This window comes from Puma concolor, chromosome A3 (genome assembly GCF_028749965.1).
Source record: "Puma concolor isolate L17-30 chromosome A3, mPumCon1.1.hap2, whole genome shotgun sequence".
Classification (NCBI taxonomy): Eukaryota; Metazoa; Chordata; class Mammalia; order Carnivora; family Felidae; genus Puma; species Puma concolor.
This window is the reverse complement of record NC_141669.1, coordinates 116,375,955-116,511,339: the sequence shown is the minus strand read 5'-3', so window position 1 is coordinate 116,511,339 and position 135,385 is coordinate 116,375,955. Positions and strand designations below refer to the sequence as shown.

The following is a 135,385-nucleotide window of genomic DNA, read 5'->3' as shown; positions in this document are numbered from 1 at the left end:
CCCAGCTTTAGAGTTCAGTCCCTGGCAGCAGTAGGAGAAAGGCAGCAGAGAAGAGGTGATGCTTGAAATGGATTTTGAAAGAACTGATGATTTTTAACTGGAGGAATTGAAGGCGAGGGCATTCTAGGCAGAAGAACAGCTTAAGCAAGAGTGAGTTGCGGGGATGGGGTAGGGAAGAGTAGTCTGGCTATACTATAGTGGGAGATGTGAGGTAAGGGGCTAGAAAGGTGGCCTGGGGGACAGGCAGAATAGGCCTCAAACACTAAGATGAGACCTGGTTTTAATCCTTGAGCTGCACAGACTCCCAAAATGTCCCTATTTGACTGAACATTCCACAAATATGGTTTGTTCATTTTTGTATTTTTGGCCTCTGGCCAAATTATTTCCCACGTTACTAATGAGGACAGAGGTTCAGAGGGGCCAAGCAGCCTGACCCAAGATGATGTAACAATAAGTTACTTGCATATATGATGCAATTCCACCGTAAATAATTGTACAAATTTTGGTACTTCAACGATTACCAGTAACAAATGATATAGGACCCACTTCTCAACTGATCATGATACCAATGGTCAAAGCAGATCCCATTACCATGCCCACCACTGTCTCCTGCATACCTCATTGTGTGTCAGGCATTGTGCTCTGTAAGTGCTTATTTATTCCTCGTGATAACCTGGGAGGGACTTGAATTCCTGTTTTACAGATCAGGAAACAGGCTCTGAGAAGGGCCACAAGAGTGAGCTGGCTTTTGTACTGGGTAGGATTCTGAGTCCCCAATCCAAGCCTAATCCATACCCACAGGCTCAGGTTTACGAGGGTCACCTAATGGCAAGACTTCCACCAGAAAGTACTGCCTACAGCACCCACCTCAGCAGCTCTGCCATGGTAGTCTTTGGGACAATAATTTCTTAGTGGAAAAGAGGGGTTAGGCCGCTGTTCATCTGAGCCAGGAAGGTTAAACACCATAGGTCATATGGCAGTCGCTCTGCTCCAAGAGGCCCCTGCCTGTGTGTAAGTGCACTCCCATCCCTCAAGTCTGTCTCCTTCTAGACATAGGAAATACTTTTCCAGATGTTCCCTCCTGGGAGATCCCATGCAGTCCCCTACCTCCCGTCCCCTTTGAGTTCTGTTTTCTGTTATTCAGGACTCCCCACCGGCCCTTTCCTCTTTGGAGATGTCCTGTCAGTTCTTAAAAAAAACACTACACTGTGGTATAATGTGTCTTTCAACATTTTCATTTGTTAAGATATAAATGTTTGTATACTTGTATGTAGAAGCATGTGGGAATGGCCTCAGGTAAACTCAATAAAACTAGATTGTATAAAAAAAAAAACGAAACCTGAAACCATAAAACAACCCTCTCCTTTCACATCTGGTTTCAGCCTTACCTCTGATCTCAGGTCTGCTAATCTGTCACATGTGTGACACTGACCAGGTACCCAAAATGAAAGATGATGTGTCCCCATGCCCCACTCCTGATGTCTGGGCTCTACCATCAAAGCTTCATGGGTTAAAGAAGGAATTGGCTAAGGGTTTTGTAGTATCTCCAGCCTGGCCATGGCTGGAAGTTTTTTTCCCCAAGAAAGGTAAAAAGGAGGTTAAGGCTCTTGGGGGTGGGGGCAGGGGGGGCAGGGGTTGTGGAGCAGTGGGATGGTCTTTGAAAGGAGACATGGGTCTGCTGTTAACCCCTATGTTACTTGAGGCAGGGATAGACCTATCTGCCTCATGTGGCGGTTTTGAGGACAAATGATGTAACATGTATGGAAAGTTTCATGTCAAGTTTTAAAGCGCTGTGTGAAGTACAGTGGGTGTGAGGGAGCTGTTTTTGAGGGCAGAGAATTTAGAATACTTGGAAAATTAGACAGTGCTTTAAAAATAATAGGATCGGGGCGCCTGGGTGGCGCAGTCGGTTAAGCGTCTGACTTCAGCCAGGTCACGATCTCGCGGTCCGTGAGTTCGAGCCCCGCGTCGGGCTCTGGGCTGATGGCTCAGAGCCTGGAGCCTGTTTCTGATTCTGTGTCTCCCTCTCTCTCTGCCCCTCCCCCGTTCATGCTCTGTCTCTCTCTGTCCCAAAAAAATAAATAAACGTTAAAAAAAAATTTAAAAAAATAAAAATAAAAATAATAGGATCTTAGAACTAGGAAGGGCCAGGGGCGCCTGGATGGCTCAGTTGGTTAAACATGCGACTTCACCTCAGGTTATGATCTCATGGTATGTGAGTTCGAGCCCGCGTTGGGCTCTGTGCTGACAGCTCAGAGCCTGGAGCCTGCTTCACATTCTGTATCTCCCTCTCTATCTGCCCCTCCCCGACTCATGCTCTGTCTGTCTCTCTGAAAAATAAATAAAAATTAAAAAAATATTTATTAAAAAAAAAAACAACTAGGAAGGGCCTTAGAGCATCTATAGAGTCAAATCCACCATTTATATATGGACACGTGGAGGCCCAGAGAATGTAAGTGACACACAATGTCATCCTGTAGATTCAGGTGTCCAGCTTGCCTCCAGGTCAGCTCTTTCCTGGATACCAGGCCCCTCTGCCCACATCCATGTGATGGGAGGGCCCTGCTAGGCTAGAGTTGCTGGCATCCTTATCAAGTCCTGGTGGGGACAAGTAATGAGCTTGGAAAGGTCATGGGGGCCTATTGATACCAGTGAGAACTACAAGAGGCAGCAGGCAGGGTTCACCTCTGCTTTGGGCAGGCCTGAATTTTCAGGAAACCTCAGGAATCCAGATTCTCATCCCAGAGACCCACTCAGGACTACCCCAAGGGATAAGGCTAGGAAACCTGCTTGCAGTGATGGAGGCAGCCAGGGGTCAGCTTCAACCAGTTCCTCATCTATCAGCTCTCCAGATTGGTTCAAGGACAGGTGCATGGCTCAAATAGGTCCAGACTCAACTGCAGGGCTCTTTTTAGCACTTTTACTAGAAATGTGGTGTGGTGCAATGTAGAGCATTGTCCAACAGTGACCCCCGGAGCTTACCATGGGCTGCCTGGACCCAGTGAAAGCTGTGCTTGGACCCAGATTCCCCCAGGACAACTGGCTTCCTCTTCTAGGCTGGGGGAGTTACAATCTCACAAGAGTCCCAAAGGTCCCCAAATGCTAGGCAGTGGGCTTTTTCTGACAACTCCCATATAGTTGGTACCCAAATCTACCCAGCATAGCACTCTAATTGTCTGCCTGCACTCACACTTGTTCTTATACTTGCCCTATTACAAGGAAAAGAAACAGGTGGGTGGGAACATACACCTACAGTGTGTCCAACAGAATCCCCTGCCTCAGCATGTCTCTCCGTGGGGACCTGTGCCTGCTCTTCTACTAACTGTTGACATGTGTAACCCCACTAATGCCTGTTCCTTAACCCAGTAGTTAGAAAACTTAGGGTGCATCAGAACCACCTAGGGAGTTTGTTAAAACACAGATTGCTGGGCCCACCCCCAGAACTTCTGATTCAGTAGGTCTGGGATTGGGCCTTATAATCTGCATTTCTAGCAAGTTCCCAGGTGATGCCTACACTGTATAGCAGTCATACAATTTGCCTCTGTGCCTGTTGCACAGCAGATGGCAGCTGCAGAACTCCCTGAAAATGGAGAAAAGGAGCACTCTTCATTGGGGCTACCAGGATTGGCAGGAATGTGAACCCAGACCTGCTTCTTTGCCCTCATGAGGGGAAGCCTGCCTGAGGGCGACACCACACAGAATCGAAAGACAGAGTGACACATTCCAGAGGACCAGCATCTAGGCTTTATACTAACTAGAAATACCCTCTGGACTTTTTAGTGATGTGAACAACAACAAAGTTCCTTTTTTCCTTTAGTCTGTTGGAACTAGGTTGCTGTCCCTGGATATTTCAAGAGTCCCCCTGAGGTAGAGAAGACATGGTATCAGGTTGCAGGAAAATTTAAAAATGGGGAAAGACCTTGGGGCTGAGTCTGCTGTAAAGTGTTGGCTCTAGGTAGATAGAACCTTCTATGCCTGGCTTTCAGTGGCCTAGTGATTAAGGTGGGCTGGAGGTGAATCAGCAGGGAGGTGTAAAGTCTAGGCACAATACTTAGCCTTTCTGAGCTCCAGTACCCTTATTTACAATACCTACCTCAAGAAGTGAATTTGGGAAGCTGGGTATCATCCAGGCACGAAGTAGCTGCTCAATCAATAGTCACTGTTAGTGTGATATTATGATAATTACAGATCACAGGGCCTCAGTCTGTGAGTAGCAGGTTTGGGTCTGTGGCAAAAGTCAGGAAACAACCTTAGAGGCATCCTGGGGAAAGGAGGCATGTCTCAGACCCTCCAGAGATGTTCACAAGTGCAGGGGTTCCATGATTCTGGCTTGGGTGAAACTACTGAAGATTACTTGGGGTATTGGGCCTTCAGGGGCAGGGTGGGGTGGGGTGATGCTCTGTCACATGGAGATCAACTAATTACCAAATCATTTAAGACTGGTAAACGGGCTGCTTTGGGATTCCAAAGGGGCAGCTCTTGGCTCATCAGTGAATTGACTGTTCCTTTCCTCTCATCAGGCTCCCCCCACCCTTTATTTCCCAGTTTCCCAGATGCAGCAGTCTGCCCCCTCACCCTAGGTCCCATGTCTACTTTTCCTTTGCAACCTCTGACATGCATACATATGCAGAATTCCAGATGTTGATAGATATGGGGATAAATAGAGAAAAAATAAGAAAAAACAATAAAGTAGGCTGAAAGAAATTAAGAAAACAATCCCCATTGGCAATTGAATCAAAAAGAATAAGATACCTAGGAATAAACTTAACTAAGGAGATAAAAGAACTGTACTCTGAAAACTATAAGGCATTGATGAAAGAAATTGAAGATGACACAAGTAAATGGAAAGTATTCATTCCATGCTCATGGATTGGAAGAACAAATATTGTCAAAATGTCCATACTACCCAAAGCAATCTACAGATTTAATGCAGTCCCTATCAAAATACCAATAGCATTTTTCACAGAACTAAAACAAGCAATCTTAAAATTAGTATGGAACCACAAAATATGCCAAATAGTCAAAGCAATCTTGGAAAAAACAAAACAAAACTGGAGGTATCACAATCCCTGATTTCAAGATATATTACAAAGCTGTAGTAGTACTGGTACTGGCACAAAAATAGACACATAAATCAATGGACCAGAATAAAAAGCCCAGGAATAAACCCATGATTATATGGTCAGTCTTCAACAAAGGAGGCAAGAAAATGAAATGGAAAAAAGACCGTCTCCAACAAAGGTGTTGGAAAAACTGGACAGCTATATGCAAAAGAATGAAGCTGGACCACTAACACCATACACAAAAATAAACTCTAAATGGATTAAGGACCTAAATGTGAGACCCGTAAAAATCCTAGAAGAGCACAGGCAGTAATTTCTCTGGCATCGGCCATAGCAACATTTTTCTAGGTATGTCTCCTGAGGCAGGGAAATAAAAGCAAAAATAAACTATTGGGACTACACCAAAATAAAAAGCTGCACATTAAACAATCACCAAAACTAAGAGACAACCTACTGCATGGGAGAAGATATTTGCAAATGACATATCCTATAAAAGGTTAGTATAAAATATATAAAGAACTGGGGTGTCAGGGTGGCTCAGTCGGCTGAGCGTCCAACTCTTGATTTCGGTTCAGGTCATGATCTCATGGTTCGTGGGTTTGAGGCCAGTGTCAGGCTCCGTGCTGACAGTGTGGAACCTACTTGGGATTCTGTCTCTCTCTCTCTTTGCGCCTCTCCAGCTCCCGCGCACATATGCTCTATCTCTCTCAAAAATAAACATTAAAATGGGGCGCCTGGGTGGCTTAGTTGGTTAAGTGTCCGACTTTGGCCCAAGTCATGATCTTGCAGTTCATGGATTTGAGCCCCACGTCAAGCTCTGTGCTGACAGCTCAGGGCCTGGAGCCTGCTTCAAATTCTGTCTCCCTCTCTCTCTCTGCCCCTCCCCCTCTCATGCTCTGTCTCTCTCTCAAGAATAAACACTAAAATTTTTTTTTAAAAATTTAAAAACCCCACAAAACATATAACTACAATTCAACACCAAAAAAACCCAATCCAATTTAAAAAATGGGCAGAAGACATGAACAGACACATGAACAGATGCTCCATATCAGGAGAATGCAAATCAAAACCACAAGGAGATATCACCTCACACCTATCAGAATGGTTCAAATCAAAAACACAAGAAACAAGTATTGGCAAGGATGTAGGAAAAAAACACTTGCACACTTTTGGTGGGAATGCAAACTGGTGTAGCCACTGTGGAAAACAGTATGGAGGTTCCTCAAAAAATTCAACATAGGGGCACCTGGGGTGGCTCAGTAGGTTGTGTCCAGCTTTGGCTCAAATCATGGCCTCGTGATTAGTCGGTTTGAGCCCCGCCTTGGGCTCTGTGCTGACAGCTCAGAGTCTGGAGCCTGCTTTGAATTCTGTGTCTCCCTCTCTCTTTGCCCCTCCCCCATTTGTGTGCTCGCTCTCTCTCTGCCTCAAAAATAATCAACATAGAAGGGGTCCCTGGGTGGCTCAGTCAGTTAAGCATCCAACTTTGGCTCAGGTCATGGTTTCACAGTTCATGGGTTCAAGCCCTGCATCAGGCTCTGTGCTGACAGGGCAGAGCCTGTGTCGGGTCCTGTGTCTCCCTCTCTCTCTGTCCCTCCCCTGCTCACGCTCTCTCAAGAAATAAACATTAAAAAAAATTCCATTGCTGAGTACCCAAAGACTACAAAAACACTAATTCAAAAGGATACTGCACCCCTATATTGCATTATTCACAATAGCCAAATTATGGAATCGGCCCAAGTGTTCATCAATAGATGAATGGATAAAGAAGATATGGAATAAATATATACAACAGAATATTACTCAGCTATAAAAAAGAATTAAATCTTGCCTTTTGCAAGAACATGGATGGATCTAAAGCCAGAGAAAGAAAAATACCATATCATTTCACGCCTATGTGGAATTTAAGAAACAAAAACAAAGGAGCCAAATAAAAAAGAGACAACCCCCCAAAAAAGCTGCTTAACTGTAGAGAACAAACTGATGGTTACCAGAAGGGAGGTGGATGGGAGGATGGATCAAATAGGTGAAAGAATTAAGAGTACACCTATTTTGATAAGCACTGAGGAATATATAGAACTGTTGAATCACTGTATTGTACACCTGAAGCTAATAGAACACTGTATGTTAACTATGCTGGAATTAACATTTGAAAAAAATTAAATTAAAAAATAAATTGGGTTGAGATTAAATTTTTATTAAAAAGAGAGAGAGAGAAGAAAAATAAAACTCTTCCCCAAAGTCACAAGGCTCTACTTTTTGATTTGGGGAGACATCAGCTCACCCAGTGACTTGTAAATATGATGTCACCAAATTAGGTGACTTGGGAAAGTTATTTTTTATCATCATTATTAGTTTTTCTTTTTTTTTTTTTTTTAAGTTTACTTATTTATTTTAGAGAGAGAGCATGAGCAGGGAAGGGGCAGAGAGAAAGGGAGACAGAGAATCCCAAACAGGCTCCATGCCATCAGTGCAGAGACCCATGCTGGGCTCGATCCTATGACCTGAGCCAAAATCAAGAGTTGGTTGCTCAACTGAGTGAGCCACCCAGGTGTCCTGTATTAATTTTTCTAGTAGTTGTGTTTTTATTATTGGTCTGGCAGTTTATGCAGCCACTGGGTTGAGGAATTCTAAAGAGGAGTCCTAGAGGGTGTGAAAACCTTCAGGAGCTTCAGGAATAAAGCCATTTGCTGGGTTCCCCAGCTAACTAGAAGGCACAATCATCATCATCATCATCACCATTATGGTGTCACCTTCCAGATTCTACAGCTCCCATAGTCAGTTGGGAGAGCTTGCAACAGCTACTGTCTCTGCAAGCCATTGTTAGAAAGCTTTCTGGAGTGAACATAGTATTTGATGATTTTTATCAATAAAACATTCCTGCCCCACTCTCAACCCCTTCAACATGTATATCTCATACCCCATGGTAAATATATTTGTTGCATGGAAGAAGAAAGAGATGAATTATTTCAGGCTAATTTGAAATTTACTACAAATGATTTAGTTAATTCAATTAAAATCACATTATTATTATTATTATTATTATTTTTACCTATCCTGTCTCCTTCACACATGGAAATTAGCTCTCAGTTAAAATCCTCTATAAAGTTTCTATTGTATGATTTAGAAGCAAGAACTGAGAATCTGAGGGAATAGGCCATATATGCTAACAGTGGTTCTAGCCTCTAACAAGGGACAATGGTCATGGCTCACTGGACCCTAAGCTCTGTAAGGAGAGGATCCACAATGGATTCACCATAGTATTCACAGCACTTGGCACAATGCCTAGCACATAGTAGGTACTCAACACACATTTGATGAATGAGTGAATAGGTTGGTCTTCCACGTAGTGGTCAAGTGATTTTGTCACTAATGACTGGATCTTTGGCTTTGCATCCCTGGTCTTGCAACCATGGTGGCTGGGTGGTGAGCAATGTCTGGAAAACACAGGAGAAGAGACTGCAATATGTTCCCAATGTTCTCATTACTGATGACATATACTCGGTGCCAGCTGTGGTACAATGAACAAAAGGTTCTTGCCCTGTGGGTTTGTAGCCTAAGTGACAAAACAAAACAAGTAACTGACAGCTTTTCTCTCTGTGTGTATGTGTATTTCTTGTCTTTTTAAGGTATAAGAAGCATCATTATCTCAGATTTATAATGAGAACAGCAGAAATGATTATTTCCCATTTTACACACAAGTAAATGAAAGCCCAGAGAAACACAGAGACTTTCCCAGTGCAAAGAAATGTGTCAAAAACTTTGCCTGTAGTGTCCATCCTTTTTCTTGTGCTCTGTCCAGGTGGTTCCTGCTCTATCCAGTCAAGGGTTTGAGGTTTGCTTCCTCTGCTCCATACTGGCTATGTCACTACAAGCACAATCTGGGTCTCTAGTTGGGAAAAGGTCCTCAGAAAGGAGGGAGTGTTAAGGAATTTGAAAGATGGAAGATTGCAAGTGGACAAGTGGGCCAGGGAGGTGGCCTCACCTGTGCTGGTCCTTGAGCCCCACTATCCTCACATCCAAGGACAAAGATACATGGTAGTTATCCGGACTGAGGCAACTGCTCCACATTATTCTGTTTCATAGCCTCTCTCTAGGATCTTTCTTGTGCATAGGCCTTTTAAAAATTATCTTCTTAGGCCACTATTGTTTGCTGCTTCTTCTTTCTTGATTATATTGATTCCTTGGGAAAGAGCTCTAGTTGCTGGGGAGCACTGATAGGTGACAGCTCCCTCTTCTCCCCCAGCCATGCAGTGCAAAGTAGATGATATAATTTGGAGCCCTTGCTCCTCAAGCTTTCACATGACCCTTGATCTTGGCTGGTCCCTTCTCATAGATCCTGCTTCTTCTTTTTTTAAATTTTTAAACTTTTAAAAGTGTTTGTTTATTTTTGAGAGACAGAGTGTGAGCAGGGGAAGGGCAGAGAAAGAGCGAGATACAAAATCCCTAACAACCTTCAGGTTCTGAGCTGTCAGCACAGAACCTGATGCAGGGCTCAAATCCCGAGAGTTAATGACCTAAGCTGAAGTCGGACGTTTAACTGACTGAGCCACCCAGGTGCCCCAATCATAGACACTACTTGTACCTCTACCCTCTGTCTCCCCAGTATCTCAGGTGCTCCTGCTTCCAGAGCCTTTCTAAAGGCATAATGCTGCACTCAGTTTCTCACAGATTTAAAGAATCTCTAAGAATGGAATTTCAGGCAACTGCTTGGGACATTTTAGGAAAGAGTCCCCCTGATAATACTGGACAAAGGTTGCTGCCTATTCACCAAGCCTGGGCTCATTGCCTGGTTACTGGGCTGGCAGAGCTGGGGTGGGGACTGAGGAAGTATTCCTGAACCCCTGCTTCTTACTTGGGCCTATTCTAGGCCTTCAGAGCTAAAAATGCCTGGGACAGATGGTCAGTGTTCATTTCACCTAGGATTGGGAGAAACTTCTCCCAAGCCTCAGAACATCTGGGAACCCCTAGGAGAAAGGGAGGAGTGGGCAAAAGGGGCACCTTTGTTCAGGAGCCTCCTAAAGCTCTAGGATCCTCAGGCCAGAGACTTCTGGCCTAAAGGACCCATGTCACAACCAGTCACCCCAGTTTTCATCTGCAGAGCCCCCAGGACAGAAAGCCCAGTGAGACTGTGTATGGAGTTTTAGCTTTCCTTATTTTTTCAGGGGTGAGGGCAGCTCCTTAAAAGGCGGAAAGGGTAAAAGACTGGTGATTCCTTAATGTTTACTTTCTGCCTAGCTGGTCTGCATTCCCCAGTTTTGGAGGCAGTGTAGAGAGTAAGATGGAGTCACTCAGGTCAGGCAAGGGGGCCTGTTTCAAGCAATGATGCAAGCAGCTAAGGGCACTGCAGCTATAGGTCCAATCACCTTGGGTCCTTTCATGCCTACATGGTATAGGACACAACTCAATTGCTCCAACCCCATTTCTACCTATCTTTCTACACATCATCCTACACATCTTTTTGCAAATTACTTAATATGACTGGCACATATAATGCTACCCTAATATCAAAATCTGAAGTCAACCTATACAACACAACAAAGGAAGTGATTATACCGGTATGCCCATTATAACAATTAGATTCAATAATTTTTACTATCCTTTGATTAATAAAACCTGAATTACACAAGGAAAATCACCAGCATGGTGGGGAACATTGGGAATTGATTTCAATGCAAATTTAGCAACACATTTTGATCCAGGCATGCAACAATATTCCTTTTTATTGATCCAACCATCAGATGCGTGAGATGTGGAACATACATGGTCAGCAAGGCACCCTATCTATGAGAATATAACCAGAACTGAGTCATCTACACCAGTTTACATAGCTAAAGGAGTCACCTTTGACACATGTGGTATATTACCCAATAGTCCAGGCCCATGTATTACTGAGAGAGGATGTTGGAATATTACACACTGTATGATAACTTTCCACTGGAAGCCACAATGGACACATGGCATTACCAACCCAACACCAAAACTCAAGCCAAGTGTGTTTGAACCTAATTACTTGACCCTATGAGAATTGTATACAAACCTATGCCACAGAGAATTGAAATAACCTTTCAAAAGGAACAATTCAATTTGTTTGATATACAACCTGAATGTAAAATTTATGCCACAGAACTAGGAACAACCATCCATGAATGGTCTGACCAACCACCCATTGATAGGATTAGACTTAGAAAGCCTACAATCCATGGGTGCCTGGGTGGCTCAGTTGGCTAAGCATCTGGTTCTTAATATCAGCTGAGGTCATGATCTCATGGTTCATGAGATCCAGCCTTGCATTGGGCTCTTTGCTGACAGCACAGAGCCTGCTTGGAATTCTCTCTCTCCTCTCTTTCTGCCTCTCCCCCCACTCATGTGTGCATCTTCTCTCTCTCTCTCTCCCAAAACAAATAAATACTTAATTCAGTAGGAAATTTAGGTTCCAAGATCTCCTCAGCACTCAGAGAATTATATTCCATTGTCTCAACTATGCATGATTGTCTCAACTATGCATGATTATCATGCCTACCAACTGGAATTTAACTATTAACATTGACCATAAAGTTCAGGCCCTCCAACGAAAGTTACTTAATCTTAGAAATTTCTACATAAGAGAACAATTAAAAAATAATTGTTGCATAATCAATAACCTACTGTACAGAGCATGGAATGATATTAAAAACATTATTGTAAAGTATTTTTCTGACTGGGTGGAGCCTTTCTTACAATTAGACACCTCTAGACCATCAGGTTGTGACAATATAGGACAATGTAAACTTTCATTTTTAAGATGATTAGGGGGTCAAAGCTTATTAGCACATGACACATATTCTATACCACCAAAAATACATTATAACATAGCACTTCTGGCACCGCAAACATCCTTATGGATTGATGGATATTTACTACCCAAAGAGATAGTATTTCAATGGTCTAATAGCATGTATTATACATGGCATGAATTGGAAATCAATGCTAATCTTTTTCCTTTAACAAGAACGGCCATTGAAAATTTACTTTTAGGGGCGCCTGGGTGGGTCAGTTGGTTAAATGTCTGACTTCGGCTCAGGTCATGATCTCACAGTTTGTGAGTTTGAGCCCCGCATTGGGCTCTGTGCTGACAGCTTAGAGCCTGGAGATTGCTTCGAATTCTGGGTCTCCTACTCTCTCTCTCTGCTCCTCCCCAACTCATGCTCTGTCTCTCTCTCTCCTTCAAAAATAAATAAAAACATTAAAAAAAAGAAAAAAAAAGAAAATTTACTTTTGGACATGGGACACTTTCATTGGATAATTTGTGCTAATAGCTTCTCAGAGGTCACATTCTTTAATCATATAGAATGAATGATACTATCTATCATCACCATAGACAATGAGTGTGTTAAAATATTGTATGCTATTAATGTAACATTTAGTAGCATTACCAAAATGGGTACCTTTGTCTCACAATATTCACATAAAAATTTTTTCAACATCTTATCCTACTAAAATAACAGAAATACCTTGGGTAAAAATTAACAAAATTGATAAATTTCTAGATGAAAAATTAGAAAGGCTCAAAGTAGCCCATAAAACCTCAACCAACAAGCTAACCCACTTTAATCATGCTGCACAGCCCACTCAGGTGGCCGCAGGAGTCATTAACCCCAACTTAGCTGCATTGAACAAAAATATACAAAACATATATAATAAATGGTCCTTTCCAGAGTTGTTAACAAAACCCTTCAAACGTGATTTGTTTTGGCTCATGGCCTGACTATAACCCTTTAAAATACTTAAAGGGATTATCTCTCTATACATGTTTGGAAATCCATTAAGGAAATCTTCTCTTGCTTTTAGCTATTATTTTTGTTATATATCTTATTAAACATGCTATTAAAATGTTACGCACCCTTAGGCTTAAGAAGGAAAAATCACAAAAAGACTATGATTAACCATACCTTCACCATTCTTTTCTAGACGTGCCAAGAGCCTATGTGGAAGATTCCATGTATATTTTTTACTTTTATCTGCCCATAGTTGGCAATATGATTCTTATTTCATGTATTTGACTGCAATGTTGATTTGTTAACTTACCTTCATTACATTTAGATTTAGTTTTTCTCCTCTCTTTTTGACTTGATTTAAATCTTATTAGATGTGACTTTAAGTTGGAGTTTTAAAATTTAATCCTTACTTAATTTTGCTTTATTTGATTCAGTTTAATGTATCTAACTTGCTTAGATTTGATGTGATCTTTGTTTTATGATATCAGTTGACATTTCATATGATTTCTGATTTATTTGATTTTGTTTGATTCTGATTGAAAACATGATTGAATGATTTGGATTTGCCCTCTTCCACATTAGCAAACTAGTACTGCTGACTTGGTTTAAGACTTGATTCCTGCATGACCCTTACAGATTTGTCATGAGAAATCACGGGGTGGAATGTAGAGAGCAAGATGGAGTTGCTCATGTTAAGCAGGGGCCTGTGTCAAACAGGTGACTGTCAAGCAATGATGCAAGCAGCTAAGGGCATTGCAGGTACGACCAGATATCTTGGAGACCAGCACCAGCTTTTGACACATTCAGGAGTTACAACCAACAGAAACAGAGGAGGTCACCAAAGGCCCAAGACTGATTAAATCCCGTTTAAAAAGGATTTTGGCAGCAAACTGTCAGACTTCTCAGACACTGACGTCTCTATGTCTGAACACTTCAAAAAGGCAGCTGAAGGCTTGCCTGACTGATCTCTGGAAAGAACACAGATGCTTCACTGCTTGAACACAATAAGCAATAAGTGCAAGAGCTGACCCAGGAGAGCTGACCCAGACCCGACTGAGGCCTTATCCCAACTGCTTGGTCAAAGATTGGTTCCTTAGCTTCCTCCCCGCGTTCTACATTGCTTGTTATGTGACCTGTCTTGTGCTTTGTCTGACATGTAAAAGGTCAAGTTAAACACGTGGTGAAATGTCATTGAATTTGGAATCCTGAACCGGCTTTATAATTATGTTAACCTTGCTTTATGACTGAATAAAGCTGACATTGTGGAAAGACACAACTGGCGTGTGCACCTTCACAGCCAGCTCCAGACAGGCAGCTTCGTGTGTTCCCAGGCTTAAAGGTAGGGGGCAGCACTTGTCTCCAACGGACATGCGCATGCCCTAGGGCCTGGGAAATCCGGTTTCTCAGACCCCTCAGGAGATACAGCATGCGCAGTCCAGGTCTTCTGCAGTGAAGGGGACTCCAGGAACGGAAAAGAATCTCTGGGGTCCTTTAAAGAAACAGCCACACACCTTTGAGCAACCTACATATATTTGGATTTTAGCCCCGCCCAAGCCAAGTCTCCTTGAAGCCCCGCCTCCTGAAAGCTCCTTCGCAACCTAAGTAGCTACGCCCGCGCCAAATGCAAGGACCTGTTAGAAATCACCCACCCCAGGAAGCGACCCCCCCCAACCCCCCCGAGAGCCCCGCCCTACCCTTCCCCGCTGGCGCCCTACCCCTCCCAGCTGGCGCCCTGCCCCTCCCCGCTGGCCTTGGAGGTGGGTGAGCTCAGCAGGTGGGGTTGAGCACTCGGCAGGAGCAGGAGCTGCGGAAGAAGCGGCACTGGCAAGAGGCGCACGGGTCGCAGCAGGCGGGCGCCGGCGGCTTGCAGCTGTCACGAGTGGCCACGCAGGGGGCGGACGGAGGAGGCCGGGGCCGCCGAGGCCGAGCAACATTCTTCATCGAAGCCTTTTTCTGTGGGGAAAAGCGGGGGCTGCTCAATCCGGCCACGTCCGCCCCACCCCTCTTCACCTCAGCCTTGGGAACTCTGGGCAGTGGAGGCCCCAGACCACACATATGTACCCACAGCCCACCATCCATTCGACAGCATGCCCACGGGGGACCCTAGCGGATCCCTGCCTCCCCCAGTCACCTATCCCCTGCCTCCAAACCCAGTAACACTTACTTACCTGGCTGCGCCTGGCCCACTTTTCTCCCTGGGGGGTCCCACTCAGTTCTGGGTGTTCCTCCTTCCAGTGTATCCCCAATCTCTGTCCGTTCTGCCTTCCCATTAAATCCGGATCCACTCACTTCACCACCTCGCTACCCTGAGCCAGGCCACTATCCTTAGTCTGCTGCTCTGGCCCACTTACAGTCCATCCTCCATTGCACCAAACGGACCTCTCCGAAGACCTGTGATGGTATCCACTCTGGCTTAAAGCCCTCAGTAGGTTTTCTTTGAACTTAGAATAAACCATAAACGTCACTTAGGCCCTCGAGGCCCTCTGGTGTGGCCCCACCCACCTCTCCGAGCTGTTTTACCACACTGTTCCATTCGCCTTCCTTCCTTGCTCTCAAGCGCAGAGTTCCTGCTGCAGGGCTTTTGAACTGGCTACCCACTTTCCTGAAACCATTCTTTGTTGTGCCCTTCAGTACAGGTACTTGAAATGTATCTAGTGCAACCGAAGAACAGAAGTTTCAAATTTTATTTAATTTTAATATTAATTTACATTTAAAAATAGAAGCAGCGTAAAATTTTTTTCTTTAAAAAATTGTTCTTGTTAGGACTACAGCTGACTTTATTAAAAGTTACCATCGGAATTGAGATGTACTGTAAGCGTAAAGATACACCACCAGGTTTCAGACTTAGCACACATAGAAAAATAATGTAAAATATCTAACTTTTTATATTGGTCACATATTAAAGTGATAATATTTTGGATACACTGGGTTAAATAAAATGTTAAACTTAATGATACGTGCTTCTTTTTCCTTTTTTTCAGTGTAGCTACTAGGAAATTTAAATTCACATACGTGGTCTACAGTTTATTTCTATTAGGCATTGCTGCTTGAGGTTACTGAAGTTTTCAGTATTTAAGTGCTGCTTCCTTAGGGAGGGCTTCTGAGACCACTCTTCCCTTCACTCTCATTACCATGCTTTAATTCCTTTACAGTGTTTATCATTATCTGAATTTATTTTACCTGTTTACTGGTTTACTTGCTGTTTGTCTCTTTTCCCCACAAGAATGTAAACTACATGATAGCAGGGATATATGCCTCTTGTTCACTTCTGTATTCCCTGAACCTAGCATACAAAAATATCTGTGAACCATGTATTCTTATATGTCAATCATCTGATCTGCTTGTCACTCAACAAAATGTCTAGAGAGGAGCAGGGACTTTCTCAAGGTCACACAGTGCCAGGTCTAAGACTGGAATAATGTGTGCATTTCAACAATGCCTTAATCTAGTATTTCCCAAAGGGTGGGAACCTGTACCATGGTAGTATGATTTTAGGTAGTACATGAGTATTAAATGACATTAAATCACATAATGAGAAAGGATTCCTTTTTCAATCTCTTTCAATTTTAAAGGCTCAGTTTGGTGCCAATATATCATTAATGCTTTCCCCACACTTTCTAATCTGACTCTTAACAATAAGCCTCAGATTTAGAGCATTTGGCAGGTGACCCCATCCAGCTAAATTCCACTAAAAATCTTTTGGTTTCATTAAACTTATTTTTATGGCAAGTGATATTGATTTTCTGTCATAGTTATATATATATATATATATATATATATATATATATAGATAGATAGATAGATATATAATAGATAGATTTTTTTTAAGTTTTAATTTTAAACAAATAGGTGAAACTCACATATGGCAAAAATTGTGGGGGGTTCCCGGCTGGCTCAGTTGGTAGAGCATGCATCTCTTGATCTCAGGATTATAAATTCAAGCCCCATGTTGAATGTAGAGATTATTTAAAAATAAATCTTTAAAATAAAATTGTGGGAAATAGTTCTGAAATAACAGAGGTCTAGGAAACATTGCATTCAGTCAAAAGAATGAATGATGGTGACATTTCAGTCAGGGGGCTAGCTACTATAAGAAGATGCTTTTTAGCAGGTAAGCTATTTTGCTCAGTGAACCTTAGCTCTCTGGGCTTCTGTGGGGGTCTGGTTCAGGGCTTGAGGGCAGGAAGCCTTTAGATAGCTTTCAGCTTCTTTTGTTCATGAAAGTCTGGAAAGTCTTTCATTTAGTTCCTAGCTAGAATTCCCTTTTAAGTCTGGTCCCACCCCCATAATGAAAACTCCCAGTCCTACCTTGGAAGATCTCTTCTTTTCCGCCTCTTTTCTGCTGATCTTTTTGGATTTCTTGTTCAGTGCTTCAAAGAGAGACAGAAGGAGCAAAGCCAGATGTTTCTGGAGGCCATGAGCTACAGTAAAGTGAGAGGAGTGGAGGGGGCTCCAGGAAATCTCAGGGTGTGGGAGAAGAGGGGTTGGCTGCATGAATCACAACTTGGGACTTAGGCCAGCAGATTCTTGTTAGCCTGGCTGCTGACCTGGAGCCAATGTCCTCTGAGGGAAGGCAAAAAGGAAATCCAAGAAGGCCCTGAAAAATGGACTCTCAGTGCCATGTACATGGATGGACCTGTGTTTCCCAGGACGCCTGGGTGGCTCAGTTGGTTAAGCGTCTGACTCTTAATTTTGGCTCAGGTCATGATCTCACAGTTCGTGGGTTCCAGCCTCATGTTGGGCTCCATGTTGACAGTACTGCTTGGGATTCTCTCTCTCCCTTTCTCTTTGCCCCTCTGCAGCTTGTGGGCATGCACTCTATCTCTCTCAAAAAAACCAAACCAAACCAAAACAAAAAAACCCCACAAAACCAAAAAAACCCCAGCTATTTCCGTAGGCAAACTACTTAACCTCCTTAAGACCCAGTTTTCTCACCTGCAAATAGGGTACTCTAGTATCTACCTTACAGGGTTGTCTTAAGGATAAACAAAGTATCTTTATAAAGTGAGAAGTTTGGCACATCAAAGGTGATTGATCAGTGATGTACCCCAGCCCCTTCCCTGCTCCTTCCCTGATACCGCTAGAATATTCTCTTTTCCTAGTGAGAGGCAAGGCAGTGAGGGATATTAGTTTTGAACTTGGGTTCTGGAATTAAACACCTGGGTTTGAATTCTGGCTCTGCTAGTTGAGAACTGGGTGATCTCATGTTAGTCACTTAACTTTGCTAAGCCTCAATTTCCTCAACTGTGAAACAGGAATTAAAATAGTACTCACTTCCCAGTGCCTAGCATACAAGGAGTATATCTGTTACTATTATTTTTATCAGATGAAATTGAACTAGAAGATGTTCAATGCCAGGCCCTAATGCCCCTGGTATTTTCCCCTGAGCAGTCATTCTCCATCTCAACACTGAAAGGACTAGTTCATACAACACTTGCTTATATTCTGCAGCATTTTCTAAAATTTTTATTGTTGATAGTTTTTTGATTCAGTTAGTTTCAGAAATGCCAAGTTAAACCAAATTCATGAAGTGTCTTGACTTCAGGGTTTCTCGGAGCATCTAACGTGCGAAGCTGCATATTAGACTGGTGGTATGCAGAGCTTTTCCAAACCATGTGAGCCAAGGAATACTTTGTTCCTCTAGGATTACTTTGAAGAATGAACACGAAAGAGCTCTGACCTATGTCAGTGAATCCTGGTAGCAGCCCAGGGAGCACGTTTGACATCTTGCAGCCCCTTCTCATGGACCGGAGTCCAGAGACCAGGGGTCAAGCTGGGCTACTTACCTACAATAGAGACAGAAGGGAGATCCAACAGGTTCATGGAGGAGTTGCTCCTCAGGTTCCTGTCATCTCTGGGTTTTTCCTCAGGTGCCAGGTGACTGTAGGCAGTGAGGAGGCACAGGGAGACCAGCAGGGTGGCCAGGAGTAGGCGGAAGACATTCATCCTTGAAGTCCTGAGTGGGACAGAGAAGGCAGTCAGGTTGGTGGGTCAGGGGTTCTGGCAAGAGAATGTGCCCTTTTGCTTTCCTTGTATCTCTTTGGGCTGGTGCTCTGACCCCATTTGTAAGTGTCCCAGTAGAGCCAGAGGACCAGAAAGGCTTAGGACAGGAAAGGGGAACTGATGAAGGAACAAGAGAGAAAAGGAGAGATGGGGAGAGGAAGCGAGACAAGGAAAGGAGGGATATAGAAGCAAAGAGAAAAGGAATGCATTGCAGTTGGTCTCTGCCATTCTGAGGGTGGGGTGCTGGGTTTTATAGTCAGTGGTCCCAGGAGACCCTAGGCCTGGGCAGAGTTGTTGAAAGGCCCCAATAGTACCTTGCAGTGGCAGAGATTTTACTATGGTGCAGAGAATGAGGCTCATAAGACTCTCTGAGAAAGATGCAGGGATAGATGGCATCTTCAGACAAGTGTATATGTTGTCACATGTGCTGTATTCCCATGCCCAGAGGGAATGAGTACAGGTGTGGTTTGTGTGAGAAGGATGGACCTGTTAACACAGGCTGACTGGATTTACTGACTTATTGCTAGCTGGATTGTGATGAAGCAGATGGAGCCCAGAGTGGATTCCTTCCCATGAATGCCTTCATTTGGCTTAATCAGGGCTGAGAGCTTCGGAAGCATCTTCATCTTCTCTGAGTGTGGGATCTCCATGCCTTACCTGCTCTGTGCATTGTTCCCTCTGGTCTGGGAAAAAACTGAGGCTGCTTTTCCAAAGTTTTCTCTGCCCTGCCATAAACCATGGTGGGTGAGAGGAGAATAAAACAATCTGTTCATACTGGTCCTGCCCACTCCTGGGCTCCCTTACAGCAGCCTGGCAATTTCTACCCTACTCCTTCCAGCTCTCAGCTTAATAAACTGCAATTAATGAAACGCAATTTCTTAGAACCTAAATAATTTAGTGGAACTAAATTAAAACTAAGCTAAATGGAGTCTGGAAAGGGTGAAATCTCAGTGGAATTAATCTTATTTGTGTGTTGGGAGAGGGCTAAAAATGAGTGTTCCTCGCACTAATCCTGGGAAGCAATATGTATATTCTAAATGTAATATAGGTCCATAATGCCTAGTTGTATCATGATCCTCAGGGTCAGACTTTTTTTTTTTTTAGAATTTTGTGGATTTTAGAAAACAAATATAATCTGTATACTATATTAAACCACATACAGTGGGCCTGGGTACACCCATAATAAATAGTGATACTTTTGTAGCCAAAAAGGTGGGGATATTCATAACAAAGACTATGAATTAATTTGCATCAATTGAGGATAGGTTTTGTTGCCAAGATACATCAGGTAGGGTCAGATTTTTCTGCCAAAGAAAAAAGAAAACATCGTTTTCAGAGTTTGGGGATTTTACAATTTCAGGTAAAGGACTATAGACTTTACAAACTCTCATTGCTGTTACTACTCAATATGGGACACCCACTCCCTGCTATTAATACAGGATAATAATGCTGACAGCAATGACCACCTATGCAATTGTGTTCTCAAGAGTAATTTATCCTTCCACTCTGTAGTGGTAAAGGCTGTTCTTTGATCTGTGGTATCACTGATGACAATACCTTCTCTTAAACTTGTCATCTGCTTTAAGTTACTGCTTATGACTTAAGATGAGTTTTTATTCAGCATGGTGGATATAAAGAATCCAGAAAGGGGAGTCAGGTCACCTGGATGTACCTGCTACATAAGTGGCTGTGTGACCCTGGGCCCATCTGGGCCTCTGCTTTCTCATCTGTAAAAAGAGAGGATAGGGGGGCACCTGGATGGCTCAGCAGGTTGAGCAACTGACTCTTGTTTTTGGCTCAGGTCATGATATCGTGGTTTCGTGGGTTTGAGCCCATGTCAGGCATTGCGCTGGTGGTACAGAGCCTCTCTCCCTCTCTCTCTGCCCCTCCCCTACTTATGCTGTCTCTGTCTCTCTCAAAATAAATAAATAAACTTAAATTTTTTTTTTAAAAAGAGAGGATAGGACTACATGACTTAATATATGTTATGAGGCACAGAGTAGAAACTTAATAAAGATTTGTTTAATGAATGAATCTTCAGACCTTTCTATTCTAAAATTCTACAAATCAGTGATTTCTGATTTTTGCTTCCTGGGCGTTGGGGCAGATTAAACAGTTGCATAAAGATTTTGCAAAGGTCGGGGCGCCTGGGTGGCTCAGTCAGTTAAGCGGCCGACTTCAGCTCAGGTCATCATCTCGCGGTCCGTGAGTTCGAGCCCCCATCGGGCTCTGGGCTGATGGCTCAGAGCCTGGAGCCTGCTTCCGATTCTGTGTCTCCCTCTCTCTCTGCCCCTCCCCCGTTCATGCTCTGTCTCTCTCTGTCTCAAAAATAAATAAACGTTAAAAAAAAATTAAAAAAAAAGATTTTGCAAAGGTCACTTGTGTATCCTTAAGAGTCAAGGGATTTGTAAATGCATTAATGTGACTGAATCTGATTAAACTCTGGAAAAGAGGGCACGGAAAGTCATGGCTAAATGCAATTGGCTGTGTCCCTCAGGAGTCTTGATATGTGTATGTGCATGTATGTGTGCATGTGTGTATGTATGTGTGTTGAGCATGCACACTATAAGGGCTCTGACTGAGGGAATATGGGAGGTAATAGTATCCAGATCATCTCTGAGTATGGCAAAATGAGTAGACAGTATATCAGTATAGAGTGCATACTCAGTGTGCTCTGTAGAAATCCCCTTAGCTATGGCACTGGGTATAGTGTGATATCTTAATCCTCTAGGGTCAAGGCCTTAGTCCCCAAAGCAAAGGAAAGGATTATAATTTCCCAATAATGAGGAGGGGCTAACGACCTATTGGGACAGAGATATAGTGAGAGATAAGAACTGAGGAAGAGGTAAAGGCAGCAGAGTCTTCTTGAAAAGAGTGACCAATATTAGTTGCTGACTATACTAGATGTTAATGAGGTGCAGCCTTGACAGCCTGCCCTGGGTTTTGCTCATGGCATCAGTGAGGGTATCTAGGAAGCCAGCAAGTTGGCATTGCAGGGAAGGTGACTGGGCTCTGTTTGTTGTAATAGTGGCTTCTACCAGTCCTGCCAAGCACCAATGGCAAAGGGTACGGGAGTCTGGGTTAAGCTCATCCCTGTGGAGGAAAAAAGTAGTGTTTGGTAGGGCTTAACATGGATGGGCATCTCCTATAGGCTAGGGGTGTTGGAGGGAGACTGTCTGCTGATCAGTCTTTTGGAATGAAACACATACTTGGGAAGAAAGGGAAATTAAAGCAGGAGGGAATCTTAACTTTGAAATTGTCTGCAAAACTTTGTCCATATGTGCATTTTTCTGGGAGAGAAGGTCCATAGCTTTCTCTGGATCCATAAGGGGGTCTTAGGCACCTAAAGAGCTCACAACCCCTTCTTTGCAACCTGAGTGGGGCTTATCCAGAATCACAGGTACATGAGAGCAGAAGACACTTTTTTTTTTTTTTTTGTTCACGCAATAATTGAGTTCTATAATTGGGAAAATGTATTTGTGGGAAGGGGCATATCATTCCAGACTAGTGCTGGTATAAAATAAATAAATATAATAATGAAGCAAACTAAAGAATATAAACACTATGGTCCCATTTGTGAACAAATATCAAAACTCCCTCAAAAGTAAATATGCTTACATATGCAAAGAAAAAAGCGTGGGAGGAGACACATTAAAATTTTAATAATGATTACTTCTTAGGAGTGGAGTTAAGGATGGGGAGTGAGGTAGAGAAATGCACTTCTTCATGTACTTCTGTATTTGAATTTCCTTTTCAAGAATGTTATTACATTGTAATAAAAAATAAAGAATGATAGAAATAAAATATTGAATGCTACTTGACATAGCATCAAAGAATTTAAAGATGATGGATGGAGAGTTATATTTGATTTGTGACAGTGAGGCTATGGAATTTGCAGGACACTCTTCCCTCTTTGTACCTCAAATTCAAGGTACAGTTTGCTCTCAGCACCTACTGCTCTGTCACCAAAATATAGGGCTTTCTCATAGTGTATCATCCTTTTACCCTTCTCTGCCCTGTGACACTTTCGAAGCCTTCTACCCTTCTGGTTCATCAGCTACTGTTTCTGATATAACAAAACCTGAGAGAGGAACACACCATTTTTGTGGTGTTATTGTTTCTCAGCCAAATTAGCTATACCAAACACCGAAGCTCAGAGCCAGAGAAAAATTATCACTCATTCATAGTTACCTAAATTCCCTACACCAGATGTTCAGTGGCTGCATAGGGATCCTACCACCCTACACATCTTTGACCCATTTGAGCAGCAGGTGATACATATCTATGACAGGTGCCCTGGCTGTGCTGAGCTTAGGAGGCTCCATTAGGGCTATTGGCTAATTCCTTAATGTTCACTAGGGCTTATCAGTGATGATAATTTCTGGGGTAAAATGAGGGTGTCAATATGTTTTATCTACATAGTTTTGTTCCAGGATAGCCAGCCAATCAAGCAACAAATATTTTTTGAATGCCATGGGAAGTTAGTGTTACTGGATTAGGCAAACTTCTGAGAAGGGGAAGAGAAGGAGAATCAAAGAAAGAAGGGTCCAGAGAACTTTGGGACATCGTGTCAGGAGAGCAGATTTTGCTGTGGGTAGGGATGGGACACCAAAAGGGAAGAAGGGACTGATGGAAAGGGCCTGGAGACGCCTTGGTCATAAATTTGGCTCACTTCTCAAGACTTCCTCCTTATGAATGGTCCTGAAGAAAGGCACTTGAGGGACTGAACCCAACATGCCAAGGGATCCTTTAATCAATGTCATCCATGACACTTGGGGAAAATATTAGAATGACAAGGCCAACAGAGCATGAGGAATTCACCAACCTCTTAGTTCTTGCTCTGTCTTTGGTTAACCCAGTCCCAGGGGTTCAGCATCCCTGCTGAACTGCTAACCAAAACTACGCTAAGTCAACCCACAAACATTGTTGCTTGGACAACTGTGAATGTCTCTTAACTGATATCCTGTCTCCTTTCTTGTCCTATTCCATCCATTCCCCCAATAGGAGCCAGAGTGATGGAGGATGGAGGGCATGATTCAAATCATGCATCACTCTTTGCTTAAAACCTTTAAGAGCTTCCCATTGTTTTTGAAGTAAAATAAATATTTCCTGCAAAGCCCTGTTATTCTCTCTGGACTCATCTAATAGACTCCCTTGCTCAATCACTATATTCTAGACATATTGTACTCCTTTCTGTTCCTAGAATATGCTAAACTATTTCTTATCTCAGGGCCTTTACTGTCATTCCCTTAGCCCTAAATGTTCATTCCCTGGCCTTGAACTTGATTCCCTCAACTTTTCACATAGCTAGATCACTGGCAACCTTTGGATCTTTTTACAAATATCACCTCTTTATTTGACTACTTTATCCAAAAGTGTCCTTTCCCCAGTTTCTGTCTATCCCAACATCCGTATCTTTCATAGCTCTTACAAATAAGCAATTATCTATGTTTATCTTCATATTGGCTTTCCTTCTTTTGTATAATTTAAACTCCCATAGGGCAGGGACCCTGTTGTCATATTCATTTTGCTACCCTCACTGCTAAGCAATGCCTGACACACAGCAGGCACTCAATAAATATCTGGTGAATAACTGAATGAATGAATGGGTGAAAAAGAAAACCAACAACAGAAAATCTTCAGATTTCCCTGGTCCCTTCAGGCCAACAGGGCAGGTTAAAAGTCAGATTTGATTATGATTCCATGTCTTTTCCTTGGCCTTTGTTCTATCATACTGGGGCTTAGACAAATCTTGAGTTTCAACTGCATCCCTTATCTGAGTGCTAGGATAGGACCCTTGCTTTTCTTAATATCTTTGATTTTGTGCTTGACCAAAAGAGGTAAAAGAGATAATTTACTTTGTAGATAAAAGTGCCTGGCAAGGGGGCCATGATAAGGATATAACAATCATAGGGCTATAGAAATGGAAGAGATTTTAAGGATCTTGTTCAAGGAACTTAAGCCTGGCTATGCATTAGAATTATCAGGGGAGCTTTTTGCCACCCTGTTCACAGTACTGTGTTAAGATACAATTTACATACAGTAAAAAGCACAAACTTTAAGTATCCAGCTTGACAACATTTAACTTTTATATACACTTATGTAACCACCACTCAGTTCAAGGTATAAAACCTTCCTTTCACTCCTGAAAGTTCTCTTGTGCCTCCTTCTGGTCAATACCCATTTTTACCCCTCAGAGGTAACCTCTATTCTGACTCCAACCACCATAGATCATTTTTTTTTCTGTTTTTTGTACTCACAAAAATTGAATCATACTGAATGAAATCTTTTGTGTCTGACATTTCTTTTGCTGAAGATTTTTGAGGTTTTACCCACTTTGTTGTATACACAGTGGTTTGTTCTTTTTTTTTTTTTTATTGCTGATTAGTATTTCATTTTAAATGTACCACATTTATTTATCCATTCTCTTGGGTGCTTTTGCAAGAAGTAAACCCAAACCTTGTCCTAGGCCCACTGAATCTGAATCTAGGAATGGAGCCTGGGAGACATATTTAAAAAAAAAATTTTTTTTTAAGTTCATTTATTCATTTCGAGACAGAGAGAGCAGGCAGGGGAGGGGCAGAGAGAGAGAGAGAGAGAGAGAGAGAGAGAGAGAATCCCAAGCAGACTTTGCACTGTCAGCACAGAACCTGATGCGGGCCTTGAACTCACAAAATGGAAGACCATGACCTGAGCCCAAACCGGATTGGACGCTTAACTGACTGAACCATCCAGGCACTCTCTGGGAGACATATTTTAATAAGCTTCCAGGCAACTGTGATGCACAGCCATGTGTGAGACACATTAATTTTTTCCATCCACCCTGGTTCTATAGATAAGAAAATTGAAGCTCAGACTAGGAAAGTTTCCTAAGCAGACACTTGAATCAGTAAGAGGCAAGGGTAGAACTTCTTCCACCAGGCTGCTCTTTGCACTGTAAGACAACTCAAACTGCTAATTAGTGACAGAGGCAGGGACATAAATCATAATAGCTTCCATTTATTGAGTACCTGCTCTATGGCAGACTCTGTTCTAGGCCTGTTTCACGTATTTACTCCTCTTAACAAAGTACATATCTTTGCTGAGGAAACTGAAACCCAGAGCAGCCCAAAGGACAGAAGTAGTGAGTGCAGAGAGAGAAGTCAATCGTAAGTCTGCCTGACTCAAGTCACACAAGAAGGTTGGTACCTTTTCCTGAAGTGGAAAGGAGGAAAACTATAAGCTCCTTGGTTTGGTGACCTGCCATCCTAGCTCAGTCCAGTTTGACAAGGTAGAAATAAAAAACAAAACAAAACAAAACAAAACAAAACAAAACAGTATCTACTCTGCTTTTCACACCCTGGTTTTAGAACTCCTTCAGTTCTGTATACTCCCCATTAGTGGAAGTTGTTGACTGCCAGATTGATTAAAAATGTTCCAGCTAAGGAGAGGGTGATGTGTTTGCTTAATCACTAGCTCTTCCTTCTCTACTGACAAATCTCCGCACAGGGGTGGGGACCACAAATGCTGCCAGTGAGTCTGTCAGAGATGGTTCCCCACACATCTGGGAAGCAAGTTTCTCAAAATGGGGAGGGCCTTGACTCTTTCATCAGGGTAAACTGGCCCTAGCTATCAGGAACTGGAATGAGTCAGAAACACATCTACTAGCTGAGATGTTGAACCTGGAGTCCTGAGAGTCTGGCAAGCTCTGTTTTTCAATAATGAGGGAGTCTGGGAAGGGTCGGCTGAGGAAAATATAGACTTCTCTTATGTAGCTGGTAGCATTGAGGGAGCAGGATGGGAAGTGAGACAGAAGGAGAGAAGAAAGCTTGCGGATATTGACAAGGACCAAACTTGAGACTCCTCTAAGACTTCTCAACTAGGCCTCAGTTTTGGCCCTCATTCTGTCTTTGGCCTGCCTAGCACAGTTTTAGCAAGAATCCTGTCAATTTAGGGGCACCTGGGTAGCTCAGTCGGTTGAATGTCCGACTCTTGATTTCAGCTCAGGTTATGATCTCGCAATTGGTGGGATAGAGCCTTGCATCGGGCTTGCACTGATGTCACAGAGCCTGCTTGATATTCTCTCTTTCCTCTCTCTCTCTCTTCCCTCCCCCATGCACATGTGCTCTCTCTCTTTCTCAAAATAAATACACATAAAAAAAAAGAAACCTGTCAATTTAGTGAGAATCTCCTCACCCTTGATATCTGATTGAGTTCCTCATCCCCCACTTAAAAAAAAAAAAGTTTATTTATTTATTTTGAGAGAGAGAGAGAGAGAGAGCACATGTGGGGAAGGGGCAGTGAGAAAGAATCCATAGTAGAGGAGGGGCAGAGGGAGAGGGAGAGAGAGAATCCCAAGCTGCCTCCTCAGCACAGAGTCCTAAGTGTGGCTCAATCTCAGAATGGTGAGATGGCTACCTGAGACAGATATCAAGAATCAGAGAGGCTTAACTGATTTAGACACCCAGTCCTTTTAGGTCAGGTTAGCAAGAATTCCTCCTATCTTTGATGTCCCCTTTTAGTAATTTTCCATCTACTGACCCTCACTCTGCTCATTGGCTATGAATCTCCAACTATCTTTGCTGTATTCAGAGTTGAGCCTGAGCTCCATCCCTTATTGCACTATCCCTATTGAAAGAGTCCTGAATAAAGTCTTCCTTACCATTTAAGAATTTTTTCTTTAACAATACCAAAACAATTTGATTTCTTAGGCTGTTTCTATACATACAGACAAATTTGAATATTGTGACTGAATTGACTAATTTAATGTTTGTGCCTAACAGATACCAAATTGAATAATATTCTTTTTTTTAATGTTTTTATTTATTTATTTTGAGAGAGAGAGAGAGAGAGAGAGAGAGAGAGAGAGAGAGCGTGCACATGAGCAGGGGGAGGGGCAGAGGGAGAGACAGAGAGAATCCCAAGCAGGTTCCATGCTCAGTACAGAGCCTGACATGGGACTCAACTCCATGACCATGGGATTGTGACCCAAGCCAAAATCAAGAGTCAGATGCTCAATCAACTGAGCCACCTATGCTCCCCCAAACTGAGTAATATTCTAATGGGTGGTTTTGGTCTTAGGTGGACAGTCTGCTTCAGGATTCTTCTGAGATCAAGAACCATGTGGGAGGCCCAGCATCTCCCTAAGAGGCCCTGAGTTAGAATTTGAGAGAAAGCTTAAGGCTGTGTTCCTCCTCAAGAATCAAAGGACAGAAATCATCCAGGTAGCTGCTTGTCAGCACGAAATGTCTCCATGTTCTACTGAAATAGGGGTCAGAGTCCAGGCTTCTCAGATGTTGTTCCCACAGTATACAAGGAATACAATGCTTATAGGAACTGCTAAAATGGTTACTTTGATCTCCTGACCTCATTCCCTACAGGCTGATTTAGTGCTCATCACTCAACAAATTCTCAGTAGGGACTTCCCTGATTTTGATTTTGTCCTCCAGAAACCACTTCTTTCCCAGTTCTTTGCCCTAGACCATGCTGTCTTCTGATCTTCTAAATTCCTTTGACTTGGGTCACACTCTGCGCTAAGCATGGCCTGAAGCTAGGCTGATGGTTTTGCTACAGCTCTCAACAACTTTACAGTAGATGGAAGGGAAGAGGCTTTGATGTCAAATGCAATTTTCTGCAGGAAAGGATCAAGGCAGAACCAAGGAAATACAGCTGAGCAAATCTTAAGAGTATGTATGAATTAGTTCCGAGAGAAGGCAGAAAAGGTTTTGAAACAGATACCTGTACAAGTATTTCTGGAGTGGGTCAAGATCTCCTGATCCCACAAAGTCCTCCAAAATAATCAAAGACAACCAAAAGTTCCTCCAGCGTGCCATTCCTTCTCCTAGCATCTCTCCAATGAAAATGACAGAACAAATGTCCAATTTGCTAAAGTGGAGAAAATACACCTGCAATTGAAAATAGTAACCTGAGCTTTTCTCGTGGGCAATAAAATGTGCCAAAATGGGCATCCACACTGAAATCTCAAATATTTTATTTATTTATTTATTTATTTATTTATTTATTTTTATTAAAAAAAATTTTTTTTAATGTTTATTTATTTTTGAGACAGAGAGAGACAGAGCATGAACGGGGGAGGGTCAGAGAGAGGGAGACACAGAATCCAAAACAGGCTCCAGGCTCTGAGCTGTCAGCACAGAGCCCGACGCAGGGCTTGAACTCACAGACCGCGAGATCATGACCTGAGCCGAAGTCGGCGGCTTAACCGACTGAGCCACCCAGGCGCCCCATGAAATCTCAAATATTTAGAAAGGAAAAAGGAGGCTCTGCCATAAACAGAATTTTGGTTGTCTGTTTTGGCTCTACTAAATATGAAATGAACCAGTTCTACACAGGCAGATTGATCCCAAATCCTAAATTCTGCTCTGTGAGAATCATTAGAAATCTGATACTACAAGTGACTTTCTGAAGACATTTACAGAAGTGCTAAAACTTTACTCTGGGATTAGAGGTGTGACTTTAGAGCACTTCTTTCTAAGGAATTTTAATTAATTAATTTTTTACTGCTAGAAAATAGAAAAAGCAGAGTAAAGAAAAGTAAGAAGTTACTAGTTAGCAGAATGTAAATTTCTTTCTTTATGCTAAACTCCTAACTACCTTGACCCATAAAGTGAAGCAAATTTATTTAGCTTTCCTGAAAACTAGGAAATAAGGGATGACTAAGAAGTTCTTTATTTTTTTAATGTTTATTTATTTTTGAGAAAGAGAGAGAGCACGCAAGTAGGGGAGGAGCAGAGAGAGAGGAAGATAGAGAATCCCAAGTAGGCTCTGCGCTGTCAGCACAGAGTCTGATACAGGGCTTGAACCCACAAACTACAAGATCATGACCTGAGCCAAAGTCGGGCACCCAACCCTAACTGAGCCACCCAGGCGCCTCACCTAAGAAGTTCTTCAAACTTTCCAAAGTAACAGCAGCTTCACTCTTTCTGAAAGCACATTTAAGTTGCCAACTAAACCTCATATGCTTCCCCCCAAGGAACAGAGGCCAAAGGAACTTTGTTTCTGATCTTGCCGCAAAAGATGCTTATTGCTTGCTTGTCTCTAATTTCAAAGACAAGAACAAGAAAACTGCTAGTCATGGGGTGCCTGGGTGGCTCAGTCGGTTGAGCATCCAACTTGGGCTCAGGTCATGATCTCACAGTCTGTGAGTTTGAGCCCCGCGTCAGGCTCTGTGGCTGACAGCTCAGAGCCTGGAGCCTGCTTCGGATTCTGTGTCTCCCTCTCTCTCTGCCCGTTCCCCACTCATGCTCTGTCTCTCTCTCTCTCTGTCAAAAATAAATAAATATTAAAAATTAAAAAAAAAAGAAAACCACCAATCATATTACAAAAATTATTCCAAACTTCACTCCATCTCGCGGGCAGGAAGATTCTCACTGATGCACAATGAGAAGAAGGAATGTTTCATCAGGTGAAAAGCAGCAGTAAGCGGACCAGGAGAGCAGGCTAGGTTTTACAAGAGAAGCAAAAGTAAAGGGTAGCATTTATTTCACAGAGAGGATCTCTAGCAACTCAGGTCATTTGAAACTTAGACCCAGAAAAGATGGGATCTCTGCAGGCAGCAGAAGAAAAGTGTTTTCCTCCTACTTACAGTGCCCTTTAATCAGCCTCTGTAACGTAAGGGAAGCTGAAGCTGAGTGTCTTCTATGTCCTTAGGCAGCAGAGCGAGATGTGTTGCAGTGAGATTTTTAAAAGACCTGGGGAACTCTTGGCAGCTGGCTTCCCATCTCATCCTTTTGCTTTCAGCCAAGCAAAGACCGTGTCTTCATATTCATCCTGGTGGCCACAAGGATGTCTAATACCCCTATATTTGTTGTCCGATTTCCACATGTTTTTCTTGGAATTGGAATTGGTGTTGACACTGAAGTTAGGAGAAGTTGAAAAGGAAGTGGTTGCACTGAGAATACTCATGGGAAAGATTTAATGACAATTTACTTCAGAATGGATCCAGGAGATGGAATGAAACTTTGGCTTAAGGGGTTAGCCTGGAAAAACAAATCCTGCCAAAGAAGGGTTTAATTCAGCTTCTTTCAGAAATTCTGGGTGGGCTAAGGAGCACTTGGTGGAGAGTTAAACCCTAGATGGGCAAAGGCAGATTCCTGAGGCTTAGCTTGTCTTATTAGTAAAACCTCTTTGGAGACTTTCAATATTGGTCTCATAGTTTTCAAAGTTCTATGTACATTTTCGTCAGTTGAAGCCTCTGCCCCTCTGCGGGTTTTGTAGGTTATTAGGCTGTGGCTCTCTTCTTCTCCTTATTGACTTGGGTTTTACTTGAACAAACTAGAATTACAAGGTCACAATTTATGGCCCCCTGGGTGATGTGAAGCTTAAAAGCTTTGTAGAAGGGAGCACCTTAATATACAGCCCTGCAGCAAAGCATTATCTGTTTTTGTGGGGATAGCAGTGGAAGAGTGTGATAGGAAGTGGCACAGCTCTGCATTGATTTATCCGTATTTCTTGTTTCTCTATATCTATTTTTAAAATTCCAGTATAGTTAACATACAGTGTTATATTAGTTTCAGGTGTAGAATTCCATACATTCTTCAGTGCTCAGCAAAACAAGTGTACTCAGTCCCCTTCACCTGCTTTACCCATCCTTCCACCTACCTTCCCTCTGGTAACCACCAATTTGTTCTCTATAGTTAGGAGGCTGTTTTTTGGTTTGTCTCTTTTTTTCTTTCTTTCTTTGTTTTGTTTCTTAAATTCTACATATGAGTGAACTCATATGGCATTTGTCTTTCTCTGACTTATTTCACTTAGTATTATGTTCTCTAGCTGCATCCATGTTGTTGCAAATGGCAAGATTTCATTTTTTTTAATGGCTGAGTAATAGTCTATCCTATATATATATATCTCACATCTTCTTTATCCATTCATGTATCAATGCATACTTGGGTTGCTTCCATAATTTGGCTATTGTAAATAATGCTGCAATAAACATAAGGGTACAATATCTTTTCAAATTGTGTTTTTGTATTCTTTGGGTAAACAGCAGTGGAATTATTGGATTATATGGTAATTCCATTTTTAATTTTTTGAGGAACCTCAATACTGTTTCTACAGTGGCTGCACCAGTTTGCATTCCCACCAACAGTGCACAAGGGTTCCTTTTTCTCTACATCCTCTCGAACATCTGCTGTTTCTTATGTTTTCAATTTTAGCTATTTTGATAGGAACAAGGTGATATCTTATTGTGGTTTTGATTTGCATTTCCCTGATAATGAGCATCTTTTCATGTGTCTGTTGGCCACCTGTATATCTTCTTTGGAGAAATGTGTTCATGTTTTCTGCCTATTTTTTAATTGGACTTTTTTTTCTTTTTGATGTTGAGTTGTATAAGTTCTTTATATATTTTGGATACTAAACCTTTATCAGATATGTCATTTGCAAATATCTTCTCTAATTCTCTTTTAGTTTTGTTGGTTGTTTCTTCTGCTGTATAGAAGCTTTTTATTTTGAGGTAGTCTCAATAGTTTATTTTTGCTTTTGTTTCCCTTGCCTCAGAAGACATATCTAGAAAAGTGTTGCAATGGCCAATGCCAGAGAAATTATTGCCTGTGCTCTCCTCCAGGATTTTTTTTTTTAAGTTTTTTTTTAACGTTTATTTATTTTTGAGACAGAGAGAGACAGAGCATGAACGGGGGAGGGTCAGAGAGAGAGGGAGACACAGAATCCGAAACAGGCTCCAGGCTCTGAGCGGTCAGCACAGAGCCCGACGTGGGGCTCGAACTCATGGACCGCGAGATCATGACCTGAGCCGAAGTCGGACGCTCAACCGACTGAGCCACCCAGGCGCCCCTCTCCTCCAGGATTTTTATAGTTTCAGGTCTCACATTCAGGTTCTTAATCCATTCTGAGTTTGTTTATTTTTATTTTATTTTATTTCATTTCATTTCATTTTATTTTAATATTTATTTTTTAAATTTTTTTAAATGTTTATTTTATTTTTGAGACAGAGAGAGACAGAGCATAAGCAGGGAAGGGGCAGAGAGAGACACACACACGGAATTGGAAGGAGGCTCCAGGCTGTGAGCACAGAGCCCGACGTGGGGCTCAAACTTGTCAACTGCAAGATCATGAACTGAAGTTGGATGCTCAACCAACTGAGCCACCCAGGCGCCCCAATTCTGAGTTTATTTTTGTGTATGGTGTAAGAAAGTGGCCCAGTTTCATTCTTTTTTTTCCCCCTCAAGTTTTACTTTAATTCCAGCTAGTGAACATACAGTGCAATATTAGTTTCAGGTGTAGAATTTAATGATTCATCACTTACATACAACATGTGGTGCTCAACAAGTGCTCTCCTTAATTGCCATCACCTATTTAACCCATCACCCCACCCACCTCCCCTCCAATAACCATCAGTTTGTTCTCTATAATTAAGACTCTGTTTCTTGGTTTGCCTCTCTTTTTTCCCCACGATGTTCATTTATTTTGTTTCTTAAATTCCATATATGAGTGAAATCATATGGTATTTGTCTTTCTCTGACTTATTTTGCTTAACATAATACTCTCTAGTTCCATCCATGTCGTTGCAAATGGCAAGATTTCACTCTTGTTTATGGCTGAGTAATATTATATTGTATATATATATACCATACCTCCTTTATCCATTCGTCAGTCAATGGACATTTGGGCTCTTTCCATAATTTGGCTATTGTAAATAATGCTGCTATAAACATTGTGGTGCATGTACCCCTTCAAATCAGTATTTTTGTATCCTTTGGGTAAATACTGAGTAGTGCAATTGCTGGATTGTAGGGTAATTCTATTTTTACCTTTTGAGGGACCTCCATACTGTTTTCCAGAGTGGCTGCACCAGTTTGCATTCCCAACAACAGTGTAAGAGGTTTCCCTTTTCTCCTCACCCTTCCAATGCCTGTTGTTTCCTGTGTTGTTGATTTTAGCCATTCTGAATGGTGTGAGATGATATCTCATTGTAGTTTTGATTTGTATTTTCCAGATGATCAGTGATGTTGAGGATCTTTTCATGTGTTTGTTAGGCATCTGTATGTCTTCTTTAGAAAAATGTCTATTCATGTCTTCTGCCAATTTTTAACTGGATTATTTTTTGGATGTTGAGTTTTATAAGTTCTTTATATATTTTAGATACTAACCCTTTATCAGATATGTCATTTGCAAATATCTTCTCCCATTCCATATGTTGCCTTTTAGTCTTGTTGATTGGTTCCTTCACTGTGCAGAAGCTTTTTATTTTGATGAAATCCCAATAGTTTATTTTTCCTTTTGTTTCTCTCACCTCAGGAGACATATCTAGTAAGAAGATCTACTGCCCGTGTCACAGAAGTTACTGCCTAGGATTTTGATTGATTCTTGTCTCACATTTAGGTCTTTAATCTGTTTTGAATTTGTTTTTTTGTATTCTGTAAGAAAGTGGTCCAGTTTCATTCTTTTGCATGTAGCTGTCCAGTTTTCCCAACACCATTTGTTGAAGAGAATGTCCTTTTCCTGTTGCATATTCTTGCATCCTTTGTCAAAGATTAATTGACCATATAATCATGAGTTTATTTCTGGGCTTTTTATTCTGTTCCATTGATTTATGTGTCTATTTTTGTGCCAGTATAACTTGAAACCTGGAATTGTGATACCTCCAGTTTTGTTTGTCTTTTTCAAGATTGCTTCGGCTAATCAAGGACACTTGTGGTTCCATTCACATTAAAAGATTGTTCTAGTTCTGTGAAAAATGCTGTTGGTGTTTTGACAGGGATTGCATTAAATCTGTAGATTGCTTTGGGAAATATAGATGTTTTAACAATACTTGTTTTTCCTAACCATGAGCATGGAATATTTTCTATTTGTTTATGCTGTCTTCAATTTCTTTCATCAGTGTTTTATAGTCTTCAGAGGACAGGACTTTCACTTCCTTGGTTAATTTTATTCCTAGATATTTTATTCTTTTTGATGCAATTAGAAATGGGATTGTTTTCTTAATTTCTTTTTCAGCTACTTCATTGTTAGTGTATAGAGAAACAATGGATTTTTATACATTGATTTTGTAGCCTACAACTTTATCGAATTCATTGATCAGTTCTAGTAGTTTTTTGGTGTAGTCTTTAGGGTTTTCCATTTTAGTATCATGTCATCTGCAAATAGTGAAAGTTTTACTTCTTCCTTACCAATTTGGATGTCTTTTATTTTTCTTATGTGATTGCTGTGGCTCGGACTTCAAGTACTATATTGAATAGAAGTGGTGAGAATGGACATCCTTGTCTTGTTCCTGATTGTAAGGGAAAAGCTCTCAGTTTTTCACCATTGAGAATGATGTTAGTTGTGGGGTTTTTCATATATGGCCTTTATTATGTTGAGGTATGTTCCCTCTAAACCTACTTTGTTGAGGGTTTTATCATGAATGGATGTTGTGCTTTGTCAGATGCTTTTTCTGCATCTATTGAAATGATCATATGGTTTTTATACTGTATGTGATGTATCACGTTGATTGATTTTCAAATATTGAATCATGCTTGCATCCCTGGAATAAACCCCACTTGATCATGGTGAATGATTGTTTTTAAATGTATTGTTGGATTTGGTTTGCTAATATTTTGTTGAGGATTTTTTCATCTGTGTTCATCAGAGATACTGGCCTGTAGTTCTCTTTTTCTGTAGTGTCTTTATCTGGTTTTGGGGTCAGGGTAATGCTGGCCTCATAGAATGAATTTGGAAGATTTCTTTCCTCTTGTATTTTCTGAAATAGTTTGAGAAGAATAGGTATTACCTCTATTTGAATGTTTGGTAGAATTCACCTGTGAAGCCATCTGGTCCTGGACTTTGGTTTGTTGGGAGTTTTTTGATTACTGATTCAATTTCATAGCTTGTAATTGGTCTGTTCAAATTTTCTATTCTTCCTGATTCCATTTTGGGAGGTTATGTGTTTGTAGGAATTTATCTATTTCTTCTAAGTGTCCAATTTATTGGGATATGATTTTTCATAATATTCTCTTATAATCCTTTGTATTTCTGTGGTATCAGTTGTTATTTTTTTCTCTCTCATTTCTAATGTTTATTTATTTTGAGAGAGAGAGAAAGCACAAGTGGGAGAGGAACAGAGAGAGTGGGAGAGGGAGAGAATCCCAAGCAGGCTCCACTCTCAGTGCAGAGCCTGATGTGGGACTTGATCCCATGACTGTGAGATTATGATCTGAGCCAAAATCAAGAGTTGGATGCTTAACTGACTAAGCCACCCACGCGCCCCTCTCCTCTTTCATTTCTGATTTTGTTTGAGTCCCCCCCCCCCTCTCTTTTTTGAATGAGTTTGGTTAAAAAGGTTATCAAGTTTGTTGATCTTTTCAAAGAACCACCTCCTGGTTTCATTTATCTATTCGATTGTTTTGTTTTGTTTTTGTTTTTGTTTTTTTTGTCTTTTTTAAGTTTCTATTTTGTTTATTTATGCTCTAATCTTTATTTGTTTCTACTGGTTTGGGGTTTTGTTCTTCCTTTTCTAGCTCTTTTAGATGTAAAGTTAGGTTGTTTATTTGAAAATTTTCTTGCTTCTTGAGGTAAGCCTGTATTTCTATAAACTTCCCTCTTAGAACAGCTTTTGCTGTATCCCACTGATTTTGGACCATTGTGTTTTCATTTTTATTTGTCTCCATATATTTTTTATTTCTTCTTTGATTTCTTGACTGATCCATTCATTGTTTAGTAGCATATTATTTAACCTCCCTGTATTTGTGCTCTTTCTGTATTTTTTCTTGTGGTTGATTTCTAGATTCATAGTGTAGTGGCCAGAAAAGATGTGTGGTATGACTTTGACATTTTTGAATTTGTTGAGACTTGATTTGTGGCCTAAGCAGTGATCTATTCTGGAGAATGTTTCATGTGCAGTTGAAAAGAATGTGTATTCTGCTGTTTTAGGATGGAATGTTCTGAATATATCTGTTAGATCCATCTGGTCCAATGTGTCATTCAAAGCCACTGTTTCCTTGTTGATTTTCTGTTTGGATGATACATCCATTGATGTAAATATGGCGTTAAAGTCCCCTACTATTCTTGTATTACTATTGATTAGTTCCTTTATGTTTGCTATTAACTGCTTTGTGTATTTGGATGCTCCCATGCTGGGTGCATAAATATTTACAATTACTAGATCTTCTTTTTGGATTATTCCCTTTCCGATTATGTAATGTCTTCCTTTGTTTCTTGTTACAGACTTTGTAAAGTTTATTTTGTCCAATACAAGTATTGCTGCCCTGGCTTTCTTTACATATCCATTAGTATGATAAAATTTCTCTATCTGTTCACTTTCAATCTGCATGTGTTGACTTATCCTTATTTTTAAGGGCCCACTTCTTTTTGGTGGTTTGTAGAAACAGGGACAATTGGAAAGAGAAGCGAAGAATCAAGAGACTTGGATTCTCCTCTAGGATTTTGATCGATTCCTGTCTCACATTTAGGTCTTTAATCTGTTTTGAATTTATTTTTGTGTATGCTGTAAGAAAGTGGTCCAGTTTCATTCTTTTGCATGTAGCTGTCCAGTTTTCCCAACACCATTTGTTGAAGAGAATGTTGAAGAGAAACAGGGACAATTGGAAAGAGAAGTGAAGAATCAAGAGACTTGGATTCCAGCTCAGACTTTGTTACTTTCTTGCTGTGATCCTGGGAAAGTCACATAAATTGTTTGAACCTGTTATCTCATCTGCCTAATACCCTGGGCCAAAAAGAGGGTTAAATGTGATCATGTAGATATTTTGTAACTATGAAGCACTTCATATATGTGAATGTTTTCTTTTAATCCATTATATGACCCACCAAGTAAACCCTTCAGATATATAAGTAATATTAATATGGAGTTGGGAGGAGTGAGCAACATCCTCTGTTTGATGGATATTAGGTGATGGGAATAGAGGTTTATGGGAGCTGAAGCTAAGTGGGAAAGAAGAATAAAAAAGAGCAAAAGAAAGGAGAAAAGATATCAAATTCCTAGAGAAAACTTTGGCTCTGTGTTGACTGGGGCTTACAACTCTAAATATAATCCCTTTTGAGTATGGAGCAATGGAATGTTAAGTGAACAATTAAAAATTATTTTTCCTTAAAAGTAATCGCCAATAGGAAAAACACAAGTTGTCCGGCAGGAAAAACCATGAAACTTCAGGGAAAATTCAGGAGGTAAAACAAATTGTATAAGAATGGAAGGATGTGGGTAGGGTTGAGGGTGAAAAGTGTCCTGCAAGACTGGGGACCTGGCTCCTGCCACCAACTCCCAGTAGGCCCTTGAAAAAACAGATTGACCCCAAATCCTAAATGAGGGAATTAGACTAGATGATCTTTAAAAAGAAATCATCTTTGGGGCACGTGGGTGGCTCAGTCAAAGTGTCCAACTTTGGCTCAAGTCATGATCTCGCAGTTTGTGAGTTCGAGCCCCGTGTTGGGCTCTGTGCTGACAGCTTGGAGCCTGGAAACTGCTTTGGATTCTGTGTCTCCCTGTCTTTCCGCCACTCCCTTGCTCATGCTCTGTCTCTCTCTCTCTCTCTCTCAAAAATAAATTAACATTAAACAACAACAACAACAACAACAACAACAGCAACAACAACAACAACATGAGGCGCCTGGGTGGCTCAGTTGGTTAAGCATCCGACTTAGGCTCAGGTCATGATCTTGCAGTTTGTGGATTCAAGCCCCGCTTCAGGCTCTGTGCTGACAGCTCAGAGCGTGGAGTCTGTTTCAGATTCTGTGTCTCCCTCTCTTTCTGCCCCTCCCCTGCTCATGCTCTCTCTCTCTCAAAAATAAACATTAAAAAAAAATAAAAACAAATCATCTTTGTGACTTACGGTATGTGACCTTGGACAAGTCACATAAACTGTATTATATCCACTCACGTGCTCACCATAGATGTTAGTATTTTCTCCATATTTGCTTCAGGTTTGTTTGTTTGTTCGTTTTAAGTAGGCTCCACACTCAATGTGGGGCTTAAGTTCACAACCCTGAGCTCAAGAATAGCATGCTCTACTGAGCCAGCAGGTGCCCTGCTTCAGTTTTTAAACAAAGCAATAGAATGTTATAAATATAGCTCCTCATTAATTTCTCCTCCTCCCCCCACAGGTAACCGCTATCCTGAGTTGGTAACACTCCCATTAATATTTTTATACTTCTACATATATGATTTTGTCAAAACACAGGATTCAAAATATTTATATAAATGGTTTCATACTGTATGGATCCTTCTGCATCTTGATTTTTCAGTAGTATCATACAATTGAGAAGTAGTATAGCCTGGTGATCAAGCACTAAGCTTCCAGGGCAGACAGCCTGGGCTTATATCCTATTTGCATGATCTTGGTTAAGTTGCTTAACCTCTTTGAGCCTCAGTTTCCCCCTATGTAGAATAGGGATAGTAATATAATAACATCATAGGGCTTCTGTGAGAATTAAATAAGTTAAAACATAAAATAATGCCTGCATATAGTAAACACTATGTGTTTGCTACTATCACTTGAGATTTACCTATGTGGATACTTAAACATTTAGTTCATTCATTTTAACTTTAGTATAATAGTTTTTATAGAGGGGCAGTTAGGTCAGTGGCCACCCTTGAATATAATTTCTTGGTGCATAGGTGTGAGAATTTCTCTAGGGAATTTAGCTGATCTCCTTTAGGTCTGATCCAGTTCTAAAATGTTATGAACAAATGAGAGTCTGTTATGCTCTATTGGACTCAGACTTATTCCCACGTTTGTAGACCTTCTAGATATGGTGATTTAACAACTAGATGTCTATCATCTATTTAGTTTAGCTGAAAACCATGGGAAGAATAAACAGCAAATTCCCTTATTATTGTTCTGTTTATATTTGCATTGTTAGGGTTGTTTGCTTGTTTTATGATATCCTGTCTTCATAAAGTTCGTGAATGCTCAAAGATAAGTAAAAGTCTGTTTATATTTCCACAATGCTTTTGATTTGCTTATTAGAAATTTAGAATTAATCAATGAAATCAATATTTATAATCAAAACATAATGATCACTCCTCACAGTAAACTATGAAGAGAACACAATAAATAGAATCTTACATTTTTTTAGTCATTCATTCATTTTAAGAACACTAATACTTATGTTATATATTACCATATGCATATTGAGAAGCTTTTCACCATCAAATGAATAAATATTTAAGATAATTTGAAACTACTGCATTTACAACTATTGATTCTGACTTCATGCTATAAACATTTTCTTCAAGAGGAAACTTTCTAGGGGTGCCTGGCTGGTTCAGTCACTACAGCATGAAATCTTGATTTCGGGGTTGTGAGTTCAAGCCCTATGTTGGGTGTAGAGATTACTTAAAAATAAAATCTTTAAAATAAAAAAGGGGAAACATTCTATTTGCCTTTTCTACCATTCCAACTCTTCAAATGCAGGAAGGTATATTGAATGAACAAGTGCCAGAAAAGGTTGAGCTTGAACTTCAGCTCTTCTAGTTGTATAATTTTGGACAAATTAATATACCTCTCTGACTCTCTCATCTGACAATGACATTATTGTGAGAAATTCATTCATTTAACAAGTACTTATTAAGCACCCATGAACAGTTCCATGTACAGTGCCAGGCACATAATATTTGCTTAATAAGTATTAATTTCTTCTCTTTCTCAAAGTTTGTTGAGGTCTTACAGATATCTTCTGATGCATTATGAGTTTTTTTAATTAAACATTTTTAAAAATTTTTACACTTGATCTTAGCCAAAAGGCTGAGAAGCATTTTTTTTTCTAAATTTTAGAGAGAGAGAGAGGCAGACGGAGAGAGAGAGAGAATCTTAAGCAGGCTCCATCCTGGGTGCAGAGTCCAAAGCAGGGCTAGATCTCATGACACTGCGATCATGACCTGAGGTGAAATCAAGAGTCAAACACTCAACTGACACCCATCCAGGTTCCCTTGGTTTTAAAAAAATTGTTCTTTGTTCAAGTATAGATAATTAAACTCTCTTTCCAAGAATATTGACATTTCAATTAGTTTTGAGGACACTCACAGTTTTCCAACATTGGGTGGAACTGAGTGACTTATCTTTCAGGAGGCTATTGGCTAGTTTTCACAGAAGGGTTATGACATAGGTGACTGGATAACTTCTAACAAGTGTGGGCTTTGAAAGTTCAAGATCTAGGGGGCATGCCACAGGGTTGTGAAGGCCTGATGAGGGGATGCTTGTGAACTATTTATAAAAACTATGAGGGGCGCCTGGGTGGCGCAGTCGGTTAAGCGTCCGACTTCAGCCAGGTCACGATCTCGCAGTCCGTGAGTTCGAGCCCCGCGTCGGGCTCTGGGCTGATGGCTCGGAGCCTGGAGCCTGTTTCCGATTCTGTGTCTCCCTCTCTCTCTGCCCCTCCCCCGTTCATGCTCTGTCTCTCTCTGTCCCAAAAATAAATAAACGTTGAAAAAAAAAATTAAAAAACAAAACAAAACAAAACAAAAAAAACTATGAAATCCTGACCTATTGCACATTTTTTCCAGGAGAGACTCTAAACAAGCCATTGGGCTGCCTCATTATATATATAGTTCCTTATGTGGGGTAAACCAGGTAGGGGCTGTGTTCTGCCTGTGGTGGTTGATGGCACTGTTTCTGCACCATAACTAGAAATGACTGCAATAGGTTTTTTTTAAGTTTATTTATTTTGAGAGAGAGAGAGAGAGGGAGAGAGCATATGTGTGTGCAAGCAGGTGAAGGGCAGAGAAAAAGGAGAACAAGAATCCTACTATGAGTACAGAGTCCAATGGGGGGCTCGATTCCATGAACTGTGAGATCATGACCTGAGCCAAAATCAAGAGACTGATGCTAAACTGACTGAGCCACCCAGGCACCCCTGGAATAGTTTTTCTGGGGACAAGACTCCCTCTGAGAGCCATACCCATCTCTCCTGAGTAGGTAAGAGGTGAGGTGAGAGGTGAGAGGTGAGGTGAGTAGGTGAGAGGTGAGAGGAGAGGTGAGAGGTGAGAGCCATACCTATCTCTCCTGAGTAGGTAGGAGAGGTGAGGCCTGAACTTCCCTTACAGAGACAAGAGCCTAGATCCCCTTTGGTGCTCTTTAAGAGGCTCCAAACACTGCTATCAAAAAATGTCTTCCTTGGGGTGCCTAGGTGGCTCAGTCAATTAAGTGTCTGACTTTTGATTTTGGCCTCAAGTTGTGATCTCATGATCATGAGATAGAGCCCAGCATTGGGTTTTGTGCTAGGTGTGGAGCCTGCTTGGGATTCTCTCTCTCTCTTTCTCTCTGCCCCTCTCCCCTCAAAATAAGTAAACATTAAAAAAATTAAAAAATAAAAAAAATAAAATTTAATATTTTCAATTATCTATTCAGAGTTCTTCATATTTAAATCTTTAGTCAAATTAGGATTAATGTTTGTATATAGTATAAACTATATCATAACAATTGTCCCAGCACAATTTATTTATTTTTATACTTTAAAAAAATATATTTTAATCATGTACTTATATTAAAATAGATCATTTTTTGTGGCCTTATTCTAAGTTAAATTTCCAAATATCATTAACTTTGCTTTTTTTTTCTCCTTAATTTTTTTTTAAAGTTTAGTTAACATACAGTGCAATATTGGTTTCAGGAGTAGAATTCAGTGATTCATCATTTACACACAACACACTGTGCTCATCACAAGTGCTCTCCTTAATGCCCATCACCCATCTAGCCCATCTCCCACCCACCTCCCTCTCAACCCATAGTTTGTTCTCTATCATTAAGAGTCTCTTGTGGTTTGTTTCCCTCTCTTCTCTCTCCTCCCACATGTTCATCTGTTTTGTTTCTTAAATTCCACATATGAGTGAAATCATATGGTATTCATCTTTCTCTGATTGATTTATTTTGCTTAGCAAAATATATTCTAGCTCCATCCATGTCATTGCAAATGGCAAGATTTCATTCTTTTGACTATTCCATTATATATGTATATACCACATTCTTCTTTATCCCTTCATCAGTCAATGGACATTCAGGCTCTCTCCATAGTTTGGCTATTGTTAATAATCCCCCAGCACATTTTATTGAACAATCCATCTTTTTCCTTCCTTTCTACAATGCTACCTCTGTCATAAATCAAGTTTTCACATATGCATGGGTTTGTTTCTGGGAATTCTATTCTGTTTCATTGGGCTATTTGTCTTAAGATACCATCATAATTGGGGTTCCTGGGTGGCTCAGTCGGTTAAGTGTCCAACTCTTGATTTCAGCTCAGGTCATGATCTCATGGGTCATGGGTTCAAGTCCTGCATGGGCTCAGTGCTGACAGTGTGGAGCCTGCTTGGGATTCTCTCTCTCCTCTCTCTGCCCACCCCTCACCCCCCACCTGCCAACTAAAAATAAATAAACTTAAAAAAAAAAGAAAAACATACTGTCATAATTACTATAGTATTGTAAAACTTGATATCTGGTAGGGCTAGTCCTTTGACCTTGTTCTTCAGGAATGTCTTGGCTATTCCTGGTCCTTTGCTCTTCTATATGAAAATTATAAAAACAGCTTGTCAAATTCCACACACACACAAAAAAAGACTATTAGGATTTTTATCAAAATTGCATTAAATCTATAAATCAATCTGATGAGAAATATCATCTTTACAATGTATTTTTATGTGAACATATCTTTCCATTTATTTAGGTATTCCTCAATGTCTTTCAATATAGTTTTAAAATTTTTTTTATAGGACTTGCACAACTTTTGTTAGATTTATTACTATTTTTTGTTGTTGCTGTTGTGTTATTAAACTCTATTTACTAATTATTGTTGCATATAGAAAAGCTATACATTTTATAAACTGATTTATACCCACCAACCTTGATAAATTCTCTTAATTCTAATAATTCACCTATAAATTCTCTTGGATTTTCTGCATAGATGGACATACATCCACCAAAATCACCATTCTTTCTCTTCCTCTCCAATCCTTATATCTTTTTTTTAAATGTTTATTTATTTTTGAGAGAGAGAGAGACAGAGTGTGAGCAGGAGAGGGAGACACAGAATCCGAAGCAGGTTCCAGGCTCTGAGCTGTCAGCACAGAGCCCAACGTGGGGTTTGAACTCATGGACCATGAGATCATGACCTGAGCCAGAGTCACATGCTCAACTGAACCACCCAGGCGCCCCTTTTATTTTTTATTCTTTTTTAAAGTAACCTTTTTTGGGGGGTGCCTGGGTGGCTCAGTCAGTTAAGTGTACAACTTCAATGCAGGTCATGATCTCTCACAGCTTGTGAGTTTGAGCCCTGCATCAGGATCTGTGCTGACAGCTCAGAGCCTGGAGCCTGCTTCAGATTCTGTGTCTCCCTCTCTCTCTGCCTCTCCCCTACTCACACTGTCTCTGTATCTCTCAAAAATAAACATTTAAAAAGATTTTTAAAAAATGTTTTTTTTAAAGTTTATTTTATTTTGAGAGAGAGATAGCATGAGCAGGGGAGGGGCAGAGAGAGAGAGAGAGAGAGAGAGAATCCTAAGCAGTCTCCATGCTGCCAGAGGGGAGCCCCAATGTGGGGCTAGATTTCACAAACCATGAGATCATGACCTGAACCAAAATCAAGAGTCAGATACCAAGCAATTGAGCCACTCAGGCACCCCTATTTTTTATTCTTATTGTATTGGTGATGGTCTTCAGCATAATGTTGAATAAGATGAATTTTTGCTAATCTTTCAACAAAGAATATACTTTCAACATTTCACAATTATATGTGGTATTATAGATGCTTTTCATTAGATTAAGGAGGTTCCTTTCTGTTGCCTTTTTTCTCTTTTAAAAAAATTTTTCTTTTTTCTCTATTTTTCTTTTTTAAGTTTTATTTGTTTATTTATTTTTGGGAGAGCATAATCAGGGGAAGGGCAGAGAGAGGGAGGGAGAGAGAGGGAAAGGGAGAGAGAGATGGAGAGAGAAGGGAGAGAGAGAGAGAGAGAGAGAGAGAGAGAGAGAGAGAGAATCCCAAGCAGGCTCCACACTGTCAGTGTAGAGCCTGATGTGGGCTTGAACTCACAAACCATGAGATCATGACCTGAGCTGAAATCAGGAGTCAGACGCCTAACCAACTGAGCCACCCAGGCTCTCCACCTTTTTTTTTTTTAAACATGAACTGATCTTGGATTTTTCTTCATTAATTGGTACAATCAAATGGTTCCTCCCCTTTAATCTATTAATGTGGTGAATTAGATTAATTTATTGTCCACTATTAAACCAACTTTGCATTCCTAGTATAAACCCAATTTGGTGACATAATACAGGGTTTTCTTCCTGATAGTGGTGGATAGTTTTCCATCACTATCTTTGCTTGGTTTTGGTATCAGTTATTCTACCCTCACAAGCTCACAAGAACTGGGAAGTGTCCCTCCTTTAAAAAAAAATGTGTTAAAAAAATTCTTTGGAAGCTTTATGTAAGATTGTCTATTTTTTGAAAGCTTGATAGAATTTACCGTCTAGGCCCGTGAAAGTACATCATAGAGTGTGGTAAGACTTTTAAACTGTGATCCAATTTCTTTAATGGTCATAGGACAGTTCAGGTTTTCTATTTCTACATCAATCAGTTGGAATTTATCTATTTCATGTTTTCAAAATTTTTTGGCCTGAAATTGTTTATACTATTCTTTGCACCTATTTAATCTCTTTACTGCCTATCATATCACCTTATATCATTTATAATATTGTTGATTTTCACCTTTTCTCTTGTTTACTTAATTAATTTTACTAGAGATATTTTCAAAACACCAAATTTTGGCTTTGTTGACCTTCTCTAGTGTATGTTTGCTTTCTTAGTCATTAATTTCTGCTTCATTTTTATTATTACTTATTCTTTTGCTTTGTGTTTACCCTACTATTTGTTCCTTAATTTCGTATGTTGGATGCTTCATTCTTAAATTTTAAGACTTTCTTCCTTTTTTCCTTTAAGGCTATGAGTTTCCTTCTAAACAGTGCTTGGTTGTATACCACAAGTTTGGATACAGAGTAGATTTTTTACTGTTTAGTTGTAAGTATTTTCTAGTTTCTATTATAATTTCATTTTTTAGCCTATGATAGTTAAGAATTATGTTTTTAAATTTCCCAATATGGGAGGTTTTCCAAATTTTCCATCAATTATTTGTTTCTAACTTAATTGCATTGCGGCCCCAGAATATGATCTGTGGGATACTAATCATTTAAAAATTTATAGACTATTTTTTGCTCAGTTCTCAGAAATGTTCCAAGGGTACTTTATTTATTTATTTTAATTAATTAATTAATTAATTAATTAATTAGAGACAGAGAGCTCAAGGTGGGGAGCAGGGCAGAGGGAGGAGAGTGAAAGCAAGAGAGCTAGAGAGCAAGAGAGAGAATTTTAAGCAAGCTCCATGCTCAGCACAGAGCTGACATGGGGCTTGATCCCACAACCCTGGGATCATAACCTGAGCCAAAATCAAGAATCAGAGGCTCAACGGACTGAGCCACCCAGGCGGCCCCTTAAGGATACTTTAAAAAAATGTGTTCTTTCCAGTCATTAGTGCAGTGCTCTTTTTTTACTTCAGTCTCAGTGAGTGTCCCCAGTACCTGAGAGACGATGTTAAAGTTATAGCAGTAGAAGAGGTGTTTTCCTCTGATGCCAGTGATTCTTCAGCACTTAACTTTAACAAGAATATCTCCCAAATGGGGCGCCTATGTGGCTTGGTCAGTTAAATGTCTGACTCTTGGTTTTGGCTCATGATCTTGCAGTTCATGGGTGGGTTCAAGCCCTGCACTGGGCTCCATGCTGCACAGAGCCTTTTTGGGATCCTCTCTCTCCTTCTCTGTCTTCTCCTCCCCTGCTTGCTTTCTCTCTCTCTCTCTCTCTCTCTCTCTCTCTCTCTCTCTCTCTTTCTCTCTCTCAAAATAAATAAATAAACTTAAAAAAAAAAAAAAAAGGGAACATCTCCTAAGGATGGCCAAATCTTCCTAGAAGCACCAAGTACCCTTTTGCCAGACATGTTACAAAGTCAATAAAATCTCATTCAGACTTCACATTTTCTGCTTTAGGACATATTTGTACTGTTTCCCTTTCAATGTTTGCAGATTTCAGACTCTACCTTGTCCCACCCATGGTCTGGTTCTTTCATCACTTCTAAATGACTTTGGAGGAAGCAGATTTTCACAAAAATTTCTGTGGCTATTGAGGAATTAACATAGTGGGGACAACTAGCACTATGCTTAATATTAGTACATGCTCAATAAATATTTGTTGAATGGAAAAGCTAAATTAAAATACAATGTCAAAACTGAAGTTCATTTAACAAAAATTATAATCAAGACTAAAGATATCATTTAAACAATTAATAATGAGAATATAGACTTAGACATAAACATAATTCACAAATTGTTCTTTTTTAAAAATTTTTTAATGTGTTCATTTATTTTTGAGAGAGATACAGAGTGTGAGTGGGGGAGGAACAGAGAGAGAGGGAGGCACAGAATCTGAAGCAGGCTCCAGGCTCTGAGCTGTCAGCACAGAGCCTGACATGGGGCTCGAACTCACAGAGTTGTGAGATCATGACCTGAGCCAAAGTCAGATGCTTAACCAACTGAGCCACCCAAATGCCTCCACAAATTGTTCTTTTTTCACTGAGGATATAAACTGGCTATCATTCCATTTTTAGTTATAGAATGTACACATGTGTGACAGAAACACACACACACAACACACACACACACATATACAGGACCAAGTGGTGACAGCAGATTAAATATAGTGAAGACATATCATAACCTAGGGTTAGATTCTAAATTTAATATGTCATGAAGATTGCATATAGTCAAAATTACTCTTGAAATCCCTTAGGAAAATGCTATGGTGTCTTAATATATTTCACACAGCCATTTTTTTCTTCCAGTGCTAAAACAGATCATAAAAGCCATGTATGAAAGACCCAATGTTAATATCATCCTCAATGGGGAAAAACTGAGAGCTTTCCCCCTAAGGTCAGGAACAAGACAGGAATGTCCACTCTCGCCACTGTTATTCAACATAGTATTGGAAGTCTTAGCCTCAGCAATCAGAAAACACAAAGAAATAAAAGGCATCCAAATCAGCCAACAGGAAGTCAAACTTTCACTTTTCGCAGATGACATGATACTCTATATGGAAAACCCAGAAGAGTCCATCAAAAAACTGCTAGAATTCTACGTGGCAATGAGAAAGAATGAAATATGGCCCTTTGTAGCAATGTGGATGGAACTGGAGAGTGTTATGCTAAGTGAAATAAGCCAATAAGCCATACAGAGAAAGACAGATACCATATGTTTTCACTCTTATGTGGATCCTGAGAAACTTAACAGAAACCCATGGGGGAGGGGAAGGAAAAAAAAAAAAAGAGGTTAGAGTGGGAGACAGCCAAAGCATAAGAGACTCTTAAAAACTGAGAATAAACTGAGGGTTGATAGGGGGTGGGAGGGAGGGGAGGGTGGGTGATGGGTAGTGAGGAGGGCACCTTTTGGGATGAGCACTGGGTGTTGTATGGAAACCAATTTGCCAATAAATTTCATATATTGAAAAAAAACTGCTAGAATTGATCCATGAATTCAACAAAGTGGCAGGATATAAAATCAATGCACAGAAATCAGTTGCATTCCTATACACCAACAATGAAGCAACAGAAAGAGAAATCAAGGAATCGATCCCATTTACAATTGCACCAAAACTGTAAAATACCTAGGAATAAATCTATCCAAAGAGGTGAAACATTTATACACTGAAAACTATAGAAAGCTTATGAAAGAAATTAAGAAGATACAAAAAAAGTGGAAAAATATTCCATGCTCCTCGATAGGAAGAACAAATATTGTTAAAATGTTAATACTACCCGAAGCAATCTACATTCAATGCAATCCCTATCAAAATAACACCAGCATTCTTCACAGAGCTAGAACAAACAATCCTAAAATTTGTATGGAACAAGAAAAGACCCCAAATAGCCAAAGCAATCTTGAAAAAGAAAACCAAAGCAGGAGGCACCACGATCTTGGACTTCAAGCTGTATTACAAAGCTGTAATCATCAAGACAGTATGATACTGGCACAAGAACAGACACTCAGATCAATGGAACGGAACAGAGAACCCAGAAACGGACCCACAAACGTATGGCTAACTAATCTTTGACAAAGCAGGAAAGAATATTCAATGGAATAGAGACAGTCTCTTCAGCAAGTGGTGCTGGGAAAACTGGACAGCAACATGCAGAAAAGTGAACCTGGACCACTTTCTTCACCATACACAAAAATAAACTCAAAATGGATGAAAGACCTAAATGTAAGACAGGAAGCCATGAAAATCCTCAAGGAGAAAGCAGGCAAAAACCTCTTTGACCTTGGCCGCAGCAACTTCTTACTCAACACGTCTCTGGAATCAAGGGAAACAAAAGCAAAAATGAACTATTGGGATCTCATCAAAATAAAAACTTCTGCACAGTGAAGGAAACAATCAGCAAAACTAAAAGGCAATCGACGGAATGGGAGAAGATATTTGCAAACGACATATCAGATAAAGGGTTAGTATCCAAAATCTATGAAGAACTTACCAAACTCAACACCCAAAAAACAAATAATCCAGTGAAGAAATGGTCAAAAGACATGAATAGACACTTCTCCAAAGAAGACATCCAGATGGCCAACTGACACATGAACAAATGCTCAACATCACTCATCATCAGGGAAATACAAATCAAAACCACAATGAGATACCACCTCACACTTGTCAGAATGGCTAACATTAACAATCCACACAACAACAGATGTTGGCGAGGATGTGGAGAAAGAGGATCTCTTTTGCACTGCTGGTGGGAATGCAAACTGGTGCAGCCACTCTGGAAAATGGTACGGAGGTTCCTCGAAAAATTAAAAATAGAACTACCCTATGACCCAGCATTGCACCACGAGGTATTTACCCGAGATACAGGTGTGCTGTTTCGAAGGGGCACATGCACCCCCATGTTTATAGCAGCTCTATCGACAGTAGCCAAAGTATGGAAAGAGCCCAAATGTCCATCAATGGATGAGTGGATAAAGAAGATGTGGTATATACATATACAATGGAGTATTACTCGGCAATCAAAAATAATGAAATCTTGCCATTCGCAACTACGTGGATGGAACTGGAGGGTATTATGCTAAGCGAAATTAGTCAGTCAGAGAAAGACAAATACCATATGACTTCACTCATATGAGAAATTTAAGGTACATTACAGATGAACATAAGGGAAGGGAAGCAAAAATAATATAAAAACAGGGAGGGGGACAAAACATAAGAGATTCTTAAATATGGAGAACAAACTGAGGGCTGCTGGAGGGGTTGTGGGAGGGAGGATGGGCTAAATGGGTAAGGGGCATTAAGGACTCTACTCCTGAAATCATTGTTGCACTATATGCTAACTAACTTGGATGTAAATTAATAAATAAATGAAAAAATAATAAATAAATAAAACTTCTGCACAGCAACGGAGACAATCAACAAAACCAAAAGACAACCTACTGAATGGGAGAAGATATTTGCACATATTTGATGAAGGATTAGTATCCAAAATATATAAAGAACTCAACACCCCCTCCAAAATAATACAATTAAAAAATGGACAGAAGACATGACCAAACACATGAAAAGATGCTCAAAATCATTCATCATCAGGGAAATGCAAACCAAAATCACAATGAGCTATCACCTCACACCTGTCAGAATGGCTCAAATCAAAAACACAAGAGGGCCACCTGGGTGGCTCAGTCAGTCAAGCGTCTGACTTTGGCTCAGGTCATGATCTCAGGAGTCACGAGTTTGAGCCCCATGCCAGGCTCTGTGCTGACAGCTCAAAGCCTGGAGCCTGCTTCGGATTCTGTGTCTCCCTCTCTCTCTGCCCCTCCCCTGCTTGTACTCTGTTTCTCTCTCAAAAATAAATTTTAAAAAATTTTTAAAAATCCTTTGCAAAAACACAAGCAACAACAATGGTTGGCAAGGATGTTGAGAAAAAGTGCACTGTTGGTGGGAATGTAAACTGGTGCAAACACTGTGGAAAGCAGTATGGAGATTCCTCAAAAAATTCAAAATAGAATTACCATATGATCCAGTAATTCCCCTACTGAGCATTTGCCCAAACAATACGAAAGCACTAATTTGAAAGGATATTGTACCCCTGTGTTTACTGAAGCATTATTTACAATAGCCAAATATGGAAGCAGTCCAAGCGTCCATTGTAGATGAATGGACAAAGATGTAGGGGGCGGGGTGCGCCTGGGTGGCTCAGTTCATGATCTCACATTTCATGAATCTGAGCCCCACATCGGGCTCTCTGCTGTCAGAATGGAGCCTGCTTCAGATCCTCTGTCTCCCTCTGCCCCTCCCCCTACTCGTGATATAGGTAGATAGGTAGATAGATATGTTATATCAGATATATAACAGAATACTACTCAGCCATAAAAAAGAATGAAATCTTGCCATTTACAACAACATGGATGGCTCTAGAAAGATCTAGAGAGCATAACGCTAAGTGAAATAAGTCAGTCAGAGAAAGAAAAATACCATATGATTTCACTCATATGTGAAATTTAAGAAACAAAACAAACAAACAATAAAAAAAGAGACAAGCCAAAAAACAGCCTCCGACTATAGAGAAAAAACTGATCATTACCAGAGGGGAGGTGGGTGGGGGGATGGGTGAAATAGATTTAGGAAATTAAGTACGCTTATTTTGATGAGCACTGAGGAATGTATAGAATTGTTGTATCACTATGTCATACACTTGAAACTAATATAACCCTGTATGTTAACTATATTGGGATTAAGAAAGTAAATAAAGAAATATAAAGAAAATGAGAAGAAGAAGAAGACACAGACTCCTAGGTCAAAAACAAAGTACTTTATTGCCCACTGCACAGTAAGCAACATGAAGCATGTTTACATTGGTTGCCCTTGCCCCACAAGTACCACGGGGGTCACTTGGAAGGCCCAGATGGTTGCTTATGCAAGTGGTGGGTTGCATTACAGCAGAGGAATCCTGAGCTTGAGGAACCTGCCATTTTATAGCAAGGAATAAGCAAGTCTCTGCTTTGCCCCAGAGGGTGACTTTAAGTCATCCCTCAAGATTGCTCACTGCAGGGGCATGTGGGTGGCTGAGTCAGTTAAGTGTCAGACTCTTGATCTTGGCCCAGGTCATGATCTCATGGCTGTGGGTTTGAGCCCTGTGTCAGGCTCTGTGCTGACAGCATGGAGCCTGCTTGGGATTCTCTCTCCCTTTCTCTCTGACCCTTGCCCACTCGTTCTCTCTCTCAAAATAAATAAATAAGCTTAAAATAAAAAAAAAAAGGTTGCTCACTACAAATACAATCCTGAGAAACAGCCTGGATAAAGGACTGTCAGGGCCTTGCACTCTTTTTTTAAAATTAATTTATTTTTTTTAAGTTTATTTATTTATTTTGAGAGAGAGAGCGCTCAAGCGGGAGGAGGGACAGAGAGAGAGTAGGGAGAGTATCCCAAGCAGGCTGTGCACTGCAGAGCCTGATGCAGGGCTCGAACTGTGAGGTCATGACCTGAACCCAAAACAAGAGTTGGCTGCTTAACTGACTGTGCCACCCGAGCACTGGCCTTGCACTCTTGGCATACCCAGCAAGATATACTGGAATGTCAGAGACCTGTGGAGGAGTGTTTCTCAACTGATGCACTGCTAGAGGGAATGTAAAATGGTGTAACCACTTTGCCAGTTCTCGAAAAACAGTTTAGCGGTTGTCGAAAAAGATAAACATATACGTAGCATAGACATTCTACTTCTCTGTATTTATCCATGTACAAAGACTTGTACATGAATGCTCACAGCAGCTTAATTTGTAGTAGCCAAAACCTGAAAATAACCCAAATGTCCATCAACAAGTGAATGAACAACTTGTGGTATTTTTATACAAGGGATTACTACTCAGCAATAAAAAACAAATTAACTAAACACATGCAACCACATGGATATAGCTCAAAAAAATTTTGCTTTGTGAAAAGGACAGAACACAAAAGTGCATACTATATGGTTCCATTTATATAAAATTATAGAAAGTGAAAACTATAGTGACAGTAATCATATCTGTTGTTACTTGAGAGTTTGGCTCAGTAGGAGAGGGGCAGAGAGAGGCATTAAAAGGCCAGAGGGAATGGCAGGAAATCTTCAATGTCATGAACAGAAAAAATATGGAGCCGAGAATCCTTTATCCAGCAAATCTGTCATTTAGAATAGAAGGAGAGATAAAGGTCTTCCCAAACAAACAAAAACTGAAGGAATTCATCACCACTAAACCAGCCCTACAAGAGATCCTAAGGGGGATCCTGTGTGACAAAGTACCAGAGACATCGCTACAAGCATGAAACCTACAGACATCACAATGACTCTAAACCCTTATCTTTCTATAATAACACTGAACATAAATGGACTAAATGCACCAACCAAAAGACATAGGGTATCAGAATGGATAAAAAAACAAGACCCATCTATTTGCTGTCTACAAGAGACTCATTTTAGACCTGAGGACACCTTCAGATTGAAAGTGAGGGGATGGAGAACTATTTATCATGCTACTGGAAGTCAAAAGAAAGCTGGAGTAGCCGTACTTATATCAGACAAACTAGACTTTAAATTAAAGGCTGTAACAAGAGATGAAGAAGGGCATTATATAATAATTATAGGGTCTATCCATCAGGAAGAGCTAACAATTATAAATGTCTATGCGCCGAATACGGGAGCCCCCAAATATATAAAACAATTACTCACAAACATAAGCAACCTTATTGATAAGAATGTGGTAATTGCAGGGGACTTGAATACCCCACTTACAACAATGGATAGATCATCTAGACACATGGTCAATAAAGAAACAAGGGCCCTGAATGATACATTGGATCAGATGGACTTGACAGATATATTTAGAACTCTGCATCCCAAAGCAACAGAATATACTTTCTTCTCAAGTGCACATGGAACATTCTCCAAGATAGATCACATACTGGGTCACAAAACAGCCCTTCATAAGTATACAAGAATTGAGATCATACCATGCATACTTTCAGACCACAATGCTATGAAGCTTGAAATCAACCACAGGAAAAAGTCTGGAAAACCTCCAAAAGCATGGAAGTTAAAGAACACCCTACTAAAGAATGAATGGGTCAATGAGGCAATTAGAGAAGAAATTAAAAAATATATGGAAACAAACGAAAGTGAAAATACAACAACCCAAATGCTTTGGGATGCAGCGAAGGCAGTCCTGAGAGGAAAATACATTGCAATCCAAGCCTATCTCAAGAAACAAGAAAAATCCCAAATACAAAATCTAACAGCACACCTAAATGAAATAGAAGCAGAACAGCAAAGACACCCAAAACCAGCAGAAGAAGAGAAATAATAAAGATCAGAGCAGAAATAAACAATAAAGAATCTAAAAAAACTGTAGAGCAGATCAATGAAACCAAGAGTTGGTTTTTTGAAAAAATAAACACAATTGATAAACCTCTAGCCAGGCTTCTCAAAAAGAAAAGGGAGATGACCCAAATAGATAAAAGCATGAATGAAAATGGAATTATTACAACCAATCCCTCAGAAATACAAGCAATTATCAGGGAATACTATGAAAAATTCTATGCCAACAAACTGGACAACCTGGAAGAAATGGATAAATTCCTAAACACCCACACACTTCCAAAACTCAATCAGGAGGAAATAGAAAGCTTGAACAGACCCAAAACCAGCGAAGAAATTGAATCAGTTATCAAAAATCTCCCAACAAATAAGAGTCCAGGACCAGATGGCTTCCCAGGGGAGTTCTACCAGACGTTTAAAGCAGAGATAATAAGGGCGCCTGGGTGGCTCAGTCGGTTAAGCGTCCGACTTCAGCCCGGGTCACCGATCTCGCGGTCCGTGAGTTCGAGCCCCGCGTTGGGCTCTGGGCTGATGGCTCAGAGCCTGGAGCCTGCTTCCAATTCTGACTCCCTCTCTCTCTGCCCCTCCCCCGTTCATGCTCTGTCTCTCTCTGTCTCAAAAATAAATAAACGTTAAAAAAAATTTAAAAAAATAAATAAATAAAGCAGAGATAATACCTATCCTTCTCAAGCTATTCCAAGAAATAGAAAGGGAAGGAAAACTTCCAGACTCATTCTATGAAGCCAGTATTACTTTGATTCCTAAACCAGACAGAGACCCAGTAAAAAAAGAGAACTACAGGCCAATATCCCTGATGAATATGGATGCAAAAATTCTCAATAAGATACTAGCAAATCGAATTCAACAGCATATAAAAAGAATTATTCACCATGATCAAGTGGGATTCATTCCTGGGATTCAGGGCTGGTTCAACATTCACAAATCAATCAACATGATACATCACATTAACAAAAGAAAAGATAAGAACCATATGATCCTGTCAATCGATGCAGAAAAAGCATTTGACAAAATTCAGCAAATTTTCTTAATAAAAACCCTCGAGAAAGTCGGGATAGAAGGAACATACTTAAACATCATAAAAGCCATTTATGAAAAACCCACAGCTAACATCATCCTCAATGGGGAAAAACTGAGAGCTTTTTCCCTGAGATCAGGAACACGACAGGGATGTCCACTTTCACCATTGTTGTTTAACATAGTGTTGGAAGTTCTGGCATCAGCAATCAGACAACAAAAGGAAATCAAAGGCATTAAAATTGGCAAAGATGAAGTTAAACTTTCACTTTTTGCAGATGACATGATATTATACATGGAAAATCTGATAGACTCCACCAAAAGTCTGCTAGAACTGATACATGAATTCAGCAAAGTTGCAGGATACAAAATCAATGTACAGAAATCAGTTGCATTCTTTTATTTTTATTTTTTTTAATGTTTATTTTTGAGACAGAGAGAGACAGAGCATGAATGGGGGAGGGTCAGAGAGAGAGGGAGACACAGAATCTGAAACAGGCTCCAGGCTCTGAGCAGTCAGCACAGAGCCCGACGCGGTGCTCGAACTCACGGACTGTGAGATCATGACCTGAGCCGAAGTCGGACGCTCAACTGACTGAGCCACCCAGGTGCCCCAAAAAAGTTGATATGTTTATATATGCTCATTTTTAAAAATCAGATAATACATAAGAATCTAGGATATAAATCCAGTACCCATAATTAGCTATATAATTATTTGAATGTATTTCCTTCCAGCTCTTTAACCTGCATATATATCACACACCCTTAAAAAAATGTGGGAGGGGGGAATCATAGTATAGGTAGAGGAAATAGTGTAATATAGTGAAAGGTTCAGAAATTAGGCTCTGGAATGAGTAATATTCAGTTACAATCTCCATTGATGAGCTTGAAATCTTGAACCAGGTTTTTGTGCCTCAGATTCTTCATCTGTTGAATGCAGCAAATAGTAGCACATATTTCACAGGGTAGTTACAGGCATAAATAAAAAAATGCATGTTAAGTTCTTAGTCCTCTGGCTAGAACAGAGTTAATGGTCAGTAGATGGTAGTTATAATGACAACATGCAAGTTGTGTAGTCTGCTTTTTCACTTAACATGTTGTGGACATCTTTTCACATCAGGAAATGTAGATATACAACCAAAATTTCAATCACTGTGTAACATTCCCTATTAATAAAAATTATGTATCTAGTTTTTTAAAAAATTTTTGTTTAATGTTTATTTATTTTTGAGAGAGACACAGATGTGAGTGGGGGAGGGGCAGAGAGAGAGGGAGACACAGAATCTGAAGCAGGCTCCAGGCTCTGAGCTGTCAGTATAGAGCCTAATGTGGGGCTCAAACCCACGATCTGCGAGATCATGATCTGAGCCAAAGTTAGATGCTTAACTGACTGACCCACCCAGGTGCCGTATTTTATTTTTTAAGTTTATTTATTTATTTTGGGAGGGAGAGAGAGAGAGCATGAGCAAGGGAGGGGCAGAGAGAGAGGGAGACAGAAGAAACCAAGCAGGCTCCACGCTGTTAGCCTGGAGCCTGATGTGGGGCTTGATCCCATGAACTGCAAGATCATGACGTGAGCCAAAATCAAGAGTCTGATGCTTAACTGACTGAGCCACCCAGGTGCCCCCATTTGTTCATTTTACAATAGGGTTATTTGTATTTTCATTGTTGAATTTTAAGAGTTCTGTATATATTCTGAATAAAAAAATGCTTATCAGATAAATGATTTGCAAATATTTTCTCCCATTCTGTGGGTTATCTTCTCACTTTCTTGATGGTGTCTTTTAAAGCACAAGATTTTTAAATTTTATTGAAACCCAATTCATCTGTTTTCTTTTCATTTGTACTTTTGGTGTCATATCTAAGAAAACATTGCCTAACCTAATATGATGAAGATTCCTATGGTTTCCTATTATTTATATGTTTTCTTTTAAGAGTTTAATGATTTTAGCTCTGGGCACCTGGGTGGCTCAGTCAGTTAAGCGCCCAACTTCAGCTCAGGTCATGATCTCAAGGTTTGTGAGTTAGAGCTCCGCATTGGGATTCCTGCTGTCAGCATGGAGCCTGCTTCAGATCATCTGTCCCCTTCTCTCTCCACCCCTCCCCTGCTCATGCTCTCAAAAAGAAATAAACATTAAAACGAATAAATAAAATAAAGACTAACTTAGTTAAAAAATAATTTTAGCTCTTTCATTAGGTGTATTGTTAGTTAACTTTTGCATGTAGTGTGAGGTAGGGGTCTGACTTCAACATTTTGCCTGTGGCTATCCAGTTGTCCCAGCACCATTTGTTGAAGACTGTCCTTTACCCCACTGAATGGTGTTGACATGTCTGTCAAAAATCAATTGACCAAAGATGAATTGATTTATTTCTAATCACTTAATTCTATCCCACTAATCTATATGTCTATCCTTAGGCCAATACTGTAATTGTTAATTTATGTGTCAACTTGACTAGACCACAGGGTGCCCAGATATTTGACTAACCATTATTTCTGGGTATGTGACTATGAGAGCATTTCAGGTTATGTATGGGCTCAGCAATATGAACTTCCACTCACCAAGACCAACCTGGCTATGGCCACCATTAAGCCTCCAATCCACCAGCTGCAGAGACTAACAGTGAATCTTAAATATGGCACCATTCCCTGAGATGATCAACCAGCTAGTTGATGGCAGGTTGATTACATTAAATCAACTCCATCATGGAAGGGACGGCATTTTATTCTTACTGGAATAGATACTTACTCTCAATATGGATTTGCCTTCCCTGCACACAGTGTTTCTCCCAAAACTACCATCCGTTGACTTATAGAATGCCTTATCCACTGTCAATAGTATTCCACTATTTTTGACCATTAACTCATTTCACAGCAAAAGAAGTGTAGCAGTGGGCCCATGCTCATGGGAATTCATTGGTCTTAAGTATCATGTTTCTTACCATCCTGAAGTAGTAGGATTGCTAGAATGGTGGAATGATTCAGTGACAATACCAGCTAAGTGGCAATATCTTGCAGGGCTGGGGCAAGGTTCTCCAGAAAGTTGTATATGTTCTGAATATATGTTTCTCTGATAGCCAGGATTTACAGGTCCAAGAATCAAGGGGGTGGAAATGGAAGTGGCACTACTGACTATTGTCTACTAGCAAAAGAGGGGGAAATAATCTAGTGTCAAAAGCATGACTTTGAAGTCAGACAATCTGGGTTTAAATTCTGTTTTTATTGCTAACTAGCTATACAACCATGGACAGCCTCCTTGAGCTTCAGTTTTCTCATTTGTAAAATGAGAATAATAATAATACCTATTTATTAGAGTTGTTGTGAGCATTAACTGAAATAACTAACATAGGGGCGCCTGGGTAGCTCAGTTGGTTATGCATCTGATTCTTAATTTTGGTTCAGGTCATGATCTCACGATTTGTGGGTTTGAGCCCCACATCAAACTCCATGCTGACAGTGTGGTGCCTGCTTGAGGCTCTCTCTCTCTCTCTCTCTCTCTCTCTCTCTGCCCCTCCCCTGCTTGCTCTCATGCTCTCTCTCTCTCCTAATGTCTGATACATAGTAAAATCTCAATAAACGGTAACCATTATTATCAAAGGCGCTTGTCTTACTAGTACCATCAGTTTCTGCATAGGTATTCAAATTTGATAAACTATAGGCCTAGTGAGGACATTGTTCCTTTATTGTAAAGCTGTCACTTGTCTAAAATTAAATTTTGTGGCTTTCTTGGATGGAACTGTCTTGCAGATAATTTATGATGATGTTTTTAAAAAGTGTTTCTTGATGAAACCAATTTATTTTCACAGTGGTCAAAAAAATGCAATAGCTAATTAATATAAATTATGTACATAATACACAGGTAGAGTGTTTTTGCTAATATGGTCAGTTGATATATGAGACACAAATTCTAAAATGGTTGTAGATCTACTGTTGTAGTTACAAAATATTAAAAAATCAATGGTGTTTGTATATGCCAACAATTACTTAAAAATGATAATAGCAAAACAAAGGTATCTCATTCACAGCAGAAAGAATTACAAAAATAAAATAGGAATACATTTAAGCAATTACAAGGATGTATATGAAAAAAGCTATAATGTGTACTCAGAGACACAGAAAAAAATTGAATAAGTGGAAAGACAAGGTATTTTCCTTGATAGTAAGAATTATTATGGTAAAAAAATTGCCCCCAGATTAATATACAAATTTAACACAATCTTCACCTAAATCCCAAGAAATTTTTATTTTTAAAATTTCCTCTGAGGTTCATTTGAGAAAACTGTGTTTCAAAGATTGTCAGCCCATCTGTTGTGCAATTTCAACTGGGATTAGGCCAGTGTGGGAGCCACAGAGAATACTCTTCCACCCTTTTATATAATTTCATTACAGTCCATCTCAGAAGTCCTAGTGGGACAATCCCAGGAGTCCTCTTCAGTTGTCTTGCTTGATTTTCCCAAGCAAGTCCATTCTACTAGATCCTTAAGTCTGGAAAGCCTCTTCCTTTTTTACTCCAGTCTCTACAGGGTCATTGAAGAAAATGTACGCATGTTTCTGATTCATTGTTATGTTGTGATGATCATTCTTAAAAACCCTTTTGACGTCTTATAGACGCTTTTAGAGCCACTCAATAGGCCTGCCTAAGCCAGTCTTCTGGAACATGAGTACCACCTTCTACTTCATGGCTTGTGGAACAGAATAGCCTTGATTAGAAAGAACGGTCTGGCAGTCCTGGAGCTGGATGTGGTGAAGTCACATGGATCTTGAGAAGGCATACAAGCAAACACCAGCCCAATCCTCCTGAGGAGGCAGCTTATCTTACCCTAAATGTTTCTCACAAGTTTCTCCTGAGCATCTTTTGCATTAGTATCACCTTAAGAGCTTGTTAAGAATTCCTGGGCCCCACTTTAGATCTACAGGTCTGGATCTCAGGATCTAGGTCCTTAAAGCATGTTTTTTACAAGTTTCTCTTCATGCTAAACATTCGAAAATGCTCCCTGCTCTGTCTCTAGTTTCAGAGTTGCTCAATCTGATATATACGACCCTCTAAACAGTGATTCTCAGAGCCCTTACCAGTTTTTTAAAAGGTACTTCACAGGCCCTCACAGAAAGACTCCTAAGGCCTGGACTATTTACAAGCTGCAGATCACAGCAGTTATAGACTTATTCTCAGTCTGCAGTCTTTTTTTCATTTACCTCCCTCTCTATAGCCACCATTCCCAACCCCAGTTCTTTTAGGTTTCATAAACTCTAATGGCATTTCTAAGGTAAACACTGATATCCTAAAGGTAAACATTCTCTTTGTCCACAAACCCTGTCCATTCTTTCTTTAAAATGTCCCCTACTTCTTTCTTTCTATTCCTTCTGCCATACCCTAGAGACCCTTATCACAAAAATTAGACTCACACACAGCCTTTTGTTAGTCTGTGTGATACCAGTCTTCCTTCTCTCAAATCTTTCCCACCTACTACTCCCTGCCTACCAGCTCAAAAGCCTAAAAGGACTCGTGGTATTAACCATCTCAAGTCTAAACTCCTCTGTTTGTTTTCTGGGTCCTTTACAATGTATCCCATTTTGCTTATTGGTCTTTATTTCCCACTATTGCACACAGGCTTCCCATTTATTGCCCACAAACACGTCCTGTTCATTTCAACACACTGGACAGATTTATCTCAGTGTTCCCAAGCATGGTATAAGGACTCAGGATAGGGGTCCAACTGACTCAACAGTTGGCATTTGTTTCCCTTTCAATGCCCTCTTTTTTTACATTTAATTATAATAAATCATTCAAGTATTTGTTTAAAGACTTCCCCAGTCTCTCCAGCTCTTATGACTTCCATATTTTTTGGGTAAAACAAAACAAAACAAAACAAAACAACAAAAAAGAAAAGGATAAAATGAAGGGAGGGAAGTAGAGGGAAAGGAGGAGAGAAAAACTCCCCACAACACAGAATGGGCTTTAGGAGTTGCAAAAGCAGAGGGAAGAGAAGGAAAGGCTAGTAGCCTGATACTCCCACCCTGAAGTTATTCAGGAAACAATTCAGTTATGGACTATTCTTTGGCTTTCTCTGGTGCCATATAATCAGTGTCATTCTGTTCAGAACACATATATTGTCAGTGCTCTTTGCTAAGTGCTTCAGATGCATTCATTCTGCCTCCCGCATGTTAGTCCAGGATTCATTTCTTCCTGCTTCCCTGATTGCCCATATTGAGGTAAATGCCCCCTTCTCCATGCTCTCCTGAGAAACTGTGTTTACTTTTAACTCAATATCTTATATTGAAAGTGCTTGTTTGTCACTCTAACTCTTAGACTGAAGGCCCAGGCTTACTTATCTTTGATTAGCTGTACTTTTAATAGGTATCTAGATTGTACATGTAGATGCTACATAAATGACCTCTAAAATAACTAGACTGTAAGCTTTGGAGGGTGGGGACCATGTTTTATACTTCTTGTTTTTTTTTTTTTTTTAAGTTTATTTATTTTGAGAGAGAGAGAGAGAAAGGGGAACATGCACATGTCCAAGTAGGGCAGAGTGCAGAGAGAGAAGGGGAGAGAATCCCAAGCACTGATACTGCACTGACAGTGTGGAGCTCCATGGGGACCTGACCTAAAATCAAGAGTCAAATGCCCAATCAACTGAGCCACCCAGGCGTCTAGCCCACACTTCTTGTTTTGTATTATGAATAAATAAGCTCAGTGTTTAGGTGTTCAGAAAAAGTTTGTTAATGTTAATATTTCTGTGCTCTGTTCCTGTCACCACCCACTCATAACCTTACCCTTGCCCATCAAACCCTGCTTACTGAGCATTTGGTAAAGCTCAACCAACTTACTAACTGAGATTAATGCTGGTGGCCACTACGAGAGAGAAATAATAAACAAATTCATTAATTATACTTCTGTTTAGAAACTCCTGTATAGTCTAATTGTTTAAATAAGAACTTCTGCCTCTTTTTCATACTTTGAGAGAAAAAACTTTAGAGCCAGGCAAAATTAGATTTGCCTGGCTCCAAAGCTTATTAGACTCATGCCTCTGCAAATGCACTAACTATTTGACCTTTGGTAAGGCCTTTTAGAGCCCTAAATTAAAAACGGAGTGGGGGGGGGCACCTGGGTGGCTCACTTGGTTAAGCGTCCGACTTGTGATTTCAGCTCCACTCAAGATCTCATGGTCCTGAGATCGAGCCCTGTGTTGGGCTCTGCAATGGGTGTAGAGCCTGCTTAAGATTCTCTCTCTCCCTCTGCCCTTGCCTGCTCATGTTCTCTCTTAATTAATTAATTAATAATTAATTAAAAGAAAAGAAAAAATAAAAGAACACTGGTTTTAAAAATTGGAATAACAGGAGGCCCCTGGGTGGCTCAGTTGGTTAAGTGTCCGACTTAAGCTCAGGTAATGATCTCACAGTTCCTGAGTTCAAGCCCCATGTTGGGCTCTGTGCTGACAGCTCAGAGCCTGGAACCTGCTTTGGATTCTGTGTCTCCCTCTCTCTCTGCCCCTCCCTTGCTCATGCTCTGTCTCTTTCTCTCAAAAATGAATAAACATTTAAAAAATTAGAATAACAGTACATATTCTGTAGGATCACTATGGGACTTGAATGTGATAATATATATAAGGTATCTTAGCACCATACTTGGCACATAATAGGCATCAACCAAAATTAGCTATTGCTTCTTGATCCTATCCTTCCTCAAGAGGGTCACCTGAGTCACACAGTATCTACTGGATTACAAGATATTATCTAGTCTAGTCTAAGATTAGGTTTCATGTTCCCACACTACCTGTTCCACAAGAACTATTAGTCTATATCTATATACATTTGAGTGTGTAACATGAATGTACTTGGGAGTGTGTATATGGATGTCTATATGGCTGCCTATGTGTGTACATCTGTGTACAAGAGCCATAGGCCTCACATTTGATTTGAGAAACTTCAGAGGCTTAAGTTAAAATCCCTAAATAGGACACATTCTCCTCTCTTCTTGGCTGCTTTCACCCCCACCTACCTGATTTCCCCTGTTAAATGACAATTTAGTGAAAAGTTCTTGGATTAAATTATAGTGAGCAGATTCCACTATCAACATGTAAAAGCAAACAGGAGAAATACTCTCCAGTATTATCAAGCTATAAATCCTAGATGCTGCTATAGCTCACAATGGAAAAATGATGAATGGGTGATGTTGTTTTGCCTCACTGGGGCTGAATGAAGGTAATGAGCAAGGGGATATTATCTCCAACTTCCCATTTTCTGGGGAGAGTAAGTGAGTAGAAAATTTATAAAGCTCAGTGAGTAGCTCCAAATTATCACATTCTGTTTGTGGCATCTCTCATTCTGGTCTGAGAGTCTGTGATAGATTCCACCACCACCCCCCATCCCAATAATGCTGAAACCAAACCTCCACAGAAAAGTTAACAAAGCAATGAGAATTTGCTGGTCCAAGATCTGGAAGAAAAAAGAAACTAAAAAAGGTGAGCTGGTGTTGGGGAAACCTTACCCTAAGGATAATTCCTGATTCCAAAAACAAAAACATCACTGAGAAGGTGAAAAGAGCTTTCAGCAATTTCCCTGACAGGAGCGGCAAGACAAAAAATTATTGTAAAGAGCATGAAAAGGAGGAAGGTCCCTGGTAAGCACCCCAGGTTTTCAATAGGGACCACAAAGGACTTCACCCTAGGAATGAAGAATTGGAAGTAGACCAGTCCTCATAAGGACTGAAGCTCAGTTTTAAATTTCTCAAACATTTATTGGATGAAGATATTCAGGCTCTAACCCATCTGTTTGACAGAAATAAAAGTAAATCTCTCTGAAGGGATATAATATCATATAGAAGCTCAAGTTATCCCTGAAGTTCAGGAAGCTTTTTTGAAGAAATTGACAATGTGATTCTAATATTTATATGGACATGCAAAGGACCTAGGACCTAGAAGAACCAAAATGATATTGAAAAAAAGAACAAAGTTAGAATACTTATACTCCTGAGTTCATAATCTAGCATAAAGCTACAGCAGACTTACAATAGAAGTATATAGTAATAGATTAATAAACAGTGTCAAGTCTAAAAGTAGACCTAGACATATACAGTCAATTGATTACCAACCAAGGCATCAAGTCAATTCAATTGGGAAAGGAGTCTACTTAACAAATTGTGCTGAAACAATGGGATATCTCTATGGAAAGAATTCTGATCTCTACTATACTCCATACACAAAAATAATTCAAGATGTATCACAAATCTAAATGTAAAAGCTAGAGCCATACAGCTTCTAGAAGAATATCCTTACAACCATGGAATAGACAAAGCTTTCTTAGACATAAACATAAAATGTATTAACCATAAAAGTAAAAAGTGAAATATTGGACTTTAAGAAAATTAAATTTTGGAGCACCTGGGTGGCTCAGTCAAATGTCTGACTCTTGATCTTGGCTCAGGTCATAATCACATGGTCTTGTGAGTTCAAGCCCCATGTTGGGCTCTGCACTGAACAGTGCAGAACTTGCTTGGGATTCTCTCTCTCCCTCTCTGTCTGCTCTTCCCCCATCACACACACACTCTCCCTCCTTTCAAACTAAATAAACATTGAAAATTAAAAAAAAGAAAACTACATTTTTTTTTTTGTGCACCAAAGGACACCGTTTGAAAGTGAATAAGCAAGCAACCGAGAAAAAAATATTCCAATACATATACATGGCAAAAGATTTGTATTCACAAAATATGAAGAACTTCTACAGAGAATTCCAGGAAGATGGTGGAGTAAGAAGCACAAGAAATCTGTTTCCCCACCTAGACAACAATTGAACTGACAGAATTTGTCTAATGTAACTATTTAGGAACTCTAAAGTCTATTGAAGGCTTACAACTTCCAGGGGAAAGCTTGCAAAATAAGTTGTGCTTAATTTTGGCTCTTAGCACAGTAGCAGCTACCTATGGCAGGCAGCTGTGCACGTTTTCCTGGAGGAGCTTGCATACGGCTTGCTAAACCAGGGTGGGCAAAAAAAAACCCTGTCCTCCAAATAGGATCTGTGCTCTGATTGCTGATTCCTGCTTCTGATCACAGATGTGCAGACAAAAAAGTGGGTTGTCAATGTTGTTGCACTCCCTCTCATTGTTGCAAGCCCCTTGCTCTATAGCCAAAGTGACTTTCAGGACATTTAAATAATCCATTCCCCCTTTCATTTCTCTCTTTTTACCTTTTTTGGAAGCCAAACGTTAAAGACTAGTACATTCAAAAACAACTGTATATACAAGGGAAATTTAAAAGTGACCATAAAAAAGGCTTAGAAAAGACCTAAGAAGACCTTAAGTTTATGCCTCAGGCTGATCCTGGGCAAAGAAACAGCTAACAACAATCAACAAAACAAAATAAAAAATAACCAAAAACAACAAACCTTAGGAAAGGGGGGAAATGTGAATTCCACAGATAGCACATTATTAGATTTAAGTGTCCAGTTTCCAAACGTTTTTTTTTTTTTTTTTTTTTTTTTTATTTATTTTTGGGACAGAGAGAGACAGAGCATGAACGGGGGAGGGGCAGAGAGAGAGGGAGACACAGAATCGGAAACAGGCTCCAGGCTCTGAGCCATCAGCCCAGAGCCCGACGCGGGGCTCGAACTCACGGACCGCGAGATCGTGACCTGGCTGAAGTCAGACGCTTAACCGACTGCGCCACCCAGGCGCCCCAGTGTCCAGTTTCAAAAAAAAAAAAATCACAAGTAATACAAAGATATAAGAAAACATGGCCATTCAAAGGAAAACAAACAAACAAACAAACAAACAGGGGCACCTGGGTGGCTCATTCAGTTGAGCATCTGACTTCAGCTCAGGTCATGATCTCATGGCTCACGAGTTCAAGCCCCAAGTTGGGCTCTGTGCTGACAGCTTGAAGCCTAGAACCTGCTTTGGATTCTGTGTCTCCCTCTCTCTGTGATCCTCCCCTGGTCATGCTCTCTCTCTCTCTCTCTCAAATATAAATAAACATTAAAAAATAAAACAAAGGAAACAAAAACAAATCAACAGAAGCTGTCCCTGAAAAAGAACTGATGTCAGATATACTAGCTAACTTTAAAACAACCATCTTAAAAATGCTTGAAGAACTAAAGGAAGATGTGGGAAAACTCAGGAAAACAATGTATGAACAAAATGGAAATGTCCACAAAGAGTTGGAAAACTTAAGAAGAAATCAAAAAAAATTCTGAAGCCTGGGGCACCTGGGTGGCTCAGTTGGTTAAGCATCCAACTCTTGATTTTGACTCAGGTCATAATCTCAGTTTGTAGATTTGAGCCCCACATCAGGCTCTGCTCAGAGTCTGCTTGGGATACTCTCTCTCCCCCTCCCTCTGTCCGTCCCCCACTCATGCTCTTTCTCTCTCTCTCTCTCTTTCTCAAAATAAATAATAAATAAACATAAAAAAAGAAATTCTGGAGCTGAAATGGTGTAATTTCACTAAAGAAAAATTCACTAAAGGAAGTCAAAGGCAGATTTGTGAATAGAAGACAGTGGAAATTATCAAATCTGAGGAACAGAAAGAAAAACCGTGCAAGAAAAGTGAACAGAACTTAAGGGACCAGTGGGACACCATTGAGTCAACCAACATATGCATTTTAAGGGGTGGATGAGAGGAAAGAGAAGGGGATTGGGCAGGGGGAATATTTGAAGAAATATGACTAGATACTCCCCAAATTTGATAAAGGCATGAACATAAACGAGAAGTCCAACAAATGCAGTTAAGATGAACTCAGAGACCTACATTATAATCAAATTTTCAAAAGACCAATACAAAGGTAGAATCTTGAAATTAGCAAGAGAGAAGCTACTCATCACATACAAAAGATATTCAATAATATAATTAGCATATTTTAGTGCACAAACTTTAAAGGCCAGAAAGCAGTGGGCAGATATGTTCAAAGTACTAAAAGAAAAAAGCTATCAGCTGAGAATCCTATATTTAGTGAAACTGTACTTCAAAAGTGAGGTAGAAATAAAGACATTCCTAGATAGATAAAAACTGAGGAAGTTTGTTACTATCAGATCTTACCCTGCAAGAAATGCTTAAGGGAGTCCTGCAAGATGAAAAGACAAGACACTAGTCAGTATCTTGAAGATGTATGAAGAAATAAAGATTTCAATAAGGGTAAGTTCATGGGTGTTATAAAAGCTAGAACTATTCTAACAATGGCTTGTAACTTTAATTTTGTCTTCTAAATGATTTAAGAGACATTTAAAAATAATTATTACTCTAAAAGCTGGTATTATTATAATTTTGAATTATAATTCTACATTTTGTTTTCTACATAACTTAAGAGACTAATGGGGTACCCGGTGGCTGAGTCAGTTGAGCATCTGACTCTTGATTTCAGCTCAGGTCATGATTTCACAGTTGTGAGACTGAGCCCCACATTGGGCTAAGCACAGAGCACAGAGCCTGTTTGGGATTCTTTCTCCTTCCCATTCGTGCTCTCTTTCTCTCTCTCAAAATAAATAAATAAACTAAAAAAGAGACTAATGAATTTAAAAGAATTACTAGTTAGTGTTTTGGGGCACACAATGTATAAAGACATAATTTTGTGACATAAACAACTGAAAGGGGTGGGAATGGAACTGTAAAGGAGTAGAGTTTTTGTATGTTATTGAAATTAAGCTGGTATAAGTTCAAATTAGAGTGTTATAACTTTAGAATGTGAAATGTAATCTCCATGGTAACCACAAAGAAAACAGCTATAGAATATACCCAAAATGAATGAGAAAGAAATTTAAACACTTCACTACAAAAAGCCAACTAAATATTAAAGGAGACAGTAATATAGCAAGTAAGGGACAAAAAAGTTATAAGACATATAGAAAAGAAATAGCAAAATGACAGCATTAAGTCCCTCCTTATCTGTAATTACTTTAAATGTAAATGGATTAAACTCTCCAATCAAAACACAGAAATTGACAGAATGGATAAAAACACATGACTCAACAATATGCTACAATATGTCTACAATATGTCTACAAGCGGCTCCCTTTAAATTCAAAGAGACACACAGACTGAAAGTGAAAAGATAGGAAAAGATATTCCATACAAATAGTAACTAAGAGAGTAGGAGTGGCCATACTGATATCAAAATAGACTTTAAATGAAAAAAGGTTACAAGATACAAGAAGGACATTATATAGTAATAAAGGTTCAACACAACAAGAAGATGAAACAATTATAAGCATTTTATTTACCAAATGAGAGACATAGCATCAAAATTATGAAGCAAAAGCTGATAGAACTGAAGGGAGAAACAGAAATAAAAATAAGAGTTGAAGGCTTCAATATTCCACACTCCATAAATGATAAAAAATAAAACCAGACAGAAGATAAATAAAGAAACAAAGGATTTTAAACAACACAATAAATCAACTAGATCTAATAGACATATACAGAACACTCTATCCAACAAGAGCACAGACATTCTTCTTAAATGCACATGGGACATTTATCAGCATAGACCACATGTTAGGCCACAAATTAAGCCTCAAGAAATTTTAAAAGGTAGATATCATAAAAGTATCTTTTCTGAACACAATGAGATTAAGTTAGAAATCTATAACAGAAGTAAAACTAGAAAATTACAAATCTATGGAAATTAAACAACACATTTAAATAAGCAATAGATCAAAGAAGAAACCACAAGGTAAATTAGATAATACTTAGAAATGAATGAAAACAAAAAACACAACATGCAAAAACTTCTGGGACACAATGCAAGCAATGCTAATGGGAAATTTATAGCTATAAATGGTTACATTAAAAACATAAAAGAACTCAAATATGACTTAAGTTTACAATTTAAGGAACTAGAAAAAACCAAACGAATCACAAATTTAACAGAAGGAAATAATAAAGATTAGAGCAGAGATAAATAAAATAAAAAAGCAGTATAGACAATGAAACCAAAAGTTAGATCTCCAAAAAGATCAACCACATTAACAAACCTTTAGCTAGGAAAAGTAAGAAAAAAAGAGAAGATTTAAGTTACTAAAATCAGAAATGAAAGCGGGGCCATTACTACCAATTCTATAGAAATAAAGAAGAGTTAAGAGAGTACTATGAACAATTGTATGCCAACAAATTGGATAACCTAGATGAAATGGACAAATTCCTACAAACACAAAACCTACCAAGACTAAATCACAAAGAAATACTAAATCTGAACAGAGCTATAACTAGTAAGGAGATTGAATCAGTAATAAAAAAAAATTTTCCAGCAAAAAAACTCTGGATCTGATGGCTTCACTGGTGAAATCTACAAACATTTGAGACTACCAATCCTTCTTGGGGTGCCTGGGTACCTCAGTCAGTTAAGCACCTGACTTCAGCTCAAGTCATGATCTCATGGTTTGTGAGTTCAAGTCCTGCATTGGGTGAGCCCCACTTCTCTCTCTCTCCCTCTCTCTGTCTCTGTCCCTTACTTATTTGTGCTTTCTCTCTCTCTCTCCCAAAAAAAAAAAAGACTACCAATCGTTCTCAAACTTTTCCAAAAAACTGAAGTGAAAAGAATACTTCCTAACTTGTTCTATGAGGCCAGCATTACCATGATATCAAAACCAGACAAGGACACTACCAGAAAACTACAAACCAATATCCCTTATAAACATTAATATAAAAATCCTCAACATGGTACAAGAAAATCAAATTCAGCAGTGTGTTAAAAGATTATACACCCTGACTAAGTGGGATTTATTCCTGAATGCAAGGATGAAAGGAAAAAAGCCATATGATCATCTCAAATGATACAGAAAAAGCATGTGGTGAAATTCAATACCCTTTTATGATTAAAAATAAAATACTAAAAAAACTAAGACTAAAGAAGTCTACAATACAACTTCATATACAATACAGTTGCATATATAATTTCATACATTTCAATATAATTTCATATTGGCTATAACAAGAGCCATATATGAAAAACCCATAGCAAACATCATACTCAATGGTGAAACACTGAAAGCTATTCCTACAAAGTCAGAAACAAGGCAAGGATGACCACTCTTGCCATTTCTATTTAAAATATTACTGGAAGCTCTAGCCGGAGCAATTAGGCAGGAAAAAGAAATAAGAGGCATCCAAACTGGAAAGGAAGAAGTAAAATGATATCTGTTTGCAGATGATATTATATGTATAACACCCTAATGATTCCACACAAAAACTGTGGATACAAAATCAACACACAAAAATCAGTTGCATTTCTGAATCAACAATAAGCAATCTGAAAAGGAAGTTACAAAATAATTCCATTTACGATAGCATCAAAAAGAATAAAATACTTAGGAATTAACCAAGGATGTGGAAGACTTACAAAATGAAAACTACAAAACATTGCTGAAAGAAGTTAAAGAAGACATAAATAAATGGAAACATATCCTATGCTCATGGATTGGAAGACCTAATATTGTTAAGAAGTCAATACTACCCAAAGTGGTCTACAGATCCAATGCAATCCCTACCCAAAGCCCAATGATGTTTATGGAAGAAATAGAAAAAAAAAACATCTTAAAATTCATGTGGAATATCAAGGGACTCAAATAGCGAAACAATCTTGAAAAAGAAGAACAAAGCTGAAGGACTCACTTCCAGATTGTAAAACTTACTACAGGAGGCTGGGAAGATGGTGGAGTAAGAAGATCCTAAGCTCACCTTGGTCCATGGATGCAAGTAGATAACACTTACATGAGCATAAGTAACCCAGGAAACAACCTGAAGACTGGCAGGACAAACTCCACAAATAAGGTAGAGAAGAGGCTGCACTGAGAAGGTAGGATGGACAGAAACATGGTGGGAAATGAAATGGGCCTCCACCATTGCTGGGGTGGGAGGAAGTGGGCTTGGGCATGGAATATGGAGAGAAATACACTATCACACCAGGGAGCATGCACAGCGAAGATGAATCCTCATAACATCTGGCTTTGAAAGTGAGGGGATGAGTTTCTTAAGTTCTTATAATCAGTGGGACACAAAGCCTTGAATTTTAAATTTTTTTTTTCAACGTTTTTATTTATTTATGGGACAGACAGAGACAGAGCATGAACGCGGGAGGGGCAGAGAGAGAGGGAGACACAGAATCGGAAACAGGCTCCAGGCTCCGAGCCATCAGCCCAGAGCCTGACGCGGGGCTCGAACTCACGGACCGTGAGATCGTGACCTGGCTCACGGACCGTGAGATCGTGACCTGGCTGAAGTCGGACGCTTAACCGACTGCGCCACCCAGGCGCCCCAACAAAGCCTTGAATTTTAAAAAATCAGCAGGCTCCATTCTGGGAGAACCTGAAGGACAATAGAAAGCTGAGTCCCCATCCTTAAAGATACCCATGACAAACAGCACAGAGAATACATTGTAGAAAGAGCAAGTTTGCAAAACACCTGGGGCATATGGGAGGGAGAGTTGTTTACACATTTCATAGGGTGTCCTGAGGGGCAGGCATCACTGAGGGACTTCTCCAGGAAAAAAGGAGCTGGAAAGCGGTGTCTCCCTCCCCTACCTCTCATTATAAACACACGGACACCTGCAGGAACTAGCTCAGCACTGACACTCACTGCCTAACTTGCTTAAGCAACCATCAATTTAAATATAGACTGCTATATGCAGAAAATGATATATACAAACCTAATGGTAATCACAAATCAAAAATGAGTAATAGATATGTTAAAAATAAAGAGAAAGGAATCCAAGTATATCACTGAAAAAAAAGCCAGCAAACCATGAAAGAGAGCAAGAGAAAAAAGGATCAGAGAAGAATTACAAAAACAACCACAAAGCAAGTACCAAAATGGTAATAAAGAAACACTGTATGTTAAAGAGCTGGAATTAAAATAAAAACTGAAAAATGGCAATAAATACAGATCTACTGTAATTCCTTTGCACATAAATGGACAAAATGCTCCAACCAAAAGACATAGGGTGATGGAATGGATAAAAAATAAAAACCCATATAGATTATGCTGCCTACAAGAGACTTATTTCAGACCTAAAGACACATGCAGGTTGAAAGTGAGGGGAGGGGTGCCTTAACCGAGGTTAAGCATCCAACTCGGTTTTGTCTCAGGTCATGATCTTGTAGTTTGTAAGACTGAGACCCAAGTTAGGTTCTTGCAGACAGTGTGGAGTCTGCTTAGGGTTCTCTCTTTCTCTCATTCTCTGCTCTCTGCCCTGCTTGCACAATCTCTCTCTCTCTCTCAAAATAAATAAACATTAAACAAAAAGAAAGTGAGGGGATAGAGAAAAATTTATAATGCAAATGGATGTCAAAGAATGCCAAGGCAGCAATACTGACATTGAACAAAACAGATTTTAAAACCAAGACTGTAACAAGAGACAAAGAAGGACACTATTTAGTAATAAAGGGGACAATCCAACAAGAAGATATGACAATTGTAAATATTTATGCACCCAACATGAAAGCATGCAAATATATAAAGCAGTTAATACCAAACATAAAAGAACTTATTGATAATAATACAGTAATAGTGGGGACTTTAAGACCCCACTTACATCAATGTACAGATCATCCAAAAAGAAAATCAACAAGGAAACAGTGACTTTGAATGACATATTGGACCAGATGGATCTAACAGTTATATTCAGAACATTCCACCCTAAAACAGCTGAATACACATTGTTTTCAAGTGCACATGAAACATTCTCCAAAACAGATCACATATTAGTTCACAAACCAAGTCTCAAAAAATTCAAAAATATCAAAGTCATGCCATGCATCTTTTCTGACCACAAATGCTATGGAACTAGAAATCAACCACAAGAAAAAATATGGAAAGAGCACAAATACATGGAGGCTAAATAAAATGCTACTAAATAATGAATGGATCAACCAAGAAATCAAAGAGGATATAAAAAAATATATGGAGACAAATGAAAATGAAAACACAGTGGTCCAAAATCTTTGAGATGCAGCAAAAGCTGGGAAAGAGGGAAGCTTATAGCAATACAGGGTTACCTCAAGAAGCAAGAAAAATCTCAAATAAACAACCTAACATTACATCTAAAGGAGCTAGAAAAAGAAGAACAAACAAAACCCCAAACCAGTAGAAGAAAGGAAATAATAAAGATTATAGTAGCAATAGGGGTGCCTGGGTGGTTCAGTCAGTTAAGCGTCTGACTTTGGCTCAGGTCATGATCTCGTGGTCTGTGAGTTTGAGCCCCACGTCAGCCTCTGTGCTGACAGCTCAGAGCCTGGAGCCTGCTTCTGACTCTGTGTCTCCCTCTCTATCTGCCCCTCCCCCCCTCACACTCTGTCTCTGTCTCTCAGAAATGAATAAATGTTAAAAAAATTTTTAAAGATTACAGTAGCAATAAATGAAATAGAAACTAAATGAAACAAACAAACAAACAAACAAACAACAACAGAACAAATCAATGAAACTAGGAGTTGGTTCTTGGAAAAGACCAACAAACTTGATAAATCTTTAGCTAGACTTAACTATATATATATATATATATATATATATATATATATATATATAGGAGAGTGAGGACTCAAACAAAATCAGAAATGAAAGAGAAAAAATAACAACTGACCCCACAGAAATACAAAGAATTATAAGAGAATATTATGAAAAATCATATCCCAACAAATTGGACACCTAGAGGAAATAGATAAATTCCTACAAACACATAACCTCCCAAAATGGAATCAGGAAGAATAGAAAATTTGAACAGACTGATTACCAGCTATGAAGTTGAATCAGTAATAAAAAAAAATTCCCAACAAACAAAAGTCCAGGACCAGATGGCTTCACAGGTGAATTCTACCAAACATTCAAATAGAAGTAATACCTATTCTTCTCAAACTATTCCAGAAAATACAAGAGGAAAGAAATCTTCCAAATTCATTCTATGAGGCCAGCATTACCCTGACCCCAAAACCAGATAAAGAAAAAGAGAACCACAGGCCAATATCTCTGATGAACACAGATGCAAAAATCCTCAACAAAATATTAGCAAACCAAATCCAACAATACATTAAAAAAAATCATTCACCATGATCAAGTGGGATTTATTCCAAGGATGCAAGCATGATTCAATATTTGAAAATCAATTAACGTGATACATCACATACAGCATAAAAACCATATGATCATTTCAATAGATGCAGAAAAAGCATCTGACAAAGCACAACATCCATTCATGGTAAAACCCTGAACAAAGTAGGTTTATAGGGAACATACCTCAACATAATAAAGGCCATATATGAAAACCCCATGGCCAACATCATTCTCAATGGTGAAAACCTGAGACCTTTACCTCTAGGGTCAGGAACAAGACAAGGATGTCCACTCTCATGACTTCTATTCAATATAGTACTCGAAGTCCTTAGCCATAGCAATCACACAAGAAAGAGGCAACCAAATTGGTAAGGAAGAAGTTAAACTTTCATTATTTGCAGATGACATGATAATATATATGGAAAATCGTTATGACTACACCAAAAAACTACGAGAACTGATAAATGAATTTGGGAAAGTTGTAGGCTACAAAATCAATGTATAGAAATCTGTTGCATTTCTATATACTAATAATAAAGTAGCCAAAAGAAATTAAGAAAACAATCCCATTTACAATGTATCAAAAAGAATAAAATACCTGGGAATAAACTTAACCAAGGAGGTGACAGACTTGTCATCTGAAAACTATAAAACATTGAGGAAAGAAATTGAAGATGACACAAACAAATGGAAAATATTCCATGCTCATGGATTGAAAAAAAAATATGGTAAAACCTTGGGTCTTGAGTAACTTGTTCTGTGAGTGTTCAGCAAGACGAGCAAATATTTCTAATAAATTTTAACTTGATAAATGAGCGATGTCTTGCAATATTAGTATATGATGCCAAATGTCACGTGATCACAACTGAGCCAATGGTTCTTGAAATTCGCTTTGATATACGAGTACTTTGGATTACAAGCATGTTTCTGAAATTAGTTATGCTCACAAACCAAGGTTTTACTGTATTGTTAAAATGTCTATACTATCCAAAGCAATCTACAGATTTAATGCAATCCCTGTCAAAATACTGACAGCATTTTTTACAGAACTAGAACAAACAATCCTAAAATTTGTATAAAACAACAAGAGTCCCCCAATAGCCAAAGCAATCTTGCAAAAGAAGCAAAACTGGGGGTACCTAGGTGGCTCAGTCAGGTAAACATCCGACTCTTGATTTTGGCTCAGGTCATGATCTTATGGTTTGTGAGATCGAGCCCCTTGTCAGGCTCTGCGCTGACAATGCAGAGCCTGCTTGGGATTCTCTCTCTCTCCCTCTCTCTCTGCCCATCTCCTCTCATGTTTGCATGCTCTCTCATTCTCTCTCTTTCTCAAAATAAATAAATAAACTTTAAATTTTTAAAATGTTTATTTATTTTTGAGAGAGAGAGAGACAGACAGAGTGTGATTGTGGGAAGGGCAGAGAGAGAGGGGGAGACACAGAATCCAAAGCAGGCCCCAGGCTCTGAGATGTCAGCACAGAGCCCAACACAGGACTTGAACCCATGAGCCACAAGATCATGACCTGAACCAAAGTCAGATGCTTAACCGACTGAGCCACCAGGAACCCCAATAAATAAACTTTTAAAAAATAAAAAAAAAAAGAAAGACAAAACTGGAAGTATCATAATTCCAGACTTCAAGTTATATTACAAAGCTGTAGTAATCAAAACTGTATGGCACTGGCACAAAAATAGGCACATTGGTCAATGGAACAGAATAGAAAAATCATAAATAAACCCACAATTATATGGTCAGTTAATTTTTGACAAAGGAGGCAAGAATATGCAATGGGAAAAAGACAGTCTATTCAACAAATGGTGTTGGGAAAATTGGACACCTACATGCAAAAGTATGAAAATGGACCACTTTCTTACATCACACACAAAAATAAACTCAAAATGTATTAAGGACCTAAATGTCAGACCTGAAACCATAAAAATCCTAGAAGAGAGGATAGACAGTAACTTCTTGGCATTGGGCATAGCAACATTTTTCTAGTCATGTCTCCTGAGGCAAGGGAAGCAAAAGCAAAAATAAACTATTGGGATTACATCAAAATAAAAAGCTTCTGCACAGTGATGAAAATAATCAAGAAAACTAAAAGGCAACCTATGGAATGGGAAAAGATAAATCCAAGTAAAACCTTGGATTGCAAGTTACTTGTTCTGTGAGTATTCCGCAAGATGAGTAAATATTTCTGATAAATTTTCACTTGATAAACAAGAGATGTCTTGCAATATGAGTCATACCTAATGCTGAATGTCACATGATCACAACTGAGCCAATGGTTCTTGAAATTTGCTTTGATATATGAATGCTTTGGATTACAAGCATGTTTCCAGAACAAATTATGCTCACAAACCAAGGTTTTACTGTATTTGCAATGATATAACCAATAAAGGGTTAGTATCCAAAATACATAAAATGTTATAAAACTTAGAACCCAAAAAATTAATAATCCAATTTAAAAATAGGTAGAAGACATGAACAGGTATTTCTCCAAAGTAGACACACAGATGGCCAACAAATACATGAAAAGATGTTCAACATCACTCATCAGCAGGGAAATGCAAACCAAAACTACAATGAGAAAAAAAAAAAACTACAATGAGATATCACATCATACCTGTCAGAATGGCTAAAATAAAAAACATAAGAATCAGCATGTGTTGGAGAGAATGTGGAGTAAAAGGAACCCTTGTCCACTTTTGGTGAGAATACAAACTGGAGCAGCCATACTGGAAAACTGTACAGAGGTTCCTTAAAAATTTAAAAATAAAACTACTCTATGATCCAGTAATCACACTACTGGGTGTTTACCCAAGAAATATACAAACACTAATCAAAGGGATACATGAACCCCTATGTTTTTTGCAGCATTATTTACAATAACCAAATTATGGAAGCAGCCTGTGTCCATCAATAGATGGATGGATAAAGAAGATGTGGTGTATATATACAATGGAATATAACTCAGCCATAAAAAATAATAAAATCTTGCCATTTGCAACAACATGGGAGGACGTGGAATATAATGCCAAGCAAAATAAATCAGTGAGAGGAAGACAAATACATATGACTTCACTCATATGTGGAATTCACTAAACAAAACAAAGGAAAAAAAGAGAGAGAGAGAGAGAGAGAAAAAAAAACAATAAACAGACTCTTAATTATAGAGAACAAACTGATGGTTACCAGAGAGAAGGTGGGGGGAGGGGAGAATGGGTGAAACAAGTAATGGCGATTAAAGAGTACACTTATTATGATGGGCATTGTATAATATACAGAATTATTGGATCACTATAGTATACCTGAAACTAATATAACACTGTATGTTAACTATAATGGAATTAAAATTAAAAAAAACAACTTAAAAAAAGCTGGACATTAAAATATGCTACTTACCTAACTATAATAAATATAAAATAAGGAATAAACCCAGTGAATGAACTGCCAGACCTCTACACAGAAAACTATGAAACATTATCAAAAAATCTTAATAAGACTTCAGTGAATGGAGGGCTATACCATATTCATGGATAGGAAATTTTAATAAAGATTCCCTTATTAGGGGCTCCTGGGTGACTCAGTTGGTTAGCATCCAACTTCGGCTCAGGTCATGATCTCACAATTTGTGAGTCTGAGCCCTGCACTGAGTGAGTTCAAGCCCCACCTTGGGTGAGTTCAAGCCCTGCTTTGGGATCTGTGTTGACAGTGCAGAGCCTGCATGGGATTCTCTTTCTCTCCCTCTCTCTCTGCCCCTTGCTCACTTACACCCTCTCTCAAAACAAACAAAAAGAGATTCCCATATTAATGTATAGATTTGATACAATCCCCCCAAAAACTCCCAGGACCGTTTTTTGTTTGGTTTGGTTTGGTGGAATTTGCAAAGTTTTTCTAAAATTCATTTGGAAATGCAGAAGTTTAAGACTAGTCAAGACAGTCTTGGGGAACACCAGTAAAGAAATTATTCTATCATGTATAATAATTGTAACAGTATGGAATTGGCAGAAAGACATACTAATAGACAAATAGAAAAGAATGGACATTCCAGAGTCAGATCCACATGCAAACAATTGGTTAATTATAAAAGTGAGGAATTAACTGTCTTTTCAGGACATGATGCTAGGTCAACTGAATATCTATACAGAGGGGGAAAAAAAGGTAATTTGACATCATGCCATACCCCAAAATCAATTCCAGGTGGACAACATAGACTACTTTGCCACTAGCCGCAATTAATTAATTCAATTAACAGTGAATAAAATTTAAAATTCAGGGCATCAGACATACTAGCCACATTTCAAGTGCTCTGGAGCCACATGTGGCTAGTAGCTACCATACTGGACAGCACATCTAGAGAACAGTTCCATCACTGCAGAATGTTCTATTGGACAGAACTGTTCTAGAAGAAACCATAGAAGAATATCTTCATGAATTTATGTAAGAGAAATGTTTTAAACAGAATTTAAAAAAGAAGATGTTAACTGGGTGCCTGGTGGCTCAGGCAGTTAAGCATCAGACTCTTAATTTCTGCTCAGGTCACGATCTCACAGTTCGTGAGTTGGAGCGCCACTTTGGGCTCTGCGCTGGCAGCACAGAGTCTGCTTGGGATTCTCTCTCTCTGTCTCTCCCTCTCTGTCTCTCTCTCTCTCCCTTTCTTTCTCTGCTCTTTCTCTCTCTCTCTCAAAATAAATAAATAAACATTAAAAATTTATAATTTCTTTTTTTTAAGGTTTATTTATTTTTGAGAGACAGAGTGTGGGTGGGGGAGGGGCAGAGAGAAAGGGAGACACAGAATCCAAAGCAGGCTCCAGGCTCCAAACTGTCAGCACAGAGCCTGACATGGGGTTTGAACCCACAAATCATGATCATGACCTGAGCTGAAGTCAGATGCTTAACTGACTGAGCCACCCAGGTACCCCAGACATTAGACATTTTAAAAAATAAAAGGTATTAACTATAAAGGAAAAGAAAACTATAAAACTATGAAAAACTGGACCTCATTAAAATTAGGAACTCCTTTTCAACAAGTAACACTATAAACAGAGTAAAAATACAAGATGCAGAATGGAATAAGAGCCAGGACTAGCGTGAGGCAAGTGAAGTACTTGGTGTGGACACAAATTTTTAAGGAGGTGCCAAAAATTCAGTAATCAAGACAAGCAAGATATTAATGTAATATTTTTACAAATAAATATTAATGCCAAAAAACCCCCATGATGACCAAAATATCAAAATTTTAAATAAAGATAGGATCAGTATTTCCATTGTTTGCTTCTTTTAAAATGTTTATTCATTTTTGAGAGACAGAGTGTGAGTGGTGGAGAGGCAGAAAAAGAGGGAGACACAGAATTCAAAGCAGGCCCCAGGCTCTGAGCTGTCAGCACAGAGCCTGACATGGGGCTTGAACCCACAAACCATGAGTTCATGACTTGAGCTGAAGTCAGGCACTTAACTGACTAAGCCACCCAGGCACCTCTCTGTTGTTTTGCCTCAAGCTCCAATGTGACTTGAAAGCATTATGGGAAATGATACTTGCAACACGTACACAAGTATCTAATATTTAAAGAATTCTTATAGACCAATACAAATGTCAGACAATCCAACAGAAGAACAGGCTCAAGACTTGAATATTTCACAAAACAAGATATCCAAATGGCCAATGAATATGTAAAAAGATGTTCAACTTTGTTATTCATCAAGAAAATTAAAATTAAAAACAAAAGCATTCCACAAAATATCCACCAAAATGGCTAAATGTAAAAGAGACAACACCAAGTGCTGGTGAGGATGTAGAAAAAACAGAAGTCTCAGACATGGCTGGTGGGAGTGTAAAATGATTTTGGTCTTGGGAAAATGACTTTGAAAAACTGGCAGTATCTGTTAATATAGAACTTACACATGTCCTATGACCCAGCAATTCCACTTCTAGATAACTCAACAGAAATATATTCATATATTCATCAAAAAACTATTCAAGAACGTTTTCAGTAGAACTGTTCATAATGGCCCTCAACTGGAAACCTAAACATCCATTAATAAGGGGATGGATAAACACATTGTGGCATACTAATTCATGAAATACCATACAAAGAGAATAAGCAAAATATTACTACATAAAATAAACAAATCTTATAAACCCAGGATTAAGCAAAAGAAGTCACACATTTAAAAAGTACATACACACATATATATATAAAAAAGCCCCCCAAACAAGCAAAACTTAATCATGGTGTTAGAAGTCAAATTAGTGGTTACCCTTGGAAAGAAAGGGACTTAAAGGGCCTGAGGGTGTTCTGGGTGCTGATAATGTACTATTTCTTTTTTTTTTTTTTTAATGTTTACTTATTTTTGAGAGAGACAGAGACAGAGTACGAGCCGGGGAGGAGCAGAGATAGAAGGAGACACAGAATCCAAGGCAGGCTCCAGGCTCTGAGATGTCAGTATAGAACTTGATGTGGGGCTCAAATCTACAAACTGTGAGATTGTGACCTGAGCCAAAGTCAGATGCTTAACCGACTAAGCCACCCAGGTGCCACTGATAATGTCCTATTTCTACGTCTAGGTTCTGGTTTCCTGGGTGTGTTCACATGGTGAAGACTTTTTTGCTCAACAAAAACAGAAAAACTTTCAATGAAAACTTTATTTAAAAGAAAATAAAAATATTTCCAGACTATTCAGGAGCTCAGAGAAGGAGATGAGGATTTTAAAAAGCAAGCAATGAAGTGATAAAGTCAGTTACCACAACGTACTCTCTCTCTCTCTCTCTCTCTCTCTCTCTCTCTCTCTCTCTCTCTGACCTGGTTCTCTCTACCCCAGCTAAGGCAGATAGTTTTGGGTGTCATCTTATCCACAAGCATCCTTGCAAGTAGGGGAGGCTAGTCTTTGCTTTCCCATTGGATGCACAGGATGGCAGCCCTGAGCAGCTCAATGACTAGATTAAAGCCTCACAGGCAGTTAAGGTAGATGCAGTACCAGAAACTGGTCCCTTCATTTCTGCTCCTGAGCTTTGTGAAAGAGGACCCCTGTGAGCCTGACCACTCTGAGGCTAGGCTCCAAGCCATGAATGCCTTCACTAGGGTCTAGTGAGTTTTTCTCTGTGTCCCTAATTTAAAGTGATGGTGATGATGGAGATGGCCTCTTAATTTATTTCACAGTTGAACCCACTTAAAGCAGATAGCCAGTCAGTCAGCACTGCATACACTTCCCTGGATGCAAATGTCAGGTGGTGCAACTATAGGACATAAGGAGTCAATTTCAAATAACCGCTTTTTTCCCTTCTAAAAGCCCAATTACTGACAATTGAATGAGGCCCCATGGCACTTGAGAGCAGAATAAACCAAGGGAAGATTAAAACATGTAACGCCTGGGATTCCGTCTGCAACAACTATTTCTAAACAAATGAATAGAGTCACACTTCTCATCCTTTCTTCTCTTAAACAAGATTCAAATTGTGGTTTAGAATGTTTTGAATTTAGTACTTTCGCTTCAAGCTGATTCTTTTTAAAAACACCTGAATATAAAGAAAGACTCTGTAAGCACGGGTTTGGAGAACAGATGGAGACGAAACTGGTGGCTGCCTAGCAGGCAATTTATGGCTGAACCCTGCCTTGTGGGGGCCATTAAAGGGGCTTATGGAACTCTCCACCCTCTGCCACATTCCCACTTTTCTTCTTTTTCCTCAAGATAGCTGCCCTATGAGCAACACACAGACCTCTAGGGGCTAGAGGGATTATTTTGGCCCCCAGACCCAGCTACGCAGGTATTTAAATAGGATATACTATAGCTTTACAGTTCTTTCCAATTTTCTCCCCAAAGTCTCAATAAATCTTCCCTATCCAACTGAAGTCTGCTTTCTCTCAAATCATAATCTACTTCTCTGTATATATTTTCCCCTCTGAATTATATTCTTTCTTATTTCAATCAAAGATGAGACTCTGGGCTCTCCCTATCCCTCACCCCTTATCTGATTTTTTAGTTCCTATTTTCTATTTCTCTTTTATAAGAACTTCTTTCTCTTTTTGACTAGGGTCCTGGCTCTGGTTCTTTACGTCTTTTGCCCAACTCTGAATACTTGGCTTCTTTGCTTCCCTCTCCTGGACTCTAACGGCATCTTTGTTAGAATGCTTACCCATCCATATGCAGAAGTGCTTGGAAGAGACCAACATGCATGGTGTAACCAAGAGATGGGGCAAATTTTAGGTTATTTTAACTTTTGAGATTCCTCCAGAGTTCCTTGAAGAACCAAAAACAGCCCTTCTCCCAGAAAGACTGCATTCTAACTCAGAGCCAGTTACACAAAATGGGGGTTATTGCACTCGACAGCAAAACAGCCAATTAAAAGTAATTGTCTCAATCTGGGTTATACATTTCCTTATATCCTTGAATTTTCAGAGCCCCAAGGTAATAGAATCCCGAATGTAGTTTCCTAGACCACAGGTCTGCCTTTCAAAGCCTCAACCTGACAGATACTGAAACCAAATACTTCAGCCTACGATTTACTTCTTTTGGGGTAAGGGTCGATCTCCTTTCTACATCTGTCTGACAGGATGTTTGAGTGACCAAATCAAAAGGCTATAATGGGCCCCCATTCCTGATAATTACCTTTGCATGGGGCTTTCCTGCCGAAGATTGTGCCCAAAGTGAAGCCATCAGTGTTTAGTGTCCCGATCCTTAATCAGATCCCTGTGGTTTAAGCAGAGAAGATGCAGACACTCTCCTTACCTTCAACGTGAGTCAGTGTCTTTTCCTTTATTTTCAGAGCAGTTTGACCAAAGGAACTATCGCATTCTCAGGGCACAGCCTGGTTAGGAGATTTGTAACTTCATGCTTCCAGGGTTCCATTTCTCCCTGGATTTGCTCTTCATATTGTCTGTGTTGTCGGCTCATTGCAACATGGCCGCTCCTTCCATGAAGGTTCTTGTTTCCCACATGTATCTCAACAGAGCCCTGAGTTCTGGCACGGTGAAGGGTAGAGACCTAAAGCCCTCTCTTCTCTGGTGCCATCTCACCTATCTGCCTACAAGGCATGGGCAGTGGCCAGCTGCTTTTACAATAATTTAGGTGCTTAAATATTTAGAAAAATTATGCACCCAAATAAGAAACTGATTCCAAAACTCCAATTAGTGGAACATGCCAGGCAAAAATCACCTAGGCACCAAGGCTTGGGGGAAATTTTTACTATAGAAGAAATGAACAAACAAAAACCAGAAGATGTAAAAGAAGAAGGAAGGAGGAGGAAAAGAGAAGAAATTGAGTCCATAGATATACTAAGTATAGATATCGTACTGTACCAAAACACCCGCTGAGAAAGAGAAAGAGATTTCTTCTTCCCACACTGGGGCTCACCTCTCACTATACAGGCCCCTGTCCCAGGAATCGTCAGTAGCAGTTCTGTGGTCAATAACAGATAATTCCAGATCAAAAGAAGGGTTCTGAAATCAAGACGTTGTTTATAGATCAATGATTCTCCAAGTGAATCCGGGGATCTCTGGTGGGTCTGCAAGATTCTTCCAATAGTTTTGTGGGCTGGGTCAAAATGCAAGACACAGAAGTGTGTTGGGTGTTTTTTTCCCCCCCTTTGAAACATATTTTCCACTGCGGATTTCAATCAAAACTTAAAAGAACCAAAACAAGCATGTTTAAAGGAATATAAAGGAATATAAATAATTGACAGGAATTCAGCAAAAACACCTCAAAAATGTTTTCTTTTGTTTGCTGGCTTGTTTATTTAATCCACTAAACAGGTAAGATTCTTTTGTTCTGTTAAAGTAGTGTAAGGACTAAAACTCTCAAGACTCACCAGTCCAGATGAAAAGGTGAACCTTACAAAGCATACCTTTTTGAGAGGAGGAAAGGCAGGTCCTTTCTTCCCTGAGTTTCTCATTTCCCAGTGTCATTTACTTCCTGGTCCTCTCTCTCAGCACTGCTTTCTAGTTTAATGTCCACATCTCTGAAGTCAGAAGCAGCCACTGCCAAGAAGAACCCTCCTCTGCTGCCACAGCTGTCTTTACTCAGGTTTCTTTTCCAGGGAGCAGGAGCTCAGGTGTGGGGTGAAGGGGATGTCAATTGAGGCTGCAGCTTGGGAAGATCTGTTTTTCCTCATCCTAGCCCCACAGCAAAAGTTAACCCCAGTAGAGCCTGGACTGCTGGAGAGGACTTTTTGAGTTATTTAATAACCCGATTATTAGCCATAAAGCATGACAAAGCTTCCAGGCCATGAGATAAAATATAATACTTACAGCTAGGTCTGCCTTCCCCTAACAGAGCAGTGTCCATATTCAGCTATTTGTTGGACCAGTTTGTACAGCCATAATTTCTTAGAAGGACTTTAAACAGACAGGCTGCCTACACCATAGGTAAAATAGTGTGGAAGCTCTAAATTGCAATGCACTTGGAGACCTCTAATTGGATTTTGCTGAAGTATGTGCAATATCATTTACCTATCTGTATAATTCTTTCGTGTGTACACAGTGCTCTCTGATAGTTCAGATGCCACCCTGAATTACCCAGATTCTGTTAGCCCTCTTGATCCTTTGGTGCAGACCCACCCAAGAATAAAGGAAATGATGTTCTTCCCACCTTGTTTGATAAGGTGAAAACAACTTGTTCACTCTTTCAGTGTGATTGGGGGAGGGAAAGAAAAGAAAGGAAAGAAAGAAGGAAAGAAAGAAAGAAAGAAAGAAAGAAAGAAAGAAAGAAAGAAAGAAAGAAAGAAAGAAAGAAAGAAAGAAAGAAAGAAAGAAAGAAAGAAAAAGAAAGAAGCCAATCCCAACATCTGGATGGAATTTATTACATACCTCCTCTCTGGGACCCCCTGGTTCTTGAATGTTTCAGCTAATGATTCTTTCTTCCAAAGTCTGCAGTGGCTCAATGACTCAGCCTGCCAGGGAATGATACTTTGCTGCCAGTTACTGCAAGTTGGTTTAAATAGGTTGTCAAGGGGCGCCTGGGTGGCGCAGTCGGTTAAGCGTCCGACTTCAGCCAGGTCACGATCTCGCAGTCCATGAGTTCGAGCCCCGCGTCGGGCTCTGGGCTGATGGCTCGGAGCCTGGAGCCTGTTTCCGATTCTGTGTCTCCCTCTCTCTCTGCCCCTCCCCTGTTCATGCTCTGTCTCTCTCTGTCCCAAAAATAAATTAAAAAAACGTTGAAAAAAAATTTTTAAAATAAATAGGTTGTCAAGATGCTGTAGCTGTGACCAAATCCCTGGCAGGGGGAGGTGGGGCAGCACATGCCACGTGAGCATGCTTACATGTTTCTGTGTGGATACCCAGTGGGAGGAGTATTTGCCACTTCTGGAGAAATTGGAGGTTCTCTACTAATTGCTTGGTGTCCCATCCCTAGAATATGACTCATGCAGTCAAGTCCACAAACATGTTCATGTCTTGAGGAGAAGATCTATGTTTGATTACATTTATGGCTAATGTTTCTGCATCTCTAGGGTAAAGGGAAAGAGTGTCAGCTCTGTCACTTACAAGCCTTAGGATTTTAAGCTCATTTATCTGGTTTCTCTGAGCTTCAGCTTCTTTATCAGTAATGTGGGTAAATAATATCCTCAATGGAGATACAGGGGAATGAATTGAGATAATGGTATGTAACTTGATTGTGGGTTTCCATGCACAGGAACAGTATATGAATCTGGGGTGGCACTTTCTGGCAAAGGAGAACACTGCCTTGAAAAAGGAAGACCCCATAATTATAATGGGAGCCCAGGGAAGGGGTCCAATGATTGCCAAGTACCGCTGTCTTAATGCAACTTTTTTGAGAATATTTGCTCTTAAGGCAGAATGGAAAAGGCACTGAACTGGAAGTTAGGAAATCAACGTTCTAGTCCTGACTCTGGTAACAACAGAGCTAGATAAATTTGGGCAAGTCATTAAATCTCTTTGTGTCTGTTTCCTCATGTATATAACTGTGATACTCATACTTTCCCTTTCCAAAGCATAGTATTATTGTGAAGTTTAAATATGATGGGGTCTATACAAGAAAATATTAAACATATAAAAATAAAAATATAACTTATTTGGGTCAAAACTTCAAAAGAATGCTGCCAACCCAGTAGTGGCTAATACACTCTAGTGAGCTTGTCTGAAACTTAATTTAATACTGTTTTTGTGGCTGACCAGAATATGACTGGCAATGCCTCACTGAACTCACCCAAATAGCCAGTCCCTTGGGTTCTGTGTGTAGTCCTTGAAGGGCAATGAGAAATGATATCAGAAGATGAGCAAAGCCTTGGCTCCAGCTTTTCTAAATCTTCTGTAAGTACGTTTGAAGTTTCTAGTCCCATGTATTTGACGGCTAGCATTTTTTTTAGTGTTGATTTATTTTTGAGAGAGAAAGAGCTGAGGAGGGACAGAGACAGGGGTGAGAACAGATTATCCCAAGTGGGCTCCATGCTGACCACAGAGAGCCCGATGTGGGGCTTGAACTCATGAGCCCTAAGATCACGACCTGAGCTGAAGCTGGACTTAACTGACTAAGCCACCCAGGTGCCCCTAATGGCTAGTATCAAGGGGCATGTTTGGAGCCCAAGGGCTCCAGAAGCTTGCTGTCTGCTCCTTAACATATAGGGGAGCAAGTCAGGGAGTTTGGCAGGCAGGGAAGGGGTCAACCTTACAACTTTGGGAAGCTTAAGACAAACTCCTACCCTCAAATCACTCATCACCCAGAACCTTGTAAACACTCACTTTCAACAGAAGCCCAGAAGGAGAACCATCCTGTTTATCAGATTTTTTGTTTCCTTTCCCATCCAAGAAAATAGTTGTAGAAGAAAGTTAGGAAAACCCAATGTTTCTTTTATTTATTTTGCTTCTGCTTTTTCTTCCATGACCCAGCAAGTTGCAGATCTGCCCTGGGTGAAGAGATTATGAGAGAGGCTTATGAGGCAGGCTATCAACTCTAAGGCACTAGGGTCTACCCCTTTCCTATATCAATGGGCTACCTGGAATATTCCTCCCATTTATGGGTCAGCCTGGGCCCTAAAACAAAGGCATCTCCAACAAACTCTTCTGCATTCACATGGGGGCATGTGAACATGTGAACATAGAACTTTGCCCACAAATGGGCATGCTTTTTTCATGGAGTCACTGAAGCCATGGGTTGGGTTGGGGAATAGGGAGATAGTAGGCAGACAGTGGGAATTGGATTCAACCTTTCCTCAGGTGCCTAGGTCTTGGTCTGCAAAGGAAAAGACACTGCTGGCTACCCCAGTTTCAGGCACGCAGCACCTTCTCCCCAGTTGGTCCATAAACAATCCCTGCTCATAAATCAGTAAGGACAGGAACCCACTGGGACTAACACAAGCTCTCACATTTAACGTCCCAAGCAGATCCAAATCCAGGCTTGCCACACTGGGTCCATGTAGTCTATCCTTTTTGAAGGGGTTATTAGCATGGCTTTCTTTGAATGCTTATGGATTCTCCCTCAGGAGCACCTTGGAAAAATCTAAGACCCCCTCTTAAAGAATATGAATCTGTTTAGATACATGGTAAGCAAGCAGATAAGGGCTGCTTTTTAAAAATATTTTTAAGATGTGGGATATGTCAGTTAATTAGAGACAAGAACAAACAGGGACAGTTTCCATTTTGGGGGCATCTGGTCAGGAGGCTTTTAGGGAATCCTGATGTTCCAGGGAGTAGTAATCCCATTCTTCCAGCCTTTATTGTTTGAACTTCTACCAGTCTGGACATGAGGAGAGTCTGAATGGGCCAGGAGTTCAAGGACAGGAGGCCCCTTAGGCAGGAGGGCTATACTTGTGAGTACAGGTCTGCCAGGATTAGGGTAGGCACCCTCCCCCCTTACCCCAAAAAGCTTGTCCCCTGGCTGGCCCTCCTTCCTCTAGTTTTCCAGGCCCTGTGATCTTTACTGCAAAGCAAACCATATGGTTTTGATTCTGGCTCCTGGCTTACTGAGAGCATTTCATGTCTCCGGTGGCAGGAAGCCCTCTGGCCTCTTTAAGCAACTGCTCTGGCATCTAAAAGAGGATGCCAGCTCTTTTGGATATTCTTTCCCAGCTGGGCATAACAGCCCAACGGTAACATGCAGTGTGGAGGGGGGGGTACATTCCTAAATTCAAAGAGGTGGACTGCAGGTTCAGGCACCTGTGGGTGTCTGTCCAAAGAACTGACATTTCCCCCTCCATGCTACCCCCAGATTTCCGCCTCATTCTATCTCTGGTGAGATAATCCTCCCCAGAGATAAGAGCGCAGGACCTAGTCCTTCTGGAAGAGATGGGGAAGGGAAGTAGTGTCTGACCGAAGGGATCACACAAAATTCTAATCCCATAGATTGGTGCTTCAGTCACCAAGATAGCTGTAGTCAAATTAACGTCAGATGAGCTTCAATGGGATTTGCTAGAAGAAAATTCTGTGATTTGATCAGTAAGGAAGGTGAAGGTTAGAGGAAGTCAATCACTTTTCAGAAGGGATCAAAGATGCTCTTATGTGAAAGGGATGAAGGGATGGTGACAGGCTAAGGAAAACCTGTAAGTAATATTTTGTGTTTTTATATCATGCTTTATAATTTCCAGTCATCTGGTCTTGTCTTGGCCTGCGCATTTGCTGACCTTTCCACTTGGAATGTTTTTTGTTTTTGTGTTTGTTTTTTTTTTTTTTTTTTTTTTTTTTTTTTTTTTAGCAGATCCCCATGTAATTATCTCCTTCTTGTCCTTAGATTTCAATGTCTCCTCCTCAGAGAGGGCTTATCTGACCAACCTCTCTCATGTGATCCCCATTCCACTCCCTGTTATATCACTTTATTTCCTTCCTAGGACTCATCATTATTTGATATTACAGGCAGACCCTATTTTATTGTTCTTTGTGCTTCACTTTATTGTGCTTTGTGGATATTGTATTTTTTACACATTGCAAGTTTGTAGCAACCCTGCATTGAACAAGTCTATTGGCACCATTTTTCCAACAGCATTTGCTCATTTCATGTCTCTATGTCACATTTTGGTAATTTTTGCAATATTTCAATATTTTTCATTATTGTTATATTTGTTATGGTGATCTGTGATCAGTGATCTTTGCTGTTGTAATCATTTTGAGGTGCCACCAACCATGCTTATATATAAGATGGCAAACTTAATTGATAAATGTGTATGTTCTGACTGTTCCACCAGCAGGCTGTTCCCTCATCTCTTTCCCTCCTCTTTCCCTCATGCCTCCCTAATCTCTGAGACACAACAATATTGAAATTAAGCCAACTAATTACCCTACAGTGGCCTCTAAGTGCTCAAGTGAAAGGAAGAATCAGATGTCTCTCACTTTAAATCAAAAGCTAGAAATGATTAAGCTTATTGAAGGGGGCATGTCAAAAGCTGAAATAGGCTGAAACCTAGGCCTCTTGCACTGGTTAGCAAAGTGGGGCGCCTGGGTGGTTCAGTTGGTTGAGGATCCAACTCTTGATTTCGGCTCGGGTCATGATCCCAGGGTCATGGGATCGAGCCTCATGTCAGGCTGCACACTGAGTATGAAGCCCGCTTAAGATTCTCTCTCTCTCTCTCTCTCTCTCTCTCTCTCTCCTTCTGCCCCTCTTCCCCACTTTCTCTCTCTCTCTAAAATTAAAAAAAATTTTTTTTTAATATTACATAAACTTAGTTGATAAAGCAGTGGCAGGGTTTGAGAGGATTGACTCCAATTTTGAAAGAAGCTCTACTGTGGGTAAAGTGCTATCAAACAGCATTGCATGCTACAGAGAAATTATTTGTGAAAGAAGAATCAATTGTGGCAAACTCCACTGTTGTCTTATTTTAAGAAATTGCTACAACCACCCCAACCTTCAGCAACCACCACCCTGATCGGTCAGCAACCATCGACATCAAGGCAAGACCCTCCACCAGCAAAAAGATCAAGACTAGCTGAAAGCTCAGATGATGGCTAGCATCCTTTGAGCAACAAAATGTTTATTTTATTTATTTTATTTTGAGAGAGAGAGTGAGAGGGATAGTGTGCCCGTGTGCATGGGCGTGTGAGCAGGAGAGGAGCAGAGAGCAAAAGGGAGAGAGAATAGCAAGCAGGCTCTGTCCTGTCAGCACAGAGCCCAAAGTGGAGCTTGATCCCCTGAACTGTGAGATCATGACCTGAGCTGAAATCAAGAGTTGGACACTTAACCAACAGAGCCACTCATGAGACCAGACAAAATATTTTTTAATAATGTATGTCCATGTAGAATTACTTTATTTTATTTTAATGTTTTATTTATTTTTGAGATTATTTTTAATAATGTTTTATTTATCTTTATTATTTACTTATATATTAGTTATTTATTATTATTTCTTTGAATTATTTTATTTTAATGTTTTATTTATGTTTGAGATTATTTTTATAATAATGTTTTATTTATTATTTGTGCTGCTGTCAGCACAGAGCCCAATGTAGGGCTCAAACTCACAAACTGCAAGTTCATGATCTAAGCCAAAGTTGGATGCTCAACCGACTGAGCCACCCAGGCACCCTGTACGTGTTTTTTAAAAGACATAATACACACTTAATAGACTGCAATGAAGAGTCTTTTATATGCACTGGAAAACCAAAAAATTCATTTGACTTGCTTTGAGATATTCATTTATTGTGGTGGTCTGGAACTGACTCTGCAATATCCCCAAGGTATACCTGTATCTTGTTTGTTTACTTGTTTCAGTCTAAGTTATACAACCATAATGCGAACTCCATGAAAATATCCCCTCCATCTTGTTCACTGCTGTATCTTCAGTGCCTAGAATAGTGCCTGCGGAGCAGAAGGTGTTTAATAAATATGTGCTGAACAATGGAATACATGAGTGGAGTGTTGAGACTAGGAGAGCTAGCCAAGGAGAGCTAGGTAAAATTGGAATGGTATGCATAGGCCAGAAAGAACAGAAATGATCATGAGAGGAAATTGGGACCAGTAACCAATCTTCTGAGAAGGGGAAATAGAAAGTGAAAATAAAAGAACAACCACATTTTGTCTGATGCCTTCCAGCTTTCATCATAGTCAATAAACCTTTGTTAAGTATTTCCTATGTGCCCAGCATTATGCTAAGAGCTGCGGATACAAAGATGAATGAAATCATAGGTTGAAGAAGAAGAGGAGAGGAAGTAAAATCAGGAGTTGCTCTTCCTTGAGTTCTCAGGCCATTCACTGAGTTCACCATCTGATAAGGAGACACATAAGAAACAACTACATGAAAATGGGTCTTTCAGAAGTGTTATGAAATTCATTAAGGGAACATGTCAGGGGAAACTATAGAGGAGATGACATTTGATTTGGGTCTTCAAAATAAGTAAAGAATTCATCAGACAGAGAGGAAGAAAAAGGGTATTCCAGGCAAGGAAACAGCACAAGCAAAGACATGGAGGCATGAAAGTACTTGTTATGCTTGGAAAACAGCAGGCAGACCAAATTGTTTCCTGAGATGAGAGCAGAGTGTACATGGGGAAATGGCCAGAGATGAGGCTAGAAATATGGATGAAATGAAGTGGTGAAGGGCTGGTCTTATTATGGGCCCTGCTGAAGGATGTGGATTTAGTCATACCAAAACAACCTAGATTCTATAGTGATCTTTCTATGAACCCTAATGAATGGAGTTATGTTAGCAAATTCTCTCCATCTATGACAAAAATCAATCAAAGGACTCTTGGCTTGATGCCCAGAGATCTCAATGCACCTCACAAGTATAGCTTTAATACAGCCCAGCTGAGGGCCTGGGAGAAGTGGTAGGCCAGGATACTGGATACTGGGCCCCCAACTCTCACCCAAGTTTAGGGTGAGATGATTGTGTCCCATCAACTGTCTCACACATAGTGGGTCACTCCCCACTTCCCTTGAACTACAAGGGCTCCACATAGCTCAGGCAGGGGCAGCCGGTGGACAAACTAGGGTGAGATAAGCAAGACATGCATCAAGACTGTAAAATTCAGGAGCGCCTGGGTGGCTCTGTTGGTTAAGCATCACCTTTGCCTCAGCTCATGATCTCACAGTTTGTGAGTTCAGGCCCTGTGTCAGGCTTTGCGCTGACAGCTCAGAGCCTGGAGTCTGCTTTGGATTCTATATCTTCCTCTCTCTCTGCCCCTCCCCCACTCACACTGTCTTTCTCTCTCTCTTTCTCAAAAATGGATAAACATTAAAAAAAAAAAGTTTAGAGGCACCTAGGTGGCTCAGTCAGTTAAGCGTCTGACTTCAGCTCAGGTTATGATCTCACAGTTCGTGAGTTACAGCTCCACCTCAGCTCAGAGCCTGGAGCCTGCTTCAGATTCTATGTCTCCCTCTGTCTCTACCACTCCCCTGCTCATACTCTGTCTCTGTCTCTCTCTTCAAAGTCCTTCCTCAGACCAGGAAATGAGATGGCTTAAACCAGACCAGCTCCTGGGAATTGGAACCTGGATGTACCAGCAACGCCCTCCCCGGTTAATCCAGAACCTAGCAGAAGATGGCAGAGCCTGTTTGCAGCTTACTTCCAATCTGAAGCATATTATCCTGGCACAGGATAATATGGATCTCCACCTACAGTTTGGCCTACTGCCTCTTCCTGGAGAGGCCCCACACTCTGGAACAAGGTATGAGATAGGCTCTTCTTCAGTGTTTGATGGGCTACACTGCTTGATGAATTATGGTCTTATTTTCTGTGGTGTCAGCTATTTTTGTTCTTTGTGAAAGAACGAATTTTTCCCACCTTTCTCTATACTCCCCATCCCAAAAGAATGACCAGGTCCTTTTGTTCTGAAGACCAGGACTTCTCTCACCTCAAGAAACAAACAAACAAACAAACAAACAAACAAACAAACAAACTTCAATAAGTTTTTGTCTTTGAAATCAGTCCAGAGTCTCAGAGGTGACAAAAGGTTTTTTTTTTTTTCTTTCTGAGAGTAAGAAGTGCTTTTAGGATTAGAGGAGGGTGGAGGAGAATTTCCTGAGTCTGGCTCTGGAGCTGATGGTGCTAAAGGGCACTGCAGTCTCCTTGTGCAGCCAGGTCCTGCTCCTACTGTCCCACAGACCCCTGGGATGGTAGAACCATGAGTGATGGGGATGAGTGTGCTCAGGGAGGTGAGCAAAGGCACTGCTATTTGGGAGCCATAGCAGAAGTCTCCATGCCCCTAGCTAGGCTTAGCGAAAATGTCCTAGAATAGACAATTGTCCTGGGCAAAGAGCTCCAAGGTGGCAGGCACTGATTAGAGAGTTTCCCCAAATACCTATAAGCCCCTGAAAAAGGACTAAGGTTGGAGTTTTGGATTTTCTACCCACTGGTGGATGGGAGCCAAGGATATTTAATTTAGAAAACTAAGAAATGCTATGTTTCCGTGACTGTATGTCATGGAACGAAGGGTTACCTGTTAACAGTGTTTAACACCAGCCTTCACCCTTTCCTTTAAAGTATTTAGGTTTCTTGCCTTAAAGAAACCTCTAATTTGATTTGTTAACCTGCCTCTCAGGAGTTGGAAGCTGGAAATGTTCCAGGATATGTGTGTATGGGTGTGCATGCTGCTTTATGAAGTTGCCTATTCCAGTCCCTCTCTTACCAATTCAGTGGGAGCCTAATCAAAGGTAGACTTGGCTAAGGTCCCCTGGAAATGGGAAGAAAGTTTGCTGGACAGAATAGCACACAAAACTGGGATTGCTCAGGACTAGGGCTCCCCAAGCTCAGCTGTGAAACCCATATGCAAGTCTGCACTGCCCCCAGGTGGCCACACCAGAGCTCTGACCCCCACTTGGTTTGGGGAGAAGACTATCTGAGATGTGTGTGTCTCTTCCAGCTGGAGCTCTTTGGAGACCCAGTATGCCAAGACAAGGGGAAAAGCCAAGACCTGTAATCACCAAATTGGGCACTGACATGTTTAAGGAATGTCTTTTTGCAGTGGCACTATGTAATTTTTGGCATAAATATATTCAGAAAATTTCATTTAGTTCACTAGCTAAAATGCTCAGGGATTTGGAGCAAGAGAATGCCAGGTAACTAAGGTTTAGCTAATATTTTCTGTTTTTACTATTAAAGATATTACAAAATTGTTTTTAAATGTTTTTTTCATTTTTGAGAGTGAGAGAGAGAGAGAGAGAGAGCACGAGCAAGGGAGGAGCAGAGAGAGAGGGAGATACAGAATCCGAAGCAGGCTCCAGGCTCTGAGCTGTTAGCACAGACCCTGATGTGGGGCTTGAACCCACAGACTGTGAGAAATTGACCTGACCCCAAGTCAGATGCTTAACAACTGAGCCACCCAGGTGCCCTATTAAATAGAGATTTTTTAAACCTAAGAATATTTTTCTGACATTCAATTATTCAAACAATTATTGGGGAGCTAGTTTATGCTATGCACTATACTAGAAATGGAGGATATAAAGACATTGTCTTTGCCTGCAAAGTGCTTACAGTTCAGGAGAAGAGACACAGAAGTATAATGTAATTATAAGAGATAGTAAATAACAACAATAAATGGGGTTTGTGCACTGATAGAGGTACATATAAGATATGTAAGCACCTGATGGATGAGGGGATGGGACTAGACAGGGAAGTCTTCCTTCCTGGAAGAAGTGATGTCTGAACTGAATCTTAAATGATGAATAGTATTATCTATGTGGGGATAGGAGGTTGACGACAGAAGGAGACCACCTTTAAGACAGAAAGGCCAGCAATAGCAAAGGTAATGAGGAGGGAAACAGAGGTGGGGGCAGGAAGGGCCCTAAGGGTCAGAAGAAGCAGACAGAGAGAGCCTTAAATATATCAGATTAAGGAGCCCAGATCATATCCCATAGTGTTGCTGAAGGGTTTTAAACAAGGGAAACAAATGGTCAGATTTAATTTTACAAATATGCTCGCAGATGTGTGGAGGGGAGATTGATGTGACACATCTGGAGACAAGGAGACCAGACAAACTAATCTAAGTTAAAGCAGAATCATACAGGGGAAAGAAAAATGAGCACCTGAATTAGTGAGTTTGGGGAAGAAACAACAGACCTAAGGGCCTTGCATGCAAGGGGATGAAGCAAAGGAAAAATCAGTGAAGGCTCTCCAGTGTCTAGCTCAGGTGACTGTGTGGCTGATGGAATTACCAATCAGATGCTAAATTCTAAAGGAAGAGCAAGGCTTAGTGAGGAAGGAGGTGAGTTCTGTTTACTTTAAAGTATCTCTGGTATACACTGAAATAGAGATATCTAGGAATCCATTCAAAATAAAAGGTAAAGTTTTAGGGAGAGATGTAAGCTAGACATGTGGATTTTGGGTGTTACTGGCCTATAGATCATAATTAAAACCAGGGGAACAGATGAAATCACCCAAGGAGAATAGGAATAAAGAAAAGGAAAGAGATCCAAGGACTAAACTCTGGAATGGGCTAGGAAACCTTTTGTAGTATCATCATATACATTTTTCTGGGGCTTCGGAGTTTACCAGCTGCCTTCACACCTATACCTTACTCAATTCCCATGTCAGGGGCTCTGTAAACTAACTGGTTAAGTCTGGTGTGATTGTGATGATGCCAAGGCTGCAATAGATTCAGTATATTTGGATGGGCAGAATATAGGCCCAGCCCTTCTCCCTGACACTGTCTTTCCCAGCTATTGACTCGAAGCTCTAATTCCCAGCTATTGACTTGAAGCTCTGAGTTAACATGACAGAGTAGGATTTCTGAAGGGATTTGGAACTTTTATTTATTTATTTGTTTGTTTGTTTATAAATTAAGAAGGCTACACGCCCAACATGGGGCTTGAGCTCAAGCCTTAAGATCAAGAGTCACACGCTCTACTGACTGAGCCAGCCAGGGGTCCCAAGGGACTTGAAACTCTTGCCAAGACTCCTGGTTAAGAGCACAGCTGACCTGTGACCTTGGGTTAGAAAGGCTGTGGAGGGACAGTGGCAGAGCTGACAGAAGCTCAGCAAGTAGCTTGTCTCCAGAAGCAGATGTAGTGTGTCTGCTTCTATGTGCCCTGAAACAGCAGTCCACCAGCCCCAGTTGAGGAAGGACTGCAGGCTAGGAGGAGAGGTATCTTTTCCAAGAGACAGAAATAAGGCAGTAAGAGCACTTTCTCCTTCCTCAGTGCTTGGGGGCAGTAGAAGGCATCAAAGCTGGGCTGACCCTACAAGGATGTTTGTGAGCCAGTGTGGCAGAAGGCAGGGCAGAGAGATGAATGCAAGGACGGTATCACTCTGGTAGAGTCCTCACTTCCTCTAAGTGGCCTTGCCACTCTGAACATATTTCCATAACATCTCTCAGTTTCACCATGTATTGTATACTTGTTCCCATTTCCTTGATTTCCTCAGACTTTATCCATGTGGCTTTTTTAGGGTTTGCTTTATCTTACACTCAGGGGGAACGAGAAGGTACGCACAGAGGTTCTGGGCACCAAGACAGAAGGTGTAGTGAAAAAACCTTGGCTTTTGAATCTTAGCCCTGATCCTTGTTGGTTGAGTGACAGAGAAAATGTTTTGTTTAACCACCCTATGCCTCGGTTTCCTCATCTTATAAATGCTTCATAGGGTTGTTGTGAGGATTAGCCCAAATGAGTGGCACTCAATACTGTCATTGTGGAAGTTTCATTTACTACAAGTATCTTATCTTGCTTATCTCTTCAAAAATTCCTACCATTATAATGGTCTCTTTAGGCCCAAGACCTAAAAGCCCTATTGTAATGTTTATATTGGAGAAATACGATTCTGACCCAGTAACAGTCTTTACCTCAATCCTGAGTTGGTTTAGGTCAAGCAGAGGGCAGGAATGGGTCAAGAACAGTAACCTTGGTTGAGTTGGAGTTGAGGAAAAGAAATGTTTCTAAGCTTCAGTCATTTCGATAATAGCATTAGTATCTCAATCACATCCCCATATCACCTATATTATTGTTTAATTTTTTACAAAATCAACTATCTTTTCCAAAACTTAAATACATTGATGTAAGAAGGAAAATTTATATCATATCAGTTCATTTGTCATAAAAAGAATATAACCCTAGGAAAGAAAATGAATGAATAAAGCAGTGTCATTAAGTTCTAAATAGCTACTGTTGCCAGAAAAAAACCTCCAGGCCTGAGGTCTATTTTTTTTTTTAAAGGAGATTGATAAATGTTGGATTATGTTAATGATATATTAGACCCAAATGAGGATTTCTTCCACCTGTAATCCAGGCTTCAAAGAAGACTACAAAGGGAATTACTTTCTCATGATGTGATTCTTTGTTGTTTTACGTTTGTCCATTTACCACCTAAAATCACGTTCTATATAACTCAATATCATCTCATGTACTATCATTGGTACAAGCCCTAACCTTTTAGAAACAAAAATTTTGATGCATGAGAGTAAATCAGGCCTGGGATGTGGGAGCTAAAACTGGGGCCACTAGATACTAGAAGTGAATCAACATAACCAAGTACAGGATCTTCAAAGGCCACCTTCACTCCCTTTACAAGTTTGTGTAAACCCTTTTACAACATTTTGTAAATTTCATCAGATTTCTCTTTTTGCATCTTCTCTTGCACCTAGGATAGGGTGGCATGCATAAAAGATGCTCAATAAATACCTGGAGCTGCTGACTGAATAAAATCGTATTATTAGAACAAATTGTCCAAATAGGACCCTAGGAACCCAAGAGAAAGACAGGTTTTCTGAAAGGTACTCCCTTATCTCCCACCACCAGCAGATACAGGCTCAGCCTAAAGCCTAAGCAAGGTATGGAAATGCCATAAATTAGCAAAGTAAAATCGGTCCTAAGGACTGAGCCTTGAAAAGAATAATTCTTTCTCCTCTTTTTTTTTTTTTTTTAATTTTTTTTTTCAACGTTTATTTATTTTTGGGACAGAGAGAGACAGAGCATGAACGGGGGAGGGTCAGAGAGAGAGGGAGACACAGAATCCAAAGCAGGCTCCAGGCTCTGAGCTGTCAGCACATAGCCCGACGTGGGGCTTGAACTCACAGACTGTGAGATCATGACCTGAGCCGAAGTCAGAAGCTCAACCGACTGAGCCACCCAGGTGCCCCAGAACTTTCTTTACTCTTAAAGTGGTCCTATCCCATTTTCAAGTGGCAAAAAACTCCAGAGTAGGTTCCCCCTCATAATGAAGTGCTCCAGATGTGTCTTGCATTTAAACCATCAAGGAACCCTCCTTATCTGCTGTATGTAAGGGACTGGTACCCTAAGTTTGCATCCATTTGGGTATATTTTCTTGATTTTGCACAGATAACGTGAGTGATGGATACATAAAATCTGTATCTACTACTTATAAAATAAATATCTGAGTTTCTCAAAGTCAGTTTAGGAAATTCAAGGCCCTCCAAAAGAAAGGTGAAAACACCATCATTAGACATTCAGCCTTGAGGAAATCCACCTTAAAGTTAATAGGCCTGTAGACAGAGATGAAACTGACAAACCTTACATACCTGGCCCTAGTCCACAGCAGGGAATTTACTTTTCTTCTGAGAAGGGACTTTAGATGCCAAAGGAAAACAAAGATTGAAAATAAACTCCTCTCGGGGCACCTGGGTGGCTCAGTCGGTTAAGTGTCCGACTTCAGCTCAGGTCATGATCTCACGGTCTGTGAATTTGAGCCCTGCATTGGGCTCTGTGCTAACAGCTCAGAGCCTGGATCCTACTTCAGATTCTATATCTCCCTCTCTCTCTGCCCTTCCTCTGCTCATGCTCATGCTCATGCTCTGTCTCTCTCAAAAATAAATAACATTAAGAAAGCAAGAAAGCAAGAAAGCGAGACAGCAAGAAAGCAAGCAAGAAAGAAAGAAAGAAAGAAAGAAAGAAAGAAAGAAAGAAAGAAAGAAAGAAAGAAAGAAAGAAAGAAAATAAACTCTCGGGGCACCTGGGTGGCTCAGTCTGTTGAGTGTCCGACTTTGGCTCAGGTCATGATCTCAGGTTTGTGGGTTTGAGCTCTGCATTGGGGTTACTGCTCTCAGCACAGAGCCTGCTTCAGATCCTCTGTCCCCTCTCTCTCTGCCCTTCCCATGCTCACACTCTCTCTCTCTTTCTAAAATAAATAAATATTAAAAAAAAAAAACCTCCTCTCTGAAAGGGCATAAATCAGCTATAGAAAGATTTCAGAAATCTTCTGTCCAATGAATCTTTCTGCCCACCCTAGTTTAGTGCTGAGGCTCTGTTCCCAGATTCTAACAAAGAACCAGCTTCTGTGAATTATTCATTTATGACTATCAATGGATCATCGAGGGCAACTTCTAAATAACCAACTTGTTCCTCTTTGTTCCCCTTGTTCATTAATCAGTGCATTCCCAAAGACTACACATTTTGATTTTCAACCCAAGTTAAACATAATGAGGAATGCTACTACTGCCAAGAGCCACTCTAAATCCCAAAGTTAGATATAAATGATTTGGGGATTGTCTATTGTTTTAGAGAATTTCTGCCAAGCTCCTTGCAGAAAAATAAGTTGACCTCATCAGTAAATTATGTCATCACCATTGACCCATTTTCTTTCCAATTTTGGTGATGAAACCATTCTATCAGCAGAGCAGAGTTAAATTATCAGATTCCTGAAGTAATTCTCCTTTGGACTTACCTGTGGAAATTGCTGAGTGGGAAGGGTCAGTGAACTCAGAGACCGAGCTTTGGTTCAGTGACTTTGGTAGCCTGACCAAAACTATTCCCTGCCTTCCCACTCCTTTTCATGCAACCCTGGACTGTAATGATCTCAAGCTGTGGGGCTACCCCTCTGACCCCTTTATCTGGCCTTCCAGATCTTCAGAGCTTTCAGGGCTAAGGGCCCTCTATATTCTCCTGCTCCTGCCCTCCTCTGCTTCAAGGATCTTTACCTCCCAGAGTGTTACCAATTCAGCAGGAGTTTCCCTGGTGTGAGTTATTTTGCTTTAAGGCTACTTTTCTAACACATTTCTAATATGGAAGCAGCCTGAAATTAAAATGCACAAAACTTAATATTGGACACCAAAAAGGATTTGGTGCAATTGAATTTCAGGCATTGTCTAGGTCTCCCTGGAGTTCACCCTGCTGTGAAGGGGCCTCCTGTCCATGGTTTTGGAGCAGTTTGATAATTTGAAACATCACTTAGCCATGATAGATCCCTGGTACAACCAGAATCCAACAGATTTCTTCCTTCCTTCCTTCCTTTCTTTCTTTCTTTCTTTCTTTCTTTCTTTCTTTCTTTCTTTCTTTCTTTCTTCCATTCCTCTCTCTCTTTCTATATTATTTTGAGAGAGAGAGAGAAAGAGCATGAGTGGAGTAGAGGCAGAGAGAGAGGGAGGGAGAATTCCATGCAGGCTCTGTGCTGATAGCACAGAGCCCAACTCAAAGCTTGAACACACAAACTATGAAATCATGACCTGAGCCAAGAGTTGGACCCTAATTGACTGAGTCACCCAGGCACCCCCCTCTTTTTAAGTAAGCTCTATGCCCAGTGCAGGGCTTGAACTCACAACCCCGAGATCAAGAGTTGTATACTCTACTGACTGAGCCAGCCAGGTGCCCCTAATAGATTGCTTAACTAGCACTTCATCCAGTGCCATTCTCCAAGTTGAATCAATACCATTTACTAACTATGTGACTTTAGACAAATTATTTAACCTCTCTGGACCTCAGTTTCCTCAGATGTGAAATAGGGGCAATGATACTCCACAGTGTTAACATGAACTTTAAATGAGATATGATATGTGTAACACATGGTAGATGCTCAGTAAATTCCAGTTCCTTTAACCCCACGTTCTGCATTTTAGAGAGAATCTATTTACCTGCCTCATCTGTTGCTTCATAGGTGGTATGAGGCTTGGGTTGAAATATTCCTTGAGGGCACTTCTAGGAAGAATATGGGGTGAATACCTTAGGAAATAACAAGGATTGACCTCTCTCTTTATCAGATTACATGGTAAGACCAAAAGATCCTCTGTCTGAATTCGGCTCCACTTCAGAAAATGCTTGCAATGTTCATTTCTGGGACAAGCCTATTAGTATACCTAGTCATTAACACAGCCCAGTCCAGTACCTTGAAGATGGCAGTGATTTTTATCTTATAGTATGGGTGGAATGTACTAGGTCATATATCTGGCTCATTTATAGGGCTCTTGAGAGCAAAAGTACCTCCCCAAGAACATGACATTATCAGGTCCATATTCTAGATTATTTACATGACTCACAACTCTTTGAAGCAGGAATCCTCTCTTATTCATATTTATCTCCTTTAAGTATCTACCATATTGCCTTGCACATTGAAGGCGTTCATTAAATTGGATTGACTCAGTATCCTAGAACATGAAAGTGAAGGGAAAAAAATGGAATTTAACATTGCTAGAGAGCAAGATCCAGACTTGACTAAAAGAACCAGGAAGAAACCAGAGCTGGGCAGAAACTTTTCTATATACCAGACTTTGCTCACATAACTTTTATTTTGTGGACCTTTACCATCTATTAGAAAGTTATCATTGCACTCAAGCAGACTACCTTAGGAATACGTTGTTAGTAGCATAACTGGCTAGAACAGTGGCTGAAATAGTTTTGTTCCTGAAGCCATGCCTAGTTACCAGCAAATGATAAGTAAGGCCTTTTCCCCCTACTGTGGGATGGGTTAAAACAGTATGTCACCAGCCATTTTGAATTGCCATGAGGCTAGGAGCTTGGTTCAAATACCCTCTGCCTGGGATGGGTTCTATTAACTTAGAAAAATTTAAGTTTCTCAGTCAATCATAACCTCCTCTGTGAAGGAGCTTTGAAGCTTATGGAGTATGTGTTACAGTAATTCATTAATTAAAATTCCCCTTTCCCTTGGGGCACCTGGGTGGCTCAGTTGGTTAAACAGCCAACTCTTGATTTTGGCTCAGGTCATGATTTCAGCATTCGTGAAATCGAGCCCCACATTGGGCTCTGCACTGACAGTGCAGAGCCTGCTTGGGATTCTCTGTCTCTCTGTCTCTGTCTCTGTCTCTCTCTCTCTCTGCTTCTCTCCTGCTTGCATTCTCTCTCTCTCAAAAATAAATAAATATTTTAAAAATTACCCTTTCCCTTAAAACTTAGTTTTGCGACTTTTGGGCTCGCTGTTAGGATTTTTTTTTTTTTTTTTTTTTTTTTTTTTTGTCCTGAGAACTAAAATGGGAGTGTTCTAGCCTGGAGGAGACAGAAGTATAGAGAGTGATTTAATCCTAGAACTCACTGGGGTGTGAGTAAACTGCTAATGGGGTTGTATCCCCATCTAGATTTTAACTCCTGAAGGCGAGGACTGTGTCACTCATCTGTGTATCCCTATTGCCTAGTGGGGTTCCATGGTGGCTATTCAATAAATGCTTACTTATTAATAAATGAATCAAATATAATCAACATGGCAAAAAGTTATAGGTGTGAAATTGGCATATCGGTAATATGCATTAGAGAAGTGCAGAAGAAGAAATCATGGTGGATCAAGATGGTCAAGGAAGGAGTAAGAAAGTTCCATGGAAGAATTTGACTCTGTATAGAGATGGGATGAAATATAAGAATATGGGTTTTCAAATCTCTTAAACTCTGTGAGCCTCAATTTTCCCTCTATCCAAAAATTTACATTTAAAGAATGGGGACAATAAATCTACATCATACATAAAGAGTAAATGAGATAGGTATATAAAGTAATTAACACAGAGCATGATGCACACAAAAGAATTTTCTTCTCTAAGTTATCTTCCTTTTACTAACCTGTATAGTCTTTCCTTTGGATTTGAAAGCTGTCCTGACAGTATTCTGGAGTTCACAGTGTCATTTCCTTCACCAACCAAGGTGCTTTCTAGACACCAGAGGACATATTCCAGGGAGGCTTTGTTCTCTCTCTAAGAACAATGAGATAAATAAACAGGCTAAGTACTTTCTATCTTCTATCCTTGAGTCTATATGATTATGGGAGACCTTTACTAAGCACTGCACTCCAATTTTATTTCCATTTCCATTTCACAGAACTTTATTATTTGAATATTTATTTGAGATAATTTAGTATATATATTTCCTTTTACATATTTAAAGAAAAAACTTTAACCCACAGCATTTAACTGATTTACTCTACTAGTTAGTGGCACAACTGTAAACTATACTTGGGTGTTTTTATGTGGGCATGTGTTTTCATTTCTCTTAGGTAGAATTGCTGGTTCATATTAGGACTATATTTAACATTTTGAGAAGCTGCCAAACTGTTTTCCAAAGTAGCTGCACCCCTATCTCTTTGTTTCTGGGACCCTGGGTTTGGAAGGAAATTATGGTTCATTAGCCACTACTGTGGAAAGAAAATAGATACTGGGGAGAAACTAGATCTCCAAACATGCATTAAATTATCCATGTGGTTCAAATTCATACTATCTATGTAGTTCAGAAATGTTGAACTGAAAAATGAACATGAAAGTGGGTTTAGAACTGGTGAAATCCAGAGATGCTCATGGACAGGGTAAACCTAAAAGTCTATACCTAGACAAACTACAGTTTAGAAGTAGCAGCAAAATAAATGTATTTAAAGATCTACAGAGACTTAGAATATTTACCACCAAAACACTCTTGCTGAAAGAACTATTAAGGAATGTACTCAAACCAGAATGAAAGTGAACCAAGAAGGAAATAGGGGAGTACAAGAAACAATGGTGAAAAAAATTTGTTACACATGTTGATACATCATGCTAGCTTGTGAGACTAGCATACCCTCTAAGCTAAAAAACAAGGACAGTAAGAGAAAAAAAATTACAGGATAATATTATCCATAAACATAGTTGCCAAAATTCCAAATAAAATATAAACAAATCAAATTCAATTTCATGTTCAAGAAGGATATTACCACAGGAATGGTTCCACATTAGAAACTTTATTAATGTAATTCCAAACTGCATAATCATCTCAGTATGTATCCGAAAAAATTAAATAGAATTCAACACTCATTCATGATTTTGCTCTCATCTTTTACTCCTCTATATACCACCTTTTCCCATTCCCCTCCACAGAGGAAACCCCATACCCAAAATCTAAGGCAGGGATTCATCTAGAGAGTTTGGGTTCATGTTTTTTGCAAAAAAGAAGGAGGAGCTATTAGGATATATTCCCCCACTATTTTCAACTCTGATTAAAGTCTTCAGCAGAGAGTCTTCAGAATATCATACACTATGTTTTGAATAGAAGTAGTTATGTCCCACATCACAAACTTGCCTTGCTGTCTTCAAGCACTCTGCCCACCTAATTTGCAGCAGACGACTTTGCCTCCTACTTTTAAGATGAAAACAGAACCCCCTAGTTGTCAACTCCCCCAAGTTCTTTATTTCTTTTAATTTTTTAAAATCTTTATTTATTTTTGAGAGACAGAGAGACAGAGTGAAAGCAGGGGAGGGGCAGAGAGAGGGGGAGACACAGAATCTGAAGCAGGCTCCAGGTTCTGAGCTGTCAGCACAGAGCCTGATGTGGGGTTCATACTCATGAAACGCAAGTTCATGACCTGAGCTGAAGTCGGACACTTAACTTAATGGACTGAGCCACCCAGGTGCCCCTCTCTATGTCTTCTAACTTCTTTCTTTCAACCTCACTAGGAGTCCCCTCTCCCTGTTCAAGGCCTATTCTTCCACTAGACCTCTTGGTCACGCCTTGCCCCATCCTTTCTCTCTCTTCTATTCTTATCTTCTTTCTGGATATAGGACACTTTGGCTAAGCTCTTCAGTCTTATCTATTATTCTTTTCTCCCTTTCTGTACCACTCCCCTTTCAAGTTCCACTCCATTTTCCCTTTCCAGCCCAATTTATTCCCCTAATTGCCTCTCCTTTGCACATCCCATACTTTTTTCAACCCTTTATAATGTGTTTCTCATCCCTCCCTAACCACTCTTGAAAATGCTTCCCATAAGGTCACCTCAGTCTCTGAATTGGGAAACCTATGGCTCCTTTGCACCCATTTTCCTTGGCATCTTTGCAGCATGTGACCCTGCTGACCTCTCCCTTCCCAAAACACTATCCTGCTTTGGTTTCTATGGCATCACCCCTTCCCTCGTTCTGTTTCTCTGGTTGCTCTCTTTTTAGACCCACTTGATAGCATCCCCATCTGCCAGCCTCCTAAATGTTAGCATTGCCAAAAGTTCCAGAGCATCTAAACTTGGAAGGTTTTTGTGAGGGTTAAATGAGATATCACATGTAAAGTACTCTGGCACATAGTAAAAATCACTCAGTAAATGGTTAGGGTGATGATGATGATGACGATGACAACTTCATTATTTTCCAGGTTCATACACTCTCTTTAAGTGATCTCACCCATTCTCAGGGCTTCAATTCCCACTCACAAATTGATGTCAGTTTCTTAAGTCAGTATCTCCAGAGTTTGAGACTTCTTTCAAAACACATATTTTCTTCTGCCTATCAGATATTTCCTGAATACTACTAGGTAAAATTGGGTACTCTCATAGTAGCCTTTGTATGGCTATTAATATTATACTTTTGTATTAACATCTTGGTCTTTCTCACTACCATTGGGTCTTCATATGCAGCACATTCCCATCAGAGAGCAAATCCTTCTCCCCTACCATCAGAATCAGGGTGAATAGGGTGGTACTTTGACAATTGGCCCTTGAAAACTACAGTGTATCTTCATAAGGGCATATGCTTTTCCTGATCTCACTTCAGAATCACTACTTGGCTGGGAGCTCACTCATGTCAGGGATTATTTTTTTCATCTCTGCATCTCTAGCACCTGGCATGGCGACTAACATTTAGTGGGTACTTATTGAATGTTCCTGAATAAATTAATGAGTGAAATTAAAACTAGTGTATATGTGTTCCCAAACCCTCTGTGTGCAGAAAATTAAAGCTAGACTTGGAACTTAAAAAAAAATTTAATAAAATAACACTTTTTATGAATTCCAATCTAGTTAGCTTAAATGCAATTTAGTGAAACCATATTGCTACTTGCCTCAATACAGTTGGTCTTAAATATTAACTTTGTTAATTTATAAAACCCTAGTCTATGCCTTCTTCCCCATGGGTATGTTGCATAAGGCCATTGGCAGTGAAGGGGCCATAAGCTTCTGCATTTAAGCCATAATACCTATGTGGAAAGTCTCTGAATGTGTGTAAAAATATTCCTGTTTGTAGGAGTATGTATACACACACACACACACACACACACACACACACACACACACACTCTGAGTGATTTTCTTCTCTGGTGCTTATCAAAAGGGCACTTGTCTTTTTTGTGGAGATCAGTCATGTTAGATGCTCATTCATAAAAGAAATTGCCATGTATTTAAGACATCCAGAAAATATAGCCATTCATAGGCATGTTAGTAATATTGGTGCTCAATAACCTAACAGTCTTCCTTCTAAACAAATCATCAACTGAAATCTGTGAACCTCAATGAGCTAAAAAATTAAATGAAGTCAAAGACAAATGTATCAACAACTAGCAACCTATTGTATTGAAAAGATACTTTTCTGGCTTCTGAAAATAAAGATAGTTTCTATTCAGTCTCAATGTATAGGTACATAATAACAGATTTTTCCAAGTGTTGGGCTGTTTTTAAATAAAAATAATTTTAAATGATAATTTCATTCACTGGAAAATATGTATTGAGCTATGTAGCAGGCACTATAGAGGAAAGATAGTCCCTGCCTTCCAAAAGCTTATAGATTAGAGGGAACTACAGATTAATAAACCAAATATAGGAAAGGAATTCCCAGGCAGAGGCAACAGCCCATGCAAAGGCACAGAGGCTAGAGACAGGACAGCTGTTTCCACAAATAGGTCCATGTGGTAGAAGATGGGAGCAAATGTAGTTTGGGGAGATGTTGAAGTTGGAAAGAGGAAAAAAGGGTCAGGTATGTCATGCTAAGGGGGATTTATTTGCCTTCTACTATGAAACTTGACTTTAATTCAGGGAACAGTGAAGAACTCTCTGATAGTGTTGAAAGGAGAACACTAGTATGGAAAATATTAGAGGTAGGGAGATTAGTTGGAGGTTATAGTAAAAGTCCAGCTAAAACATTAAGAAGGCCCAACCTAAAGCAGTGGGGATGAAGAATATAGGTTAACACATTCTCTTTTATCACGAACACCAAGCAATTTTATTAGCATGCACCTCGGTATAGTTTTCTTCATGTTTCCTGTGTTTAGGGTTCATTGAAACCTCTTGGCTCTATGGCTTTATAGTTTTCATCAAATTAGAAAAATTTTCAGTCAATATATCTTTAAATATTTTTTCTGTACCTCCTTTCCTTTGAGGACTCCAAATATACACAGATTAGGTCACCTGAAGTTGTCCTACAGCTCACTGATGTTCTTTTTTACTTTTAAGCCTTTTTTCTCTATGTGTTTCATTTTATATTGTTTCTACTGCTTTGTCTTCAAGTTTTTTAATCTTTTCTTCTGTAATATCTAATTTGATATTAATCCCATCCAATGTATTTTTCATATCCAATATTATCTTTTACATCTCTGAAAGTTAGATTTAGGTCTTTTAAAATATCTTCCATATCTCTACTTAACATTTTCAATCTTTCCTCTCGCTTCTCAGACATATGGAATACAGCTATAACAACTGTTTTAATGTCTTTTTTCTACTAATTCTATCTCCTGTGCAGTTCTTGATCTGTTTATATTGATTGCTTTTCTCCTCATCATGCATCATATTTTCATGCTTCTTTGCATGCTGGTAACTTTTATTGGATGCCAGACATTGTGAATTTTATCTTATTGGAGCTGGTACTCTGAGGATTATTCTCTTTGCTCTTTTTCAGTGGCACTTTACTCAGCCTCAGGTAGTTTCCTCAAATCATGTTCTGATCGGTATTTAGCTGAAGGCTCAAGGGAGACTCTCTGTAGATCTCTGGAGTGCTCTCTCCCTGTGCAGTACTCTTCTCTTCTCTTCTCTTCTCTTCTCTTCTCTTCTCTTCTCTTCTCTTCTCTTCTCTTCTCTTCTCCTCTCCTCTCCTCTCCTCTCCTCTCCTCTCCTCTCCTCTCCTCCCCTCCCCTCCCCTCCCCTCCCCTCCCCTCCCCTCCCCTCCCTTCTCTTCTCTTCTCTGAACTCTGCTCTGTGAATTCTAGCTGCATTGGCCTTCCTGGATCTCCAGCTCCATCTTCTTAGTTCATGGAGATTGCTGAGCTCCATCTGGGTTCTCTCTACAATAGCAGGACTTACAGTCAAAATATACCATGAGGGGCGCCTGGGTGGCTCAGCCGGTTAGACGCCGGACTTCAGCCCAGGTCACGATCTCGCGGTCCGTGAGTTTGAGCCCCGCGTCAGGCTCTGTGCTGACAGCTCCGAGCCTGGAGCCTGCTTCGGATTCTGTGTCTCCCTCTCTCTCTGCCCCTCCCCCATTCATGCTCTCTCTCTGTCTCAAAAATAAATAAACGTTAAAGATTTATTTAAAAAAAAAAAACCACAAAATATACCATGAAAATAAAATCAACATGACTTGGTAAACAACTACAGAGGGAGGAATGGAGGATGTTGACAATCTGAATGGTAGTATCATTCCCCAAGTTGGGGGATTCATGAACAAAAACAGACTAGGAGCTGGACAGGACAGGGGAAACAAGGAGCTTGGTTTAGGGTATGTTAAAGATGAGATCTTTATGGGCATAGATAGCTGTATATATCCTTCTCATGACCAAAGGGAATAAATTAATTAGAGGTAGGGATTTCATAGGCATGAAGTGTAGAGTTGAAAGAGGACTTCAGCTACCTCCATTTTGACCTCAAACTTTCTAATTGATAAATTCTTCTCTCCAATTTATCTCTTCACTCAGGCAAAGACCCTGAGAGCAAATTATCCCCTGATGGGAACCAAAACTGTTCCAGTACCAGTGTCTGGGGACATAAATAGGGATGAGAGACTCTACCCTGAGGAAAATCCCCGTCTAATAAATGATTGACCTACAGCTTGATAAGTGTTAAAATAGAGTGAAGTATGAAGGACTGGTTGGTAGCACAGGGGGAATGTCAGAGAACCTTCCCCAGAGGAGAAACTAGAATTGAAATCCAGAAAGATGAAGAGGGGCTCATCATCACAGAGAGGGACTGGAGAATAGGAAACATGAGGAGTAAAAGCCAAAGAAGTAAATATGCTTTACCCTCTGAATTCCTTATATATTAGGCTAACAGAATTAGTGTGACTAGGATTCTTGGTAGATCTTCAAGAAATAGAACTATACTCTAAAAGAACTGAGAAAGAAAGATCAAACCTTAAGGGAAGAGTACAGCTAACAAGGAAAGGGTCAAAAATTCAGTTCTTAAATAAATGGCCTAGGAAGTCCCTGGATTGTTCTCTCTGTTCTGAAGTCCTTGCCTTGCTTGAATGGACCAAATGCTAACCTTGTTCCAGTCCTAGAACATTACCTCCTAAATCTAAAGGTGATGACTTTGTCAATTCTAATCTCATCTTTCTTAAGGGACCAATTTGATTTTCATATCTCACTATATGAGTAAAAGGAGAAGAAAATATTTTTCTCGTATGGCTTAAGTTATTCTCAATTAAAACATTACATAGTATTGGTAACTTGGCAAGGATAGTTTTTATTGAGAAATATGAGTGTATTGATTCTTTAATTTTAAACTGCTAATTAAAGGATGAAAGTAGGGGTGACTGGGTGGCTCAGGCAGTTAAGTGACCAACTTTGGCTCAGGTCATGATCTCACAGTTTGTGAGATTGAGCCCTGAGTTGGACTCTGTGCTGACAGTTCAGAGCTGCTTTAGATCCTCTGTCCCCCTCTCTCTCTGCCCCTCCCCAGTGTGTGTGCACATGTTCTCTTTCTTTCTCAAAAGTAAACACTTAGGGGCGCCTGGGTGGCGCAGTCGGTTAAGCGTCCGACTTCAGCCAGGTCACGATCTCGCGGTCCGTGAGTTCGAGCCCCGCGTCGGGCTCTGGGCTGATGGCTCGGAGCCTGGAGCCTGTTTCCGATTCTGTGTCTCCCTCTCTCTCTGCCCCTCCCCCGTTCATGCTCTGTCTCTCTCTGTCCCAAAAATAAATAAACGTTGAAAAAAAAAATTAAAAAAAAAAAAAAAGTAAACACTTAAAAAAATAAAGGATGAAGGTATGCGAAAAATGTAAACTATTCCTAGAATACGATGAGCATACCTTTCGAATAACATACTCTTTCAAAGACTTTTTTTTTTTTTTTTTTTTTTTTTTTTTTGCATAAAAGAGCAGCTAGTCAATTCTAGCAAATTTAAAAAGAAAGAGTTTAGGGGCACCTGAGTGGCTCAGTCAGTTAAGTGTCTGACTTTAGCTCAGGTCATGATCTCACAGATTGTGTGTTCCAGCCCTGCCTCAGGCTCTGTGCTGACAGCTCAGAGCCTGGAGCCTGCTTTGGATTCTGTGTCTCCCTGTCTCTCTGCCCCTCCCCCAAATCACGCATGTGCATACTCGCTTGCTCTCTCTCTGTCTCAAAAATAAACATTACAAAAATTTTTTAAATATGAAATTTATTGTCAAATTGGTTTCCATACAACACCCAGTGCTCATCCCAACAGGTGCCCTCCTCAATGCCCATCACCCACTTTCCCCTCCCTCCCACCCCCCACCAACCCTCAGTTTATCCTCAGTTTTTAAGAGTCTCTTATGGTTTGCCTCCCTCCCTCTCTAAGTTTTTTTTCCCCTTCCCCTCCCCCATGGTCTTCTGTTAAATTTCTCAGGATCCACATAAGAGTGAAAACATATGGTATCTGTCTTTCTCTGTATGACTTATTTCACTTAGCATAACACTCTCCAGTTCCATCCATGTTACTACAAAAAGACCATATTTCATTCTTACTCATTGCCAAGTAGTATTCCATTGTGTATATATATTAAAAAAAAAAAGAGTTTAATAGTAGAAGCTTCAAGTTACATTATTCCCCACTCACTACATTTAACCCCAAAGAAGTCAAATTCCGGCAAGCCTGTGCAGAGAAGACAAACAAGAACAACTTAGAAAGCAAGAAAAACCCAGCCTTTCTATTGGGCCTTCTTTTAGGGGGACTGTGTTTGTCCTGTAATGCCTATTTGACTTGGCTGCAGGAAAGAGGAAATTGTCAAACGTTCATAGTTACCCTGTAGGAGGCAAAAGAACATTTGACAAATGTTTTTCTTATCTTGAAGACCAGCTGTTCTCTCCTCAGATGTTTTCCAAAATGAATTTCTTCATCTTTTTAAAGAGCTACAGCTTTTCTACGAAGGAAAAAACTGGTACCAGCTTCCAGAGAGGAAAAAGTTTAAATCTCATAGAATTCTCTACATCAGGAGAAAAAACTATGATCTTCACTTTGAAGTGTTGTGTTTCTAGGCCTTCCCCACTTGCTTAGAAACTTTACACCATCCAAATCTCTCCTCTAAAGCAGATGTCTGTGAGAAAGAAGAGGAACAGGACAAAGACGTTTTTCCAACAGTAATTCCCAGATGTGAGCTGCCCAGAATCAAGTGCAGCCCTGCTGTCAAGTTCTAGGACAATCATGCTGAGTTCTCTTGACACATGCTTTTATGCAGTTTTAGCAAAAGAAGCCTAAATTTAGGAATGTGACAAAATTCTATCCTTTTTTCTGCTGCCTCTCTTCTTGTGCTGAAATTAGACCTTACTGTCCTAATCATATATGATTTATGTATGGATTGTGTCTAATTCTAGTCTAAGACTAAGAAAATTAAAATATAACTGTGTTTTAGGTGTTTGTCCTAACTGGTATTTATCCTAATATTTGAATGGAGGTGACAATAAGAACAACAAAGTGTATAAAGCTCCGTGCTTCCTAGGTGATACAAAGAAGCTTTCTTAGAAAAAGTCATAGGGGTGCCTGGGTAGCTCAGTTGGTTAAGTGTCTGACTTTTGATCTCATCTCAGGTCTTGATCTCAGTGTCATGAGTTCAAGTACCACGTTGGGCTCCATGCTCAACAACAACAACATAAAAACAAAAAAAAATGGGGTGCTCAATCCAGTTGGTTGAGCATCCAACTTTTTTTTTTGATTTAACTTTTTTATTTTTTAAAATTTACATCCAAATTAGTTAGTATATAGTGAAGCAATGATTTCAGTAGATTCCTTAATGCCCCTTACCATTTAGCTCATCCCCCCTCCCACGACCCCTCCAGCAATCCTCAGTTTGTTCTCCATATTTATGAGTCTCTTTTGTCCCCCTCCCTGTTTTTATATTATTTTTGTTTCCCTTCCCTTATGTTCATCTGTTTTGTCTCTTAAAGTCCTCATATGAGTGAAGTCATATGATGTTTGTCTTTCTCTGACTAATTTCACTTAGCATAATACCCTCCAGCCAACTTTTTTTTTTAATGTTTGTTTATTTTTGAGAGACAGAGTGAGAGTGGGGGAGGGGCACAGAAAGAGGGAGACACAGAATCCAAAGCAGGCTCGAGGCTCTGAACTGTCAGCACAGAGCCCAATGAGGGGCTTGAACTCATGAGTGGTGAGATCATGACCTGAGCCGAGGTGAGATGTTCAACAGACTGAGTCACCCAGACACCCCGAGCATCTGACTCTTGATATCAGCCCAGGTCATGATCTCATGCTGAGTATGGAGCTTGCTTGGGATTCTCTCTCTCCTCTTCCCCTGTCCCTCCCTGGCTTATCACGTTCTCTCTCTCTCACACAAAGATAGTTATAAAGAAGACTTGAAAAGGGATTGAGCATGGTGGGAACGCATGTGCTAAGTTGTATGACAGGGAAGGAAATGGTAAGTTGGACATTTCGCAGGCTGATTTCAAGTGGTATGTTAGTAGTTGATGTTCAAGAGGCTCTGGAGAGGGCACTCAAACCCAGAAGTTAAGAATAGCAATGGAATGTAGTTTGGGAAATTGTTACTTCTGCTGTAATTAGAAGAACTACATGTGGGATTCTGATATGAGCTGGGAGTGGACAGGAGGTTGTTTGGAAATAACCATAAATGTATGATGTGTGTGCAAATCCATGCCAAGCTAGTGTAATATGACTGCATTCATAATTAATTGCCTATGGGTACTGTAGTACTGTATGGAAAAAAGATTAATTCCAACAAGGATCTTTTTCAAATCTCCTTATTATCAGTCTAGGTAATTTAGGTATGTGTGTGTTTATGTAGGCTTCATGCCCAGCATGGAGCCCAATGCAGGGCTTGAACTCACAACCCTGAGATTAAGACCTGAGCTGAGATCAAGAGTCAGATATTTAACTGACTGAGCCACCCAGGCACCCATCTCTTCCCACACTTTAAACTCCCATTCTTATGTTTTAAATTCACCAGTAAAGCAGGAGACTATGAATTCTAAACCACCATCCAAGACCCCAATAAAAGCAGAACCTCAGGCCAGTGTGTTCTCTCTCTCTCTGAGCACAACCTTGCTGCATGACCCCAGGTGTGCTGTATAATTTCCTGGTTCTGTAAGTTATAAACTATTTTTTCAGTTTCCTGATGGTTGTTGCTGAAGGGCATTTGCAACCATAAGAACCAGAATGCCCATCCAACTACAACATTGGTTATGGACAGGCTGAGACCAGCACAAAAAACAATCCATAAGTTAGATACCCACTCCCAATCTTTGTCCTCATCAGAGACAGAATTAGCCCTGCTCTCATGGGTAGCTCAGTTCCAACTGTTAGCAGTATTTCAGCCTTAATCATACACAAGACACTTGGCAATTAGCATGAACTATAAGAATGGGACAAACAAAAAGAGGGTCTTATTTACTGAGCTTTACTTGAAATAGACTCTCAAGATCTGCCACACAAGGCAGCTTTGATGAACTCCATGATGAACTCTTTCCTGTCTCAGGGCTACAAACACGTTTTTTCTTCTGCCTCAACTACTTTGTCTTCATTCTTCTCGGGACTAACTCTTACTCATCCTTCAGGTTTCAGTGTAAATGTCATTTCCTCAGCCACCCACACTGAAGTTCTCACTATTATTCTCATAGCAAAGCGTCCTTTTCTTTCATAAAAATTATCACAATTTGTAATTATATGTTACTTATATGTTTACTTATAGTTTATTTACTATTCAACTCTCCTACATAAAGGTAAGCTCCATGAGGGCAGGTATTATGTCTGTTTTATTTACCCACTCCACCCACCACCCGACAAAACGTCCTATGTTCAATATATATCTGTTGAATGAATGAAAAATGAATCCCTGGTCTCACCTGGTGACCAGTTCTTGCCATGCGTTCTAGTTTATAAGAATTTCATGGATTATCAAGGAAGATGGTTAGTATTCAGCATCAAATTTAAGTAACAGTTTTCTTATGTGAAAACATGTCAGACTTCTTTGAAGAAACATTCCCCTCTGAGGTATCATCTTTAGAAGCATCATGTTTGATCAACTAAATCATTTTTTTATTTTTTATTTTATTTTTGGCTTTTAAAACTTTATTCACTTCAAAACCTTTATCAGAGACACAGTTCTGTCCTAGGGTAAATTGTCTTTTTTTAAAAAATTAAATTAGGGGCACCTGGGTGGCTCAGTCGGTTAAGTGTCCAACTTTGGGTCAGGTCATGAGACCGCAGTTTGTGAGTTTGAGTCCCTCGTCGGGCTCTGTGCTGACAGCTCGGAGCCTGGAGCCTGCTTCAGATTCTGTGTCTCCTTCTCTCTCTTCCCCTCCCCCACTTGTGCTCTGTCTCTCTGTCTATCAAAAGTAAATAAATCTAAAAAAAATTTTTTTAATAAAAAATTAAATCTTACATCAAGGGATAAATATTCTATGTTTGCATTGCATAAGGTATATAATTCACATACATATTAATTATTATATATAAAAGCAACCCCAAGTCAAAATTTCCAGGAATCATCTCTTGCAAACAATAGTATGATTAATAGTGAGTTGACATTAACCAGACACATACATAAATGATATTAAAAATAATAGTTCTCCTTACCCTTGAGGTTCTTATACTTAAAGAAATGAAACATGAATAAATAGGAGTAGAAGTAGGAGACATTTTGGGGAAAGTCTTTGTTTTTTTCCTTTTCTAGTTTCTTTCCTGATTTTATCTTTTGTTTTCATACTCCCTCTTATGGCTATCACCTCTTTTTCTCTGCTTTTGTCCATTTGCTTCCTTCTCTTTGTTTTAGTGATATTAAACATGTCCCTCAAATTCTATCATTTACTGAAATCAAACTGCATTTTTTTCTTTCCTGGGAATCAGATCCAAATAGCCCAGAGAAGAGTCATATTTTTCTCAGATGTTGATATAACTACCACCCAACAAATCCTATGACTGGGGGCTCCTCTTCTAGAAGAAAGATATAGTCTAGGGTTCACATCTAAAGCTCATATCAGGTAACTCAATAAATCATAGCCACCACTATGTTCTGTAATGAGTATCTGCTTCCCACTCCCACCTACAGACATAAAAATGTCCTTTGGGGGTAACAAGTAGAATAAATAATAAGTATACAGCTCTTTAAAAAATACTTTTCATGCATGATCTCATTTAATTCTTTCAATAAATCTGTGAGGTAGATATTATTATCATCTCCATTTTACATAAAAGGAAACTGAAGTTCAGAGTGACAAAATGACTTTCCCAAGGTTACTCACCTAGTAATTGCCAGAGTTAAGGGTCCAAGTAGGATCCCAACTCCATAACTTGTGGTCTTTCTTCCACATCAAAAATATATCTCCAGGGGCGCCTGGGTGGCGCAGTCGGTTAAGCGTCCGACTTCAGCCAGGTCACGATCTGGCGGTCCGTGAGTTCGAGCCCCGCGTCAGGCTCTGGGCTGATGGCTCGGAGCCTGGAGCCTGTTTCTGATTCTGTGTCTCCCTCTCTCTCTGCCCCTCCCCCGTTCATGCTCTGTCTCTCTCTGTCTCAAAAATAAAAATAAAAAACATTGAAAAAAAATTAAAAAAATATATATATATATCTCCATAACAAGAGTAAGAATAAAAATAGAGGGGTAGTTGGCTCAGTCGGTTAAACGTCTGGCTCTTGATCTCAGGGTTGTGAGTTTAAGCCCTGTGTTGGGCTGGGTATGAAGCCTACTTAAAATAATAATAATAATAATAACAATAACAATAATAGGAATAGAAACAGTGACAAGTAAAGGAATGTGATCCAAACTTAGGGAGCCTTATAAAACCATAATATGATTGAAGAATCCTTCACAGAGCTCCCTACTGCCTCATTCCACCTACCCTTCTCCTTCTCCTTCAAAGCAAATTTGTATAAACATCCTACATAGCAGAATTTGTTCTAGTGGGAAGAGTCATCAACTGCTCAAAGGCCACTCTATCTGGATTATATTCTAATCAGGTAGCAGTCTGAAAGTAGGTTCTCTAATTCAAGCCCTTATCAACTCTTGCTTGGACAACTCCAAAAGCCTCCTAACAAACCTTTATACCTCTATTCTTGTCCTCCTTCAGTCCATCTTCCACACTATTACCAGTAATGTTTCTAAAGTAGAGATCTGTTCATGTCCCTCTTTACTTAAAATCCTTCACTGGCTTCTTATAGGCTTAATTCTCTCCCCTAAAAATTCATATGTTGAAATCCTAACCTCTAGAACCTCTGAATATGACAGTGTTTGAGTACAGGGTCTTTAAAGAGGTAATTAAGGTAAAATGAAGCCATTAGAGTGGACCCTAATCCAATCTGACTGGTGTCTTTTATAAAAAGGGGAAATTTAGACACAGACACAGGAAAGACCATGTGAAGACACAGGGAGAAGACAGCCTTTTGCAAGCCGAAGACAGGCCTCAGAAGAAATCAAACCTGTTGATACCTTGACCTTGGACCTCTAGCCTCTAGAATCATAAGAAAATAAATTTCTGTTAAGCCCCCCAGTCTGTGATACTTTGTTATGTCATCTCTAAAAAACGAATACAACTTCCTGATGCCTACAACATAAAATGGAAACGTTGGTGTGGTATTCCAGTTCCTTTCTGACCCAACTCCTGCTTCTCCAGTGTTATTTCTGGCTACTCCCTGTCTTTGACTATGTACTCTGGAACACTTAATGTTTCTTGTCTCTGTACCTTTACCTATAGTGCTCTTATCTCTTTTACATTTTATTCTCTAAGATTTAGCTTCTTACTGCCCTTACCTCCAGGTTGAAAGAGTTATCTCTCCTCTACTAATGTAAGGTCTTGGAAGGGAGAGACTGTTTAGTTTATCTTTATGTCCCCAAACTCCATCACACTGGTCTGTTCACAGGCAGATGTCAATACATATCTGTTGACCTGAACTGAGGATGAGTGAAGAGAGAAGAGTGGTACGGAAACACTCTCCGTCTTAGTGATCTCCTTGCTCCATGGTGAGAAGTCAATTTACCCCTCTGTGTCAAGGCCTCTGGCTGGCAGCTTCCATGTCTAATTTCAACATAAGAAAAAGCTGACACTGGAATTCAGGACATGATTTATGAATTTCAGCTGTCTCCACTGTGTCCTTCTTCTCTAGCCTCCAGTTCCTTCTTTATTAGGTTCTTCAGAGCCCTCATTCTGTCTAAATGTGGGTGTCTCTATCAGGCATAAGTAATTCCTGGAGGACGTAGGGATTCTCTTTCTCTCTCGCTCTGTTCCAATTCCCCCCTATGCATTATTCTTATTCTCTCCCACCAAAAGACTTCCTCTATGCCACCGGGGAAGAAAAGTGTGGCAGCTTCAAGTTTACACAGTCGCATTTTTTGCATCCCAAGTGGAAAAAAAGATTATATTTCTTCTGGGAAAAAACTCTTTCTTTGGCCAATGTCTGCTCCTCGGACCAGTTACTGTTGTAGGAGAATGAGGTGCTATGATGTCCAGGTCTGAGAAAAATTCTCCATGCTGCCCTCCCTCACTCCTGGCAACACACACATGTAATGACAGAGATCTATAGTGGTTGCCTAGGAGTGTGAGTGTAGGGCTGACTGAGAAGGGGGCACAAGGGAACTTTTTGAGGTAATGATAAAATTTTACAGATTGAGTTCGTGGTAGTTACAGAGGTGTATACATTTGTCAAGTCACCAGGCTGTACACTTAAAACGGGTGCATTTTACTGTATATAAATTATGCCTTGAAAAAGGTGATATTAATAAATATATATATATATATACATATATATATGATGTGAGTGCAGAGCTGCTATGATAATAATCAAATATTGATCTTTCAGTACAAAACCCAAGATCCTTGAACCCCAACTCCTCTTTAGTCAGACCTCTAACTGTCCCTGCAGCCCTGTCCCTCATTGTGCCCCTCTCCTAGATTATAGTTTGGCATCTCAAATTAATTTTAGTTTCCTAAAAATTCTAAGCTGTTTTCCTACTTCTGAGTCTTTATGCATGCTGTGCCTCTGCACTATTATAATAGTTTATAATAGTTCAGCCAGCAAACAACTCTTCTCTTAGGATTCACCCAGCATCACCTGCAGTGCCTTTCTAGATTGCTTTAGGTAGCATGTGCAGATAGTACGTCCTTTTCTCTGCACCATACAATAGACACTCTATTGCTTTCATTTGTTTGCACACTGACTCCTCTCCTAGACTCTGAACTCCTAACTAAAGACAGGTATGAAAGAAGTTTCTTCCATCTAAATAAGTTTAGGGTGTTTAAAATAGTTGGAAAATAGAGATTAAGCTAAAATTTCTTAAATGCTTACTATGTGCCAAGAATTACTAGACTTTTTCACATCTTGATTGGGACTATTTGGTCTATGACAGTGATATCAGTGTTTCAGAAGAAATCTATAAGTTGAAACAGTACAATCTAGCAACACTTTGCCTTCTCTAAAATGTCAAACATTCTCCTAAACGTTTTTTTAATTACAAAGAACTTTCCTGCTAATTATTAAATCCATATGTATTTCAAGGGAAATTTAATCCCTGTTTGATTCATTCACACTCAATCCATCACAGTTTTACTTTTAAAAGCTATTTGATGTTCCAGATGCCATTAGAACCCCCATAATGCCAGTTTCTGAGAAAATGAGGATGTGGGTGAAATTAAGCAAAACCAAATGTTACCAAAATCCTCAAAGATTAAATAAGAAGATTTTTTTAATGGCAATTATTGTTTTTATATTTTATTTTATTTTATTTGGAAATGATCTAGATATTAAATAACTTTCATTTGCCCTTAATATAACTTTAAGGTTTCAAGTTACCAAAAAAATTTTTGGAAACTAATTTTATTTTATTTTTGTTACCATATTTGACATACAATGTTATATTAGTTTCAGGTGTATAACATAATGATTCAACAATTCTATACATTATTCAGCACTCACTACGATATGTGTAGTCACCATCCGTCACCATACAGTGTTATTACAATATTACTTACTGTGTTCCTTATGGTGTACTTTTCATCTCCGTGACTTATTTATTTTATAACTGAAAATCTGTACCTCTTAATCCCCTTCACCTATTTCACACATCTCCCCACTCACCTCCCCTCTGCCAACCAAGGGATTAAAGCAGAATCTTAATGAAGGAAGTTATGCTACACAGTTTTGACTTTCAAACTCCAAGAAAGTCTGTTGACTCGAGAAGCCCTTATATCTTTACTATATATTTCCTCCCAAGGGACTGTAAAGAGATGAGAAAAGGAAAAGGAATGGTTTGATGGGTACAGAAATGTTAGGCATTATATTTCCAGCAATATTTCAGTCTAGATCATCTGAAAAACCTTTGCTACAAAACACTCAAAATTGCTGGCTAAAACAGCATAAACATTATTTTATTTTTTCATTTTTTTATTTTAATTCCAGTATATTTAACATACAGTGTTATATTCATTTCAGGTATACAATGTAGTGATTCAATAATTCTATACATTATTCTGTGCTCATCATGGTAAGTATACTCTTTAAGTGCCATCACCTATTTCACTCATCCTCACACTGGCCTCTCCACTGGTGATCATGAGTTGGTTCTCAATAGTGAAGAGTATGTTTCTTGGTTTGTCTCTTTCCTTTTTTTTTTTTTTTTTTTTTTTTTTTACTTTGCTCATTTGTTTTATTTCTTAAATTCCATATATGAGTGAAATCATATGGTATTTGTCCTCTGGCTTATTTCACGTAGCATTATACTCTCTAGTTGCATCCTTGTTGTTGCAAATGGCAAGATTTTGTTCTTTTTAATGATTGAATTATATTCCATTTGGTATATATATATCACATCTTTATCCATTCATCTATCAATGGACATGTGGATTGCTTCCATAATTGGGCTATTGTAAATAATGCTGCAATACATATAAGGGTGCATGTATCCCTTTGAATTAGTATTTTTGTTTTTTTTTTTAATAAATATCCAGTAATGCAATTACTAGATTGTAGGGTAGGTAGTTCCATTTTTAACTTTTTCAGGAACCTCCATACCATCTTCTGCAGTGGCTCTACCAGTTTGTACTCCCACCAACAGTGCATGAGGGTTCCTATTTTTCGACATCCTCTCCAACACTTACTGTTTCTCAATGTTTTTGATGTTAGCCATTCTGACAAGGTGATATCTCATTGTGGTTTTGATTTGCATTTCCCTGATGATGAGTGATATTGAGCATCTCTTCATGAATTTGTTGTCCATCTGTATGTCTTCTATGGAGAAATGTCTGTTCATGTCTTCTGCTCATTTTTTAATTGGATTATTTGCTTTTTGGGTGTTGAGTTGTATCATTTCTTTATACATCTATACTAACCCTTCATTGGATATATCATTTGCAAATATCTTCTCCCATTCAGTAGGTTGTTTTTGTTTTGTTTTGTTTTGTTGATTGTTTCCTTTGCTGTGCAGAAGTTTTTGTTTTGATGTAGCCCCAATATTTTATTTTTGCTTTTGTTTCCCTTGCCTTAAGAGACATATATAGAAAAATGCTGCTATGGTTGATGCCAGAGAAATTACTGCTTGTGCTTTCTTCTAGGATTTTTATTTATTTATTTTTTCAACGTTTATTTATTTTTTGGGGGGACAGAGAGAGACAGAGCATGAACGGGGGAGGGGCAGAGAGAGAGGGAGACACAGAATCGGAAACAGGTTCCAGGCTCCTAGCCATCAGCCCAGAGCCTGACGCGGGGCTCGAACTCACGGACCGCCAGATCGTGACCTGGCTGAAGTCGGACGCTTAACCGACTGCGCCACCCAGGCGCCCCATAGGATTTTTATAGTTTCAGGTCTTACATTTAGGTCCTTAATCCATTTTGAGTTTATCTTTGTGTATAGTGCAAGCCAATAGTACATTTTCCTTCCTTTGCATGTAGCCATCCAGTTCTCCCAACACCATTTGTTGAAGAAGCTGTCTTTTTCCCATTGCATATTCCTTCCTCCTTTGTCAGAGATTAATTGACCATGTAAACATGGGTTTATTTCTGGGCTTTCTATTCTATTCCATTGACCTATGTGCCTATTTTTGTGCCAGCACCATATTGTTTTGATTACTACAGGTTTGTAATATAACTTGAAGTCTGGAATTGTGATATCTTCAGTTTTGTTCTTTTTTTCAAGATTTTTTTGGCTATCTGTTGTCTTCTGTAGTTCCATACAAATTTTAGGGTTGTTTGTTCTAGTTCTGTGAAAAGTGCTGTTGGTATTTTGACAGGGATTGCATTAAATGTGTACATTGCTTTAGGTAGTGTAGACATTTTAACAATATTTGTTCTTTCAACCCATGAGCATGGGATATCTTTCCACTTGTTTGTGTTGTTTTCAATATCTTTCATCAGTGTTTTATAGTTTCCAGAGTACAGGTCTTTTACCTTCTTGGTTAAGTCTATTCCTACGTATTTTATTATCTTTGGTGCATTTGTAAATGGGACTGCTTTCTTAATTTTTCTTTCTGTTGCTTCATTATTAGTATATAAAAATGGATTTCTGTATGTTGATTTTGTCTTTTTTTGTTTTGTTTTTTCTTTATTTTAAAGTTAGCTAACATACAGTGTAGTCTTGGCTTCAGGAGTAGATTCCCGTGATTCATCACTTACATACAACACCCAGTGCTCATCCCAAAAAGGGCCCTCCTCAATGCCCATCACCCATTTTCCCACCCCCATCAACCCTCAGTTTGTTCTCTATATTTAAGAGTCTTTTACGGTTTGCCTTCCTCTCTGTTTTTATCTTGTTTTTTTCTTCCCTTCCCCTATGGTCATCTGTTAAGTTTCTCATATTCCACATATGAGTGAAATCATATGATATCTGTCTTTCTCTGACCGCCTATTTCACTTAGAATAATACTCTCCAGTTCCATCCACCTTGCTGCAAATGGCAAGATTTCATTCTTTTTCATTGCCAAGTAGTATTCCATTGTATACATATACCACATATTCTTTACCCATTTATCAGTTGGTGGACATTTGGGCTCTTTCCATAATTTGGCTATTGTTGACAGTGCTGCTATAAACATTGGGGTACCTGTGCCCCTTCAAATCAGCACTCCTGTATCCTTTGGATAAATACCTAGTAATGCAATTGCTGGGTCCTAGAGTAATTCTATTTTTAATTTTTTGAGGCACCTCCACACTGTTTTCCAGAGTGGCTGCACCAGTTTGCATTCATACCAGCAGTGCAAGAGGGTTCCCCTTTCATCATATCCTTGCCAACATCTGTTGTTTCTTGAATTGTTAATTTTAGCCACTCTGACAGGTGTGGTATCTCAATGTGGTTTTGATTTGTATTTCCCTGATGATGAGTGATGTTGAGCATCTTTTCATTTGTCTGTTTTCCATCTGGATTTCTTTGTAAAAGTGTCTATTCATGTCTTCTTCCCATTTCTTCACTGGATTATTTGTTCTTTGGGGTGTTGAGTTTGGTAAATTCTTTATAGATTTTGGATACTAACCCTTTATCTGATATGTCATTTGCAAATATCTCCTCCCATTCCATAGGTTGCCTTTTAGTTTTTCTGATTGTTTTCTTCACTATGCAGAAGCTTTTTATCTTGATGAGGTCCCTATAGTTCATTTCTGCTTTTGTTTCCCTTGCCTCCGGAGACATGTCAAGTAAGAAGCTGCTGTGGCTGAGGTCAAAGAGGTTGCTGCCTGTTTTCTCCTGTAGGATTTCAATGGTTTCCTGTCTCACATGTAGGTCTTTCATCCATTTTGAATTTTTTTTATGTATGGTGTAAGAAAGTGGTCCAGTTTCATTCTTCTGCATGTTGCTGTCCAGTTCTTCCAGCTCCATTCTCTAAAGACACTGCTTTCCCCCCCACCACCATTGGATTCTCTTTCCTGTTTTGTCAAAGATTAGTTGGTTGTATATTTGTGAGTCCATTTCTGGTTTCTCTATTCCATTGGTCTATGTGTCTGTTTTCATGCCAATACCATACTGTCTTGATAATTACAGCTTTGTAATATAGGTTAAAGTCTGGGATTGTGATGCCTCCAGCTGTGGTTTTCTTTTTCAACATAACTTTGGCTATTCGGGGTCCTTTGTGGTCCCATATAAATTTTAGGATTGTTTGCTCTAGCTCTGTGAAGAATGTTGGTTCTATTTTGATTGGGGTTGAATTGAATGTGTAGATTGCTTTGATTAGTATCAACATTTTAACAATATTTGTTCTTCCAACCCATGAGCATGGAATATTTTTCCATTTCTTTGTGTCTTCTTCAGTTTCTTTCATAAGTTTCTATAGTTTTCAGCATACAGATCTTTTACCTCTTTGGTTAGGTCTATTCCTAGGTATTTTATGGGTTTTGGTGCAATTGTAAATGGGATCAATTCCTTGATCTCTCTGTTACTTCATTACTGGTGTATAGAGATGCAACAAATTTCTGTACATTGATTTTTTTAACCTGCAATTTTGCTGAATTCATGTATCAGCTCTAGCAGTTTTTTGGTGGAGTCTTTTGGGTTTTCCATGTAGAGTGTCATGTCATCTGTAAAGAGAGAAAGTTTGACTTCTTTGCCAATCTGGATGCCTTTTATTTCGTTTAGTTGTCTGATTGCTGAGGCTAGGGCTTTCAACACTATATTAAACAACAGTGGTGAGAGTGTACATCCCTGTCATGTTCCTGATCTCAGGGGGAAAGCTCTCAGTTTTTCTCCATTGAGGGTGATGTTAGCTGTGGGCCTTTCTTCTTGTTGTTGTTGGTTTTTCTCTTAATGTTTATTTTAAGAGAACACATGCAGCGGAGGGGCAGAGAGAAAGGGAGAGAGAGACAGAGACGGAGAGACAGAGGATCCAAAGCAGGCTCTGTGCTGAGAGCAGAGAGCCCGATGCGGGGTTCGAATCTACAAACCACGAGATCATGACCTGAGCCAAAGTTGGACGCTTAACCAACTGAGCCACCGAGGTGCTTTATGCTGTTAAGGTATGTTCCTTCTATCCCAACTTTCTGGAAGGTTTTTATTAAGAAAGGATGCTGTATTTTGTCAAATGCTTTTTTCTGCATCTATTAACAGGTTTATATGGTTCTTATCCTTTCTTCTATTAATGTGATGTATCATGCTGATTGATTTGTGAATACTGAGCCAGCTCTGCAGCCTAGGAATGAATCCCACTTGATCATGGTGGATAATTCTTTTAATATACTGTTGAATTCAATTTGCTAGTATCTTGTTGAGAATTTTTACATCTATGTTCATCAGGGATATTGGCCTGTAATTCTCCTTTTTAGTGGGGTCTTTGTCTGGTTTGGGAATCAAGGTAATGCTGCCTTCATAGAATGAGTCTGGAAACTTTCCTTCTGTTTCTTCCTTGGAACAGCTTTAGAAAAATACGTTTTAACTCTGCTTTAAATGTCTGGTAAAATTCCCCCGGGAAGCCATCTGGCCCAGGACTCTTATTTGTTGGGAGATTTTTGATGACCAATTCAATTTCTTTGCTGGTTATGGGTCTGTTTAAATTTTCTATTTCTTCCCGTTTGAGTTCTGGTAGTGCCTAGGAATTTGTCCATTTATTCCAGATTGTCCAGTTTGTTGGCATCTAATTTTTCATAGTATTCTCTAATAATAATTGTATTTCTGTGGTGTTGGTTGTGATCTCTCCTCTTTCATTCATGATTTTATCTATTTGGGTCCTCTTTTCTTTTTGAGAAGTCTGGCTAGGGGGTTATCAATTTTGTTTATTCTTTAAAAAAACAGCTCTTAGATACACTGATCTGTTTTGCTGGGTTTTTTTTTTTTTTTGGATTTTATATTTTTCATTTTTGCTCTAATATTTATTATTTCTCTTCTTCCGCTGGCTTTGGGCTTTCTTTGCTGCTGCCTTTCAAGTTCCTTTAGGTGTGAGGTTAGGTTATGTATTTGGGACCTTTCTTGCTTCTTGAGATAGGCCTGAATTGCAATGTTTTCCTCTTAGAACTGCCTTTGCTGCATCCCAAAGGGCTCGGACTGTGGTGTTTTCATTTTCATTTGCTTCCATATATTTTTTAATTTCTTCTTTAGTTTCTTGGCTGACCCATTCATTCTTTAGTAGGATGTTCTTTAGCCTCCATGTTTCCAAATTTTTTCTTGTGGTTGATTTCAAGTTTCATAGCATTATGATCTGAAAATATGCAAGGTATGATCTCAATCCTTTTATACTTATTGAGGGCTGTTTTGTGATCCAGTATGTAATGTATTTTGGAGAATGTTTCATATACACTTGAGAAAAATGTGTATTCTGCTGCTTTTGGATGAAAAGTTCTGAATATGTCTGTTAAGTCCATCTGGTCCAACATATCATGCAGAGCCATTGTTTCCTTATTTTCTGCCTAGATGATCTGTCCATTGTTGTAAGTGGAGTATTAAAGTCCCCTACAATCATGGTAATATTATCTATACATTTATTTATGTTTGTAATTAGTTTATTTATATATTTGGGTGTTTTTATGTTGGGTGTATAGACATTTACAATTGTTAGCTCTTGTTGATGGACAGACCCCTTAATTATGATATAATGCCCTTCTTCACCTCTTGTTACAGTCTTTGTTTGAAAACCTAGTTTTTCTAATATAAGTATGGCTACTCCAGCTTTCTTTTAATGTCCAGTAGCATGATAGATGGTTCTCCATCCCCTCACTTTCAGTCTGCAGGTGTCCTCAAATCTAAAATGAGTCTCTTGTAGGCAGCATATAGATGAATCTTGGTTTCTTTTTTTTTTTTTTTTATCCATTCTGATACCCTGTGTCTTTTATTGGAGCATTTAGCTCATTTACATTCAGAGTGATTATGGAAAGATATTGATTTAGTGTCATTGTGTTATCTGTAGGTTTCATTCTTGTGGTAATGTGTTCGGTCCCTTGTAGTCTTTGTTGCTTTCCACTCAGAGTCTCCGTTAGAATCTCATGCAGGGCTGGTTTGGTGGTCATGAACTCCTTTAGTTTTTGTTTGTCTGGGAAAGCCTTTATCTCTCCTTCTATTCTGATCAACTGCCTTTCTGGATAAAGGATTCTTGGTTGCATATTTTTCATATTCAGCATATTGAATATATCCTGATACTCTCTCCTAGCCTGCCAAGTTTCAGTGGACAGGTCTGCTATGTTTATTGTGTCTACTCTTATAGGTTAAGGCCCATTTGTCCCTAGCTGCTTTCAGAATTCTCTCTTTATCTTTGTATTTTGCCAGTTTCACTATGCTATGTCATGGTGTTGACCTGTTTTTGTTGATTTTGAAGGGAGTTCTCTGTGCCTCTTGGACTTCAATGCCTGTTACCTTCCCCAGATTCGGGAAGTTCTCAGCTATAATTTGTTCAAATAAACCTTCTGCCCCTATCTCTCACTTTTCTTCTTCTAGAACTCCTATGATACGGATATTATTTCATTTCATGGAATCACTTAGGTCTCTAATTCTTCCCTCTTGGTCTAATTTCCTTCCCCTCTTTTTTCAGCTTCATCATTTTCCATACTTTTATCTTCTATATCAGCCATTCTCTCCTCTGCTTCTTCCATCCTCGCTGTCACTGTATCTAGTTTATTTTGGATCTCATTTATAGCATTTTTCAATTCATTGTGACTATTTCTTAGGTCTTTGATCTCTGCAGCAATAGATTCTCTGCTGTCTTGTATGCTTTTTTCAAGCCCAACTATTAGTCTTATGACTGTTATTCTAAATTCTCATTCAGATATATTGTTTATATCTGTTTCAAGCAATTCTCTGGCTGTCATTTCTTCCTGGATTTTCTTTTGAGAATTCTTCCGTGTTATCACTTTGGCTAGGTTTCTGTCTTTTACGTATTTTAATAGCTTGTTATGTGTCCTGCACCTGTGAGTACTACTATGTTAGAAAGGGGTCATACACTGTCCAGGGCCTGGCACTTCAGGAAGTGTTTTTGGAGTGTGTTGAGTGCACTCTGTTGTTGTGTATTTGGCTGCTCTACCCCACTGGTCAGTCCTCTACAAAGCTCCTCCTTGCTCATAGTGGTAGATTGTTTGGATCTTCCACCAGGTGTGCTTTGATTTGTTTGTTGAAGTAACCCTGGGAAAAAGGAAAGGGTAGGGAACCTGATTCAATACAAAGAGAAAAATGAAAGGGGCAAAAACAAAAACAAAAACAAAAACAAGCAGAGAATCAAAGGAACTATAAGGCTTAATCCAGAGAGAGAGAAATAAATAAGTAAATAAATAAATAAATAAAATATGTATTTTATATTTTATATAAATTTATATTTAATATAAATATAAATATTTTATGTTTATATTATGTAGATAGAGATATAGATATAAAGAGAAAAAAAAAGAGAGAAACAGACTAACATATAAAACCACAGGAGACTTGTCCATTGGTGCCTAGGACTGGTGGCTGTGCTGGTCTGGAAAAGAGGCCATCTGGTTTGTTCAGTGTCAGTCCCGCTCCCATAGATAAGCTGTTGGCAGGCTCAGAGGGGCAGGGTTTGGTTTAAGTGGGTCCCGCCTCCACTGGGGGCCGCTGTACTGGTCACTGAAGCCCCACCGTATTGGTGATGGAGAGGAAAATGGCAACATCCCTATCTTCCCTACTCAGACCCGGTGTCTCAAACCATGCTGTTCAGGCAGCCCTCACAGGCAGTCAGCTTTCCCTGCTCCACAGTTCTCCTGCACCTCCTAGGCAATAGGCTGGGATTCAAAACCAAGTGCGCTAAGCGGCCCAGCACCGCACAGATTCTTTTCTGATGTAGTGCCACTCAGCCTTGCTGACAAAGGGCCTTTGGCTGGCACCTGCAGGGTCGTTTGTCCTTGGGGATGCAATAACCCCTCTTCCCACAGTACTCAAGGAAGGGGACTGTTCTCTCCCAGTGTGACCCCAAGATTCACTACCATGCCCAGGGGCTGGCTCCCCTCTTGCCCCCCTACCGCCAGGTGTGCACCCACAGCCAGCACAAAAGTCACACAATTTGAAAACTCCAATCTTCAGCTCCTGAAGCTGTTTACAAAGTAGAAACTGGCACTCTCTGTATTTTTCGTTCCCCAGTCCGTGGTCCAGAGAGGTTTTTCTCTTGTACTAATTCTTTTTTTTTTTTTATTTTTTTTTTCAACGTTTATTTATTTTGGGGACAGAGAGAGACAGAGCATGAACGGGCGAGGGGCAGAGAGAGAGGGAGACACAGAATCGGAAACAGGCTCCAGGCTCTGAGCCATCAGCCCAGAGCCCGACACGGGGCTCGAACTCACGGACCGCAAGATCGTGACCTGGCTGAAGTCGGACGCTTAACCGACTGCGCCACCCAGGTGCCCCTCTTGTACTAATTCAATGCCACAATCTACAGCCCCTCTTTCTCTCCCTTTTGTGTCTCCACAGAAGGGTTTTCCTCCCCTCTGCCTACATTGTTTTATCTCCCCCAATTTGCATACATGCACCTCTGTCCCACCAAGCTGTCTCCCTCCACCTATGGAGATCTTTCTGTCACTCTGCAGAATGATTTCCCGGGTATTCCAAGTGTTCTGACTTCAATACAGCTGTATTTGAGGGACAAGGGAAATCCCAGTCCCCCTACTTCTCACCATCCTAACTCCCCTCCGTATGTTGGTTTTGTATCCTGCAACCTTACTGAATTCATTTATCAGTTGTAGTTTTTTGGTGGAGTCTTTAGGGTTTTCTATATATAGTATCATGTCGTCTGCAAAGAGTGAAAGTTTTACTTCTTTCTTACCAATAGATGCCTTTTATTCCTTCTTGTCTGATTGCTGTGGTTGGGATTTCCAGTACTATGTTAAGTAATAGCGGTGAGAGTGGACATCCTTGTCTTGTTCCTGACCTTAGGGGAAACGCTCTCAGCTTTTCACCACTGAGAATGATGATAGCTGTGGGTTTTCATGTAAAGCCTTTATTTTGTTGAGGTATGTTCCCTCTAAACCTATTTTGTTAAGGCTTTTAATCATAAATGGATGTTGTACTTTGTCAAATGCTTTTTCTGCATCTATTGAAATGATCATATGATTTTTAATTTTTATCCCTTTTTTTATTGATGTGATGTATCACATTGGTTGACTTGCAAATATTGAACACCTTTGCATCTCAAGGATAAATCCCACTTGATCATGGTGAATGATTTTTAAAAAAAATTTTTTTAATGTTTATTTATTTTTTGAGAGAGACAGAGACAGAATGCGAGTGGGTTAGGGGCAGAGAGAGAGAGGGAGACACAGAATCTGAAGCAGGCTCCAGGCTCTGAGCTGTCAGCACAGAGACCGATGTGGGGCTCAAACTCACGAGCTGTGAGATCATAACCTGAGCCAAAGTTGGATACTCAACCAACTGAGCCACTCAGGTACCCCAATGGTTTTTTAATATATTGTTGGATTTGGTTTGCTAATATTTTGTTAAAGATTTTTAGATCTATGTTCATCAGAGATATTGGCCTGTAGTTCTCTTTTTTTGTAGCATCTTTATCTGATTTGGGGATCAGTGTAATTTTGGCTTCATAGAACAAATTAGGAAGCTTTCCTTCCTCTTCTATTTTTTGGAATAGTTTGAGAAGAATAGCTACTAACTCTTCTTTAAATGTTCGGTAGAATTCACCTGTCAAGACTCTAGCCTTGGACTTTTGCTTGCTGGGAGTTTTTTGATTACTGAATAAATTTCATTGCTGGCAATCAGACTGTTCAAATTTTCTATTTCTTCCTGATTCAGTTTTGGGAGGTTATATGTTTCTAGAAATTTATCCATGTCTTCTAGGTTGTCCAGTTTGCTGGCATATAATATTTCATAGTATTCTCTTATAATCTTTTGTATTTCTGTGGTATCAGTTGTTATTTCTCCTCTTTCATTTCTGATTTTATTTTTTTAAGTCCTCTTTTTTAAAAGTCTGGCTACAGGTTTATTGATTTTGTTGATCTTTTCTAACAACCAACTCCTGGTTTCACTGATCTGTTCTTTTTTTGTTTGTTTCTATTTTGCTTATTTCTGCTCTAATCTTTATTATTTCCTTCCTTCTATTAGTTTTGGGTTTTGTTTTTTGTTCTTTTTTCTAGTTCTGTTAGATGTAAGGTTAAATTGTCTATTTGGGATTTTTCTTGTTTCTTGAGGTATGCCTGTATTGCTATAAACTTCCCTCTTAGAACAGCATTTGCTGCATCCCCCAAATTTTCAACCATTGTGTTTTCATTTTCATGAAACATTTTCATTTGTCTCCATGTATTATTTTATTTCATCTTTGATTTCTTGGTTGACTCATTCATTGTTTAGAAGCATGTAATTTAACCTCCATGTGTTCATGTGCTTTCCATTTTTTTCTTGTTGTTAATTCTAGTTCCATAGAATTGTGGTCAGAAAAGATGTATGGTATAACTTCCATATTTTTGAATCTGATCAGAGTCGATTTGTGGCCTAATATGTGATCTATTCTGGAGAATGTTTCACATGCACTAGAAAACAATGTGTATTTAGCTGTTTTAGGATGGAATGTTCTGAATATATCTGTTAGGTCCATCTGGTCCAATGTGTCATTCAAAGCCACTATTTCCTTGTTGATCTCCTGTTTGGATGATCTGTCCATTGATGTAAGTAGGGTGTTAAATTCCCCTACTATTATTATATTACTGTTGATTAGTTCCTTTATGTTTGGTGTTAACTGATTTATATATTTGGAAGCCCACATGTTAGTGCACAAATATTTGCAATTGTTATATCTTCTTATTGCATTGTACCAGTTATGATTATATAGTGTCCTTCTTTGTCTCTTGTTACAGCCTTGGTTTTAAAGTCTATTCTTACTATATAACTATTGCTACTCTGGCTTTCTTTTCACTTCCATTTGCATGACAATGTCTCTCCATCCCTTCACGTTCAATCAGCAGTTGTCTTTAGGTCTGAAATTAGTCTCTTGTAGGCAGCATATAGTCTTATTTTCTTATCCATTCCATCACTCTATGTCTTTTGATTGGAGCATTTAGTTCATTTACATTCAAAGTAATTCTTGATATATGTGTATTTATTGGCATTTTTTTAAACTTGTTTTATGGTTGTTTTTGTAGTTCCTCTCTGTTCCTTTCTTCTGTTGCTCTCTTCTCTCATGATTAGTTGGCTTTATTTAGGGAAATACTTGGATTCCTTATTCTTTATTTTTTTACATACCTATTACTGTTTTTTGATTTGTGGTTATTATATGGTTTATATATAACATCTTCTGCATATAGCAGTCTATATTAAGCTGATAGTCACTTAATTTTGAACTCATTCTTTACTCCTCTCTCTCCATGTTTCAGATATTTGATATCATAGTTTACATCCTTTTATTTTGTGCTTCTCTTGACTGATTCTTACAGGTATACTTTTTTTTTGACTGATTCTTACAGATATACTTTTTTTCCTTTTATGCTTCCTATTTTCCTTACTCTTCCTTATGGTTTTTGTTTTCCATTTACAAAGTCCCCCGTATCATTCTTGTAGGGTTGGTTTAGTGGTCATGAATTCTTCTAACTTTTGTTTGTATGGAAAATTCTTTATCTCTCCTTCCATTCTGAATGATAGCCTTGCTAGATACAGTATTATTGGTTGCAAATTTTCCCTTTACAGCACTTTGAATACATTGTGCCATTCTCTTCTGGACTGCAAAGTTTCTGCTAAAAAATCAGCAGATAGCCTTATGGGGTTTCCTTTGTATATAGTTGTCTCCTTTTCTCTTGCAACCTTTAAAATTCTTTTTTTTTTTTTATCACTATTTTTTGCTATTTTAATTACTATGTGTCTTGGTGTGGACCTTTTTGGGTTGAATTTGGTGGAGGATTTTTATGCCTCTTGAATCTGGATCTCCATTTCCCTCCTCAGATTCAGGACATTTTCAGTTATTATTTCTTGAAATACATTTGCTGCCCCAATTTCTCTTCTCCTGGGATCCCTATAATGCAAATGTCATTATGCTTGATAGAGTCACTGAAATCTCTAAGTCTATTCTCATTATGCAGTATTTGTTTGTCTCTCACCTGTTCAGTTTGACTGATTTATATTATTCTATCCTTCAGGTCACTTATATATTCCTCTGCTTCCTGTAACCTACTAGTTACCCCATCTAGTGTACTTTTAATTTCATTTATTGAGTTCTTCATCTCTGATATGTTATTTTTTTCTATCTCTTTGTCAAGGGTCTCACTTATGTCCTCCACTCTTTTCTGAAGTCTAGTGAGTATCTTTATGATCATCACTTTAAGTTCCTTATCAGGCATATTATATATTTCTATTTTGCTTAGATTTCCTGTTGTGATTTTGTCCTGTACTTTTTGTCTTCTGTCTCCTCATTTTGTCTACCTCTCTGTGTCTGTTTCTATGTATTAGGCAAGTCAGCCATATCATTTGCTCTTGAAAGTAGTGGCTTTATGTGGAAGAGGTCCTGTAGTATCCTACAGTGCAGTGTCTCCTGTTCACCAGAACCTCACACTTCAGGGGAATCTCCTATGTGTGTTGCTTGCATCCTTCTGTTGTGTCTGAGTTGCTTTTTCTTTCAGTTCAGATGTCTGTACTGACTCTCTGCCTGTTGTGGCCTGTGCTTGCTCTCTGTGGTGTAAGTAAGAACCCAGGAATCCATCTCTGAGGCACTTTAGGGCTCTGGGGTAGTGTGGGGGTGTTAGCAAAATTTGCGCTGAGCCAACAGTTCTAGGCCAGAGCTCCTGAAGACAGTGGCTATGGTGGCCAGGGGCACATGACATCTATGTGTGTGTGGGTGGACAGGGTTCATTCATATTAAAATATGCACTTAGCCCAGGGCAGTGGCCAGCAGTCTTGGAGTGGGGCAAGTTCTCAGAACACTGGGTCAGGCACACTGTTATCAGGTATTCTATTCTATTCTATTCTATTCTATTCTATTCTATTCTATTCTTCTATTCTATGAGAGAGAAAGAGAGAGAGCAGGTAAGAGGAGCAGAGGGAGAAAGACAGAATCCCAAGCAAGCTCCACACAGTGCGGAGCCCAATGCGGGGCTCCATGCCACAACCATGAGATCATGAACTCAGCTGAAATCCTCAGACACTCAATCAACCAAGCCACCCAGACACCCCTAGCCAATCATCTTTTATGAACATCTAGGTTGTTTCCACTTTTTCAGAATTATAAATGACAATGTGTAAACTTCCATATTTATGTATTATTGTGGACTTATTTGATTACTTGATTGAAATAAAGAAGTAGAATTGATGGGTCAAAATGCATACCACTTAAAATTTGATAAGTTATTGCCAAATTGCCTTCTACAAAAGTTGAATCAGTTTACCTTCCCATTAACACTTGAACTGTGCAGCATTGGTGGTATAGTGGTGAGCATAGCTGCCTTCCATTAACACTTGAATCAGATTAAGGCAACAAATTGGTCCTAGATTGAGGTATTTCACAAGAGCAAATAATAAATCTCTCCAGAGAGGATAATCTCAACTTAGATCACACAAATTCACACATATAAGTAAAGCCCTGCCAAAGACGGGCTCTTAAAAATTACAAAATGCACAATGAAATATTCCATAATAAGCAAGAGTCAGCCTATGAGCTCATCAACAGACACCATGAAGAGAGTGAAAAGGCAAGCCACAGATGGGAAAAAAATTATTACAAAACATATATCTGTTAAAGGACTTGTATCCAGAATATATGGTAAAATAAAAAACAAAGGGAGACCAGTGCTCACTTTGGCAGCACATATACTAAAATTGGAACAATACAGAGATTAGCATGGCCCCTGCACAAGGATGACACGCAAATTCATGAAGTGTTCCATGTTTTCTTAAAGACTTTTAATGAAAATAGCAAATGGTCAAAAAATAATGATCATTTGAAACATCCTATTTTGGGGGTAACTTGGTTTTATGGATGCTGAAATATTAGGTGAAATACAGCAATTAAATCTTTTTTTTAATTAAAAAACCCAAAAAACAAAAAACAAAACAAAACAAAACAAAAACAAAGGGAGATCAGCCTTTAAAAATTCCCTGAGAAGACAAAATCAGTGTAGTCATATATAAAGCTTAATTTAGCTTATTTTATAAGATTAACTTGACCTGGGTCATTTCTTGCTTATGCCTCGGAAAATCATAAGCAAAACTTTAACTGTTTCCCAAGTTTGATATGAGGTAATTACTAACCAATTCTCTACTATTTAAAAAAATTCTAGTATTATAACCAGTTTCTGTGAAGAATAAATAGTCACTGCTTTCTCATTACATAAGCTACTTTATATACCCCTGAGACTCATTCCATGCTTTGGTTTCAGTGCTCCCAGTTTGCAAACTGTCTTTTTGGTGTGTGCATTATAAATTTTTACTATTTACTGCTTTGGTGATTCATTGGTTTTACTGAACTTTTGATAGTATAAAGAATTCTTACTAATCTATAAAGACAAGAGACAAAAACCTAATTTAAAAACTGAGCAAAAACAGTCTGAAAATGTCACAAAAGATATCCAAATGGCCAACATATATATATATGAAAAGATGCTCAACATTATTACTCATCTAGGTAATGTAAATAAGAACTAAAACGAGATACCACTACATGTTTGCCAGATTGGCTACAATTAAAAGGCTGATAATACCAATTGTTGATGAATAGGAATCACTGAAATGCTTGTATATTATGAATGGGAGTCCAAAATTATACAGCCAGTTTAGAAAACTGATTGGAATTTCTTTTCTTCTCTTTTCTTTTTAATTTTAGAGAAAGAGAGAGAGTGGGGGCAGGGAGAGGGCAGAGAGAGAGAGAGAGAGAGAGAGAGAGAGAGAGAATCTCAAGCAGGCTCCATGCATGGAGCTCCAGCATGGAGCCTGATGTGGGACTTGATCCCACAAACCTGGGACCATGACCTGAGCCGAAATCAAGAGTCAGACACTCAACCAACTGAGCCACCCAGGTACTTCCTGATTGGAGTTTCTAATGAAATTAAACATTTTTTCAAAATTGATGTAGGAAATAAAAACCTTAGATGTAGGAAGCATAAAGGATACTAAGCATATTAATAAACCTAAATCCATACCTAGATACATTACAGTGAAATTATCAAAACC

General features: G+C 39.5%; 1 protein-coding gene and 1 non-coding gene across 5 annotated transcripts; one reads left to right on the top strand and one right to left on the bottom strand.

The window, feature by feature from the left end:
- Nucleotides 1–14,509: 14,509 nt before the first annotated feature.
- ASIP (agouti signaling protein) lies at nucleotides 14,510–84,263 on the bottom strand. Of its 4 annotated transcripts, none has more exons than XM_086702016.1 (5): nucleotides 84,081–84,263; nucleotides 83,591–83,676; nucleotides 18,604–18,773; nucleotides 17,126–17,187; nucleotides 14,510–14,770 (listed from the first exon to the last, which is right to left on the bottom strand). In XM_086702016.1, exons 1-5 carry the CDS (start codon nucleotides 84,126–84,128, stop codon nucleotides 14,585–14,587), a joined length of 552 nt encoding a protein of 183 aa, XP_086558142.1. In that variant the 5' UTR covers nucleotides 84,129–84,263; the 3' UTR covers nucleotides 14,510–14,584. The 4 variants fall into 4 exon arrangements, with proteins under 4 accessions (XP_086558142.1, XP_086558143.1, XP_086558144.1 ...); XM_086702017.1 differs by having other exon boundaries at nucleotides 83,591–83,770; nucleotides 84,081–84,259; XM_086702018.1 differs by having other exon boundaries at nucleotides 83,591–83,635; nucleotides 84,081–84,259.
- A 49,742-nt stretch (nucleotides 84,264–134,005) lies between these two features.
- On the top strand, nucleotides 134,006–134,109 carry LOC112869780 (U6 spliceosomal RNA). Its single transcript, XR_003224426.1, has one exon. It is a non-coding gene; the product is annotated as a U6 spliceosomal RNA (small nuclear RNA).
- The last annotated feature ends 1,276 nt before the right edge of the window (nucleotides 134,110–135,385 follow it).

Bases quoted from the DNA above. Each gene is read 5' to 3' on its own strand.
- ASIP (XM_086702016.1), bottom strand. From the start codon at position 84,128: ATGAGAAACTCAGGGAAGAAAGGACCTGCCTTTCCTCCTCTCAAAAAG. The intron at 83,677-84,080 runs GTATGCTTTGTA...TCTTGATTTCAG, and splicing joins CCTTTCCTCCTCTCAAAAAG to AACCCTTCTTTTGATCTGGA. The intron at 17,188-18,603 runs GTAAGTAGCCCA...CTCTCTTTGAAG, and splicing joins CCCTTCTGTCTCTATTGTAG to CACTGAACAAGAAATCCAAA.